Source organism: Serinus canaria, chromosome 8 (assembly GCF_022539315.1).
Source record: "Serinus canaria isolate serCan28SL12 chromosome 8, serCan2020, whole genome shotgun sequence".
NCBI classification, from domain to species: Eukaryota; Metazoa; Chordata; class Aves; order Passeriformes; family Fringillidae; genus Serinus; species Serinus canaria.
The window spans coordinates 29984503-30105804 of NC_066322.1; the positions used below are offsets into that span (position 1 = coordinate 29984503).

Below are 121302 nucleotides of genomic sequence, written 5' to 3' on the forward strand. Positions count from 1 at the left end.
AGGGAGGTGCAGGCAACTGTAGAGACATCCCGGGCGATGCAGGGACATCCAGGGTGGTGCAGGGAGATGCAGGGCGTTGCAGGGAGATGCAGGGCGATGCAGGGAGATACAGGGTGTTGCAGGGACATTCAAGGCGGTGCAGAGACATGCAGGGCGGCGCAGGGAGATGCAGGGCGGTGCAGGGATATGCAGGGCGACAGGCAGGGCTGGCGCGCCCGCAGTGCCCCCTCCCCGCGGCCAGGAGGCGCTGCCGCGGGCGGGCGGCCCGGAAAGGCGCTCCCGCTGGGCCCGGGGGCGGTGGGAGCGAGCGGCGCGATGCGCGGGCGGCAGCGGGAGCAGCACCGCGAGCAGCAGCGGCAGCGGGGCCCGGCGCTGCCCGCAGCCGTCGGGGCGCTGTGCCGGGCCCTGCCGCCCCGCGCCCGGCCTGCCCCCGACACCCTGCGCCGCGCCAGGTTCGACCGGCCGCAGGCGGTGAGCGCCGGCAGCTCCGCCCGGAGACCCTGCGGGGCGCAGGGCAGCGGGGACTGGCGGGACAGCCGAGTGCGGCGGGGCCCGGGGGCAGACTCGGCTCTGCGCGGCAGCGCGACGGCACCGAGCTTTGGGCAGGCCCTGCGTGCGGGGCTGCGGTGCGGTCCCGGCTCGGTGTGGTCCCGGCTCGCTGTCCGCCCCGCTGACCCGTGTTAGGGGATCTCAGCAAACTCGCCGCTCTGGGAAGGGCTGCACCTTACTGTGGTTGTAACTTAAGGCTTGGTGTTTCACTCTGGTCTGCGACACCTCGGTGTCGCTTGGGGTTTGCTGCCCTTTGCCCAGCTTGGGTCTTGCTTTGCCTCCGAGGCTTCCAGCTCGCACACAGGGTACTTCCCTTCCTCGGCTATTTTTAAGGGTTTTACAAGTGTTGACTGAGATTCCAGCTGTAAGAATCACTATTTGAGTTTGTCAGCATGCTGTCCTTGTGCAGCCAAGAAACGATTCCCATTTCCAGCTCATTCTGTTGTGCCTCTTGTTTGTGAGCTTGGTGCTGTCGTGGTCAGACCTTACCGCTCTGTTCAGGTGCCTGTTTGACTGCGGCTGAGCTGCGCCATGTGTGGTTGTATCAGAGCAGATTTTGGAATGCTCCTCCACACATGGGTCTCACAGTAGAAGTGCTGAGTGTTGCTGTACAGCCAGGATTAGCCCTTTTCTTTCTGGGTGCTGGTTCTGTAGATTCTGTGTTCATCAGGCAGGAACATGAACATACATGAACAGGAACATTGACGTACATGAACCTGCCTGATCAGATGGTGTTAGCTGGATCAGCAGGTGTGCTGTTCCATGTATGATGTTCAGATATGGGCTTAATTGCCTAATTAAGACTAAATAATATGGCAGATATTTTTCCTGCTGATCTCCCCTTCCACCCCTCTCTTTTGCAGAGCCTGGACTTCTGGAAGCTGCTCTACGTGCTTCTGAAGCAGATTCACAGGGGCAGGTGGACAGAGTCTGATGCCATAGGTAACGTCATTCTGGCTGACTGCAGTTTCCATCTGTCCTGGGACTGGTTTTGTAGCACCTTTGGCTCCTTTCTCCCTGGTGTGAGTGCTCTCTTTTGGACACCTGTGCCACCAATGTACCAGGCCTCAGGTTTAGTGATGAGGAAGTGTGCTGTGAGGCAGGTTTGCTACTCTTTGATGTGCTTTGTCCTGGAAACTGGGATGTTTCCACAGGCTCTTGCATCCCTGTGATGTTTTATTGCAGGTAAATCTCTGCAATGATGTTATGCATTCTCAGTATCTGCAAAGACAGAAGTAGGTTTGGTTTTTCCCTTTGGTTCCTTCTTTTCCCATTCCCATATCAACCAAAGTTGGTACTTTTCTATCCAGTCCACTGTCAGAGCCAGGAATTGCAGTGTAAGAACCATAAAGACAGTGAAGTTCTAGACAAAACAAGAAATGGACTGTGTGTGATTATTTTAGGGGGACTGTGAATAATGTCTTTAAGGACAGGGCCACTACTTCAGAGAGAAGCTGAATGCAGATTGGCTTCTCAAAACAGCAGAAGACTATTTACTTCTTAAATGTACCTTATTCCAAGTACAACACTACTCCCCATCTTCTCTCTTGAAACATGTCTATCTAGGGCCTTTTCATTGTATAAGAATTGTATTGTGATGAATCAAGGTCTCCTCATACCAGCTCCATTTAATATTCACTTTTGCCCTTGAAAGCAAAACACCCTAAACAGCACTGTATAAGCCCCTGATTGGCTGTGAGCCTGGTGGCTCTGTAAATGGAATTAAGAAAGGTTCAGCACTGTGGAATGCAGAACAAAACCACCAGCATAGTTTAGCTGGTGGCTCAGCAGGAAGTCCTGTTACTCGCAGGACTGCTATTTTTCATTTGGCTGTTTTTATTTTTCCACTCATCCACAGTCTCCTGTGTACGGCAAGTCTGTTTATTGACTGTCTCCCACAACATTGTGGATGTGGTCCTGCACATGTGCAACCTTACTGGATCCTGGTTGCTCCCATACTAATTGCCTGTAGCATTTGGGGACAGAATTTCCAAGTGCATGTGGCACTTGGTTCCTGGCTCTGGAGACAGCAAACACAGCCTCCACTGGTATATTGTGAGGTAGCTATGTGTGGTTCTGCTGAGAACTGTTCAGCTGATTTCTGAGAAACCTTTTTAGTCACAACTTGGTGATTAAAGCTGAAATTCGGGCTGGAGAGCTGTACTGTTTTTCAAATGACAGTAATTACTTTTGCTTGGCAAGTGAATGAGTTGTCTGCTCTGAACACAATCGATATTTTACTGCTTTTCTTCTCTGCCCCAGCTCTGGTCTCTTGTGTATTTCATGCAAATGAAATAAGCCTTGGGCATAGGCACTAAATAACTTTCTCAGGTTTGTGTAGGATCCTGTTACAAAATAGAGAATTAAAACAGCTTCCTCTAATCCAAGTCTAGTGCCTTAGTCCACAGATCAAGCTTTGCTTTTCTTTACTCTTTTTGTACAACCTCTTAATAACCTCGGTTAAAATAAGGAGGGCAGCAGTTGCCAGATCCCAGAGGAAGGCTGTGAAGATTCCTTTGGTCTCGGGGTTACTGTGAGCATAGAAACAGCTTTCTGGAAAAGAGAAGCCATTCTCCAGTGATCTTGTATCCTTTATTTTTCAAAAGGAAACACTGATCTTTGGCCAGTTCAGGAATCCCACTGAAGCCTACCAGTCAGTGGTTGTGAAATTCTGCAGCCGCTCCTGGTTTCTTGTTCTCTGAGAATTTTTTCTTCCCACAGTGAAAAGCACTTAACTGTAAATTTTAGTGTAAACTTGCTGTTATACCCAGCCCCTTAAATATGTCACAGCAGTGGGCCACTGGACAGTGGAGAGTCTGAGTAAGCTGTGTGAATACTCTGGGCATAACCTTGCTGATGAAATCATGATCAGTGGTTTCATGCTGCTTGTTCTTCACAGAGGCTAATGAACTGGGTTAACAGCCTGACAGCCACACCAGGTAGCAGTGCATTTGGATACTCAGATAGTTGGAGGACACATTCATTTTCTGGGATTATAGCGTGGGAAAGAGATCTGGAGCCGCAATAGATTTTTGTTTGTTTGACTAATGTAGCAGAAAATGTTTTTCTGAAGCAGTAGTTTCCCATGATAACCACTACCTACGCAGGTGTCCCTTGTCTGAGTGCACGAAGTAATGTGTCTGTGTCTGTGTCTGTGCTTGGACTTGTAGTTCCTTTCCATTTTAGCCTGCCAGGCTAGTGCATAGCTCTTATTTGAATATCATCTTGTAAGTCACTGAAAGTATCTGTCAGGACTCAACAGTGGAAGGGCACAGCTTGAGTGTAGTTTTAAGTGAGCTGAACCCTGAGGTTCATCCCCAGCTTGATCTTACTTGCTGAATATAGTTTTATAAATGATATCTGTGGAGAAGGGGATTAGTTGGAAGCCTTGTGAAGGTATTTCTGTATAAATTTCCTAATCCTAATGCCATAAGAAGATGTCAGAGAGGTGTTTAGTGGGTCTCTTCTATCTGAGTGATGTTTTTTCCTCTCTCTTGGTTGCACATTAAGAAAGAATCCATCTTGGTCCTGGGTACTCACATAACCTTTACTGCCAATTATACTTTTGCCTTTTTACTTGAGCACTCTGGAGATGGGGAAAACTGAGGGACTTATCTAAGGTCACAGGAAGGCTCCTTGAGCCCCAGTTCCAGATCCATGCCTTGACTGCTCACTCCCAATTCCTGCCTGGCACACCAGCTGTACCCTCTCCTGTGAGGGCAGCATGGTGCAGAGGGAGACATGAAAGAGGGGGAGATAAAGGACCAGAAGAACACTGAAATTCAGGTGGTGAGTTGCCTTGGTGGATCTGGCCTGAGTGATATATCAGAGCAGGGAAATGGTGATAAAAGAAAATAAAAAACACCTCACCTGCTTGTCTTTCCTCCACTTTGATATGTAATTTTTTTAAGGAGCTCCTTGAACTGCAGATGGCAGCATGTGATGCTTATTTGCTTTGAAAAAGGAGGAAAGCATATAGTGATCATCCTTCCTTTTGAAGGATTTCTGCCTTTACCTGTTATGGCAGTTCCTTTCTTGACAAATGCACACAGAAAAGGAAAGGATGACATGAAAACTCTGCTCATGTAGGAATGTTCATGACTGATCAAAATAAAATCTGTACTATCTCCATGTTCCTCTTGTGCTTGAGGGGTTGGAGAGCACAGCTACAGGAAGATTTTTTCGCATTTCTGCCATCCTGACATGGGGAAGGGAAGCTGCTTGTTTCATTCACAGGGTCTGTGGAAAGAGCAAATGGAGCAATTTAGGTCTTTTGCTTTGTAGGAATGCCTGAACTGCTTGAAACTGTAGATTCCTCTAGCTCCACCCAGCTGTGACAGCTGTCAAAGGGAAAGAGAAGAGCTAATATAGAAGGATGCTTTCACAGCATGGGGGGATATTCCTTCAGCCTCCAGCAGTTTACATCTCAGACTTTCCAATCCAGAGAGGGTATGGTTGTGTTTCATAAGTTTCCATGGACTGCTGTTCTGTAAATCCAGTTTCTCCTTGAGCCTGAGTGACTCTTAGGAGTCCAAAGAGTCCCACAGTGAGCAATTTCAGAATTTTGCTGCATATGTGAAGAGCATCTCTTTGATCATGTTTTGACTCACATGCTTGCTGACTTTGTTGGCTCACAGTTCTTGTGCTGAGTGTTGTGCAAACAAATCATCCACTCTTCACCCATTGCACAGCACTCAGGATTTTGAAGAGTTCTGTCATATCCATTCTTGCTCTTCTTCTTGGCCTACTTCATCGCTTCTTACAATGCAGCTGTTCTGTACTTGTGATTGTACTTGTCCTTTCTCTTCATTCCTTTCCAAATCTTCTCTAGCCTTAATGGGAGAGAAGAAATAAAGCTCATGGTGGGTATTTGTGTTCTGTTAAGTGTCCTTGCTGGGTTTCTCACACTGGGTTTGCCTTTGGATGCCTGTCAGAACCAATTGTGATGCTGTCATTAAAAACCTTATCATCTGAGATGGTGTTCCTGAGCCCACGGAGCAGTTCCAGGTCCCGTCTTATAAGTCAGTAAAGTTAGGAACATTTCTTTCATTGTGCACATATTTTTTATTTTTTTCTAAGAATACTTTTATCTGTCTTTTTATAGTTTGGCTCGAGGTTCTGTAGTCCTTCATGATCTGCCTGCTTTCTTTATTACTAATATCACATCAGCACCAAGTTTTCTGTCACTGTCACGTTGTCTAAGTGTCATTTTGAGTTGTTTGAACAGCAGCTGTTTAGCACAGAGCTCTCATGTGAAACCACTATTTATTCCTGCCCTCTGGTTTTTGTCTGCTGGGTATTTGTCATTGATCCAAAGCTTTTCCTCTCCCTCCGCTGCAGTGCCTTGGTTTCTTTGTGCAAGCTGGAAAGTCTAAATGTCTTGCATTGGTTGAATCTTCCTTATCCACTTGCTTCTTGTTGCCCTCAGAGAACTCCAGAAACTTTTTGAGCAGGTCTTCCTTTTACAGCTGTTGGTTCTTAGCCAGTATGTGTTGTTTTCATTGTCCCCCTAATTATGTTCTTTATTCTGTTTTTGGCTTAGTACAGAGCCAAGGTTTATTGGGCAGAACCTTTTTTAATAATAACTTTCTCTATGTTTCCTCAGTATTTTAGAGCCCTGCTGTGGCTGTCTTGTAGCTGTCAGGTAACATTTACTGGTGTGAAGGAATATAGATCAGAGCATTCCTGAGAATTTAATAGCCCATGTGCTGTGCTGCATTATCTCTGCTCTCTGGCGCTCAGAGATTTGCAGCAGGCTGTGAGACTCCTATCTCTAAATTCCAGTTTAGTTCAGGAGTAGAGTGGTTCAGAGTGTTTACTAATTCATAGCATGCTTGGTGACTCATAAAAAATGAATAGGTGAATTGGAGTCCCATTGTAGTGGGGGTGGGTGGGTGCCTTTGTTGCCTTTGTTAATTTCCAAGAGGCCATTACTGGTCTTGATCCCAACTTTGCATTTCTTCTTTTCCCGGAGCAGTAGTTCCTGCAATCAGAATGGGGCAGTATAAAGAAGGCTTTTATCCTTTCCCTCCTGTCCTTCACCAGTTGATGATTGTTGCATATAGATAAAACCTTATAAAAGAAAAGTCTTATAAAACATGGTTTAAACCTTACTATTCTGGCTAAACTAACCTGTTAAGTTCCCATGAGAAAAAAAATCAGTTTACATAACAATCTATTCTTATGAGAAAAGAGTTCACACCTACAAAAATAAGAAGTCTATCCTGTGAGAATCTATGAAGAAAAAATATAAACTATCTGGAAAGAAAAAAATTTGATCAACATGTACATTAGCTATTAGCAACCAATCAGTGAGTTTCAGTAATTTGCTATCCTGTGAAATTCAAACAGGGTACCTTCTAATACCATATAAAAGTAAGCTATGTACAATAAAGATTCAGCCATTCTACACAAAAAACCAAGCATCTCATCCATCTCATTTCCATCTCCGGCTCAAGGCTACAATGACCCTTGATAAAGATTAAGTCCCCACTGTCTTCCTGAGGTTGGGGTCAAAGTGCTGCCCTCCCAGGAGCAGCACTGTGGAGCTGAGTGGGCGAGTGCAGTGCTGCAGGATGTTACCCTCAGTTGTTTTGCTCTTCCAGGTGCCCAGGTGAGCTTTGTCAAGTGGGCTCTGTGGTACCATGGCTACAGGCGGCCCCAGCTCCAGCGGCTCGTGGCCGACGGCTCCGCGGGCAGCCGGGAGCTGCTGCTGGCCTTCTCCTGGCTGCTGCACTGCCCTGGCCTCCTGGAGCAGCTCCTGGCTCGGAACAGAGTGCAGACTGGGGATGAGACCTCCCTGTGCACGGTGAGCATGCTGTGTCCTTCCACCCCACCCTGTCCACGAGTCACCTGTGACAGCAGCTGTGTCACCACCAGTGTGTGATGGGTGCTGTCCTGGTGCCTTGGCAGGTGAGTGACTTCAGCTTCAAAAAAGGCCAGTGTCTATTTCCTTTCCCTTCTCTAAGCTTTCTGCGTGCAAAGCTTAGGGGTTCTTTGTCACAGACATATTTTATGAAAAATATATTTTCTCCTGAGAAGCTGAGAAGCCTCAGAGGAAAAGAAAAACAATAATTCTCTGCTGCTGTGGAATGCAACAGGTGCATCTTGGATTGGTCCATGTCGTTGTTTTTAACTAATGGCCAATCACAGTCCAGCTATCTCAGACTCTCTGGTCAGTCACAAGATTTTATTATCATTCAATTCCTTTCCTTTCTAGCTTTCTGTTGAAATCCCTTCTTCTATTCTTTTAGTATAGTCTTAGTATATAATTTTCTTATATATCATAAAATATTTAATCACCCTTCTGAAACATGGAGTCAAGATTCTCATCTCTTCTCTCATCCTGGGACCCCTGCGAGCACCACCACAGTTCTTTCTCTTTATCAAACTCCCACCCCTGCCTGAATTCCCTGATTTCTATTTCCAGTACCACTGTGGAGGTAAGTGAATCTCTTCAGTCTCTCTGCTTCTGGGTCTTGGGCTCCCAGACTGAGCTGTGAGTGGTTCTGCAGGGCAGGCAAACAGGTTAGCAATGAATGCTGGCTGTGTTGGCACTGTTGGGTAGAGAAGGTTAGGCATATAATACTTTTAACAAACAACAAGGTCTCAAATGGCAGCTCCTGCCCTTGAGGTAACTAATGACCTTTGAGAACACACTGGAGTGTGTTGTTTTTTCTATTAATAAAAGCTGTTAGTACATAGAAAGTCTGTTCTGAAGTAACCATCATCTAGTCAGACACTAATACTGCTCAGTCTGCTTCAAGATGACAGGCTCACAGAATTTCTTAGTTTTTGGCACAGGACTTTGTAGGTCAGAAGCCCTACCTGCTGATTATCTCGTGGTGTGTAAGGTGTGTGGTCTTTCTTGAAGCCATATATGTTTTTTCCCTGGTTTTGTGGAGCCATTTTAGGGGGCAGCAAAGCAGGAAAGCAAAAGTTTGGAAAGCTGCAATATAGAAACAGTGTCTTCAGAAGGAAAACACTTGTACAAATGGAAAACAGTTCAAGGGAAAGAATCCTTTTTGTAACAACATTACAAGAAGTATTTTGAGGAAAGGGACCACTCTTGGTGCACTACAGTTATTTGCTGCACAGAAGAGGGAGCACAAGAGGCTGAGCTGTGAGTGGCAGTGCCATCTACTTATGTGAAGAGTGCCTTGAGATTTCAGAAAAACACACTGCTGGACAACTTTTTACTTTCATCATCTCTTTTACCTTTTTCTTGTTTTTCATCTGCACTAGCAGGGTTTTTTTTTTTAATCTTTTTTTTTGTTGTTAAAATTTTTCTTCTGTTACAAAAGAGTGACAAGTGAAATGTGACATGAATTCAGGGAGTGGGGCAGCACCTGTGTTATTTTCTCTGAAGGCTTTAAGTTTTGCATTTCCCAAAAAGGGATGAAAGAACTATGGTAATACATTGTTATCTCTTATGGTCACACATACTGGTATGTCTTTCACTGCAATGCTCACCTGCTGTACTCGTGTTTCTCAAAAAGCATGGAATGCATATTAAATGTTTTTACTCCATAACTGTCAAAACAGTGTTTGGAAAGGCTTAAGAGTCTGAATTTTTTTTTTAATAGACCAGACAAAAATTGTATAGACTGGAAGTTGGAGTTAGCTTATCTATGTAAAGCTCATTGTATTAATGGAAACATCTCTTGTATGGTGTTCATCTCGCAGTTTTCATGCTCCAATAAAATAGATATTTTCAAGGGAAAAAAAAAGAATATAGTTACAGCATAACTAGTGGGTTTTGTGATTCTCCATCACAAGAAAGTTAAAACAAATGGAATTTTGAGGGAGAGGTCTTATCTTTTATTTGATCAACCAGGCATTGCAAAACCAATAAATTCAGCCTTAGGTTAGAAATGAAGATCTAGGAATGCACTGGCAAGGATGCAAGGAGGCAATGGTGGGTGAAGAGGAGATGGATGGGTCACACACCTCATTGAATCAGCTCCTTGTAAACCACTCATTAAAACCTGCTGTTTGTTTGTTTCATAAAAGTGTTAAGTTTTATTGTTGTTAGATATTGTTATTTGCTAGCTGTTGTTATTTTGGGGAGTAATCATGTGGCAAAGCCTGCTCATCAGCCAGTAATCAGCAATAAAACCCCAAAATCACAGTAAGAAAGGGGGAGGTTGTCACTTTGCTGCCTGACATCTTGTAAGTTAACACACCAGACGTGTAGTCTCTGCAGTCTTAACTGTCTTCTATTCCAGTAAAGTGAAGGAAAAAGGTAAAAGAAGAGGAAAAAACGTTCACTCAGGAAAGATATGTCTCAAAGAATAGGAGAAAGAAAAGGGAATGCTCTTTAAAACAATTGAAATGAAATTCTCATTTGAGAACTTGAAAAATCTTCCACTCAATGGAATCTTTAATGACTACAATTAATTTTCCTGAAGTGAAAATTTTGCAAAACAAAAATCCATGAAATACATTTGGTTCTGTGCATGGCTGAGATCTCTGCCAAAATGAGCAAAGTGTGAAAGCCAGTACTTGCTGGAAAAGTACATCTGTTGGTCTACCAGTGAGAATAAATTTGGAGAGAATCCTTACCCTTTGTCTTCATTTAAAAGGAAAGGAGTCTCAATAACTGTAGGCATAGCTTCAGTTCAAACTGATATTCATGCGGTTGGCTTTTAAAATTTTGTCTGAAATCCACAAAGATGAACAGGGTCTGTTGTGTGAGAAGAGAGAATGGAGCTAATCCCTAAATTAAGTGTACAGTCATGTTCTGACTGTTCTTTCAGCCCAAGTTTAAAACAAAGCCTGCTGAACTGCTGATGATGTGCCAAATACCCAACATATCATTGGCCAGTTAATTGAAATAATTTCATTTCAGGCTACCACACTCTGGCCTTTTATTCCTTTGCAGTTCCTTAGCAACATCGTTTTCTTTCCCTGCAAATTGAACACTTCCATCAGCTCTAAAGGATTTTTAGAGGCACAAGAGTATTCATGACACATGATGGACAAGGAACTCAAGCTCTGCATGGAATTCTTAATCTTTTGAACCTGAGCTGGAAAAAGCTTCCACAAGCTGACTTTTACTTGTACTTACATTTTCAGAAAGTTAAGTGATTCCTGAAATTATAAACTCAGAGATGATGAAAGGTGGTAAGAGGTAGTGCTAATGTACTCAGAACTCACTGTGAGGTGTGGTAGGACAGACATGGTTGGTAGCCTGGGCTGGTTCTGGGGGCTGGCTGCTTTTGTGCGTTAGGTAAGAGATTCCTTCAGGGCACCTCCATCTTGTGTTTTTTGGCAGGGCAGAGCTGCAGTGTCTCCTGAGCCAGGATCCTGGTGCCTGTGGCAGGTCCTTCCCTGGCCATGCTCTCTTCTAGCATGTGAAGTTTATAAACTGGGAGGGAAAACAGTTAAAGGAGCAAGCTGTGCAGGAGGAGCAGGAGAACGAGGAGGGGATCCATAATCCATGATAAACTGGGATCCATAATCCATGATAAACCTTAGAGCTGGGCTGCAGCAGTTCAGGTTCTTTGAATTTACTCTCCTCATCTGTCAGCAGGTTGGTGACTCCAGAGGCAGTTAAGTGAAAGTTCAAACCTTGCATGGGCCAGCTCTTTAGAAGAAGTAATCACAAACTCTGTTAGATCTATAAAGACTTAAGTACAATCTGAATTGAAGGCTCACATCGATGCACTGAAGTGTCTGCTTGGGAATTCTCACCTCTTAATTGCATTAAAGCACTGGGCCAGTAATTGAGGGACAAGGTTTTCAAAGGCTTTTGGCACCCCTTGTGAATTTCCATCTCAGATATGCACTGCTGTGATGTCTCAAAGTCTTCTGTTGCTTTGGTGATCATGTACTGGCAGATTATTCTCAAGTGCCATTTATTGATTCCTGTTCACACAGAACAAATCCAGGTGTACAAGACACAGCTGAAAACCTGTAGTTGAAACTGTCTCCTTCTCTGAACTTGGGAGGCACACCTGGGCAGTTCTCATTCTCTCTGAGAAGCATATAATTGATATAAACTTGCCTTTTTAGCACATTCAGTATTTGACTAATTTGTATTTACCTCGCATTTTAAGTTGCAGTGTTACCGACCCAGCTTTCTCCAAATCTGTGATGGTTTGGGCAGGTAATAGCAGTAATTTGTCAGCATATATTCTTCCTGTTTCCAGGGAGGAATACTGCCTGTGCTTCTTTTATTTTTACAGCTGAAATTAATCTGTGTGCCCTGTAATTTGATTATGGGTGAAGGCTGTTGAGCTTTTAAATGGGTGGGGCGATGTTATATCCCTCATGATCATCAGGAGATGTTGTACAAACACTGGTTCTTGTTTCCACTAATTCCCCCTGTCTGCTTCTGGACCTCCGAGTGAAATTGGATGCCCCTCCCTTTTTGTGAATTGGTATTAATCAACAAATAGAGCTGTTATGTCTCTTGTGCTTGGGATTCATGCATTTGTCTCTAGCATGCCAGAGTGAACTCCGTTTAATTGCTTCTGGTGGGCAAAAATGAAGATAAACATGCCTTCTGACCCTTAGGTTTGCAATTTGATTAATCTTTTGTTTGTCGTGGTCTAGTTTGGCTCACTGGCTATTTCCAGTATAGTGTAAGGCTTATGCTTGGTCTAATCTTGTTGCAATGCCTTTCTTTTACAGAAAACTTGACGGTCACTGCTGTTCCATAAACGATGTTATTAGAGGAAAGTGTTAAAGTAGCAGCCAAGATCGATGGTCCCCCCAGTAGAAAACCAGGAAACCTTGGGCACTAGTTTCAGTGAAAAGTAGTTTTCTGCAGTTTTTCCATGTCTTCATCAATTCCAGTGAGGACAGAGGAGGGAATTTTATTAACCTTATTGATTCTGACTCAGAGGCGTAATTACTTTCCAGATCTTTATGGGCTATATTAGTCTGTCAGCTTTCATTTTTTGGTTTTCCTCCCTTATTCCCTCAGCTTACACTTCTATTCTCTTTGTCCTCCTGTCTTCCTAGTAACTCTCACCATTTATGTTTTTGCCCTTTTTCTGCTATTACTGTTGCTGGATTCAGTAGCTGCTAAGGAACACTCTTTTTGTAAAAGCCATCTGTGAAACCTGAGCAGAGGGCTCAGGATCCCTGAGGTTTCTCCTCCAGAATTTTCCTCACCTCAGTGTGGCTGGCAAGTCTGTTGCAGCATACTTTGAACTTGTCGTGGTACCTTCTTCCTGTGCTACACTGGAAGATGTGCAGTTACCAACATTTGGCTTTGCTTGACACAGTGAATGCACAATTAACAAGTGTTTTTTTGTTTTTTCTAGACAGCATGTCAAAGTAAAACACTGCAAAAGACAAGTCTGAACTGATCAGAAAGGCTTATAATTTATTGAATCTGCTGTGTCTCTGGTAATGTCTGAATTGCAGAATTTCTTGAACTTGACATTACAGCTGACGTGTTCTGGATGGGGTTCAGCAGACAGGCCCGTGAGCTGTGTGAGGAGCAAATCATGAGGACTGGTGTGCTAGTAGGAAGGTTTACCATGGTCACACTGGTACTTTGCTGAAATCCAAGAGGGATTTTGAGATGTTTCAGTGCCTCTCCTGCCCTCCAGTGCCAGGGAGCAGCCAGTGCCTTTGGTATGTTCTGGTTATCTCCGGAGTTAAATGAGAACATCTGTTTGTGGTGTCCCACTGTCAGCAACCTGGGTCTGAGGTTGAGAGGATCCTCTGAAATAAAGCACTTTTCCCTCAGGAGGACTTTTCCTTCAGGAGTGTGTGGAGAGGGGCATGGCAGGTTCCTGGAGAGCCTGCCTCTGGGCTGCAGAGTTCTTCCTCCTCTCTCCTGGAGGGCAGCTGCTGTTCCCCTGTGTTCCCCTAGCTCCATGTGTGCTGTTGCTGCAGGGAGCTGCATCTTTCTGTCTCCAGAGGCTCCTATCTTGGCACAGTGGAGCAAATGGCCATGGGCAAGGGGAACTACAGCTGCAGGCAGGGGAAAAAAGGCAGTGCAAGGCATTACCTGTGTATGGTATTTCATGAGCCTTGCAGAACGCTCTCCCAGTGAAGATCTGCCCTGTCACGTGTTGGTCTTAGGATGTTGAGTTTCCATGTTCTGTCTGAATATATAATGCAGTGAGCATTGGGATTTTAGTGTTCTTTTAAAACCTTGCAGCTCTAAAGATTAGGAAATGCTGCTGAGCTCTGTTAAAGGCCTCGTGCTTTTGCTGTATTGCAGAGCTCTTAAACAGCCTCCCAAATGAGTGGGGAGGGATGGAATAAAGGACTGATGTGCTCTAGTGCCTCAGGCCCGTGGCTACTGCCAGAGAGGCTTGTTTGAACAAGGCAGGCATGGGTAAGACCTGTGTTCACATTTTCTGTTTCCCTCAGCACCTTCACTTTTTCACTTTTTGCCAAGAGTAAGCTCTTGGGAGTGCTGTTGTGAGTAGTAATTCTTACAAGAGGCATAGAAATTTAAAAGCTAAAAGGCCTTGAGGAAACACAGGACTTTTAGCTTTTTTTATTTTAATTGCTGAATGTGATACGAGCGTAACTTGGATGTTGTGGGCACTTATGTTTGTGGAAAACTTACTCTTCTATGCAAATATCTGGAGATTTAATTGGTATGTGCACCATGTGGAATGGGTTCTTACACCATCTATCTTTCCCTGCATAAATCTAATCTGGATCCTGCCTTGTCTGGGAGGAAATCCATGTAGTGTTGTTTATGGTGCTATTAATGAAAATAGTGCTGTCCCTTTTGCATTCATCTGTTCAGATTGGTCCTGTTCACATTTTCCCTCCTGCAGATAGATATATGGCTGTATTAATTAAGAAAGCTTGTCTGATACTGTTATTTCTGGCTCTGGTGTTTAATTACAAAAAAAACCAACAAAAAACTCTGTTCTGGTTCTGTTTAAAGATGTGTAATTACAGAAGTTAACATATGTTATGTCACATCAAAACCAATGTCTGAATTATGAGTGGCTCAGAACGAGCGCTCAGTAAAAGCTGCAGAAGCACTTTATTGGCTTGATTTATGTGACTGCCTTGCCTTTCCTGAGCCCTGCAGTGAGGATCTAAATGTGCTCCTACCCACCTTTGTGATACCAGGCTGTGGGCTTAGAGTAGTTAAGATCTGAGTGGTAACTGAGTAAATACTTTCTGTCTGGACCTGGAGTGAGTCCAGTGCAGGTGAGCAGTGGGGTTGGAATGTGCACTGGTGGCTTCAGCTGGCACTTGCTTTGTGTTGCTCTGCTCAAGGATTAGTGTCAGGGAATTGACCTAGTGCATCTATCCATGGGTTAAACATCTTATCCATGCTCCAGCAGGCTTGTTTCTCCATGGGTAGTTGTGAGCAGCAGATTGTTTGCTGGTTGTCCATGTGTGGAGGCGGAGAGTCGGTGCTTGGAGGGATTTGGAAGATGCCTGGGAAAAGCCAGAGCTCGGTGGGGATGAGCTGGGCTCTGTCCTGGGCCGACAGGTGGCAGCTCACAGTCAGAAAAGAGCATCTCTGGGGGAGCCAGCCCTGCCATCTCCGTGTTTTACAGCAGTGCAGGCAGCACGGCCTTTTCTGTTCCACTGCCTGCACAGGGCACAGTGAATTTATTAAGGTAAGGATTTATAAGCCTTAAAGATTCCTATATCAGTAGGAAAAGTGTGGAAAGTCTAGGTGAATTTGCACAGCAGAGTGTTTCCTCTGCAGTCCTGCCAATGGCATGTTGCTGGATCTGCAAGGAATTTTGTATTAAATCAGGTTTTGGAGTTTTAGTAAATCAAAATGATCAAAATCTCATTTGTGGGCAGAGCAAAATCTACTCCATACCAAGTCACTAAAATCCTCAAATAGAGCAAGTAGTGGAAAAAAATGCTCCCTTCTCATATGTCTGTAAACATGCAGGTGCCTGTGTTGTTCTTTGATGAAGTATTTATATGATGAAGTACTTGTTTAATTTATCTCCATCCACTGTTGGTACACCTGCTCTCTGATTTCTGAGAATGTGGGATTGCTTTGTATTTCAAACCAAAAAGAAAAGCTTAATTTCTGCTGTTGAAGTTGAAATTTCTCAATCTTTAATTTCTCTCTAAGCACGTTGCATGCAAGTTGTTTCCTCAGATGTATGGAATGTGGCTGAAAATTGATAAAGCACCATGTCTTTTTCACACCCTCCTTTCTCCCACCCCTTATTCTTTTCCTCTGAGTACTTTCATATCTGATGGCTTTTTTCAGTTCACTGTATTTCATGACTGACTTGTCTGCTCAGAACAATTCTGCCAGGACGACTTTGGCAGTGTTGGGGGTTTTTTAATGCACTTGCTTCATTGTCTAACCACAAGCCTATTCACACTTTTTGGGAATGATCTGACACCTTTTTTTTTTTTTTTAATAATTTGACTTGAAATAGCTTGGGATGGAATATTTAGGGCAAAATTTGTGTGTTAATGACTGAATTCTAGGCTGCCTTGCAAAAATTGTTAAATATATATTTTTTGGGAAATAAACCAGGTTTAGGTCTGACTAAGGCAGAGGTGTATTTGTGAGCCTCGGTTAGGTTTTGTAGTTTATGAGCTACCTTAACTGGGATGGTGATGGGTGCTGTCTTGGAAGGCGTATTTGTTCTGGGGCTTAGCTGTTTATTTCTCCTGGATCTTTTACCACAGGAGAGCTGGTTCTGCTGAAGTGTGGGCAGGGTGATAGTTCAGAAACTGGCTTGGAGGGAGCTTGTGTAAATATATGCTTGTCACTTTGATCAGGCTTGTGCCTGCTTTTCTTAGTCTTGCCAATGAGTGGATACTGAAAAGTTCTAACAGCAGTACTTGGAGCTTTTAGGATAGAAAGCTCCTTTGGGGTGAGTTATGGTGAGAGTGAAATGAGGAGCTTCATTCTATCTTCTGCTTAATCGATTTTCCTAAGTTTCACTGCTCAGGGGTGCTCTGGCAGGTCCACATCCCCCAGTTTGACCAGACTAGCTCAGCTATTACCATTGATGGGAAAAAAGCTCAATGTGGTGAGCAGGACATTGATGTTTGCTCATGTGACTTTTGAACTGCAAGGCTGTGGCACCAATTCCTCGAGCTGATCTAAGCACATTCCTTCTCTGAAATGGAATCAGAGAGAAGCATTAATTGCAGCAAACAGTTTTCAAGCAAAATGCTTCTCTGGGAAGTGGCTGTGGAATGATCTCTTCCAAAAGTGGTGTGGAGCATTCCAAGTGTGGGAAGGCCCTTGGGGTCTCTGGGTAGTTGCCTTGGTTGCTCTCTCTGTGAACTGGACTAAAAAAATTATGCAGTCCTGTGTCTCAGAGTGAATGTAGGTGTGTACCTGGACTGCTGCATAGATTAGATAAATTCACACTCGAAGCAAAGTCTGTAGCTTGGGCAGGTGTTTTAGTGATTTTCCACTCCCTGGGAGAGCAGTAAATAGTCTTAGATTGTAAAGATGGGACTGGAAATTGAGGTCACAGTATAATATGCAAGACCTTTTTTTTTTTTTACCTTGTTTACTTTATGCCAGGCTAAGTATTTCATAACAAAAGTAAATTTTTTGTGCAGTTTGTGAAATAAATAATGGAGAGATCCTGTTAAAAATGCATTGGCTGGCTTCTTTATTTTAATATTAATAAGGCAGGTTGCTACAATAAAATTAGCTCTGCATGGTGTTTGTACTGTACTGCCAAGCAATCGAGTCTAATGCCATTCCTTCCTGAAATAAATCCCCAGGAGAGCAGTATTTGTGCTGATCTGAAACCTCTAACCAGGGAAGTTGGAGTAGGACTGTAAATTATGGACACTGCAGATTTTAGTCTGGGATTCCCAAGTCTGTCTTTGGCCTTGTGGCTTTCTAGCTGCTTTTGTGAGGTGTTTTAATGTTCTTTCCACGTGGGTTTTCTCTGTTGCCATGACTAATATCCAACTGCTTGGCTACCATGCTAATGGGCAGCTTGGTAATCATATCTGCATGGTGTCCTGGTCCTGAACCCATCCTGGCTGGGGCAAAACAGTCTGAGCTGTGCAGGTGTTGGGAAGGATGCAGGTTTGACAAGAAGGTCAAATAGGACAGATTCGTGTGCTTGGCAGAAAGATTTTTGAATGTAGACTCTGAAGTAGGAATAGAGATGGAAGCAAGTTTTGATATAGAAGAAACTGCTGAGCCAGCCTTACTGGATAACCAAGGAGGCAAAGGGTGTGTTAGTTAGAAGGGGTTATTATGACTTAGAGGAAAGGATAAACCCACCTCAAACAAGATGTTTTTACCAAGCAGAAAGATGGCACAGGCAAACAGGTCAGCAAATGTGGCAAGTAGAAAAAAGGTCTCAGAATTTTCCACTGCAAGAAAACTGAAAAACAACTTCTGGCTTAAACTGTAATGTACTGACTTTTAGTGATTGGAGAACAGCAACATGAATATGGTAATTACAGCAGTTATGATGGGCTATGGACAATAGTTCAGGGATAGATTGGTTCTACTGTATGAAGATGCTCAGCAAAGAAAAGTACAGAATGCACTGTAACCAAACCCAAAGGGTCTCCAGGCCTGCCTGCAGCTGGAGCTGACAGCTGTGGGCACAGCTCTGTCACCCACCACCCTGGACTGCTGTAAGGTCTTGGATGGAATAAACTGCATTTTGGAGAGCCCCTGGAGTCCTGCATCCCTCATTCAGGCTCTTACATGGAGGTACTTGGCTTGGACTGCAGTGTCCTAGGACACAGTGCCTTTGTTTAGGAGCCTGGAGACAAAGGAGCAGAGGAAGAAGAGGCATGTTGGAGTTGACACAAACTCTTTTTTCTTTTTTTTTTTCCTCTTTTTATTTTGTTAAAGATGAATCTGTGCCTTTAAAGTAGAAGCTCTTTACCAGCCCTGCACCTCTGTGATTTATAGCATGTGTTTATCTGAGCCACAGAGTAAAAGGGAACAGACCTGTAACACTGATACAGTTTGGTATGTGACCAGAACAGCATTTTTGTGCTTATTACGAACACTCATTGTAATAGAGGTCCTGTCAGCTGGAGATACTTAGGTTCAAACAAGTGTTAGGGGGTTATTTGATCATGGTTGTAGACACACTTCTGTTGAAATCTCCATTAAGGCAAGATTAAATCTCTTCATTTTACAGTTTGCATTGTTAGTTTAGGATCCAAATTGGAACTACAGCCAAGCTTTGCCTGCCAACTGGATCTTTTGAAGATTTACGGAACGTGGAAATCTGTGAAGCAGGGAAGCACATATGCTTAAATACCATCAAGGTCTGTGGGTCCAAATATCTGCCTAAGTGTTTTCTTGCAAACAGTCATGTTTCAAGTAGGCCTTTTAAATTTCTACTCAAAAGAAATGTCTTGAGAGTCTAAGAACTGGGAGACACTTCCTTTCAGAATGTCAGACATCCATTCTGAATAACCAGGTCTTTGCAGTTCTGTGTTATTTCTGCTTCTTATGACATATTGTGGTAAAAACGTTTGGAGTGATGGGTTGTGTTTATTGTGTGTAATTCCTATGGACTGCAGGAAATGGAAGGCTCTACTTTAAATGGTATTACTGGCATCAGAAGTAAAACTACCCATGTCTTCTTCCCCTTTTAATTTGCAGTCTGCAGGAGTCTTAGCTGAAAACGGAGAGATCTGTCTGTACATGTGAATGATCTCTTTGTGCAAGGGGCTGGGGGGGGGGGGGTGAAATTCCCCATGTTCCTGGGAAAGAGATACCACTGAAATGTGCTGCAGGAATTTCATGCAGAAGATGAAGGTGTTGGCTGTTGTTGGGTTTTCATCTGCAGCAGAGGGAAAGTGGAACAAGATGAACAAATGGAAACTCTTTGCTTCTCTGTTCTTCCTTACAAATTACTCTGGAAAAGGCAAAACAAGCAAGACAGATGATACAACTGTAGCTGGGAGTGCCTCTGTGGACTTGTGGTCTCTGCCAGCTGCAGGATTTTTTCTTTCCTCAATCCTGCCAGATGGGAAATGCTGGATGGAGAAAAGAAAATAGCTGGGCAAGCACAGGCCCACAGTTTTGTCCCAATATAAGTTATTGATTTACAAAACGGAGTCTCAGGAAGACACTACTAAAGGAGCTAAATCTGTTTTTTATGTTCTTTGACATATTAGAATGCAGTCAAAGTACAGTTTTTCCCATCTGGGTAAAGAACATACTTGCTGTCTCAGGAACACTCTGTCTTCCTGGGTATGGAAAATGAAAGATGGGAGGGGAGACAGCTCACCACATCACAGATGAGAAGCTGATATGTATTCCACACTTCTCTACTTGTTTAGGCTGTTCCCATTCCTGTATTCTAATTTCACTGTGCTGCTGGAATTGACTTCATTTTAGGGTGATTTTCTTCTTCTTTGGCCTGAATATCTTGAATGTTCACTACTGAATGACTTGAAAATATTGAAACGAATTAAAACCAGTCTGTCATTCTTTCCTGCTTTCAGTGTGAAGATGATCTGCCCAAGAGCCAGGAAGGCCCAAGTGACGCAGGACCTGAAGACAGAGTAGATGTTCGATACCTGCAGTGGTTGAACGGGAGGCTGAGGTTGCAGTGGTGCAGTTTGCATGCTCAGCACCAAGAGCAATGCAAACTTTTGCACAAGGTAAATGATTCTTCTCACTCACTGTGACATAGTTTATTATTTAAAAGCCTTGTCAGCTAGAGCTAAATGTACAAATTGTTCTTGTTTGCTAGTTCTGCATTTTCTGTAGGCAAGAGTGAATCACTCTGAATATAAGCACCTCTGTCTTTCCCCAGTGTGGCAGAACCATGAGAAAATGTAGTATGTTCAGCGTTTGTAAGGCTGTAATTGTATAAAGTCTCTTTTGCAGGTTGGCACATTAGTCACTTCTGCAACCAAAGGCTGCTGCTGTTTTTCTCAGAAAATGCTTGGTAGAAACAAGACAGAGTGTCCTGGCTCCCCAGACAAGAAGTAGCGATGCAGAACTATGAGTTCACTGGAAATGTGGATTCAAAATGTTAAGCATAAATATTGAAAGTAATAGCAAAATAAAATGCAAAATCTCTCTCCAAAGTACTAGGGGATATCTCAGCAGAGCCCAAAATTTACCTGCTTTTAAATCAGGAATCAGTAATGGTCCTACACTGCTAAGGTTCCAGTTCTCTTCCCATTTATGAGTGTTTAGATGCCTGTCTAATCACACATAACTGAGAGCATTATATGTGTTTGGGATGGAACCAGCCTTCAGTCCCAAAGTGGTGGTGACTCCAGAAACAAAAAATACAGTTCTTAAGATAGTCCTAAAAGTTACTATATATTGCTTTCCCTAGGTCCCCTTTCTCCATTTATATCTCTTTAAATAACTTAAAAGGAGCCAGCTATTACTGTACTCAAAACCTTCCCAGAAAACCTTTTTTGAGACTGAAAACATTTTGGGGAAATTTTTTCCCAAAATGCACATCATAAAGTGGTCAGAACCATCTTCACCTTTGAATGAAGATGCTTTCTTGGTTTTAATCCTGTGTCTGACAGAGCAGTGCTAAAAATGATAATGAGGTTACATTTTGTTCTTTCCATGAACTGATTGCTAGGGCAGATATCTGATGGACAACCCTAGTACTATGTGTGCAGCATCCAAAATAACCTTTTTCTTCTCACTGAGCACGGCTGGTGTGCTTCCCTGGTCTGGGAACAAAGATGGCAATTCCTTCTAAGTGCCCGTGTGGTCCCTGGCTTTGTGCACTGTGGTCACAGACCATGGTGGGGCTGGGAGAGGTGGATCTCAAATGAAATGATTGGCATCTTCTCTCCCTGATAAACTACCTCTGTTTAAGGTGTGCTGGTTTTTCTAGTAGGTGAGGCAAATGCCTCCATAACTCATCATCAGTGCTCTGATTTATGTGAGACTTGACAGTAACAAATCATTAGGCAGCTCCAGAGCCTCAGCTTGCAGTTAATGAGGCCAAGGAAGAATTAAGAGCAGGTCAGACCTGGGGCTGGAGTACAAACAGAGATATTCTCAGCAGTCCAGATGAGGCTCTGAGGTAATGAAGAAATGTGCTGATGGGGCAACATGCTAAAAGCTTATTGGCAGGGGAGATGGGAGATGATGACCCTCCCGTGGAAGTTGTACTTTTAAATAAACTTGTACTTCCCCCCCTCTTCTGGGCTATCTAAGGCAAAATGTGTGCTGGAGTTAGGACAGTCAGAAAACTACAAGAGGCGGGTTAGTTATGCTGCAGGTCCCTGGAGCACAATTTCCAGTATCTGGAGGAATAAGCAGTAGGGAGAGTTGTGTATCTGTTCATCCAGTTTCCCAAAGCTGTCATTACTGCCTTCTCCAGCTGTCATTGCTGGGTGAAGCTGAAGGCAGCAGTGGTGCTGTTGGTGATTGTCACAGTCAGAGGTGCCACCTTGGGGCTGCACTAAGGAGGATGGAACTAAGCCCAGCTCCTCCACATGTGAACCCACACTGGTATTATGTGTGCAGCTGTGGGAGTTCTGTTCAGAGCTGTAATAAAGTGAAGTGCTCTGATTTATGGTTTAGTTTGAATTAAAAGCAGGAGAATAGAAAGGTAAATGTGACTTTGGAAGGACATCATTACAGTGCCACATTGATGTTAGCATTTAGGGTAACAGAAAATATAACGTGCTTGCACAATTTAACAGCTGTATAAACAATAATTGATATTTCCTGACTCTTTCTAGAGAAATTGCTTTTACTACTGCATTAATTTCAAAACTTTTAAACTATTCTATGTGTTCAGAAGACTGAACTGACCCCGTGTGACCTCTATATGAGCTGCTGCTTTCCTCTAATAAACCACAAGCACAGTATGCAAAAGGCTAATGAGTGTTATGTTTTTTAATTATGTTGGCAGATTTACAGAGGGCTTTCTCTACAAAATGATAATTACGGCTTTTACTCTCTCTGTTTAATAACGTAGCAGGTTGTGTGTCTCAGCTGTGGAACAATCTGATTTACTGCTCATCAGGAGCTCGAATTTTTGTCTACTGGTGGCGACACTTCTGCAGATTTCATTCTGTGGCTCACACGGGCTCTAAAATGCCATTTTCTCTATTTGGGCCTTTCTGAGAAGAACACAAAACAGTGGCGAAAAACGTTCTTACTCAGAGGATGACTGCTCTTCCTTCTACTCTGTATTTTTTAGTATGAATATTGCTCTGTCCTCTGTCTACTCCATCCTGCCTGCAGCCACCTGAGGTTGATGGGCTGAAGTTCTGCAAGAAGTCCCCAAGAGAGGGAAGCCTCCCTGGAGCTACAGCCGGTCCTGTGCTGGGAATTGCTTGTTAGGTGGCCTGCCTGGCTGTTCTTCTTTGCTGGCTGCTCTGAGGAGCTGCTGTTCAGTGCCTTCAGCTCCCACAAGGCATGTTGAAGCTCACAGAAGCACACATGTCCTGCTGTAGGAGGAAGACTTCCTGAGGGAAATCTTTACCTCTCTGTTTCTGAGGAGGTTTGCAGCCTGAGGCAATGAGCTGTTGAATAACATTTTAATGGCTTCTCGACATGGACAGGTTGGCTCACTTTGAAAGTATAATGTAGTAATACCATTCTAATTCCCTGGAAATTCTCAGTGGTACATATTTACCTGGTGTGCCTTCAAATACCTGGGAACGTGTAGAATAAATTACTGTGTTAAGGCATGTCTCTTGGTTCCTTCTGTTCTCTTTCTTCTTTCTGTCAAATGCCAGAAGAAGCTGTTTGCCTGGGTTTTGATCCCTCTTGAATTCATAGGAGAGAGCAGTTGTTTTTATTTAGTCTTTGAGTTACCGTTTTGCCTTAAAAACTGTGAATAAGAAACTTTGCATGGTTCCAGCAAAACAGGAAGGAACCTGTATAGTTTAAAACTTTCATTTTTGGGGGGCTCTGTTAAGTGCACTGTGGCACAATTGGCATGTTATAAAAAACAGAGGAACAGATGAGTTTCTGCAAAACTGATGGATATCCTGGGGGTATTTTCCATCCTGAAGTAGTGGAGGGTAAAATCAGGCTCAGAGATTTTTTTTTTTTTTTTAAGGAGGTAGATATCTGATTGTGAGCTGTGCATATGGGTTAGTAAGAATAAAATCATGTTAAATGGAATTCTCAATGATAGAAGAAGAGTTTAACATAACTGGAATTATCAGATCATGGTAAAGAAACAAAAATGGTCTCAACATGCTTGGAAGCTGAGAGCAAGAGTTGTATTGTCACTAAGAATGCAGAGCAGCACTGGGAAGCACTACCTACAAATGGAGTGGTTTCTTGTGCCCTTCTAAGGTGTTAAAAATATAAAATAATTTATCTGTTAACAATAAAAAATAAGATGTAGTGCAGTGGATTGGATGGGTTGTATCTGTGTATCTTAGGTAGAAAGAGTAAAGGGACAAGGACAAAGTCTTGATCTCTGAATAATAGAGGGCAGGGACTGGTGCTGGGTAATTACCTCATTGTCAGTAATTTATGAGTGAGCTAAACTGCAATTGTTAGATGCATCTGTATCTTGACATGAAAAATCTACCACACTGCTCTGGGAATTGCTACCTGGTTTATTTATATATTTTTTTGTCTATTTGGTTTGAAAATCTTTGCTTTTTTCCCCTAAGGTGAATTTGCCATTAGATTTCAGAAGCACACTCTTTAATGCAGTAGAATTTTTTCCTCTCATGCAAATGTGTGTGAACCATGAGCAAGCCCCCTTTTCATCTTCTCTAGGTGAATTAGGCACCCTGCAGTGAGCTCAAGGGCATTGGAGCCCTTTCCAGTGCCAAGGAGTTGGTGCTGGAAACTCCCCAGAAGTGGTGCTGGGTGTGGGGGGCTGTGCCTGTGCTCTCCTGCAAAGGTTAGTGTGAGGTTAAATCAGAGCTGCCTCCACCTGGGGTATTCCCGTGCCAAGGAGCAACAGCACGTTCTGCCTCTCACCCTCTTACCTGCTGCTTCTGCTTTGGTGCTCTTTCCCTCTTTCAGCCTTCTTTATCTTCTGTTAGCCATCAGTAAGAGACAGCAAAAATATAAATACTGGATTATTTCTGATCCATCCAGTGTGGTCTCAGGGGAGCACCTTATTCCTCTGTTGTTACCACTTTACTGTATTTGTTTTGGCTTTACCTAGGGACGCTGCTGCCACCTGCCTTGGAGAAGGGGCTGCAATTCCCTGCTGGGGCTGGGGCCCAAAGGTTTGGCAGCCAGAGTTACACAAGAATGCAGCAGGGAGAGAGGAGTGGCAGTGGAAAGGAAGAACATTGTGTGGGGAGGTGCTCTTTTATTTTTAAACTCGCATAGCTCTGCACATGTGACAGATGGTTGTCACCAGCAGTGAGTTTTGGGAAAGAAATGCTAAAATATTCTGAAGTTTCATGGAAGGGTTGATAATTACCCAGTGCCTGTCAACTTTAAAATAGTTGTCAATACCCAAGTGTGTGATAAAGTTCATATTAGAATAAAGGAAGAAAAGCAGGAAACATTCTCTGTCTTCTGGCAGAAATATTAATGAAATATGAGTGATTGTCTGACAAATGTGCACTGCTATCTTGTTTGGCAGCTGCAGTTATTACAGTTACAAAGGGATCAGCTCTGAATAGGAGGAATTGCTTTTTATTGTTCCCTTGACTAACTTGGGGAAGCTTCTTCATCAAGTAATTGATGATACTATCACCAGTGCAGCTGGGACAAGGTCTTGGTAAGCAAAAGCCAACTATAGAGCAGCAAAAGAGAACCTTACTGTAACTAGGTAGCATTTTCTACTTAAAATAAAGAAATAAAAATTAATCTGAGAGTGTACTTTAGCTCAGTTAAGACTGCTGCTGTCTTGTGAATGGTTTCTCCTTTCATGCCATGGACCTAGCCGTGTTTGCTGTAAGGAAAAAGACTTCAGACAGGATGAAGAGAGAAACCTTCAGTTTTCCTGTGGCAGCAGTGGTTGCAATTCCTGCATTTGGTTCTGGCAATGCTACCAGATGGACCATTTTGAGAGGTGGTTGTGGTGCCTGCTCCTCTTTTCCATGCTGGCTTTTGTATTGGTGGTCGTACTCACACTTGTCCATGTCCACGGGAAGGGCTTTGTGAGCACGGGTCTCATCACCCTGCCAGCCCACACAGCTGTTGGGTGGTAGTTCATGATCTTAATGATCTGCTTCCTGCACTGACAGCTGTCTTTTAAATCAATCTGTTCCAGATCCATTTATTCACCAGTGGCTCCCACATGGACCAGAACCTCGGACATTTCTCTGTCACAGAAGCAGATCTCATTAGACATCCAGAGAGCTACAAGCAGGTAATGCTTCCCCTGTAATTCTTGGATGCTCAGTATGCTTTACACAAACATTGTGAAGACTGCATTCCTTTTAACATTTTTTAAACTTAGTTTCCAGCAGAAATAAGGGCTTATATATTGAATTTTCAGTTTCTTCACTTATTTGTATTCACCAAATTTGGTTTGATAGAACATAAGCCCAAAGGTGTCAGGGTAAGTTTTATAAAACCTGATAGACAAGAAGTGGGAAGAGACCTGACTGAAAGTGCCATGGGAGAAAAGGCTTGTAGAATAAATAAAACACTCCAGATAAGTTGGCTGACTTGCTGTATCCTGCAGTAACCACATCTGGGCCAGTCAGGCACAGTGTCTGCCTGTGGCCCTGCCTGAGCAAGACAGAACCTCTTAGGAAAACATCATTTTCCCCAGTGTACTGTTTTACCCTGAAGGATAAATTCCTACTGCTCTCAATTACTGAATTATCATAGGTGTTTCAGTTCATTATCTGAAGTAGTTTAATTCACTTCTTTTAATGCAGTATAATACATTTGTTTTAAAAAATCACCTAGAAGTTCATTCAGTATGAAACTGAAACAAGATGAAGATTTCAAGCTCATCCCTAACAAAATCAATATTTGGCAAATTTCTGCAGTCTGTCCACATCTGTTTGCTCAAAGAAGATATTCTTTCTGCTGTTTGCTTAAGAATGAAAGTGAGCATTGTAAATATTCTGCACAAAGAAATTCAGGAAGGTAGATTTGAAGGTGGGAGGATAGTTTTATGTTCAAAGCCCCTAAAGTAGAGTGCATGTTAATCTTTCATTGCTGAGTATTTCTTGGATGAACAGTTCATATCCAGCCTCTGGGTAAGATTCATCTGTTTAGAGCATTTTCCTGGAAACTACTGTTTTTCTGGAGCAAATGGCCTTAAGTCAGCTTGGGATTTCTTTTTCACTTGTGCTTCACAGTGCCCCTCCTGTGGTTGGCTCAGCAGCTCAGAGCACACAGCAGCACCTTGCTCTGAAGCCTGTAGTCTTCTAGATCCTAGCAAATGCCTGTAAAGGTCTGGCAGGCTGGTAATAGAAACTTCCAGGCTCTGCAGAGGGACTTTGCAATGACCTTTTTCCCCAAAGCCTTTCCCTGAGTGTGTCACTGATCTGTTGCAATAAAGCTTAAGGGTACTCTTGGTATTTGGTTTTGACTGCTTTGGTAATGAATCACTTCAGGAGCTTTTCCTTGCATTCTGCTCCCTTTCCTGGATGCCTGCTCCAGGTGTTCTGTTCAAGGGAGGCTCAGGATACAATGGAAGTTGTTCTGTGTTGTAAGCATTGTGGTTAGGAGGGCTGTAGTCAAGAAGGTTTAGTGGGCAGCTGTGTTGTTTAATTAAAATGGACAAAGTCTTCATTCCACCTTTCCCAGGCTTAAACAGCAAATACTGAAACAAAACCAGGGTGATGACTGAGAAGAACGGTGACAGAAGATGTTTTCTTTAAATAAACTACAAGTGGCCACAGTCTGTCTCCAGTTTCTGGGCTCTGACAGGTGCAATCCCAAACAGGCTTCAACTCCAGTGCATGTGTGTTGGAAATTCCTTTCTTATGTTGCTTACTGCTCAGACTGATGTAAAATTGGAATTATTTGTCAGTGTAATCAGCTGTGAAATTCTTAACCTCTTAAAGCTCTCAAACCTATTTAAGAAAGGTGTTCTAGGCTGCTCCCTTGAGCCTGATTTTAAAATAAACAAGAGAAATTGCAGGAAGTCATCACAACACTTGAGTACGGGTGCTTTTGAGAGCCTTACAATTGTTATGGTCACCATTTGAACATTCTTTGTAGATTTTGTCTTCCCTTACCCTTGTTTCCCAAAAGCAACTCTTGGAAATCATATGCTCAGTATGTATGAAGAGCCTGGTACAGCAAGGTGGTATGGGCTTGAAAAGGCATTGTTGTTTTGAGTGTCACTTTTCCAGATGGATTTAATACTCCATATGCAAAGTGATGCTGCTTTGGTTGGAATATGTGATAAAAAGCCTCTAATTTTCAAATATCTTGCTAAGATTAAGTAAATTATGAGTGTTTGAATGACTTGGTTTTCAAATATTGGTGCAGATGGCAGCGCTCTGCCAAATGTTTTCTCCAAAAACTGTGAAATTGTTTTCTTTTCTTTTCAAGTAAATGAAACATTTCTCTTAATGTTACCTCAAGTAAGAACCTGCTGCATGGATGAATAAAAAGAGCAAGCATGTCAGTATGCTTTACTGTAATGCACCCCCTTGGTGGAGGGGGTTATGAATTCCCTCTCATCCTGGGCATCCTTCGAAGCCCAGCAGTGCAAAGTGAATTGCAGCATCAGAAATTTGCTATCACAGAAGGACTTGGGCTCTTCTTTTTTAAGTCTCGAGTTCATTTTAATCAAAAATACCCTGCAAGAGAAGTTGCTCTGTTTGCATCAAAACAAGAGATGTTTAGTCTGACAGGAAAAGTGTGATAGGATACAGATAGCTGTGAAGTCAAGCTTCACTTTATGAGATGTAAAAGTCACGCTGCTCCTTTTCTATAGAAGACGCATATTAACTTACTTAAAATTCTCTTTCCTTGGATTTTTGACTGTAAAACACTTTTAGTGCTTTTATGTACAGGGATTTTACTGGACATTATTATTCCTCTATCATCATAAATGTCTTTGTCAGATTCATAGGGCTGGAAGTTTTCCAAACCTAATGGTTTTAATTATGTTTTTCTCTAGTGAGGCATGATCAGACTCCAGCTTCTCCTGTGGTTTGGCTGTGGTTATGTGTATGTGTATGGCTGTGAGCTGCAGGTCACTGCAGTGTGTGGTTCCTGTGCTGCCTGGGGCTGTCAGAGGAGGGGAGGTGGTGAAAATCTCTTGCACTTATCACTTAGTGTCCCAGAATATAGTCCAGAGCACCCTGAGTCTTTTGTGTTCTGATGCATTTTCCAAGCTGATGGGTACTGTTTGTGTTTGAAAGGTTCCCCCCAGCAGCTGGGGTGAGGCAGGGGGCTGCTGCTTTTTGCCAGCCTGAAATATCTCCAGGGCAGGAATGGAGTTCTGATCTCTGGCACTGCTGCTGATCTAGCTGGGAAGCACACTTGGAGAGCACACAGGTGATGTGGCCACATCTGCCCCAAACTTTCCAGGGCAGTAATCCTTTCCAAGGATGTGGTCTCATTCCTCTTTCTTGTCTATCAAGTCCACATGTCTTAATTCTGCACCACAGTGTTGCCAGTTCTGAAGTTTACCTTGGGCTCAAAAAAGTGTATGTTGCACCTGAGTCATTAAATTAACTTTCTCACCATATTGTTCCTGTATAGATCAATGAACTTTAAATCAAAGCACCTTAGTTCTTCAGTTTCCTCTGGCTCTTCATATACTGCTTTGTATGGGGAATTCAATCTTAGGAGAGATTAAAAGTTGAAACTCAGGTCATTGGTGCAGTGTTGGCAGTGCTGGAGTGATCTCTGAAATTGTAATGAGTAAAGATGACACCTTTAAATGCCAGTAAATCAATTTACTGAGTGTGACAGCAAATAAATAATGCAGATGTCTGCCAGATGGACATGCAGTGAAATATATAGAACTTGGATGTGAATAGCTAATAATTTTGTTTCAGAATTTTATGAAGAACGTTTATGTTTGTTGATCATTAACATGTTTTAAGGGTGATTTATTTGGCATAAGAAGCTAAGGTTATTGGTGGCAAGTGAATGGGAGCAACAAATAGTCTGTCTGACTTTGCATACATAATGTATGGTCATTTCCATGCCCATAAAAGATTCAAGTGAGCTTTAGCTCTCCAAGCAGCAGGGATTGGGTGGGATGGGGTAGGATGTGCAGGCACAGCACTGATCTGCTTTCTGGACTGTTGATTTATCAGGAGAGGACACCAGTGGGAAGTATCTGTATTGCTTCCTTCTGTCAGGTGGGATCCATAATTTCTTATTGGGTTTTTGAGGGCTAACTGATCAAGATGTAAGGTAGGTTGTCAGTGAAGCCTAAATCTTGTTGCAGTTTCCATTTAAAACATCTGTCCCAGATGGCTGTTACAGATGGGTGACACAACAGGTTTGTTCTCTGTGAGTAATAGGCCGTGGTTTGAATTCATGCAAAGCACTAAAGAGCTGCTGTTCTTTCCAGAGCAAGTGCATTCCCACTGGAAGCATGAGGAGCTGATAGTCTTGGAATTCTCAGAAATATTGAATGTGCAGTTGCTTTTTCATTAAAAGGCTGGGTCTTCAGTTGGTGTCATGGGCTCTGCACTTGCATAAAGTGCCCCTTATCTGCTGAAGTTTTTCTCTGCCAAGACAAAGCAGTGATTTCAGTGCATCCAAGGGACAGCATCACCTCCTGGAACAAGGGTGGGGGGCAGAGCTGCCAAATTGGGTCTGTCAGTTAACACAGGGTGTTTGTCTGGCTGCTGTACAATCTCTGTGCTACTGCATTATCTCCAGAAATGGATCCCAGCTTGTTCACCCCTTGGATGAAAATGGAAAAACTGTGGCAGGACAGTTCCAGCTGCTGTGTCCCACCCTATATTTGGTGTCCTTGTGTTGGCTGCTTGGGACTTCCTGGAATGTTCCTGGTGCTGACAGGCACTGCAGGCAGGTGCCAAATGAAAATAAACAGTTCAGCTCCTCTGATAAGCTTGACACCGTGTCACGTTATTGATTTGACACAGACCTGTGCTAGTATTTCTGTAATCAGCCCTGTTGTGGTCTTGTATGGTGAGGTGAAGGATATGTAACCTTATTTGAATTTCAAAGAGCCTGTTAGGGAGCCATCTGATATTTTAGAATGTCCTTCCATCTGTTGTACAAGAAGCAGTTCAAGCAACACATTTCTCAGAGTGTAGATACCAATGGAAAAAAATGACATTCATCCTAAAGACCGTGATGCTGCTGGGCAGAAGATTTAAGTCAGGAAATGAAGGCTTGTACTGCATGTAAATTCCAGAAAAAAGGTTTGGTGTCGAGTGAAAAAATGTCCTTGAGCTTCAAGGACAAGCTGCCTTCACTGGTATAAATTGTTGTAGATTCATTATCTTCTCTGGTGCTCTGGCAACTAATTCTGTTTGGTCTGGCCCTCAGCTGTTTGTGTGTTTATTGTTTCATTCCCTTGGTAAAAGCCATAGTTCTGTCATTTCTGTCCTTGAATGCATCAGTATTTTGTGTTGTAGCTCCTGGTCTAATTAAGGGCAGCTTTGCCTAGTTGTAGAGTAAAATCATATTTGACTTTCCTGGAAGAAAAAAAAACCAAAAACCTGAAATTTCTCAATTGACTCCTGCATAAAAAATAATAGAGCATAAGAGTGGCTGCTCTGGGGATTGTGAGTGTTTGTGAAAACGTGGGGTTTTTCTGTTTTGGTTTTCTTTTTGTGCCTGTTCTGTCCAAAATCCCTCCTTGACCAGTCCTGATGTCTCAGAAATCTTCATGGAGTTTCATTTTACTAGGAGTTGGGCCAGGCTCTCTGTGAGCTTTTCTCACAAAGAACCAGTTTTTGAGGTGGGCAGGGTGTTTGTGTTGCTGCAAATGAGATTCTAAAGGTGGAGAACAGTTTTCCCCAAAGGAGCACAAAAATTTGTGGCAGCTCTTGGAGCAGTAGCTCAGAAGAGACATCCAAGCCCTGGAGAATCTAAACACAATGAGATTTTAGACTTACTCTACACACTGCTGGAATTAACTTAGTTTGAATCAGTAGTGACTTCTGACCATTTACCAGATCTACTTCCAGGGCTTCAGATGGACCTGAACCCTTGGATTTTGGCATTGTTAAATTTTCAGAACAATAACTAAACTGCTAGGTTCTGTAGCAAGAACATTTTAAATTTTTTTTTCTTTTTTTACAGCTTTTTAAAGCTACAGGTTTTGCTGGTCCAATGCATCAAAATTTTTACCTGTTTCTAAGCAAGTTTGTTTTTCCTTGATGATTAGTGATGGCTATGTGTTAAATAAGTTCTTCAGTGATTAAATGAAATTAAGTTTTAGAGCTGCTGACCTTTAAAAAATTTCAAGGTTCACCAAAGAATTGTATGTTAGGCCCATTGACACACATGTTTTGAAAAGGTCAATTATGACAAGTTTTTTGAATTTGCATAATTATGCTCACCACGACACTTGGAATAAAAATAGCAAATGCTTTGTCCTTTTAAAGTATTTTCCTCTCTTCCTACCTTTAACTTGTTTTTACTAAGCCATTCCAACATTATTCATTGAAGGACACAGGGAATGTGGACTGTGTTGGGAGCTGAGGCAGAACTCTGGGAAGGGATAGGATGGAGAGTGAGGAACCTTTTTGCTCTGGCCCTTGTCCAGTGAAGACAGAGCTGGGAGAGGCACACGGACAGGGAGCCTGAATGAGGTATTTTGGAAGCAGGGTAGCTCTGATGTGAAAGAATTCAGATGAAAGGGGTGAAAAGAAACCAAGTGAGGCATAAGGGGCTGAATATAAACTGGAAGACCAAGATTGGAGAGGAAAAATAGGACAGGGAAATTACCCTTGATGTTGCTCTGTGAATGGGGAGGATCTGTCTAAAGACTTGGCTCAGGGTCTTGCTCCTTGCTGGAGTCTGAGAAGTCACCCTCTTGCAGGAAATGTCATCCCTCCTGTGATGCTCTGAGTGTTCAGCCGATGCTGCAGAAGTTTTCAAAAGTGTCTTTCTAAAAACATCCAAGTTATCAGTGATCTGAAGGTGAGCACAGTTTTGGGGTGTAAGGTATGTTTGTTAGGGACCATGGTGTATGCAGAGGGCAGGATAAATGCCTTGTATGTGTTCACTGCTGTGCCTGAAGAAAGGGGCTGATGAAGGTGGAGAAGGGTGGGACAACCATTGGGTGAGGAAGGAAGCCTCAGCAGCTGAGGCAGTTCTCCATTCTCCTGGAGTGCTGCCAGACTCCTCTGCCTTTGCATTCCCAGGTTAACTAAACTTTCCATGGTGTCGGGACCCAGGACATCCCTCTGACTGCCCTGGATGGCTCAAGCCCCTGGCAAGGGCCTCAGAGACCTTGGCACGGAGTCAAAGACACCTGTGCCTTTGATTTCAGCCCATGGAAACAATTACCAACTTTGTGTGAAGAGTTACAAGCCACAGGTGTTTGAGTAGGATGACAGTGAATTTGTCACAGGGTGAAAAAGGAGAATTTTGGGGATTTAGAATGGGGGTTCAAGGGGCAATATGGAGGAATCTGGGCGTGTCCTGTCCATCTTCTTCCTCTTGCCCTCCATCTTCTGCTGTGATGGTGACACTGCTGGATTGGTTTAGAGCACAGACAGACTGTCTAACACAGGTGATGGGTATTGGAAATTATTGTAAATAAAGCACACGTAGTTCTTAGTATAAAAAGTTAACACCACCCCAAGGGCAGGGACTGTGCCACAACCCGACCTGCTGGACAGATCTCAGCAGGGCAGAGAGAGAATGGAACAGATAAGAGAAAATAAACAACCCTGAAAACCAGAGCTGAGGAATCTCGAGTTCTCCTTCGAGCGCAGGGCTGGGAAAAAAGAGACTTTCTCATAGGCAGGGGTCATCTCAGCCACAGAAACCCGGGACCATGGAGGGCTGTGCACAGGGTTGCAAGTGGTTGAGCTGTGCTGGGTAGATGTATCCATGAAGTGCTTTATAGTAACTTCTAAATTTCCTGAAAATCATGTCTTGGAAGTCTCAGTTAAGGCATCCAAAAGCAATGGAAGCATTTTACTTACATCTCCCTGTTTTCATTTCCCATTTGCAGCCCAGCAGCAATGCTATTATCTTGTCTCACATGGGTCATTAGGGAAGATAACTTGTTTATCTTCAAGATAAAAATTCTGCCTTTAGAACGGGATTTGAATGATGTGTGACAAATAAGGCTATGGTTTCCCTCTGAAGAACAAACAGAATAATATGCCATTTGAAAGGAAAAGGAATAGCATGTGGAGTGAGCACCAGCCAGTCTGTGCCCTTGGTGAGACAGAATATGAAGGGAAACATTTTGGTTGCATAATGCTAGACCTTATACACATGGGAGGGTCAAATTAGTGTTATTCAGGCAGCTTGAATTCTGGCACTTTTTAACTTTGAATGCTACAGTTTCCAACTTTAGCATTTATCCTGCTGTGCTGTGCATTAGAGGTGTAAAACACGCTTCCTGCCATGTGCTCTGAGCAGCACTGCCAGTGAAAGGCAATGCTTTTTTTCCCCCGTTAGATGACTTAATGTTTTGTGTTGCTCTTCCAACACCAGTTACTTTGGACATTTTACATGCATGGTAGTCAGGCTGGTGAGAAATAACATGGGAGCTGGCATTAATATTGCAGAGGAGAGCAGATCTGATGATGTATTGCATTATATATGGGGCTTCAGCACCTAAATGCAGGAGGCCTAGAGGCTCACACAAGAAAGCTTGAGGGAGCTGAATGATCCAGAGTGCTGGAATTGAGATGGTGGTTGTTCAGAGGAGGCTGAAAAGATGGGTTTGATATGAAGGTCACCTGGAGGTGAAGTGTGCCCTTGATGCTGCTCTGTGATGAGCAGGGTCAGGTGTGTACCCTTGATGCTGCTCTGTATGTCACAGGGTGGGCAGCCCTTTTCTGCGCTGACCTTCTGACCCTGCCAGAGACTCCTGGACTGCTGCTTTCCCCGTGGTGCCCTGCCATCACTCAGATCAATGGTAGAGCAAGAATGGGCTTTAAAACTCCCTGGGTTCTGGTGGCTGAAAGCTTTATTCTCTCTCTCTAGCTGTCTCAGGTGTTTTGGTGGTGTCATGTCAGGAGCAGAGTGGCTGCTGTGGTGCTGTGCACCAGAATTGCTGTGTTGCAGTGTTGTTGTGAGGGTCCCTAGGATGAGGTGAGAGATGAGAATTGACTCCAAGTTCTCAGAAGGCTGATTTATTATATTATGATATTATATTATATTAAAAGAAAATGGTATACTAAAACTAAAGAAAGAGAAAGGAGGCATCAGAAGGCTGGACAAGAATGAGAATAAAAGCTTGTGACTGACCACAGAGTCTGCAACAGCTGGACTGGGATTGGTCATTAATTAAAAGCAATTCACATGGAACCATTCAAAGATGCACCTGTTGGTGAGCAACCTCCAGAGCACATTCCAAGCAATCAGATAATTATTGTTTACATTTCTTTTCTGAGGCTTCTCAGCTTCTCAGGAGAAAAATCCTGGTGAAGGGATTTTTCAGAAAATATCACAGTGACCTTGCTGTGCTGGGATGGGTGGAGTTGCAGAGCCCCCAGGGAGGGGAAATTCTGTTGGAAATCCACATTTACATTCGTGTGAAGATGCTCAACACAATCCCTTCAAGTGTTGTGTCTTCCTAGTGGGACTGCCTGGATCACCTTTAAAATTCAGAATAGTTATTATTCATTGCTTTTCTGTGAGAAGGCTCTGTTGGTTTGAAGTTTGCTGCACTGAAGGTTGTTGGCATTGGAAAAAACTGTGGTGGATTTTGTTCCTCCTGCCTGTGTGCCTGGGAACCCCTCCCCACCCTTCCTGCAGCAGCAGTGGGTGCTGTTTTACAAAAGAGGTGATTTGGTGGTTGTTATGTATTTCCTGCAGAATGGGAGAGTGGCTACTGAGAAAACAATTTAAAGCAGAAATCCAAAGAATGCTAGGCAATTCAGACATAATTTTTCTTCCTCACATCTCATTGCAAGGCAAGAGTAAGTGCTAAGAAAGCAAAGGAACTGTCAGTGACAGCATGTGCTGCCCACCCTGTGCTACATGGCAGGAACAAAGAGTGTTTTCCCTACCTTTTTTTAATGATTCACTTTACAGGAGGAGAGGGTAGGCTGCCATGTCATTTTCCTTCTGAAATGCTGTGGGCAAATGGTTTTCAGTTCCTTTCCTGACATTTTTCACATAAAACATGGTTTGCTGTAGGAGTTATTAAAACCTCTTGGAAACAGTGGATCCGGGTACTCATTTGCAAAACTGAGGCAGAACAGATTCCACCCTTGTCATCCGTGTAAATTCAGGAAGAATTACAGAGGTCAAATGGCTTCAAAGCTGCTTCTAGACAGTGTCTGCTTGTAGCCAAGTTCCTGATCCTTCTTAAGAAAGAGAGATCTTGGAAATCTCTGCCCTGCTGTGCACTGTGGAAGCCAGAGCAGTCAAATTGTGTGAGATAATGTATATTGGGAGTTTCTAAGGCAGACTGAAGTCGATTTTAGAAGGGAAGGCTGAAAAAAAGTTTTAATATAAATGACTTGCCTTTGAATACTTTGTGTAGTCTCCTCTCAGGGCAGGCAGTGGACCAGTTGTCTTGGGTGAGGAATTCTCTCCTAACTTCCCTGTGTATCCCTGTGGTGCTGCTGCTGGAGGTTTTACTCACCCTCCAGAAGCAGGGGGGCTTGGCTTCCAGATCCTGTCTGGAAAATGGACAAACACTTTCCAGAGCCATGGAGTAGGAGGAGGTCAGAGTGGAAGTTCAGGCTTGACAGGAGAGAGTTAATTGAGGGAGAGTGGAGAGGCTAGAAATGTATGAATGACTCTTCCTCATGCTGTAGGAAGAAAGAAGCCTCTGCCGGAGCTAAACTGCTCTAAATCTCAAAAGGTGAATATGATCAAAACAATTCTCTTTCCCTGCAACTGGCTGTGGCATCAGATGGTTTCTGCTCCTCTGATGCCTGCTGTTCCCAGCTGGTTCAGTTCCACCTGCTCTGGGACAGGCACTTTCCATCTCTGCAGTGCCTCAGATCCTGCTGCTGGTTCTCTTTCAAAGCAGTGTGGAGTGTCCCATCCCAGGAGGAGGCAGGGATGGTTCATTAAGGAGCTTTGAGGAAGGCAGGAGGCACAGAGAATGAGCCTGTGTATCACTGGAGGAAAATCCTGACATCCTTATGGCCAAATTGGTTACAGGGGGGTTGCATAAGGGAGCAGTGGGGAATTGTTTGGGTCACTGAGCTCAAATTGGTGTCTGGCTGTTAGTGGGGTCCCTCTGGGCTCAGCTGGTGGTCCAGTATCCTTTACCAATAGCTGGGGGCTCAGGGAGGCAGAGGGCTGCCCAGGAGTCAGGAGTGACTGCATCCTGAGCACTGCCAGCTGGAATGCTGGGAGGGCAGGACAGGAATCCTGCCCCTCTGCCCATCCCTGGGAGGGCAAGGCAGGAATCCTGCCCCTCTGCCCATCCCTGTGATTGCAAGGCAGGAATCCTGCCCCTCTGCCCATCCCTGGGAGGGCAAGGAAGGAATCCTGCCCCTCTGCCAGCCTGAGTGCTCGGTGTCCCTGTCCCAGCACAAGGACCAGGAGCAAATCCAGTAAGACCTCTGAGGTGGTCAGAGCTGGAGCATGGACCAAGCCCTCCTCAGGGGTGCACTGGGACAGGAGAAGAGGCAGCAGGCACAAGTTGGGACATGAGAAATTCTGGCTAGGTAAAACAGGAAAATTGCCATGAATTGATCAAACTCAGGAACCAGATCCTGGAGAAGGGGTGACATCTGTGCTGTTGGTGTTCTGGACTTGCTGGGCAGAGCCCTGAGCACCTTGCTTTGAGCAGGAGATTGGATTAGAGACCTCCAGAGATTCCTTCCCACCTGTGTGGTTCAGGAGTGCTGGCATGGAACCAGCTCCTTCAGGTCCCAGGCACTAGCTCATCATCAGCCATGAATCATGTAATTGTTGAACTTTTTACCCAGTTTCACTTTCCCAGTGCCCCTTCTTGGGAAGGATGCTCTGGTTTTTTTTTTTTTTTTTTATTACTCCAGACAGGTTTAGTGCTAAAATATTTCTTTAGATATTTTTTTAAGCAAGGTGGCCTCTGGCTGCAGTTAGTGTCCAGTTGGAGGGAACTGGCAGCATTATAGAGCAGCACTAAAGCAAATCATTCTAGCTCATAGCATTATTGCCTTGATCTGAAAATATCCCCAGGCTGCAATTTGTCACTAATATTGCTTTCAGCTAAACTTATCCATACAAAAAAAGGAGTTAATAGAGCTGCAGTTCTGTAGTTGCCATCACCATTTTTTTGGGGATGAGTTATGGCTTAGCACATTTTACTGACCAAGCTTATAGAGTTCTTGGACCTTGAAAAATGATGCAGTGGTTTATCACAGACTCCATAAATTGTTGGACTGTATAGCAGGAATATGTTAGATCTTCCACCACAGGAAAGGAAGGTGTCTCTGAGGCACATGAAGCACAGGATATCCATACTGCACTGGTGTGAACACGTGGTTGTGATTGCCAGCAGCAGAACTGTTGGAATGCTACTGAGCTTCACTGCTTCTTCTGTGCTTTTGCTTGTTTTATGCCATACTTAACATAATTTGAATGCTGTGACAGTGACAATGACAGTGATATACTAGAGTGTAATTCCACCTGAGACAATGCAGCTGGAATTAATAACCTGGAGAGACAAGGCTGGGGTATTTTGTCATCAGTTGGCATTCTATTTTTTTTTCTTTTCCTGGTGGAAGTGCCAGCAAACCCAGTGGGGGGAGCAAGCTGTCCAGCTCAGGGGATGCTTTGGGTCAGCACAGGGAGCACAGGGAGCAGCATCATCCCTGATGCCTGTAAGCTGAAGGTGGAACTGCCACTGAGCAGCTGAAGCTGGTGTGGTGAGAGGAGTGTCCTGTATCCACACACAAATCCCCTGGTCATGCTGTGCTGCCTCTTACCTTTCTGGCAGAGGAGACTCAGAGTGAGAGTGCCTTACTTGCTGATAGCCTTTGGTGATGGAGTCAGAAAGGGTTTTGCTGGTGCAGCCTAGTGGATCTTATCTGGGGTATTGGACCCTGAAGGAGCAAATTCAATATCAGGGAATAAAAGTTTGAGTGAGGAGCTTTAAAACTCCTGACTCATCTCTTGAATTGTGCCTTGAAGCTAACAGTAGTCACTAGGAAGTACAGAGCTGCTTGAGGATTGCATGAACACAACAACACAACCCTGTTGTTGTGTTCATGCCAAAGAGAAATGAGTTATCAGCTTCTGACAGAAAAGGAGCTTCCTACTCTTCTCTTGTGCCAAAGTACAGCTCTTGATGAAGGCTGATCCTGAAGTGCCCCAGAACTATGATAATCTTGTGATGCCTGACTGGTGCCTTGTGTTGTCCTGCATCCACCTCTGAATCAAAAACACACTTAAACCAAGCAGAAAGTCAAGCAGGACAGGACCGCTCCTCTCTCCAGCCTCACTGCTCATTAAAGAAGCAGACCACAGTTAAATTAATATATTGCAATGGCTTTGGCCACAGCTGAACTGTTGTTAAAAGGCTGAACTGTACTGCTTTTCTGCATGTGAGAACACAGCTCAGATTGTGAGGAGACTGGTAGGGCTGTTTTTATAGCCTTGTAAAATTAAACTTTCTGTGCAATTGGCCCATAATGTTAACTCAGCTCTCCTGGCAGGTATTTTTGTTTTTTTAAATAGCCAAGGAAATAGAGTTATAAAAGCAGCTGTTACTCATGTTTTGCAAGAGATTTTGGATTTGTGGTTCTTTTTAAAGTTTGTTGCTTAATTTAAAGGAGTGTGAAAGAGACTAGCAAGAGAAATTAATTGACAAGAGGAACTATAGCAGACTTCAAATTAGTAGTTTCTCTAGTCAGTAACACATTTTAAAATGTGTGAAAATACCTGCATGCACAAACAGTCTGTGATGGCTTGTCAAAGAGCCAGGCTGGGAGAAACTGTACTCATATCAAATGGCAATCTTAGACTAATCCACATATTGAATACATTTTAAAATTAATTGTCTGTGGCCTGTTAAAAATACTGGGAAATGGGCAAGTATATGGGGGGGAAGAAAGGAAAAAATGAGTACGGATAATGCTTTGTTCTGTGTACAGAAACAATCTGAATAAAAGCAGAAGAATAATAATAGTCTTTTTTTGACATCAGCTGCATGGGGGTTTTGGTTGGCAGTACAATAATAACAGCTGTCAGGCAGTACTGTGATGCAATTTGATGCTTTTCTTTGAAATCCTCTAGCTGAGATTTCTCTAAAGTAAATTGTGATTTTTGGTATCTACTGGATGTGCTTTAACTGAGATACAGGTACTTGGTACTGCCTGAAAATTTGGCTTTTCAGGGATGCCAGGTTAGGCACCCAAAGTCATTGGTACCTTTAGGGAAGAAAATATGTACCTTTTTCATTCTTAAATTATTGATCTTGGCTGTTGAAGTGTAAAACTTTAGGCTTCTTTTTCCTGGTATTTTTCCCTGTTTTAATACGTTTCCATGGGGAAAATGCCAAGTGGTCCCTTCACTGACCTGTTCCTTTGCAAATGAATGCCATTGATACATCCCAGCTCACTGCCTCTCAATGTGAAAGCTGTACTACAATTTTTATCTGCCAAATCCCTCATTCTGTTTGTTTTAAATATCATTTTCTCTTAGTTGCATTTTAAACAGCTGTTTTCTGAATCCCTCCACAAATAGCTGTTACATTTCATAATGATGGGCTTTGTCATTTAAGGTTTTAACTAGTGGTTTGATTTCCTGCTCTCTGAGATAGCTCAATGGGAGTTTGAGCTGTGGTGGCATTAAACTGGTGTTGGTGTGTGGAAAGGTCCCATATTTTGGTTTAGGTGTCGGAGATTTTGTGCATATCCAGGCATCTGGAATTATACTCAGGCACCCAAAACTGCTGTGTTTTGTATTTTATGTATTGTGTCTTCTGCAAAAGATTGAAGTCCTGCTTCTCATCCACTTCTGTCCTCCAGGAGCCTTTCAGATCCACTGCCTTGTGATGGTTGGGCTGCAGTGCTCCTCCTGCTCTGTCTTGGCTTCCAGTGGTATTTCACAGGCAGAGAAATTTGAAAAGGTCTTTATTTGCCTTGTGCCTCGAGGCTGCTTGTAGTTCTGTAGGTTTGTGCTCTTCAGCTGCTTGCATTTCACACTACTCTAGCGTGACTTTCTAGTTTTCAGGCCTGTTTATTTTTGTTTTAGCCTTCAAGGGATATGTGGCAATATCTTAAACCAGCTTTGCTTCTGGAAAAATCATAATGTGGAGCTGAAACTTGGAACACTGAGTGTGTCCACCTACAGTGTTCTTTGTTTGTCCCAGCCTGAGATGACTGTGATGCTGAGATTTGCTCAGTTTCTTTTGGCGAAGGGAGGGAGGGTCTCAAAATGTAGCCATGCCAAAATTAAATTTAGGTTATGTGGGCCATTTTAAACCAAATTTAAACCTGAAAACCTGCTTGCTAAGAGGCTCTAATCTGTCAAGGTGTGCAGGTTTTTTCAGTTCAGGTAGTTTTGTATTGGTAGAGGAGAAGATGTGTTGAATTCTTTTTGTTTCATCTGATGCTTGGTTAGATCTCTAAAACCTTAATCCCACATATAGTTTGTTTCTGGTACCATGAATGGTATAACTTTCATGAATGTTTACCCCCTTTCTTTGCATTTTTTTGGAATGGACTTCTCCACTTAGCTTCTCTCCTGTGCTTGTGAGATATTCAGAACTAGAATTCAGATTACCCAACTGCACACTGAATAAAGCCATTCCCTATTAAACAATTATTGAATAGTCTAGGTAGCTTCCCCATATAAGCTTTCCTGCTAAGCCAACCCTGTCTCAAGCCTTGAGTAATTCTCCAGAGATGTTGGCATTTGGGTGAGGTTTGCAGGGCTCAGAAGTCCAGTGCAAGTTTTCTGTCTACAGACATATACGAACAGTGATGAATTAGCAGTGTTTTGTCTCTGAGCCAAGAAACAGAATTTATTGCTGAAAGACCATTTTTTTTGTCTAACAATAAAATAATTTTCTGAACATTTAGGCAGAGCAATTTTTGATTAAAAATAGTTTTGCCAGTGCTATGGATGTTGAATTATGAGCTGTGGGCATCAGAGATTAAATACTTGTTGCGGGGAGCTCTCTGGAACTGAGCCTGTGAAAAGGGTGCATTATGCTGCAAATTTATTAAATATTGATTTCCATAACAGTCTACAGGCACTAATGATTTTTCTAATATGGTGGTAAATAATATGAAAGAGATTAATATCTCTACAGAAAAAGTAATTGCAAATATGTTTGAACAACATACGAATTACACTTGGGGATGCTGAGGAAGATTCAACTTTGGCCTTTTGTTGAGTATCACAGGATGGGCAGGGTTGGAAAGGACCTCTGGAGGCACCTAGTCCAACCTCCCTGCTCAAGGAGGGAGCACATTACTCAGGGCTGTGTGCAGATGGCTTTTGAGTATTTCTAGGGAAGTGTCCAAAACCACCTTGGTCACCTGTCGGAACCCAGGACATCCCTCTGGCTGCCCTGGATGACTCGAGACCCTGGCAGGGAGCTCAGAGACCTTGGCACGGAGTCAAAGACACCTGTGCCTTTGATTTTAACTTTGTGTGAGGATTTACAAGCCACAGGTGTTTGAGTAGGATGACAGTGAATTTGTCACAGGGTGGAAAAGTAGAATTTTGGGGATTTAGAATGGGGGTTCAAGGGGCAATATGGAGGAATCTGGGCGTGTCCTGTCCATCTTCTTCCTCTTGCCCTCCATCTTCTGCTGTGATGGTGACACTGCTGGATTGGTTTAGAGCAGAGACAGACTGTCTAACATAGGTGATAGGTACTGGAAGATTATTGTAAATAAAATACACGTAGTTCTTAGTATAAAAAGATATAAAAAGTTTTTAGTTTAAAAAGACTGCCACTGAAGGCTGTCAGTGTGCCTCAACCCAACCTGCTAGACAGACCTCAATGAGTCAGAAAAACAATGCATTAGATAAGGGCAAATAAACAACCTGGAGAATCAGAGCCGAAGAATCCCGTCTTCTTCTTCGAGCACAGGGCTGGGAAAAAAGACTTTTTAATACCTCAGGAGCCCTTCCAACAACAACAAACCCGAGAGTCACCTTCTGCTGCTGAAGCTCCCACTGTTTCCTGAGGTTTGTGATCTTCACTGGGGCTGGATGTTTGGCTTTGGAGGTCACAGCCATGTGCTGGAGGGAGCAAGGCATGCTCTTCACAGAGTTAGAGCATCCTTTGCATCACACTGAGGTTTCCTGGCAGCCTGCTCTGAGCCAGCTCAGCTAGGCGCAGTTCACCCTCTGTAGCAAAGCTGTTGTTTGTACCAGGGGTGGTTTCTTTACAAAGGCTCAAATAAGTTGTTCCTGCAAAGCTTTTGCTCTCAGCATTCATTATGGAATTGCCTCTCCACAGAGATTAGCAATTTGAATTTGTCGTTACTTTTTCAGTCAGTGTAAATATTTTAGAGCAATAACTTCCTTCAGAAGAATGAAGGAAATGGATTTGGTTTTCTTAATTTTGTGTAGAGGAAACACAATTTTCAGGCATTACCCTTAAGCATCACTTAGATACCCACGTGAGGCAATTTTTGACTCACTGCTTCGCTTTTTTCATGAAACAAAATTGATGCACTTCTACAGGCTGCAGTCTTTAAATTTCATTAGGAGGTCTGACATGGGGTCCTCAGTTCACTGGGAATGGGCTGGCAGCTTTAGCTACAGCTTGGGAATTTCTTATATGTTTTGAGAGGTTTGTGTAGCATCAGAGGTGGAACTGCTCGTGGCATGTGTGTGAACTCCTGTTGGTAGTAAATGAACAAGAAGTGGTGCTGTGTTTGGGGGGGTAAATGAACAAGAAGTGGTGCTGTGTTTGGGGGGGGATGCAGAGGCACAATTTGGGGTTTGGTTTCTGAAATACCAGCTCTGGGATGTGTGACCTAAGAAAATGTGCATTGTGGTCTCAAAGTCACAAAAAGCAGAGTTTGTTAAAGAACACAAAATGCTCTTGAGAAGCTTGTGCAAAGGATGAGGCTGGGAGAACGAAGCTGCCTGACAGAAATGTTCATTTCTAAGTGTAGGCATGTCTTAGTGAAAACCTGTCACCCCTGGGGCATGTGGACCCTGTCTTTGTGACCAAATTCAAGGCACATGGACATACAATCCATTGTCCCTTCCCAACCTTGAACATTTATTTGTTTTTATGATTTTTGCGAAGGTATCTCAAGGAAATTTGTAGTACATTATTTTTTTATTGCGTTCTGCTTTATTCTCCATGCTGCAATAACATCAAAGGCTTGCAAGGCCTGTAAAAAAAGGATGGCAGAGGATATTGGCATTCAGGAGCAGTGCCTAAAGTCCCTCAGGGTGGAAACTCAAATGTTGGCTATTTCAGGCCTGCCTGAGGCTGCCAGGGTGTATTGCAGCTCTGCTGGAAACTGTCCTCCAAGGACTGCTGGAGTCTTCCCATTACTGATTTATGGCTCAGGCATTCCAGCACACAGTTGCTGGCCTGCTGTTTCTGAGGGTGTTAACACCTTAGTGAAAGGTGAGTTTGCTGTAAGTGGGTGAGTCACCTGAAGGCTTTCACACAAGCTGCTCGAGTTTTGTATAACTAATGAAGCAGTTTAAAAAAAAAAAAAAAAAAAAGGCAACAACAGCACCCAAATACAAAAGACCCCAAAGGGTTTGAGATTAGGAGACTGCTCAGGAAGCTTTGATTGTTTTTAAGGTCAGTTAACTGCAGCAGATCCTGTAGAGGTTTGGTCAAGTTTCAGAACCATATCCTTTCAGTTGTGCTGTGAAAGCAAGTGCCATATGGTGCTTCTAACATTCTGGTGAGAATAAAGATGATGACTGTGTTTTTATTAAGATCACTCTTTTTCTGAAGGCTCAGAATGAAACACTCCCCATCCCAGCCTTCAGCCCTCTTTAGCTGCAATAAGAGTGTTCATACTGCAATCACACACAGCTCGTGACCACATTACAGAGCTACTTTAAAGTCAAGTAACTTCGCTGTAGCCTGAATATTTAATCAACTTTTTGGCTGGGTTTTCTTGCAAGCCTCAGATGCCATAATGTAAGCCATTTGTGCTGTAGATGTACCTATGGGGAAAAAAAAGGAGAAAAGAAAAAAGGAGACAGCCATTCTTCCACCTTTTATATCCCAGCTGAGCTTGAAAGTGGCAGAATCATTAAGTGTAATGCCAAGTGCCTGGTGTGTGAGCAAATGTGTAATAATTGTATTTTGGATCCAGCAGTGTTTTAGGGCAAACTGCATACCATTTCCAGCAGTTACTTTTGCAAAGTGGTTTCCTTTCTTTGGTTCCTTTATCTTCAAGTAATATCTGCATAATAAAATTGGAAAGTCAACTCATGTTACCTCGTTCACAGGGGTCCCAGGATGAGGGAAGAGACGAGAAAGTTGACTCCATGTGTCAGAAGGCTTGATTTATTATTATATGATAGATAATATATAAAAACTATACTAAAAGAATAGAGAGATGGATTTCACTACCATGCTAAGCTAAGAATAGAAAAGGAATGTCTCAGCAAAGGTCTTCTCCCAGACCAAGACCGGCTGGACAGGTGAACTGTGATTGGCTCTTAATTGGAAACAGCCTGATGAGGCCAATCACAGATTCCCCCGTTGCATTCCACAGCAGCAGATAAGAATTGTTTACAGTTTGTTCCTGAGGCCTCTCAGTTTCTCAGGAGGGGAAAAATCCTAAAAGAAGGATTTTTCATAAAACATGTCGGTGACAAACTCATGCTTTGCACTTACTTAAATGATGTTATGTACTAAGTAACTAAAGCAAACAAAGCTAGCAGAAGCTAGTTGTTTGTATAAAATGTAATCCACAAAATGGATTTAGCTGGTACTGGTCTGGTCTTTGTCATTCTTCTCAAGGCCCTACACTCTTTGTGGTCATCTTAAGAAGTTACCTTTGGTAACTTCAGATTGATGTTAAAATTGTTCATTTCAAAGGTATGGTCAGAATTGTTAAAGCTGATGAGCTCTGATTATAGCAAATTTGTTCACTTTATCATTCTTTACAAGGGCTTTTTTTTTTACTGAAATGTAAATATTTAGTCTTGCAATGTCTCCTTCACCGTATATGTGTGTGCATACATGTGTATCATGCATATATTTGTGAAAAAAATATAATTTGTGTACCTATAATGCAGCATCTCTCCTTTGAGTGCTCTCAGGTAAAGGGAGGGATTCCTCATGCAGCAGATGATACAGTTTATGAAATACATAACATTTTAGAGGGAGTTCTTCCATGCTATTTCAGAGTGAAGAGATGGACAGGGAAAAATACTTTTGGAGAAACAGCTTATTTTGGTGATCAAGAAGCATAGAAGATTTGAAGCTGGTCCTTCACTAAGCATGTCTATCAGAACTGTGTTTCTTTGTTCCCTCAAAACAGTAGGAAACTCATTTATGTGTGGAAAAGCCAGTGAAGTTGGTACATTTTGGGTGAGGGATAAATCAGTGCTATGGGGAGAAGTGTTTTACTTCACCTTTCCCCACCTGTTTTTAAAATGTTCTTGTAAAGCCACCCAGTGTTGTCCCATGTACCACTCACACTCTTTTTATGCCTTTTTCAGGCTAAGCACGTATTTCATGCAGTTCTCAAGTGGCCAAGGTTACCTGATTTCCTTTCCTTTGTCTCCTCTCCTGTAGCTGGTGCAGCTCCTGGACTCTGAGACCACGCAGCTGGAAGCCTTTCTGGAATGGAAGCAACTGGAACCAGTTTACTGGCAGTGGATGGTAACAAATTAAACTGATTTTGAGGGGTGCATCTTTCTTGACTTTAACATAGCTGGCTACTCCCAAAGGCCCTTAAGTCCCACAGAATTAAATGTTGCAAACCATTTGTTCAATGCACTTGAGAAAAAGGATAATAAAGTCTTGATAAAGTAAGGAATGTTTTTATAGGTCTGTGATAGATGAGTAATGCAATGATTGACTCTCACAATTAACAGAGAAATATCATGTATATATGTTAAGAAAAGTTTTCTAGATTTATAGTTCTCTTTTACCCCCTTGCATGGTTATCAAGGGACTGCCTGGGTTTGGGACATTTGGGAGGGTCAGTTTGTCACTGTGGCAGCACCTGACCTGCAGTCAGGATTTGAGGAAGTAAACTCCACAGTTCTCTTTCATTCCTGTTTTCTTCAGTAGGACTCACCCAGCTAAGCTGAGGAATTGCAGGGCAGAATGGCAGAATTTCATGTAGTTAACACAAATGAAAAGGTCTGATCTTCATTTTTAATAGTTTTTAAACATAGCAGTTGGACATTTTGTAAAATTAAATGGCTTTTCAGAAGAGGGCCTCTAAGCTTTATTGCAGTCTTGAGAACAACTAAATTTGCAGGCAGCTGATATTGAAAACAACTTCATTTTTCCCCAGCCAAATAGTGTGTTGACATTGCTGATTTCCCCTTGAACTGTGTTGAATGATCATAAGAAAATCAATAACCCTTTCTCTGTGCATCTTAGGATTTCTCAAGTGAGTGCAAACGATGCCATCCATCTCACTTCTCTCTACCACTTTTGCCCATTCAGTGTTGCTGAAATAATTCTTTAGCACACCACATTAGCTCTATGAGCTTACAGAATTTTGAGAATCAGTTGAGCTGACTGCTAATTGCCCATGTGCCCTTTTCTACACTAAAAGCAAGGCAAAGGGCAGTGTGAAATTACCTCACCTGTCTTGAAGAGTACTTCCAATTTCCATTAGTTCTCTAATGGTTTTTGCTTTACATGTTTACCATCTTAGGGTTTTTTGGAAAGCATCAACATTAGCACAGGCCTGGCTCCCAGAAGATAAAATATAACTGCAATTATTTCTGTGTATCCACCAAAACACTTGCCTTTGAAATGTTGAAGAGTTTTAGCCTGCTTTCTGGAGTTAAGTTCTAAAGAAATACTTGAAAACTGACCAGCAACATCTTTTTAAGCTACTCAGCGTGCTGGATAGTGAATTTGCCTTTTTCTTTGTTTCACTGATGATGGTGGTTGTTCCTGTATGCAGTGGGATGGATGGGGATGAGATGTGCTTAGAAAAGACAGTAGTTTTGTCTTTATACCAAACTTGTGTTTTGTTTGCTGCTCTGATGGATGGGTGGTTCTTGCACAGCTGCTGCCAGCTCTGCCTGCTGGGGGTGGGCAGGAGCACAACAGAGCGTGGCATCACTGCAGGGACTGGAATGATTGCAGTAATCACAAGAGTATCCTCAGCTAGAAGGGATTCACAAGGACCACCGAGTCCCACTCCTGGCCCTGCACAAGACAGCCCAAAAATCCCACCACCTGCCTGAGAACATTGTCTGAATGTTGATGTTACTTTACAATTCTGTCAGTTAATCAATTTCAAAATAAGGCATGAAGAGAAGAACTCCAAACCCCAAAAAGCCAAAGCCCTTTGCTTTATCTCCTGTCAGTTTGTTATCCTGTCCATGTCCCTGCCATGTCTGTGTTCTCGGGAGCTGGGCCATGGTGTTGCTTTGTGCCAATTCCCAGCACCTGTGCTTGCCTAGAAATGAGCTTTTGCAGGGTGTCCTGTGCCATTCTTAGCTGCCTTATGAAGCTTTTTCTTGCATGAGTTTAAGAATCTCTTGCTCTGAATTAAGCCAGTTTTTAACCTACCTTCTGAGAAAAGAGAGAAAGATGAGAAAAAAATAAAACTTCCCATCCTCTTTATAGCAGTCTTTTATATAAGTGAAGGCTGTTAGCATGTCACTGCCTTCCCAATCCCTGTTTCTAGGCTAAGCTAAAGTTTTGACGTCTTTATGTGTCCTTGTAGGCCATACATTTGAGCTTTTGGTGTTTGTTGCTGCTGTCATCTGGGCTTTCCCTCCTGTTTGTCTGAGTTTAACTTCAAGTGCCTCACCTGCATGTCAGCATTACAGTCAGCACTCTTCTATCCCTGGGACTTGTGGTTACAGTTTGTGGCACAGTGCTTGACTGCAGCAGCATGACATTGGTGACTTGTGGCTCTCTGATATCTCCAGCAGTGCTGCTGCTGTGCAGTAATGATGGACTTGGTTTTTCCTTGCTCCTGTGTAGACCACGCTGCTCAACTGCTGAATTACCTGCCAGTGTTTCTAAATTACTTCTTCAATTGCTAAAGATACTTTTGGATGCAAATTATGTTCTTAAAAGAGATTGTGACCTCTCCTATCGAATGTCTTCTTGATAACAGTATGGAGATAAATATTTAATATTCTGTGAGTGAGGCCTATGTCCTTTAGTTATGCTGCGCTATTCAGGCTTGAAAAAATGTGTGTTTCTGCACAGTCTGTGCACCAGAGTGTATAGATGGGCTCTGAATGTTTTGTTTAAATGGTTTTGGGTTTTTTTATGTTTGGGGTTTTTTTTTTTTTCCCCTTGAGTATTTGAAAAAGCAGTTGCTACCTTGGAAGGCAATTGCACAGTTAATTATCACACCAGCTAGATGGTCATGGTCAAGCAGAGCTGTCAGCTCCTGACCAGTCTGGAGCAGGAATCCCTGGATGTTTCTCACTTTGTGGAGTTTTCCATGGGCACAAGTGACCCTGTGGGTGTTGGAGCAGGTGGGGCTGTCCTGAACAGTGTGTACCAGTGTACCTCCCTGGTCATCACTTTGTTACCAAAAGCCCTAGAAGTGCATCCAAGCTCAGAATTTGAGAGGAAGGGCATATCTAGAGCTGCTGCAGTGCTGATCACCTCCATCTCAGGAGTGTTACTTTATGCTTAGTGCAGTGGAGAGTAGCTGACTGTGCAGTGCTTTCTAAAATAAGCCAGGTTAGCAACATAAGTTTTCTGTTAACTTGGAAATATGTTATAGTGAACTGAGGGGGTTCTCTCTTAAAATAACTCTGAAATTGTGGAGCAACTGTATCTTGAGATGGCAACAGTGAATTCCTAGCTATGAATTACCTCAAGGATGGGGGGAACCATTTTAGCTCAAGCTGAAAAGTAACTTTTATTGTTTTTTGTTTAGGAAACTGTCTTGGATGATATGGCTGAGGAGGGAAGTATGTGTGAGTCCCAGGATGCTCATGTGGAGAAAAGAAGGCTGCCAGAGGTGAACTCCTGCTGCCCCTGGGCTGTCAAGCTGGCTGGGCAAATGGACAGGTTATCCTGGGACCTGCTGGCTCTGCAGGAGCAGCTGCACCAGCTCGTGGCTCAGCGAAGGGCTGCCTGGTGGGAGAAGGTAAGGGCTGGGCTGCTGCTCATCACCCCTGCAGATGTTTGGGATGCTGCATTTTCAGCTCTCTGTCTCTGGCCTGTCTAGGGCAGGGCCTTGTGGCTGCTCTGTGCCACCCTTGCTGCAGTCACGGTGCCAGGGCTGCAGCTCCCTGGGGCTTTGTGCCCACAGCGTGCCCGGTGCTCTTCCAAACACAAAGCAGGCATCTGGCCCAGAGAGGACAGACAAAACAAGTGTTCTCCTGAAGGGCAGGCTGCAAAGCATAGGCACTGCAGGGGAGAGGAGAGAAGAGAAAGAGGAGGAATCATGGCAGCCCCCAGAGGGGATGGATGCAGCAGGCTGAAAGCACTGGTAATGGTCACAGTGAGAAAATGAAGTATTTACAGGGAAAGAGGCCAGAGCTTGTCATCTTTCATTGAATTAGGAGTCTTTGAAATATCTGATGGGGAAGGAAGAAGAGGAATTTGAAACCTGTGAAGTGAAGGAAGAGACTGAGCAGAAGATTTGATGGCAGAACAGACTGCCTGTGGGAGGCTGGCTGTGGAGGAAGGCAGGGGATATGAAGGAAGTGTGCCTGGGATTTGCTGTGCAAGGATGGGGAGACACTGGGAAGCACCCAGAGGGGTGGTGGGACATAAATAAAGGAGGTTTAGGTAATGTAGATGTGGAAGGTGAATCTGAGTGTCAGCATCCTAGTACAAGGAGAACAATGAGGATGCAGGCATAAAAAACTAGTGATTCTTTCCAGGCAGCAGGTGGAGAGAAGGCTGTCAGAGAATCTACAATACCTGTGGATGGAGAAAAAGTGAAAAAAACAGTTGGGATGACAGAGCAGTAATAAAATTGCTGTATCACCATCTTGTGTCTGTCTTACCTCAGAGGAGGGTTTTTTTAGCCCTGAGTATTTGATTTTATTTTGCTTTTCAGGACAGAGGGGAGTGTGTGGTTGTACACTGGGGTGTTGGTAGACAGTATTGCAGATCAGCTGACAAAATAGAAAATGGCAGGTTGTCAGTTCAAAAAGTACCTGCCCAAGAGTTCAAAAGGTGTCTGACATGGAAAAAGTGTGTGCAGAGCTAATTGCTCACTTCCACCTTAAGCATAAGGAGCTAATTGGGATCAGTTGGGTAGAGAAGGCACAAGGAGCTGCTGCTTCACACAGAGTACAAAACTTCTTCCCACAGGGCACTGTGGGTATAAGCAGCATACATGGGTTTGAAATCTGCTGTACACGTTCTTGGGAGTTGAAATCCATCAAAGACTATAAAATATGCAGATACAAATTGCAACCTTATGAGTTAGTGGGAGAACAAATCATTGCAGGCTGGGGGAATATCCCGAGGAAGCATATCCATGTATTTACATTTGTCTTAGAGCCTTCTCTCGGCACTTGCTGTCACTCACTGTCAGTGACAGGGTACTGGACTAGGCAGATCTCTAGAATCATCAGATTTGCTTGTTCCTGGGCAAAATGGACATGACTGTTGTGGGACCACTCAGACCTCAAATTCTAAAAATAAAATTTCCAGTGCATGATTTGTAAAGCAAGATATGCTCTGACTTCTATGTTACAATATACGTGCTGTTAAATATGATGTTAGGTGTTACATAATATCACCCTGATTTATTTTTTTTTTTAAATACTTAAATTCAGGGTTTAAGTCCAGAAGGATTTAACTGATGATTTCTTCTTTGAAATGGATGCACTGATTGGATTTGAATAATGGTTGGTCGTGTTCCAGTGTTTGTGAGATTCTCTGGACGTCATACGAGTTTGTGACTGTGATAAATGGAGTGCATCTTTAAGTGTGTTGTTAAAAGGCTGGTTTACCACAAATGCCTTCTCTTCTACATATGCCCTGAAACAGAATTGTTTTGTAATGCTACATGACAGCATTTTTTGGAATGCTTGGGGTCAGATGACTCTCCATCAATCCTCTTTATATCAAGCCTTGCTTTGCATAGTGCTGCTGCTTTTGTGATGCTTTCTTCCTGTGGTCTGTCCTTTTTTCCCCACAGCTAGGATGCTTGCTGAATGCAGGCTCCTCTATCAAGTGCATGTTTCTGACCCCTTCTTTTCCCTGGAGAAATAAGCTTATCAAATCTTTCCTTCTATATTATTTTTTAATCAAACAAAGAAAAGGCACAGCGGTAGCTGAAGCCATTATCGCTAACTTTGTATCTTGCAGTACTGAGACATCTGGAAATTATCTCGGCTCCTACAGGCATGCCCAGCTGAGGGCCAGCACAGTTTATTACAGCTCTTATGTCCACTACCTTGTACTTGACAAAGAACCTGATAATCCACAGAGTGTTTGTGTCTGTTGTTGCCAGTAGGCCTGATGTCTGTGCCAGGGGACCGGGTAGGAACTGTCTGAGCAGCAGAATTGAGTGCTGAAATGTGATGGACTGGGGGAGAGAGAGCACAGTTCCTGCAGGGAGGAATGAGGGCTGGAATCTGCTGAGTTCCTGCGGGGAGGAATGAGGGCTGGAATCTGCTGAGTTCCTGCGGGGAGGAATGAGGGCTGGAATCTCTGGAGCTCTTTGGAGGGAGGAATGAGAGCTGGAATCTCTGGAGCTCTCTGCAGGGACTGGTGAGCGTGTGGGCACGGGTGGCTGCGTTGGTGCTGCTTAATCGCATTTGCAAATGACATTTGATGAAGGTCCCGGGCTGGCTATATGAAGCTTGTATCCCCAGTCGTCTTCTTCTGTTTATGCTGAATAATAAGTTTTGCACCTTTAGGACTTGTTCCAGAGAGTGAAGCAGTCCAGTTTGTTGTCAGACACTGCACTCCTTCACATTCCTGCTCCTCAACTGTTGTTGTCTGCAGATGGACAGGCAGCAGGACAGAGCTCTCCTTTGTTTTAGTTAGTTTTAGCTAGCTGAGGCAAAGAAGTTCCCTGGACTGTGGGGTTTTCTCCCCTTTTCTTTGGAGCTGTTTAACCCTGCTCTGTACTGAACACCAGCAGAGCACCGGCAGCTCCACCTGTGGCCACGGGGCTGGGCCTGGGCAGCGGCATTTCCAGCACAGAGGCACTGATAAGAGACTGAGTGAGCTGAACTGCAACCCAGGGAGGGGACTTTTCTCAGTTTGTCATCTCTTTTGGGGCAGCAAGGGGTTTTATTGTTTAATAAACTGATTTTTCCACTTTTCTCCAAAGAAGTGTTTTTCCTGAACCAGCTGGGAGAGGGGCCAATTAAATCTGCTTTTCTAGAGGAACCCCTTTGGGGGCTCTCTCCCAAATTTGCCCTGAACCAGGACACCCTGAAAAGATGTTCAGTGAAAATGAACTGCCCACGTGGCTGTGTTCCCTCTCCCCCTTGAGCAAACAGCAGCAGGAAGCCATGGGCTGGTGGAGGTGGTCACTGGTGCAGCCAAAATCCAGGCCAGGCAAAACCAACACAGGGCAGCAAGGTGAGGTGCCCACGAGGAGAGAGGAGACTGAATCCCTAGAAGCAACAGCAAAGGGTTATTGAGGGTCCTTGTGCCGAGTAGGGAAGTGGAAAAATGTCAGAAAAACTGCACGGAGAGAAATTCAGGCTGACACATCTGAAGGGAGCATCATAATTTTCCAGGTGTTTCTTTGATTGTCACGGCAGGTGAGCGAACTCTGTGGAAAGGTCAGCAGTCAGAAACACTAAACTGGATCCTAAAATGGTTAGGGAAGCAGAAGAAAAGCAAAGCTTAAAAACATTCCCCTCTCTTTCTGGAATGCGATGTGCAGTGCTAGTCCCATTCATCAATTAAAATAAATGTGTTTGAGCTGGAAAGGAACAGGGAGGGGATGATGACAGCAGTGATGACCCAAGCTGTGAAAGGGTTTCTCTGAGGAAACTTACTGGGCTCCTTGCATAAGAAGAGGAGAGAATGGAGAGGGAGATCACAATGGAGCAGGAGGAAGCATTTTTTATGTTCTTCTGATGCTCCTTGGTTTCCATGATGGGTGAACCTAGAGGAAATTACTCCACCTGCTCCAAGACTGTGGGTTGGGCTTGAAAACCTCTTGAAGTGTCTTTCATTTAGGAAAGCCTGCAGTTGAATAGTCTATTTATTTTGGACTGTGCAGAGGTATTTCAGATGGGTTAAAGTCATTGCTATGCCACGATGCCTGGTTTGCATCACTGAATGTAATTTATCATTCAGGATGTGGTTTCAGGGGGAATGAATCTATTTGTTGCAAGTTTGATCATTTGCACACTGTGATTCTGCTAGTTAAAACTATCAGTCTTAAGTCTCTTAAAATTAAGAAAATTATTTTGCTTCTTTTATTTTGTTTCATTTTCATTTCCTTGTTTTCTTTTGTTTGTTTCTGCCTACCCCCAGCTGTTTCTTTGGTTATGTGCTTGGAATGACCCTGAAATGATTTAACCTTTCAGGGACACTCACTAGAAGACATTTGAATGCTGCCATGGGATTTGGGTGATTTGTGAAAACCCTGATTAATAGGACATTTTAACTGATACCCATCTCTAGGCAGCAGTGTTCAGTACCTTGGAGGAGAAAAGGCATATGACAGAGGTGTGATCTGAATATGGGGCTTTCTTTCTCTTTCTGTTAGCTTTGCTCTTTTCTGTGCAGTACTGGGCAAATAATCATTTCTTTAGTGACATTTTGGGGATCTGGAAATGATCAAAAAGGGAAGGGAAATGGTTAAGCTTTAAGAACTTTTCTCCTCTCAGAAACAAACTTAACTGTAAAAGATGAAATCTCCTAATCCCAGAAGAGAACTTGTTTCCTTGCTTTTTCCTTTCTGAATATTCTGTTACCTGCTCCTCTGTTAGAGGGGAGGATTTGATTTCAGTCTGGTTGAAACATTTGGCATCCACAAGCTGAAATGTAGAGTGTTTGACTCCCAAGTGGTAATTGTTTCAGTTTTCATCACATAAATGCTGGTCCCATTCCAAGCTTTTGCTGAGACTTGGGATACTGTATCCTGGGACCCTCTGTGTTTTCTTGCATTTAAAAGTAAGGCAGACTCATTTGAGATGGTGGGATGGAGCTTGCTCATGCATACATCTCTGAGGCACAGAGCAGGAAGGTTTGGAGCCATTAATCTGATCTAGAACCTAGAACAGCCTCTTTCCACACCAGAATTCCACCCAGAAGTTCTGGTGGCTGTGCTTGCTTGGCTGGTGCTGTGTCTGAGTACCCAGGTAAGACTGCAGTCCCTGACCTGGACCAGACCTCCATAATCACAGTGGGAGAGCACTGGAGTATGTGAATTTTGTCTTTGCTTCTGTGTTTTTCTCCTGATCCATCTCCTCCCCACCATTCAGTAATCTCCAGCCTCCCCAAACCCTGGCAGCTGTCTCCTGGATAGGGATGGGAGAGGCAGGGCTGCCCTTTGAATTCACAGTGGGCTGGGGAGGGGCTGGACAGGACAGAGATGTTTTGTTTTCTCTCCCGGGGAAGGGTGGGGTGCAGGGCTGGCAGGAATGGCCTGGGCCACCCAGTCAGGTGAAGGTGGTGGGGTCTGAAACACAGAGGCACTTTCACTCCATCCCAGGAGTTCTGTGGTTCACATAAACGTTTTGCCATTGCCAGCTCATCACAGCACACTGCCAGAGACCTCATAGAGTCTGCAAAGAGAGACCTTTCTTCTAAGGTTCCTACATTTATAAAAGACTAAGTTGTTTTTGAATAATTTTGATTTAAGTCTTCAATATTTGTAGTAGGGAAGCAGCTCCAGAAGCTGATGCTATAACATGGTCCTACTTCTGTTTGTGGTTGGTGTTTTTTTTGTTTCTCTTACCAAGATTGAGTTGAATTTTATCAACTCAGAAAAATGCACTTCCAAAGTTTTTCTTTATGTCTCATAATGATTGGAGCAGGGGATGAGGAGCTGTGGGTCCCCAGTAGCCTCTGCTAGAAAAAGATAAAGTCTTGTTGCTGTCTGCAGCATGGGAATGGTGAGGGGCACAGGTGGGGCTGGGCTGGCTCCCCTGGGCTGAGTTCCTTCCTCCACTGCTGCAGGGCTGGGTTGTGTTTCCCCTGCCTTAAACCAGGGATTTGTGACAAAGCTACAGCTGAGATCTCACTGAAGAACTCTCTGAGGCTTGTCAAAAACACCTTTTTTGGTGTCGGGTTTTTTTTCTGGTTTTTTTTTTGTATGTGTGTGGTTTTTTGGTTTTTTGGGGTTTTTTTTGTGAGCACACTGTTCCCATTTCATCTTTGCTGTTGCTGCTGTTCATTCTGGTTCCCTGGGCTTTTTGCTAATATGAAGATGTTCTGTAGTGAGCAGTTAATTATCCGTGCTGTCTGGGGTGCAGGAAGTGGAGGAGTGCTGGGGAATGGTTCAGTGCTGGTGGATTTCCTCAGTCAGCATATTCCCCTTCCTGCTCCCAGAAGGTTTCTGTGCTCCACTTTGTATTTGCAAACCTCCATCTGGAGCCCTGAGCAGCTGCCAGTGGAGCTCCTCATGCGAAAAGGAATTGAAGAACTAGCAAGACCACAAGAGCAGCTTTTGGAAGTGCATGGTTGGCTGGGCCCAGATGCCTGGGTAGGGGGGGAACCCACAGAGATCAACCCAAACATCCATCAAAGGCAGCACTGGGGGACACAGCAGGAAGGCAGGGAGGGACAAGTCTGCTGGCTCTTATGTGCAGTTCTTAGTTAAATGTAGGATTAAATTTGCTGCTGGTGGAATTGCTGTGGCTCTAGCAGATTTAGGCCATTAGAAAACATGAAGCTGCTGTAAACAGTAGGAAGTAAATACTGATCTTTACATTTGCTCTTTGCTCTTGGATTTCCTTGAGTTGCTTTGTTCCTCACTCATCAACATTCCTGGCAGGAGATCCGAGGCTGCTTGTTTGTGCTAAGTGCCTGTAGAGATCCAGGTGGTTGTTGGTGGAAGGCAGTGTGCTCTCTCTCCCAATGGAAGGAGAAAGGGAATCATGCCTGTGCACCTGGTCCTCCTTTTGACAGCAGGATCTAAAATCTGCTTTAGAGCTGAAGTCCCAGGTTGGCCTGGTTTAGGGCTGGGGTGTATGTGAAAAGTTACTGTACATAAGCAGAGCTGGAAGATTATTTGAAGGACTCTTTCTTGCTTCTGACAATTCTGTGTAGGCTGGCCAGGCTTGATTAGTCAATGTTAAGCTTACAGCTTACAAAGGGTTGGAAAGATAAGTGTTTGTTCTTTGTTTGCAGATGCAAGTTTTTGTGCAGATTGCTGAAAGAGGGACGAGCTCTGAGTGTGAGACACAGAGGCACTCTGTGCACCAGTGGCTAAATCAGCAGACTGGTTTCAGACACACACAAAAACCACAACTGGAAATGAATTACCTAGCCTGACATTTTTCATGGGGCTTATGTAGGCTAAAAGACTGCAGCTCCTTGGGGAGGAGGGGAACATGAAAAACTCGAGTGCTGTCTCCTGTTCTGTGTGCAGAACTCTGGGGTTTGAAGGAAGCGTGGGTGAAAGTTTTGCTTCCCAGAAGATGCTGCTTTCCCTTCCTTGCCAAAATGCAGAATGTTTGCTCAGGTGACAGGATCAGGTAAAGTATAATAAATAACCAGGGTTAATATTTCACTTGCATTATTTACGAAGATGTTGGCTACTGACCAAGGCAATGAAACATGTAATAAATGCAGCTGGAGAATTATACTCCAGTAAATTTCAGATGAGCTTTATTTAATGATACAGTGTAAAAAAACCCATTGCAATAGAGAAGCCACTGTTTTGTAGCCACTGTAAATGTTTTAGTGCATTTTTAAGAACTAAGTATAGCACTTAGGCTCTCACAGCTAAAGCACACAATAAAACAAGGATGAAGACTAGGAATGTCTGCAGGGCTCAGATGCACAAGATATGGAAGCACAGGTCCCAGCACTGATATTTTTTGAAAAGCTTCGAGGCTGGTGGGTGGGATTTGAAGCACCAGAAGCCATGAAGTTACTGGATTTTGTCTTGCAAGTGGTGAGCCAGAAGAGCACACACATCCTCCACAAGGGCAGCCTCGGGGGTCACAGCTCGTTCTGGCTGGCAGAGGCTGTGTTAAACCCCCCAGGCAGAGACTCCTTCTAGACAGCTCCACCTGGAGCTCTGTCAGGGTGTTTTACTGCACCTTTAGGGTGGGTGTTTGGGACAGGAACTTCCAGGAGCTACCTGGCAGCTCCAGGCAGGCTGTGGGGATGGGTTCCCCTCTGCCAGCAGGAGCTGGGGTCACTGAGTGCTTTGCAGCACTGCTTGGGTTGGTTTGGGGTTTTTGTTTCTGGTGAGTTGACAGAGGTGCTTTTAGAAGGATTCTTTGCATCCAGGCGTTCAAAGCTTAACTTTGTTCCCTTTGTTCTTGAAACCTCAGCCTTGTTTTCTCAGTTGCTTGCCTGAAATCAAGGGTACTTGATCGTAAGAGAAGAAAGCATCCACCTTGTTTCTGTCTTTGTCCCTTGTGCTTGTGGAAGAGCTGACATAAAACTACATCTGTAATTTAGTGTTGTCACATATCTTCTCTCCAGCCAGAAATGCCTCTAAATAAAGCTTTAGTACTCTTCTGAGCCCCAAACTCACCATTTTCCTTCAATTTACTGGCTCTCTCTAAGCCCTGAGAGCTGTTTGATTGTCTCCCTTTGCAGGCTGGCTGTAGGGCCTGGCCTTTAGCTGCTGTAGGAGTCACAGGGGCCATCCAGGCAGCCTCACATCCACCTACAGCTGCTCCTCACCTCAGACTGGGAGATAATAGACCCTGCTGAATGCATTGTAAGAGCAGTGGCTTTAGAAAATATGCACTGAACCTCTGAAAGTGTTTTCTGTAGAAAATCTCCCCTGGGAGTTAAAGTTCCTTTTCCTCGTGCCATAGCTGTGGGTTGGCTGTTGCTGGAATCACCTTTGCTGCTCTGGATCCCAAAAGTTGGGATAGGAGCTGCTGGGCTGGCTGCTGGGGGAGGTTCTGCAGTGCTCCTGCAAAGCCCCTGGAAAGGACAAGGGAGTATTTTGTAACTGGGAACAAAACCAATTTGGGGGTGAACAAATTCCCTATGAGTCATGGGGGTTTTTTTTGGGCTTTGTTTTTGTTCATAACTCTTGAGTAAGAAAAACCCTTTTCTGAAAATTTGTATGACTAGGTGGTAATACCTTCCTCTCATCTCTGTATTTTAGGAGTGCTTTGTATGAATATTGCTTTTGTTGGCTGGCCATACAAGGACCCCATTGCTTGGATTTCAAGTTTCACATCCTGTTCTCTTGGAGCAGGATGATTCAGACAAGTGCAGGGCACAGGCAGCACTCTTTCTGAAGTGGCTACTTTCATGCTGTGCAGTGATAAAAGTATTCTAAAAGCAAAGTGGGACCCTCCAAGCCTCTGCAGGCCACTTGGATCAGAGATGATCTATCATCAGTGTTTGTCTCTGCTGCCCAAGATAAAAGTTTGGTAGAACAAATTGAAAAGTAAGTGAGCAATTTATTATCCAAAGCAATACTTGTCTGTTGCCTTCCTTTGCAATTTGTAGTTGTCAGGGTCTTTTTCAGAGTAGCACAGCAGCCTTTTTGCAAGTGTCTAAATTACTTACACTGACATATTCTGATTTTCATATCATGTATTTTCAGTATGTGCCTATTCCTACTTTAATTTCTGTGATCTTCTAATGGAATTCAAGGGTTTGGGAAAGTCTGGAGATAAACCTGTAGTTAAAAAGAAATGCTTCTTGAAAGGCTGGAATGGTAGAATGGAACTTTTAAAATGACTGTAAAATGCTCAAGATTTCCAATTTGGAGAAGAAAATAGGGTTTGTTTCTCTTATTTCCTGTGGTGTGCATTCAGAATTATGTGGCACATGGGACTTTCACAAATCTGGACTGTGTTTCCTTGCAGTTGCTGGTAAGGAGTCTGCAAGTTTGCTGATGCTGCTTGGAGCTGTCCCACTTCTCAGGGCAGAGCCTGTCCTGAGTGCCAGGCATGCACTTCTGGGGAAGGAGCTGAGGAGCTTTAGGTGAGCTCCTGCCTCCAGAGCACAGGGATTCTGGTCAGCTTGGATGCTCTTGCTGAAGTTTTGTGTCTGCTCTCTTTGTGCTGGCATCCTCTTCAGGTGAGCAGAGGTGCTGCAGAAGTTTCTTTGAAGACCATTTATTATTTTAAGACCTGTCCTTGTCTGGATCTGCACAGTTGCTGCAGTAATATAATTACATTTTTGACTCCTGGGGTTTTTTTCCTTTTATTTCAGTTGTTCTCCTCAAAAGTTAACCACTGGGAAGCAAAGTACATATGCCAAAAAATCAGAAACAGAGAGTACAGAAAATATTATGGAACAGAAAGAATCATGGTGTCATAGAATCATTTAGATTGGAAAAAACTGCCAAGATCATGGAGTCAAAGCCAACACTGACAAATCCAACTCTAAACTGTGTCACTTAGTGCCACACCTACATGTCTTTTAAATTCCTTGGGGATGGTGACTCAGCCATTTCCCTGGGCAGCCTGTTCCAGCATTTGCCAACCTTTTTAGTAAAGAAATTTTTCCTGATTTCCAACCTAGACCTCCCCTGGCACAGCTTGAGGCCATTTTCTCTTGTCCTATTGCTTCTTCCCTGGGAGAAGAGACTGATCCCCACCTGGCACCACCTCCTTTTGGGGATTTTTAGAGAGTGAGAAGGTCTCCCCTGAGCCAGGACACCTTTCTGTGGCTCTGTGGAAGACTGATGGCTGTGATGAGGCTCTCAGCATGGCTGAGCCTGGGCTGTTTGCCTCAGGCCTGGCCCCCAGGAATCCAGCCCAGGGCTGTCTGGAGGAGCTGCCTCTGCAGATGCAGGGCAGGGGAGAGCTGGGGCAGCTCAGCCACAGGCTCACTGCAGCTCCCCCAGAGCTCAGCTGCTCTCAGGCCCCAGAGGATTCATCTCCCTTGGGCTCTGCCTGTGCTGCAGCTCTTTGTAGGCTCAGCACACAGGCAGGACTTTTATCAGTGTGTGCATTGTATTGATATTTGGGGTGTATTTGTAATCTTCTGCTAAAGACCTTGAAATATATTAATGTTCTTCTCTTTTCTTAATCCAGGATCCTTCTCCTTTACCTTAAACTAAATTGACTTTTCTGACTCCAAGTTAGAGACACGAGTCTTAAGTACAGAGCCATTGGATTATCTTAAAGAAAAACCAAAGTGAAAAGCTCCCAAAACAAGCCAAGCAGACCCCATGAAAATGTGTTATCCATCCTGACAAGATCAGGTCACTCCTTGTTATGAAATTATCTGAGTCAAATGGTTTAATTAGCATCTAGCTTCCCATTACTGTGCTTCCTCACCATCTTTCCTTTGGAGAGAACAGTGTGGATGCTGATCTGAAGGCTTAGGAAGTGCTCTGCAGTATCTGATGTTTAATTGAAGCAGGGAGCAGCAGTGCCAGCTCTTCTCCTCAGATGCAGCTAAGGGTGTTCTGGGTATTAAAATTGTATTTTTAGTTATCAGATCTGTTCCTAGGTAAGATAGGTAACCAGCTTCTCCCTGGTATTCCCACGTTTGGAATGACAATAGGTGCACCAGGAGCCAGCATTCTGGTGGTGAATGTCTTGCTTCAAAATGCATAAGATTGGAGATGCATACATTCCACATTCCTCCCTAATTGCAGGAAATTGCAGATCCCAGCAAAATTTGGAATGCAGCTGCTTATATAATTACATCTTCTGTCAGTTGCTATAGCTCAGCTTTACAGCCCTTCTAAAATATCTTCATAGTTTATGGGACAAATAATGCCCCTGTTAATGTTACTTTGGGATCACCCCTTTCATTTATTCACCACCACTTCCAAAGGACTGAGATTTTTCCTCATGTTGAACTAGTAACAAGTGTTAAAAATTAGTGATTAAATTAAGGTGACATTTTGCTTTAGCTGCTGTAATTACTGTTAAGCCAAAAGACATCATTTCAGTTTCTTCCTGTTGCTGGGGTTGGGTTTAGTAAGAAGTACCAATTTGTGTACCTCAGGTCAGTTTGATTTTGGTTACATGCAAACCTTTCCATTTGATGGCCTTTGGAAATAGAGGGTAGTGGGTCATGGAAAAGTTGTTAGGTTATTGGCAACTAAGTGTTGCTATCTGCCACTGGTCATTGAAGGACAGATAAGATATAGATCACAATTCAGAGTTTGATGGAATGTGTTGGCACCGCTTACACCACCATCACAGCTGGGAAATGGTTGGAAGGTTGAAAGGATTAATGGAAGGGCAATAAAGGAATTAATTTGGTCTGGATTTTGAGAAGTGAGAAAAATGTACTTTAACCAAGGCAAAGTTCATAGCTGGACCATGTTCTGCAAATTCCCAGGCAGAAGTGGAATTTTGAGGGTGTTAGACTTTGGATGAAAGATGGTATGAGCAGACCCAGTGGCTGAGGTGGAGCCTCCTGGAAAGGGGCATGTTTGGAACCATAGTGCAGTGATAGGGTAGTATTTTAATCTGCTGGAGTCTGTGTTTAGAAACCCAAAACTATATGTTTCTAGTTTACCAAAATGTAGCAGAACATTGCAGAAATTACCAGGTGAGAGACTGTACCCTGTGCTTTGTGATAGATTAGACTATTCAAACAGTTTATTATGACTTAAATCCTCCAATGCATGAAAACTGGCATTAAATGGGCTATTTAAAGTCTCTTTGTGTACAATCAATGCTCTCACGAGAAGAAAGAAACCTCATTTAGGCAGGACAGTGTGGGAAGTCTTCAGCTATTAAAATAGAAAGTGATGGTTTCTAGCTTTTTAAACTGGTTAGTCTTGAGTGTGTAGAAATTGCAGCAGAAAATTAAAACCCTTGAAAGCTGACAGCAGAGAAGCTTGATTCAATGAGACAAGGTTTATAGAGCTGCAGTGCTAACTCTGTAACTTCCTTACAGGCTTGAAATTACATTTGGGCAAGTTACTATAAGACATGAATTTGAAATTAGGGTAAGGTGTTTTTTACAGTAGAACACCTGCTTACTCAGTGTTGTAGTGTTTCCAGAACAGCTGATTTCAGATATTGTTTTTACTTTAACTTGTGGGGTTTTGTATATAAGCAGCAAATGCCTTGAGATTATTTCTGGAGGTTGGGGGCCTGGTTTTCCTTCTCTGCAAATGTCTGAACTTCATGGGCTCTGCAGGGTCCTGTCCCCCCAGCTCTATTACTTTTCCCAGCAGTAGGAGCTGCAGGATTTGATTTTCTGTCAATTATGCATTCACAGCATCCCTGAAATAGTGCCTTTCTCTGCTCCTCTGAGCCTGAATGGGTTACTGTCTACAGCTAAGGAAGGAAAGCATTTGTCATACCCTCAACCATCATTGCTGAACCAAAAAAAAAAAGGCAAACAGTTTTGTTAAAAGAAACTGGTGCCCCAGCCAAATTCTTGTTTATTGTTAAAGAAGGCTATAGCCCTCACCCTGTTTATGTGTGAAAAAAGCTTTGTTTTTATGGCTTTGGGGTCACACAGGCCTCTTGGGTTATTGATTTTTGTTCTGTACATAGAGAAGCAGTGCTGGCATGTTCAGTTCCTGCTATCTCTGCTGATATTTGAGACAAACTCTGCTTGGGCATCCCCTTTGGGTGCTGCTTTTCTTGGCCACTCTGTGTGCAGCAAGGTACAGAATGCATGTTGAACAGTGAGGAAATCATTGTACAGGAACACAAAGGGCTTGTGGGTGGGAGTTGTGGGATTCCTCTGGCTCTTTTGGTTATATTCTGCTTTCTTTTCATATTTACTGGTATTTCTCCTGTACTTAGAGGGGACTTTGCTCTTCCCCCTACTATGTTATTGATACTTCTGCTTATTGTTTTCTTTTGCCCATTTCTTTTGTACTTGGTGCTGTTTTTTAAGTGCTTACAAGGAAGACTTTCTTAAAAGTAGTCTGCAAATCCTTGTTTATCCCTTTTTCTTAATGCTGTTTTCTGTATCTCAGGTAGACTGTCAGCTGGGATTGCAGCTCTGCAAGGCATTTCTTGGGGGGTGGTAGTGGAAAAAACCACCAAACTGTAAGGCAGCACAAGGTACAAATAATGATCCTTTATAGTGATTATACTGATTAAAGACAAATGCTTGTAAGGCTCAGCCCAAGGACTGATTTGGATTCCACTCTGGAAAGGGAGAGCTCCTAAAGCAGTGTTAATTTGCCATTCCTGGTTTCCAGTGCCCAGCTGTCAGGATTTCTGCTCCATCCCAGTGATATCTCCATGCTTATCCTGCTTTCATTCCTCACTTACAGATCTTTATCTAAAATTGATTCTTGTCTGGGGAATTAGAGTCTGCTCAGTTTGCAGGGAGGCTGAGAGCTCTGGGCAGCTCTTCCAGGCTGGTGAAGCCATTGCTGGAGATGTTGTGATGTGCTGGGGAGCTGTTTGGAGCCAGGGTGGAGAGTGCACTGGCTGGCCTGGCAGGTCTCCTCTGTTCCTGCAGTCTGATCCTTCACTAATCCTCTATTGCCCAGCAGTTAATATTTCACTGCATCCTTTTCAGCTCCCCAGGCACAGAGGCCTTCTTAGACACGATGGGTTTAAAATAAAGCTCGGAAATGAGCGGCCTTTAGGAATACAAAATTCTGCAAGTCAGATGCTGTTTGGTGTTTTCAGAGTTTATGAAATGTGTTAGGTTATTATGCCCTGATGGCAAAGGAGCACGACTTGGTGGCTTGGAGATTGTGTCTGTTTATATTTACTAATTTCCTTTCACTCCCCAACCCCAAAAGACAAGATCTGAGATTTTTCTGTTTGTTCCTTGTGTCTGGGAGCACAAAGGAAGCTCATTGTGTTTTCTGGCAAAGGCAGTCATCACAGTTTGTAGTGCCTGTACAGCTTGGCAAGGATCATTTATATTTCATCCTCCATGCATATGGGGTCTTCTCCGTGTTCATAAGGGAAATATGAGAGGAGGAGTGGACAGATAGGACTGGAGACAGAAAATGTGCCATTTCTAGGGTTGTGCAGTGTGTTTTTCTGAACAATACTGTTGTAGCTGTTTCTGCAAAACTTCTAGAAAAATATGAAAAGATTGTGATTTAAAAGTAATGACACAATTCTGGTCTTTAGCATCCACTTCAAAAGAAATTCCAGCCATTTGTTTGCTATTCCTTCAAGGAATGCCAGCTTCAAGGCAGCAATACAATCATAAAATGGAAATGCTCCTATGATTTCCCCTCCTCTTCCTGGAAGAAGATGTTTGGACCTTTCCTTGCTGCTGCTTTTTAAACCTGCATCTCTATCTAGTGGCTTCCTTCAAGGATGCAACTGTGAGGCTTTCAGGTTGCCATGTGAAGTTTCAACAAGCTGAAATGTTGACTTCCAGCATTTGGGAGATTGTCACTTCAGCTAGGCCATTACTGGGAATGATTTAAGTACCATGATGTGGTTATGTAGATCTCTTCAGCATCTCTTTGGGATGTCTTGCATGTTGGTTACATTCTCTCCAAATAAATTCACACTCAGCTTGCTTTTCAGCAGAAAAATAAATAATTTGTGTGTATTTTTTACTGCATTTTTTATTAGTGAGTTATTAAAAATGGGAGAGAGATCAGCCTCTCTGGCATGATTGCAGACCCTGTGGAATGAAACACAGAGCTCTGGGAAGCTCATTACCAGAAAAGTGCAGGCAAATGTGAGGGAGCTGAGGGGTGCAAGATCTCCTTTTGGGGAGGGATCCAGTGAGCTGAGTGTGGGGGGCATCCAAGCAGGAGATGGAAGCAGAGCTTCGCTAGCAGGAAGGCTGGGGCTGTCCACAAGGCAAATTGTCACATGGTCAGGGGAGGTGAATGTGGGTAACACTGCTCTGGCCTCGAGGCTGTGGAACATGCAAAGAAACTGGAAGGCAGTTTACTCAAAATATGCAATGTTCCCTTTGCCTGACTTGCCCACTGAAGTCATTGTTACAAGATTTATTCAAAGCCAGAGGATTCCCAGGACTGAAAACAGGTGGGATAGTACTGGCTGTTCTTTTCATTCAGCCAGCTACCTTTGGTAGGAGGCATTTCAGAGAAGGTTGGGCTGAGGAGGTGCTGGAGGAGTTGGTCATGTGTGTAGGTGTTTGCAGGCTCAAAGCCTCTTCTGTGCATTGGTGCAAGAGTTAATCCACCACAGTGGATAAGCTAAGCTGCCTGCTCAGCCTGGTGTTTGGATGTGCCTCTCTTTTGGATATTCCCCCTTCTACCTCTGTACTGGGCCCATCCTTTTCTGCTTTGGCCATTTTCCTCAATCAAATGCCAGCCTGAGTGGTTTTGTGAAGGCAGCATGCCAGTGATGTCCCAGGGGAGGGGGTCAGTCCTTTCCATACCTGCTGGATGTCCTGCCTGCCTTGGTTCCACCGTGCCACCACCTGTGTGCCACCCTCCAGCCCACACTGGAGAGGTCTGTCTTATTACACTGCTTGTTCCTGTGCACATTCCTGCTTGTGGACATGCCAGCAGGACCTGTGGCCATGCACACTGCAGCCCTTAGCACCCTGCCAGCTTTGGGGAGCACAGCCCAGGCTGGCTGTCACTTTGGTCCCTTCTGAGTCTGGTACCAGATGCAGTACTGCTCCCTGCAACTCCACTGGTTTGTTGGCTTCTTCTTAGAACATTTAAGTTATTACAGTTTTCCTGTTAGCTTTTAGTTCCTAATACCTTTAGAAGATTGAAGTTATCTAAAGGAGAGCATCTGGGCACTCTCAGGGCAGTTTGGCCACTGTCCTGTGCCAAAGAGCAGCCATGAAATGAAGAGCTGGGAAAGGAGAAGCCAACCCACTGCAGAGGAGGATCTGTGTCCATTTGAAGATGCTGATTCTTCATCAGCTGATTCCCTCTGTGTTTGGAGTGGAATTTCTCCAAGTGCAGCGGGTCCCTTTGGGATGAGGATGGTGCGGTGCAAGTGCAAAAGATGATTATCATGTTGTTGTATTTATTTGGAGAGGATGTGCAGCAGTTTTCAGACAGCAGCCTAATTGGGAATTCAAATTCCAGCTGGTAGATTGAGGCTGAAAGGCAGAGCTGTGGGATGGAAACGGGCAGGCACAAAATGCTGAGGCTCCTAATCTGTTACAATATGTTTGTTTAATACAAAGTGGTCTATTGAGATTGTTTTGCAGAGTAGAATAATCATTGTATGCTGACTAATGGGAGACAGCAAGCTGTTAAAGAGCATCAATTAACCATGCAGGAGGAGATTATTGAGTATTTTCACAAGCATTCAGGATGTGAAGAGTAAAGGATATTGCTTGAAGGTAACCCTCAGAGGTTTTTAGCAGTTGAAATCTATAAACTGCAACAAGAGTAGCTGTGGCCATACATATGTATGCAGAGCCTTCCAAGAACAGAACTGGAGTTAGCTTTCCAGTTCCAGATTGTGCTGATAGGAAATAAATAGTGCTTTGCTGAACTTGTTTTGTTATTTAATATTGATAATTTTAAAAATTTCCCCTCTTAAGTTTTCTCAGGAAACACTGGTCCTCTTTATAGAAGCTAGCATGTGCAACATCCTTATGATGCTTGGGTGTAGGTTCTGTTACCCTTCTGTTCCCTGGCTCTAGGGCTGTTGTCCTTGTCCTTAGAACTGCTCCTGATTGCCTGTAGTAATTCCTGTCCCTGCTGTTGCTGTGGGTCAGAGCTGGATGCACTCAGTGCTGAGAGGAGCATGCTGCTCCTCCATCATGTGCCTTGCTTAATGGATAATAAAATTCTCCAGTTTTGACTGGTGGAGAGTATGAAAACCTATGTTTCATTAAGAATGCTTTTATACAGCCTTAGTGTGCTTCTGCTGGAGTTTAATGTGAAAAATAAATAACATCTTGTGGGCTCTGTTTGCTGAGTGATGTTGTTGTTTGTAACTGATGGGAAATTTTTCCCATCCTGGATTCCAGCGTTAAATCCACTTTGTGCAAACATCATTTTCCATTTATTCATTGGCTGTGGGGAGACCAGATAACACTGAATTTATTTTTTCAGTTTTGTTCCTTCTGAAGTGGTGTTAGAGGATTGCACCTCAGTTATTCTTACAGCCAACAGCAAGAGATGTCCCTGGGATTCCTTGGAGATTATGATAAAGAGGGACTCCTGGTTCTTGGACAAGGACAAAGATAGACTTCTCTCAGCTTCAATTCTCTGTTCAAATGCCTTAATCAACAGAGGTCTCCTTTAACAGATGGTTCTGCATCGATAAAGCCTTTAATGTGTTAGTAAAAATTCAGAGAAATTTACTCCTTTTCTGATTTGATTGATTTTCTTAATCTTCTTTAAGCCGAGGCTGAGGGGTGAGAATAACTCATCAGAAGACTATGGAGAGGATTAATTACTTGGCTGCGAAACTCCTGAAGATATTCTGCAGGAAGATGTGGGATCAGTGAGTGAGGCCCTGGTGAAGTTGGTGTCTGGAGGAATTTAGCTGTGACTGCAGCTGCCACACCTGCAGTGTTTCACTGTCAGAGAGTGCAGACTGATCCCCTGCATGCCATCCCCTGCTGAACTTGTTTCAGTAATAAAACCTTCCCCCTGATCTGGGGGATAAAATTCCTTTCCTTCTCACAGGCAGCAGCTGCTCTGACCCTGAGCAGCTGTAGCTCGACAGGGGGAAATGCTGCAGGTGCTTGTCTGCCTTAGGACTCTTGTCCTTGCAGCTGGGGCTGCTTTGAGCTCTGCCTCATCTCTGGTGCTTCAGAGAGCTGCCAAAATATCCCTGACTTTACAGGGAACTTGTCAAAGCTGTGATGTCTGAGGTACAGATATCTTAATGCAGATCTGCAGATTTAAAACCCCAAGGAGTTGTTCAGCTTCACCCACGGGCAGGAAGGGGAGGGGTTGCAGAGCAATTTCAAGGCTGGAAGGGGTATCATTAGCACTGAGCTTGACCTGAGCTGAGCTTTGGCCAAAGGCTTCATCCCTGGAGCTGCATTGAAGCATTTCATGGTTCATTATCCTCACAGCAGGAAACAGTGTCTTACTCTGAAGCTGAATATCTTAACTCGAATTTTGATCTTCTTATGGCTTTGTCAGCAAAGTCTGATCTTCACCACCTTTTTTCCCCACTTCCTTTTAGGAAGTAAAACAAACAGTGTCTGTCTCCATGAATGGGATATTTTGACCTCTCTAAGGTCAAAATACTCTAAGGTTTGTTTTCTGGGCTGTGGGTCACTGGATGCCCTGCCTGTGACTCCTGCTCTCTGTTTTCCTATGTTTTTTTGAGGCACAAACTCCAGAACTGTGCACCAGTCTCAGGAGAGCTCTGGGATTTGTGCAGGTTGCAGAGGCAGCATCGCTTTTGGGAAACTTTGCTGCTTTTTGACTGAGTTGATTTGGCAGCTTTTTCCATAGCAGAAACAGAAAATCCCATTGGGCCAAGGACCATTTCCCTGAAGGCCTTAGCAGGGGGCCTCTTTTACAGATGTTTCCCCACTGACAAGTGCATTTTGAGATGAGTCACTGAATTCATATTTAATCCACGAATAAAACTGGCAAGGCAATTACCATCTTGCAAGTTCTTCAAATCAAATTGTTGGAGAACATTAAATCAAATGCTTTGGAAAAATCCCAGTATATACAATTGCTTTTATAATCCAGACTGTGATGCTGTCACAAGAGAAGCTTTTATTTTATTGGGGCTTTTCTTCAGTGAAAGTGTGCTGCCTGGTATTCATTTTGGTCTTGGCCTCTGCTTGACTCTGCTCCATTATTTTCCTTTTCCTAATTGTTGCCCCATAATGAGAACTAAGAATTAAGGAATTGTTTGCTTACAGTTGTCACCCCTACTTTTCAGCATTGCCAAGTGCAGGAAACATTTGCAAGCCAAAATAATGTTGTTGTTCACAGGGAAGTTGATCTGTTATGACAACCTGGTGGCTCAAAGCACAACAGGGATGCAGGTGACTCTGCTGGGTCTCCCTTTTTGCTGCATGTGTTTTGCTCTAGAGCCACCCCACCCACACCCAGAGGGAGGGAAGCATGCAGAGACCTTGTATGTAAATCATCACTGGACTGGGAATGTGCAAACAAGTGACCGCAGGCAGCTCCCTGGGTACTGAGGCTGCTGCCTGGCTGAAAGCACTGCTTAGCTTAATTCAGTTTGCTCTGCCACATGCTTTAGTTTACACTCCCAGCTGGCTCCTCTTTTTGGTAGGTCCTAGTCCAAACATGATGTTTGGTGTTGTTTCCCCGGTGGAGGATTTCTTTCACAGAAATGTACTCTACTCTTCCCTTCCTGTTCTTTTTCTTCCCTCTACAGGTGGCAACAAGAGAAGAACTACAGAAGGAGAGGTTCTCTGCCACTGCTAGAAAAGCACAGGAAAGCATTGGACTAAAACTGAGAGGTCTCACATCCCTCTGTGCTCCACAGAAAAACAGAATGCATGGTGTGTGCAGGCTGGTGCTGAGGAACAATCAGCCTGCCAGCAAAATGCCCTTGGGTCAATGTGTGTCCAAGGAGGCTGCTGCAACTGTCAGTGCTGCAGAGGTGATCAGAGAGCTGCAGGTGAGAAAGGCCAGCCTGCAGAGAGAGCTGCAGCAGCTGCAGCAGCAGTGCAGGCACAGGCTGGATGGAATTGCAGAAGGCTTGGAGGGAGTGATTTGTGTCTCCCCTTGAAGACAGAAACCTGGGCTGGAGAAGCAAAGGAATACAGTGGCTTGGTCACATTGTGCAGCCTGGCATGGGGGAGTGTGAACTGAAGAACCAAATGTAATTTCTAATTCTACAGCCTGGGAATCATGACTTGTTACTGCTTTGTGAGTTGTACTGGGGCCACAACCTCAGTGCTCTCTCTGCAGCCCCTTTATTGCTAACCCTGCCAATTAAATTCTGCATTAGTCTTGGTGGGAGTGTGCATAAATCTCCCTTTTATCTTCTGGATTTCTAGTTCTTCTGCCAAGCCCTGGGCTCTTTCACAGTGCTCAGCTGCGAGGCACAGTGTACATCGAGGCTGTGCATTGAAGTACTAATTGCATTCAATATTTTCCAGCAATTGGAAGAGTTCATTAGTCAGAAAAATCCAAGTATTGGAGAACATGAAAAATACCAAGGCTTAGAGAGGTTGGAAATATTCAAGAGTGTGTTGTTTTAATTCAACTGCTCGGAGTATTTGTGGCAGCTTTAATGTAGTCACGATAAAGAAAAACAAATGCCTAATAATAAATAAAGCACTGCACTGATTTCATTTACTGGTGTGATGCACTTGAAGTAATTGGGTTCTCAAAGAGAACAAACTAGAAACCATTCCATCAGATCATGAGTCACAGTGAGATTGATAACTTCTGGACCTGCTTCAGGAAGTTTCTGTGATACAGAAATACAACCCTAACTTCCATGTTCTGTCTCTGAAGGCTTCTTCCCTTGGAACAGTGAAATGCTTTATCTTTGGCCTTAATTCCCTACCCTTTTCTGGTTTGCTTTCACCAAGGAATATTTTTATATTCTAGTTGTACACTTTGAGGAATAAACAGTATTTAAAGAAACCTGTCTGCTTTTCATTTGTGAATTGCTGTGAGCAGTGGGATTTCTTTTGTCTGGGGAAGCAGCCCCTGGGAGCAGGGTGTTTGTGTGTGCTGTGCAAGGCTGTCAGTCACAAGCAGTGTTCCTGCTGGCAGCTGGCACTGGGAGTGACACACAGTCCTGGAGCAGAAACACCCTGTGGGACTGGCTGAGATCCATGTCTGGGGCAGGTGGCCCCAGGCTGCTGCTCCTGGAAGAAACTCCATGGCTTTGAAAAGCCAATCCACACCACTCTGCTTTCCAAACCATCTCTGTAGGTGCAGGGTACCTGTTTCAGGCTGGTACAACTTTGGGCAGGTGTTGGCTCCAGGACTGCTGACATTTAATGCACGAGGGGACTCATTCAGACAGATTTCACAGAAAATTATTAATGAATGGGAGTGAAGCAGTATATCACAGAACTAAGAGTGGCAGCACCAGTCTTTCTCTCTTTGAGTATTTTATATCCTCCTTCAGCTTTTATACAAGGGAATTTTCATACTGCATCACATTTAGGTTTAAAATGTTGCCCTCAAAAGATCTTTTCTTCTCCTGGGATACTCAGCAGAGAAGAGTGAGCAAATATTCTCGAGCATGGCAAGAGCCCTCAGATTTGAGTGCAGGTCTAGCTCATAGCCTGCTGTGGCTTCTCAGGGCTGGCTCAGTGCTGGATGCCAGGATTTATTACCCTGCTGTGCACTGAACCTGACAGGAGTCCCTTGGGGATGACCGATTTCCTGGGATCAGCCCTTTGTCACCACCCACTGAGTGCCCTGTGCCTCGGTGCCAGCCAAGGGTCCCCTTCAGCAGAGGTTGCAACTGGCAGCACCTCGGCCCTGCTTGACCCTGAAGAAGTGTTTTTTTCTCAGGTTGAGAATAGCAGTGCTTAGTGTGTCTGTACAAAGTGTGTGGGATGTGCAGAAGTGCCCCCAGTGACTGGCACAGACCTGCGTGGCACTGCCACTGTGCTGAGTGGCCACACAGAAGTTGTCAGGAGAGCTGGAGCTGCCTGTCCTGGGGGCTGCAGCTGAGGCAACTGAAAGTTCACCTTTCCCCCTGGGCTGCTGTGCTGTGCTGGGTGGTGCTGAGAGCTGGGGGGTCCTGTTTGGATCTGCTGGAACCCATTCTGTGTGGGATTTTCAGGGTCCCCTGCCATTGGGAGGAATGATGAATCTGACTCCATGTTCTCAGAAGGCTAATTTATTATTTCATGATCTAGATTATATTAAAGAATGCTATAATAAACTATACTAAAGAATACAGAAAGGATACTTACAGAAGGCTAAAAGATAATAATGAAAACTCGTGACTCTTTCCAGAGCCTTGACACAGCTGGGCTGCCAATAAGTGAAAACAATTCACATGAAACCAATGAAACAGTCACCTGTTGGTAAACACATTCCAAAGCAGCAAAACACCGGAGAAACAAATGAGATAATTGTTTTCCTTTTTCTCTGAGGCTTCTCAGCTTCCCAGGAGCAAAGTCTCAGGCTTTTCTGGAGGGATTTTTCAGAAAATATGATGGTGACAATTCTGCCCTGCCGTTTGGTTCAGGTACCAACAAGCTAAAACCAGAACAGCTGCTCTGGGCTGGTGAAGGTGGGCCCTGGTGAAGGTCAGCAGTCTGCTGAGAAGAGAGGCAAAGGAAGAAGAGGCTGCAATATTGCTTTCAATATTTTCAATAAATTTATTTGAAACCACTGCCAGCTCAGAACAGGGTGCACAAGATGCTGTAAGGGCACAAGATGCTGTGCTCTCCCACACAGAGTTTTGGAGGGTCATTTTTCCTTTTAAAAATCACAGCACCTCCCCAGGAGCTGGACACACAGGGGCTGAGCTCTGGTCATGCCTTGGTGGCTGGTCACAAATTTTGAGGCATATCAATGCATCTGGAATACAGCTCTCCAGTCCTCATGAGCTTGGTGAGCCATCAGCTGTCCCTCCAGTACTGCTGGGAGCTGACGAGTGATAAACACCACTTAAAAGCCTAAGAAAACATCCCTGGATTAACACCAGCTGCACTGAGGGCAGGAAAGTGAACAGACTGACCACAGCTACCCTAAATGTGGTACAACCTAGGAGCAAATAGGTGTTTGTCACCTCACATGGTTACCATGGTGTTTGTGGTATTTTCCTTTCAGTCACTGGGGCCTGGCACTTTGTCAGCAGCTGAGGATGCTGCAGGAGGGAGAATGGCTGCCCTGGGAGATCATGACAGCCTGCATGCATCTGAAATGTTAGACATTACTTCACAGAAAGGGTAGAGTGTTGTAAACAACACCCTACAGGCTGAAAATAAAGGCAGAAGCTGTCAGGAGGTTTCCCTTTGACATACCACCATGCTGGTTGTACATTTCCTGTGGAAGCAGGAATCTGCCCTAACATTGTTGATGGAGTTGAGCTGAGAAGAATAGGTGGGTGTGGGCTGGGGAAGCTGTGTGAGTGTCTCACTGTGTGCAGGAGGTTGTTGAACTTAAGTGGTGGGGGAATCTGGTGGTGATGCTATCCAAACATTTGCGGTGGGTAGCAGTGGTTTGGTTTGCTTTCTGCTTTGTTTGAAGCAGTTCTCCTGGTAGGTGAATCCTGAAGGGTGTAGTTTGGGTTTGGATCCAGCTGGGAACTAAGTGATGCTGGGAAAGAGAGGAGCCTATGCTGGAAAAGCAGGAGACCAGGTATAAATCAGCACCTGGCAGAGACTCTGCATGTGCTTGTCAGGTCCCCCTGGTGAGGATCAGGCAGAGGAGAGCTGTCCCAGATGTTCACCTGGTGCCAGCTGCCAGCACAGCCTGTCCACATGGAGCCCCCATCACAGCTCCCCCTCCTCGTGGGCTGGGAGCACCTGGCCTTGGCTTCATCCTCTGCTGATGCTTCACTGCAGACAGGCTGAGATGCTGCAGCAGTGTTTAAACCACACTGCTTGTTGGAATTCAGGACATCCCTCTCGCTGTCCTGGATTGCCAGGACCCCTGCCAGGGGGCTCAGAGACCCTGGCACAGAGCCCAAGACACCTGTGACTTTGATTATGACCCATGGAAAAAATTACCAACCTTAGATGAGGATCTGCAAGCCACGAAAGTCCAAGTAGAGTAATAATTAGTTTGTCAAGGGGTGAAAAGTAGATTTTTGGGGTTTTTAGAATGGGGGTTCAGGGGGCAAGATGGAGGAATCTGGGCATGTCCAGCCTTTTTCCTTCCTCTTCTTGGCCTCCACCTTCTGCTGTGATGGTGGCACTTTTGGATTGGTTTAGAGCAGAAGCTCACTGTCTAACACAGGTGATGGGTATTGGGAAGCTATTGTAAATATTGTACACGTGGTTTTTAGTATAAAAACATAACAGTGCCCTGGGGCAGGCAGAGTGCCTCTGTCTGTCCTGCTGAGCGACCTCGGCTGGACAGGAGAAAGAATTTTATAGATAAGGAACAATAAACAACCTTGAGACCGAGAGCTGAAGAGCTCTGACGCCTTCTTCAGTGCAGGGTTGGGAAAAGAGACTTTCCAACTTTTCTCGGGGTCGCTGTGAGCAGCTAAAGCCCCGAGACTGCTGATGGATTGTTTTCCAGCAGAGCCTTAAGAGGAGTTTTTACAGGACTTGTGCAGGCTCTGCTGGGCCAGCACTGTGTTTGTAGGAGAGCACCGTTGAACCCATTGCTCTGATGTAACTGGGCCTTGCTCTCCAAACATCTCGCTAGGAAAGTGGAATTGGCCATAAATACTTGGCTGATAACTCTGGCTCATGCTGTGTAGCTGGAAATGTTCCTCCCCAAATAACTGAGCATGGCTTAGCTGGCAGCCAAAACAGGAGGTTCCTTTTGGGGAGGGCGAGCGCGGCACCTGCAGTCACTGCTCCCTACACGCTGAGCCTGCTGGAAAGAACAACTTAAAGCAACCTGGGCTCAAAATGAGAGCTGCTGTGAGCAGTGATTTCCAGCCTGGAGTGTTTTGGGTTCCCTGTGGGATTCCTCCCCCAGCCCATGCTGGAGGATGAGCTGCTGGCAGCTGTGAGCGTGTGTGTGGCAGTGTGGTGCAGGAGTGAACACATGCCTGATGGCTCTGCTCCCTCTCCTCTGACCCAGCCTGATGGCTCTGCTCCCTCTCCTCTGACCCAGCCTGATGGCTCTGCTCCCTCTCCTCTGACCCAGCCTGATGGCTCTGCTCCCCCTCCTCTGACCCAGCCTGATGGCTCTGCTCCCCCTCCTCTGACCCAGCCTGATGGCTCTGCTCCCTCTCCTCTGACCCAGCCTGATGGCTCTGCTCCCTCTCCTCTGACCCAGCCTGATGGCTCTGCTCCCTCTCCTCTGACCCCGCCTGGTGGTTCTGCTCCCTCTCCTCTGACCCCGACTCTTCCAGCAAGAGCCTGGGGTCTTTCACCCTCCTGCTTCTCCTCCTGGAGCCAGCAGCTTGTATGCTCTGGCAGCGCTGCTGCTCCTCAGCTCACAGCCCAAGCCCTGGTCACTGCTGTCTCACCTCTAGGTTGGGAAGATCCTTGTCCTTGCAGCCCCTCTGCACCCAGCCTGTGTTCCAGCTGCCAGGCCATGGCCAGAGCCCTGTTCCTATCCTAAAGTGTTCTGTTCCCCAGCTGCTTTGAAATGGGAGGCAGGGACAACAAAGGTGTGCACCCTCTTGTGAGCATCCAGGCTCCCATGAAAACTCCTGGCCCAGGCTGGGGATGTCTGGCCTGGCCTCAGCTTCTGTCTCCGATGGGATTTGTGCTACAAATGGTGTAAATTTGTGCTACAAATGGTGTAAATTTGTGCTACAAATGGTGTAAATTTGTGCTACAAATGGTGTAAATTTGTGCTTAAAAATGGTGTAAATTTGTGCTTACAAAAGGCTCTGCCAGCCACACCATCATCCCCCAGCCGTGACGTGACCTCGTCCCACTCAGCCAAGGAGCTGTCACCTTCACTGGCAGAAGGTACCTTCACTGTCAACTGTGCCAGATTATTTCCCAGTGTGAATCCTAGGGTCTGCATCTGGTCCTGCTGGTTTGCTTCCTTCTGAAGGGCTGGAGAGCCCTTGACTTGCCCAGAAACAGCCCTCCTGGAGGTCCAGCTAGACTCTGAACCCGGACAAAGGGAATGCAATAGCTGGGGAAAGGCACCTCCTGTGGTTCCCTGGGCAGTGGGAGGGTCAGCAGGAGGAGGGGGACAGGCATGGCCCCCCAGCAGCCTGGGCTGGGGGGCAGTGGGGCTGGGAAGAAGCTGAGCTCTCTTGGCGGCTCCTGCTTTCATTTAGGATCAAGTACAGCTAAGAAATATTTGAGCATGGCTGCCTGCATAAGAGAGCAGCAATAAGGGATTTACTGGGGTGGAGTCAGAGCAGGCTCTCAGGCCCTGCTAATGCTCCTCTTCTCCCATCTGAGCCTATTAAATCAGCCTGGCTGCTTCACAAGATCCCTGCTTTGCCTTGCTCAGCTGCTCTGGAGGTAGCAGAGCTGAGAATCCTCTGGGAAAACCACAGGGCTTAGGGAGCAGTGCAGGGAGGGGGCTGTGGGGCATGAGCAGGGCTGTGCCAAACACCAAGCACCCTTTATGTTACAAACACAAATCCAAGGGGAAAAGCTGGTATTTTCTGCCATTCCAACTGCTCAGTTGGCAAAATCTCCAGCACTTGATGGGGCTAAGTCGAGGACTTTGCTTAATCCTACCAGCCTCTTGTCCTCCCTGTGGCACTTGCAGCTTTCCTGGGCCATGAGCCAGGGGGTGCCAGGGCTGTGCTGACAGCCAGGTCCCAGGAGGACACAGGGCACGACAGATCTGGCTATGGAAGGGCAGGGACAGAAGTTTTCTTGGGAGCTGTTCCATGAAGGCTCCTTGTAGAGCCAGGCTGGCTGGAGCATGGTGTGGGAGCTGGTGTGTCCCAGCCTGGGGTTCCTTCCTGCTGCTCTGGCCCCAGTGGCAGGGAGGGGTGAAGGCAAGCCTGTGTTTTCTGTGAGCTCAGCAATCAGTGCCTCTTGCAGGTCCTGGAAGGGCTTGGCTTTTCCAGGCTGCACCACGGATGACATGGCAGGTCCTCTACTGCCATGGGCTCAGCAGGGAGGGGGAAGAAGCCTTGGGCTGAGCACGGGCTCTGAAGCTCAGTTCATCCTGTGGTGGCACAAGCTGGCCTGTGACTCCTGGGGCAGGAGCTGCCTCTGACCCAAGGGAATCAGCCTTGACTTGTGTGAGGTGTGGGAGAGCCACGAGCCTGAGGAGGTTCACTCTGGAAGAATGCTTTGCAGCCCTGAGGTGTGACATTAATTCATCAGTGTCCTCTAAGGAAAGGAGCTTTCTAATTAATTTTTATAGAAGTATCTTTCTTGTTTACACTGATTAATATTAAAAATGCTAATATGTATTTTTTAATGCTAACCACTGGCAAGGAGACCATGCTATCACCCTTGATTAATGCCAGCTTTCATAGTGTTGACACAGTGCCTTCTTGCTTCCCAAACCCCTTTTAAAAATGAAAATAGACTCTAAAGCCCCCACTGAGGGGCCCAGTCAGCCTGGGGGCTGGGGCAGATGTCCTGGCCAAGGCTGTGTGCCTCTCTTCTTGCCTGCTGGGTGCCACCACAGGGGACAGGGCAGCATACCCAGCCCGTGCTGTGCATGCTGATATCTCCTATTAAACCCTGCTTCCCTGCAGTTTCAGGGCATGCATTTATTTCAGGCTTGTAGAGGTTTCCATTTGTATTCCCCCATTTCTGTTGCTACCCTCTCGAGGCCAAGGCCAGCAACCAAAGGCATCATAACAATAAAGCTCCACTGCGAGTTATTTGCTTGGCATCACTGCGTCTGCCAAACAGCAATATTAATTTTGGCTCTCAGTGAGGGAAAGAGTCTTCTGATTAGCCACGGGGGCAGCATTTGTTCTAGAAATCAGCCTTTAATAGGCCTTTATATCATGCTGTAATTCAGGTTGCTAAGGCAAGAAGAGCTTTTCATTGACACGTTTGGGGTCCCACCCCCGGGCTGGGCACAGGGTGAACACAGACCTGTGTCCTGGTGGGAAGGCAAAGGCCATGGTTTGCACTGGGGGTGCTTCGAGAAAGGGTGGGGAGGGACAGCATCACCCCAAGGTGCCATCCCTGTGGGGCCAGCCAGCCCTGTGGGGATGCACTGCCCTGCTGCTCCCCTGGGCCCTGTGATGGGGACAGGGACAGGGACAGGCTCCCTGGGCTGGGAAGCTTCCCAGGGAGGAGATCCCAGCCCCGAGGGGGTTGGAGAACACACTTTGTGCAAGAGCACGCTGCTGCCCCCAGCCAGGGCCGTGCTGCAGTGGCGGGGACAGGGGTGGCTGTGACTTATGGCCCCACAGCAGGGATTCCTCTCTCCCCTGTGCTTCATCTTCTTCGGAGATGATGGTGCTATTTAAAAACCAGCTCTCTCCCATCCCCTTCAGGAGAGACTCTGGGCAGAGGTTTCCTGGTGCTGCCTTGGCAGTGCCTAAGGCAGTCAAGCTGTGAGTGTTTAATGTGGGCAATAAATACTGAGCCTGCCCTGAGGAGCTTGTGGGGGCAATTCCCTGTGCCAGCTGCAGCCCAGCCCTGCAGCCCAGCCCTGCTGCCCACATCCTGTGCTGCTCTCACACAGCCCTGGCTGCATCTGCACTGGGCCCTGGCTCCTCTGCAGGGTCTGGGGGCCCTGGCAGCTCCCTGACCACCAGCAGTGCCCTGCATTTTCCTTCTCTCTCAGCACCGTTTTCTCAAGCACTGGAATGTGGCACCAGGCTCTGAGCTCTGTTTTTCTGCCAGGGACCCTGCAGAGCACAGCAGTGCCTGTGGCAGCCCATGGGTGGGCACAGGTGGGAGCCAGCTTCTATCCACTGGCTGCTCAGGGGGAGGCAAATGCCCTGGGCAATGCTGAGGGAGCAGATGGCATTGAATTTCTAAGCCTAAAGATGCTTTTTTAAAGTTTGGGGTTTTTTTCCCCATCAATTGCTCAGAAATTGTTTTGAAAAAGTGGGTTAGAGCAGAGCAAGGAACAGGATTTTGCTGTTTTGGCTGCAGGGACTCTGTGTGCTAATAAATTATCCAAAGGACCTGTGTCCCCCTCAGAGTCCTGCTGTAAGAGATGCTATGACTGCCACTCCTCCCTTCCATTGCCACCTCTGGCTGTGGGGACGGGGCCTGTCCCTGCTCACCCGCCTCAGGAGCAGCCCCAGCCAGGAAAAGCCAGGCGATGTCACCAGGCTGTAGCTGCTGTCCTCTCCCAGGTCCCTGGGATGGGAGCCGAGGTGTGTGCTGCTGGGAGGGTGGCACAGGGTGCTCCAGGGCTGCATTCACCTGCTTCGTGCCCAGCCAGCCTGGATGCCACCAGGGAGCAGAGGCAGCTCTGGGCTGAGCTCAGGGAGGGTTTTGGTGCCAGTGCACAGCCTGGCAGCCTGGCTGGCACAGGGGGCTGCTCCCAGGAACCCTTGGAACTGCAGGCAGAAGGCTGCAGTCAGGCAGGAGCTTGCTTATCCTACAGTTGGAACATTTCGGCTTTGCTCAGTGGGAACATTCCAGTGTCCAGTTCTGGCCCCTCAGTTTGGGAAAGATGTTGAGATGCTTGAGCACATTCAGAAAAGACAATGAGGCTGATGAGGGGCTGGGAACACAAACCCTGAGGAATGTTTGAAGGAACTGGGGCTGTTTAACCTGGAGAAAAGGAGACTCAGAGGTGAGCTTATTGCTCTCCACAACTTCCTGAAGGGAGGCTGTACACAGGTGGGGTTGGGCTCTTTCTCCAGGTAGCACTGAGACTCTGGTAGACAGAGCCAGAGGACACAGCCTCCAGCTATGTCAGGGAAGGTACAGGTTGGATATTAGGAAGAAATTTTTCACTGAAACAATAATAAAGTACTGGAATGCTCTTCCCAGGGAGGTGATAGAATCACCATCTCGGGATGTGTTTAATAAAAGACTGGACATGGCACTTAGTGCTATAGTCTGGTTGAGGTGTTAGGGCATGAGTTGGACTCGGTGATCTTAGAGGTCTCCTCCAACCTCATTATTCTTTGATTCTGTGTGATATGTAGGAATTTTCCTCAGCTGTTTCTGAAGAACTGCCACCATCCACTCCTCGAGATGAATATCATACCCACAATGTTATCGTTTCATAAAACAATATTTCTTTAATAATATCAAGTTTTAATGCCATTTCAAGTGTGGTTTTGTGTGGGAAGTACAAACCTTTAGGGATGCTTATTTGATAAGGAAGCCCTGCTTGTCTGATAACTTAGGACCTTTCCCACCACTCAGGATCCCCAGGGTCATGCAGAGCTCCTGGGCAGAAGCAAGCAGCACCGTGTTCGTATGCTTTTGTTTGGAGCAGGAGACAGGGATGTGTGCCGGGAATTAGGCAGTGCCAGCCTGCCTGACTCCCAGGGCAGGTTCAGCCCAGCAATCTGCGTTTCACTCCTCCTCCCGCCCCTCTGCTGCACTCCGACACCGCGCGTGGCTGGCATTCAAAGCAAGAGAGGAATTATGAATTATTTCAGCTAGATCTGAAGCTTGCAATCATTTCAGTCTCCAAAATATTCGGTGCAGGGTCATCTAGATAACATCCCCAAAATTCAGTCCTGTAATATGTAATCAAATAATCAGGTAGTCTGGATTTCAGCTGAGTGGTTTTTTTGCTGTTGTTGTTGTTTTTTGTTTGGTTTTGTTTCCCTTTTATTTTTGGATATCGCTGCTGCCCTGATCCCTCTCAGGCTTACACTGTGTGATGACACGTTCACACACGAAGGGAAAATTCCTGGCACCTCTGCCGGAGCTGCACATCCCAGGCGCCCTTCAGCTCGAGAAACAAACTAATACAAGATAAAAGGGAATTACGGGTGTAATAAAAAGGATTATTTTTCCACAGGACAGGCCGTGTGTCTTCAGCCCCGCTCTACAGAGCATCTCTCAGCCTCACTAAGTGTCAAATGAAATGGGCTAATGGAATGGATTAGGATCTTAATAGCACATTTGATTAGTGATGCTCTCACCTCCGGGCACCCTCTCGTGTGTGTTAATGGCGCTGCGGGGACAACTGCCCAAAGAGCGCGTTAATGAGCCGGAGCTCCGGCAGAGCCCCTGGCAGCCCGCGGGGAAAGCCGTGTGTCCGTCCGGCGCGGGAAGGGTGGACAGGGAAAGCCGTGTGTCCGTCCGGCGCGGGAAGGGTGGACAGGGAAAGCCGGGTGTCTGTCCGGCGCGGGAAGGGTGGACAGGGAAAGCCGTGTGTCCGTCCGGCGCGGGAAGGGTGGACAGGGAAAGCCGGGTGTCTGTCCAGCGCGGGTGGACAGGGAAAGCCGTGTGTCCGTCCGGCACGGGAAGGGTGGACAGGGAAAGCCGTGTGTCCGTCCGGCGCGGGAAGGGTGGACAGGGAAAGCCGTGTGTCCGTCCGGCACGGGAAGGGTGGACAGGGAAAGCCGTGTGTCTGTCCAGCGCGGGAAGAGTGGACAGGGAAAGCCGTGTGTCTGTCCGGCGCGGGAAGGGTGGACAGGGAAAGCCGTGTGTCCGTCCGGCACGGGAAGGGTGGACAGGGAAAGCCGTGTGTCTGTCCGGCGCGGGAAGGGTGGACAGGAAAAGCCGTGTGTCTGTCCAGCGTGGGAAGGTGCACGTCTGTGTCTGGAAGGAAGGAAAGAAAAAAAAATAAAAAGAGAAATGCTAATATTTTTTTGTCTGACGGTGGAAAAAAAGCCGGTCTGTTCTTAACTGATCCCCGTAGGAGGGCCTGACATTTGGTGATGGATGGGGATGTGTGAGGGCGGCTGCTGTGCTGAATGCAGCCGCGGAGTCCTGCGAGAACGTGCTGGGATCATACCCGAGCGCTGCGGGCTCGGTGTCACCGCCGGCTCGGGCACGGCGACAAGTGCTCAGCCTCAGCCCAATGTAATTAACGTAATTAACGCTCCCCGGAGCGGCACGGTGCAATCAGTGTCTGCCACTCATTGAGGTGATGATGCTCCGGAGGGCTTGTAGGAGGATGCGGGGATGGATGAGGGCAGGGATGAGGGGAGGGATGCAGGGATGCAGGCAGGGATGTAAGGAGGGATGCAGGGGGGATGCACGCAGGGATGCAGGCAGGGATGAGGGCAGGAATGCATGGAGGGATGCAGGCAGGAATGCATGGAGGGATGCAGGCAGGGATGCAGAGAGGGATGCAGGCAGGGATGCAGAGAGGAATGCTGCAGGCTGGGCACCAAGGCTTCCATGTACCACAGCTGTGCCAGTGCCTCCCCCCTGCCTCTGTGGTGCCCAAATAACTCCTGAACAAATTCTCATAATGTTTCTTATTTCGGTGTCAGGCAGTAAATAACACAGAGCCATAAACAGTTAGGATGCTGTAGGGAGGCAGGGGTTATAAATTGCTGATGCAATAAGCTATCACATATCCTCAAAGAAGGGATTTAAAATATTTAAGTGAATAAACATTCAGAGATGGCCTGGTTGGGTTGTGGTTTGTTTTTTTTTCCCCATCAGATTGGCTGCAGGATCCAGCAGATTCAGAGGAAAGCAGCCCACAAGCTGTGAGCCTGCACCCACAGCTGTCTGCTGAGAGCAGGAGCTTCACTGTCCTGTCCTGTGAGATGTCTCTGACTGGGGCTTTTTATGCTGTTTGCTATTTCAAAATGAAATAATTGGAAGGCCAACCCCCTGAGTGCCTCTCACATCAGCTCTGCTGGCAAGGCACCTTCCTCCTGGAGTTCTGCCTTGTTCTGAAATCTGATGGATGCTCTGCAATTATGGAGTGCTGGGATAGCCAGCATCCCAGACACTGCCTGCCTTCACTGCTGGCTGTTCAGTGCCTCTCCAGTACCTGAAACTTCCAGCATCTCTCTGGTACACATAAAAAACAGGGAGAGGGATATTTGATGAGGGAATGGCTTCAGACTGAAAGAGAGCAGGTTTATTTAGATGTTAGGAAGGAAATGTTCACTTTGAGGGTGACGAGGCCCTGGCACAGGTGCCCAGAGAAGCTGTGGTTGCCCCATCCCTGGGAGTGTTCCAGGCCAGGCTGGATGGGGCTTTCAGCAAGCTGGTTTAGCAAAGGTGTCTCTGCCACCATTCTCTGACTCTGCCAGAGGCAGCAATGGTTCTTGCACCATCAGTGAGCATTAGGAGGGGGCAGGCAAGTGAGGCACCAGCTTTCAGTCTTGCTGCTGAAACTGAGCTATTTCTTCTGCCTCTTTGGGGTTAGCCCTTGTGGATGCAAGCCCTGGAGTGCCCTGTGGGGTTGTTGTTCCCTTTCAGCTGCACAGCCACAGCTCCCCTGTCTGGAGGGGCTCTGGGCACGGCAGTGGAAGCAGGGAAGGGTTCTGGAGTAGGAGCAGAGGAAGCAGCTTCTGTGAAGGACAGAGACAAGGAGGCACTTGCCATGTGTGCAGCTTCCAATGGTGCAGCCAGTGACAGAAACGGCCACAGGGGCAGCTTGAAGCAGTGTGCTGGAAAGCTGCAATTTCTGGGAGGGGAGGATCCTCATCCTGTGAGCCTTTGACTCCAAAGAGAAGGTAGAAGGCATGTAAGGAGGAAAACAAGAGAGAAAAAGACCAGGCAGACTGCTGTCAGCAGCAGCAAGTACCACTGTGAGCTGCAAAAACAGGAGTACCCCCTGAAGTGGAGTCTTGGCACTACTCAGGCAGCTTACATAGGTACAAAACAGCTCTCAAGAAGCACAGAAAATCAGGATTTAACAGTCCCTCTGTGCCACACATCCAAGCCTGGACAAGAGTCCCCAGCTGTGCTCACACAGCCCTGCCTGGCATCCCTGCAGGTGAGGGACACTTTTTGGCATGTGCCTGGGTGGTAAATACAGATCTCTGGGGCCTGGGAATTGTTTCAGTAATTTGGCTCACCGTTCCTAAAGCAATTAGTCATTGGAATAACGTTAGCAGTGCCTGATGTCAGCACGGTTTCCATGGCAATGGGCAGATTCCCGAGCAGACAGCAGTGAGTTGTGTGAGTGTGTGCAGGGGGCTGGGTGTGCAGGGAACAGCCCCAGCCCCAGCCCCAGCCCAGACCTTCCCAAAGCACAGGGCCTCCAGTCCCTCTGGTCCTTTGTCCCTTGCTGGCTGCTGAATGGGAAAATGATGGCAAGAGGGAACATCTGCCCAGATAAACATCTGAGGGATCACCCTGTGCTCTGCAGCAGTTGCCCCAGAGCACAGGGATGTGACAGGCTATTTATTCATGACAAATGTCACTAGAAATTATGTGAAATGCAAGGTCAGGTGAGTTATGGCCTAACTTGTATCATATTTTAGCACCCCAGCTCTGTAAGAACATTAATTCTGCTCTGTTCCCTAAGTGCTGTAGCACCAAAGTTACATGTCACTGTCTGGAGCCTGCAAGGCTCCAGGGATTCCCTGGGAACCTGCTGGGGTGGGAGCAGAGCCAGGCTGAGCTCAGGACACAGGAACAGCCTCCATAGCCCTGGTTAGGAGCTGGGATTGAGGAAAGTACTGTGGCTGCACCCTTGCTTAAGAGAGAAGGTCTGCCTGGTCTCTCTACTCCCCAAATTACCCCACGGTGAGCTGGGTGAGGATCACTGCCCAGCCTGCTCAGCTCCTGGCCCTCCCCTCAAGCCTGCCTTGGGAGGTTGGGAAAGCTGGGAGAGCCTTTTTGCAGCCATACCTCCCAGCAGGGTGTGACAGGCAGGGCAGACACTGTTCCATCTCCTGAGCACTCTGATCTGGTCTGTGCTGGGGGAAGGCTTAGTGAGCTGGGGGAGGTACAAGGGCTGGGAGGGAGCAGAACATAACTGTGCTCCACTGGGGCAGAACACAGCTGTGCTCCACTGGGGCAGAACGCAGCTGTGCTCCATTGGGGCAGAACACAGCTGTGCTCCACTGGGGCAGAACGCAGCTGTGCTGCATTGGGGCAGAACACAGCTGTGCTCCACTGAGGTCAGAACACAGCTGTGCTCCACTGGGACTGAACACAGCTGTGCTGCATTGGGGGCAGAACACAGCTGTGCTGCATTGGATCAGAACACAACTGTGCTCCATTGGGGCAGAACACATCTGTGTTCCACTGGGGGCAGAACACAACTGTGCTCCATTGGATCAGAACACAGCTGTGCTGCATTGGATCAGAACACAGCTGTGCTCCACTGGGGGCAGAACACAGCTGTGCTCCATTGGATCAGAACACAGCTGTGCTCCACTGGGGGCAGAACACAACTGTGCTCTACTGGGGCAGAACACAGCTGTACTGCATTGGGGCAGAACACAGCTGTGCTCCATTGGAAGCAATTTGGGCAGGGCAAACCCATTTTCTAAAGGATCCCACAGTTGTGAGGGTTGCAGGGCTGCTCTTTGCTGGGGCATGGCTGAGATGCAATTTTCTCCTGGGCTGTGGGCAGAGCAGAGGCCTCACTCCTTTTGGGAGGGGCACTGGGGATTTTCTGTCTGCACTGGAACGAGCTGCTCCCTTTCCCAGAGAGCTTAGGCAGGGACAAGACGACAGGAGGCACCTCACAGCACCTCCCAGGGACACGTGTCACAGCTTGGGTCATGCAGCCACACCTCAGCAGCACTTGTACTGTTGGGTTTTGGACTGTCCTGCCCTCCTGAGACAACTTCCAGCCCAGAAACTGCTGCCAGGGGATGCAAGGGGACACCTGTGGCTGCAGGGGGGACTGAGGGACATTACAATGGGTTATTCCAGCCAGCTCTGGGGAGAAAGGTTATGAGGAGAGCTGGAATTTAATCCCACTGATCCTGCCTCGGGATCAAGGCTGGGAGATGACAGTGTGGTGTATTCAATCTGCAGATCAGGAGACAGCAGCAAGAACAAAGGAGCGGGAAAGTGCTGGAGCTGAGGAAAGTCATTCCCCACAAATGCCTTTTTTATGGCAAGGATTCCATGCAGGAGGCACAGAGGAATTGACCTGTTGCCACAACAGAACCTGCTAGCCTGAGGTGTTCCTATACCTGTCGAGAAGAGGATAATAATAATAATAATAATAATAATAATAATAATAATAATAATAATAATAATAATAATAATAATAATAATAATAAATAGTAATAAGAATTACAGAAGTAACACGAGGAAATGGGAACTTAATGCTCTGAATGGACTGTGAGGCCGATCCTGTAATTTGTACGGGAGTTGAAGGGATGGCTGGTTCCTGGGAAGGTCACAGCCACCAAAGCCCTCAGTGCCTTCCTGTCCCCGTGCCTGCCGTGTGGCTGCTGTGGTGCCAGGCACAGAGGTACCAGCTGTGCCCTAAATCCAGGCTGGGACACTGACCCGTGGTGGTGTCTGGCTCTGGGCAGGTCCAGCAGCCTGGTGGCTCCTTTGGTGAGGCTGAGCCACGTGAGAGGGCTCTGGAGCCCTTCCCAGGCAGATCCCAGGTATTGACCAAGGCTCTTTGTGTCTGCAGCTGGCAGGGCAGGCTGAGGAGCTCCTGGGAGCATTGTAAAGGAAAATGAGAGCAAAGCATTTTGGTTTTGGGGCTCTTTCCATGATGGCCCTGGGCTCTGGGTCCCCTGAGGGGGACAGTGACTGTGGCTGGCAGCAGTGTGTGCCTCTGTGGCACAGCACAACTCTGCTCAGCAGCTGGGTGCTGCTCTGGGCTGGACAGCAGTCCCTGTCCCACAGCCAGCTCCATGACAGCTGGCACACAGGGACAGATCCTGGCAGCCACGCAGAGCAGGGGGGGGTGCCAGGCACCAGGAGAGGCTGGAGGTCTCCAGGACAGCAGCATCTTGTGATATTTATCCAGCCTCTCCTGTTCTCATCCCAGAGCACCTACACCCACAGCCCTGGCTTAAAAGTCACAGGCTGTGAGATTAATTGGGCTGTCAGTTCTATTTTCCAGCAAATGAACTATCCAGAGAGTCCTTTCCAAGGTCCTATTTCCAGTGGGCAGAAATGTCATTTCAACATTTGGAGAGAAATGTAGGTGGGAGCTTTGTGAGACAGAATTTATATCCTACTCTCTCTGTTTTAAAGCTGGAGCTAATTGGAGCAAGCCTTAATGGCCAAGGAGAGGATGTGTTTGATTGATTTGAGTGACTTCATGGCTGTGGGGTGAGCCAAGCCCTAATTGATGCACAGGTTCTGCAGTGGGGTGGGGGGAGGGGAGATGAGACCTCCCATCTGGAAGGAGAAGTGGGCTCTCTGGTGTCTAATATGCTTCCGATTTGGGTCAAAACTTGTCCTGCTGCTGGGGTCTCCATATACCAACCTCAGTGCCTGCTTTCCCCAGCCTGCTGTTGCTGCCCTGTAATGTGCTGCTGCCCAGCCAGGACCTCAGCAGCACCTGGGGAGACTGAGAGGAGACTGTGCTCAAAGGGGAGCTCTGATCCCCTCTCTTCCCACCACTGCCCCAGCACCTGCCTGCCTTCCTCAGCACCCGAGCCCAGTGACCAGCACAGCTCAGCACACCCAGCCTGTTAATAACCAACTAGAAATTCAGTTCTATTAGATTAAATGCAGATGCATTTTCAACAGCCCCTAACCTTTCCATCTCGAGTCTTTGCTTATGTCTTAAAAATCCACTTTTGGTATAGGACTGTCAGATTTAATCCTTTTTAAATATTCTTTTCCCTGGTGAGGCAGCAAGATTTCCCAAGGAGCCCTGAAACTTGCAGATAAGATTTTACTGCAATAAGACATCCAGATGAAATGAAATCTCTATTAAAAGGAGCCTTTTGTGGAGTATCCCACTTTGTCCATGTTTGTCTACAAGTTTTAATTGTCTGTTTTTTCACAGGACAGCTCATTTAAGTGTGGCTGGACAAAAATCACAGCTCTGTACCTCACAAAGGAGAGTGCTGAACCCTGTGCCTCTGACAGCCACTCCTCTTGCTGGGCAAGCTTCATTCCTGCCACCCGTCTCCAAAGGGCTCTGCTGGGATCTCCTGGGCTTTTCCTTGTGGATGGAGACCTCAAGGAGCCCCAGGAAGGGACCTGCAGAGCAGTTATAGCACGAGGCTCTACCGGTGAACAAAGCTCTGCTGTCACCACCACGTCCTTCCCCAGCCCCCGGGGGAGTCATACTGCTCCTCCTTTTCTAGCACCTTCCAGCACATCTGTAACTTGAAGGCCTGGAGCATGTGTTCCTCCTTCCCGGGGTCTCTGTGTTCCAGATGACCCCGAGGTGTTGGAAAGTCTCTTTTTCCCAGCCCCGAGATTGAAGCAGGAGTCAGGATTCCTCAGCTCTGCTTCTCAAGGTTGTTTATTCTCTGTTATCTGTTCCATTCTCTCTCTGCCCTGCTGAGATCTGTCCAGCAGGTCGGGTTGTGGCACAGTCCCTGCCCTTGGGCTGGTGTTGGCTTTTCATACTAAGAACTATGTGCACTTTATTTACAATAATTTCCCAATACCCATCACCTATGTTAGACAGTCTGTCTCTGCTCTAAACCAATCCAGAAGTGTCACCATCACAGCAGAGGCTAAGAAGAAGAAGGAGGAAGGACAAGGCACAGCCAAATCTCTCCATCTTGGCTGCTGAACCCTCATTCTAAATCCCCAAAATTCTACTTTTTCCCCCTGTGACAAATTCACTATCATTCAACTCAAACTCCTGTGGCTTGTAACTCCTCACACAAAGTTGGTAATTGTTTCCATGGGCTAAAATCCAAGGCACAGGTGTGTTTGACTCCGTGCCAAAGTCTCTGAGCCCCTTGCCAGGGGCTTGAGCCATCCAGGGCAGCCAGAGGGATGTCCTGGGTTCCAACACCTCCTGAGCTCTGGGATCAACGGGAGCATCCGGGGCAGGCTGGGGGGGACCACAGGGAGGGTGAGGGGACAGCAAGGAGGGGCTGGGGTCACAGGCAGAGCAGGGGAGCAGGAGGGTCAGGCTGGGCTGGCCTGCAGTGGTGAGGGAGAGCATGCTGGATTCTCTGGGTCTGGATTGAAGGCGCTTGGACAGTGGTTTGTGGGCACCAGCTGCTGTGGTGTTGTGGGTCCCAGGGCGAGGTGAGAGATGAGAATTGACTCCAAGTTCTCAGAAGGTTGATTTATTATTGTATGATATTGTATTAAAAGAAAATGATATACTAAAACTATACTAAAGAAAGAGAAAGGAGACATCAAAAAGCTAGAGGAGAATGATAATAAAAACCTGTGACTCCCAGAGAGTCTGACACAGCTGGACTGGGATTGGTTATTAAGTAAAAACACTTCACATGCTGGGTAAACAATTCTCCCAATCACATTCCAGAGGAGCAAAACATGGAGAAGCTGAGGCTTCTCATCTTGCCAGGAGAAGAAATCCTGGTGAAGGGATTTTTCAGAAAATATCAGTGACAGTGGTGCATGTTCAGACTCAGGTGTTTATTATTTCTTATCAGTAAAACAGTCTCACAACCATGAGTTCAACAGCAAGACACAAAATGGCTAATAATCTCTTGTTACAAGGTCTCCTAAGACTAAACTATCCAATTAAGAGCTGACACCTAGATTATTTTCCCTTTTAACCCAATAAGTGATCCCAAAGAGCCCCAGTGGGGACTTTTCTGCCCAATTACAAAATGCCACCCAAACCCATGGAGAAGGAGGAAGAAGAAGCATGAAGAAACCCAGGATGACACCCTGTGCCTTCCATCTTGCTTCAATCCCCAACATACCAAAAATCTCAAAACCTAAATTTCCCACCAAGTGATACACCTACATTACTCTCTATGATTTATTTCACACTTTTGTGGATTCTAGTCTATCTTGAAGTCTGGGAAACTTTCTCCATGAGTGAGGGCCGAAGTCAGTGCTTCCCTGGGGGTCAGGGCACACCAGAGCAGACAGAGAAATATTCCTGGTGCTCTGGTGTCCTAGGATGACGTTATGATGCTTGTATCCCCATTCATGTGTTCTGTTTATGCTGGATATTATGTTCTGTGGCTTCAAGACTGGCTCTGAAGAGCAAATGTTTTGTTTTGTTATCAGCCTGCTCCCCCACGGCTGGCAGGACACAGAGACAGGGCAGTACATAGTGCTGCTTTTGCTTTTTGCTTGGCTTTTTGCTTTGCTCTTGCTTTTTGCTCCTGCTCATTAGTTAGTTTGGCTAAGCAGTCTGAATTTTTTCCTGGACTGTTTTTCCTTCCCCTTTTTTGGATCTACCCAAATCTGCTCCGGACTGGGGCCTGGGAAACACCGAGAGTTTGCACCTTGTGGCTGCAGCAGCTGCCCCAGCACCAGAGGGACTGATAACAGAGCGACCACCCCCAAGAGAAACTTTCTGAATTTGTCATCTTTTTTCAGAGTGGTGAAAGAGTGGTGACACCTGGTATGGTTCATTTTGTGTGCTGGGGGTGCTGTGCCTGTTAAATAAACAGGTTCTTTCCACTTCTCTCCGAGGAATCCTTCCTGAACCGGCTGGGGGGAGAGGCTGTGTGGGTTTGCTTTCTGGAGGGGCCCCTTTGGAGGTTTCCTCCCAAATTTGCCCTAAACCAGGACACTTGGATTTCCACAAGAGCAGAGACCTGCCCTGTCCCCGTGTGCCTGTGACCAGGGGCTGGGCCAGCAGGGTGGGGGCTCTGTGTCCCAGGGGCTAGAGCAGGAACCCCTAGGTGCAAACAGTCCTGGGCACTGCGGGCTGGGGCAGGACATTCTCCAAGGATGGAGAGCTTTGCTTGTGTCTGTGTGTGTGAGTTATTTATTTTTTAAAAAATTAATTATCTCGCCAAGTGTGGAGCTACCTGCTTCTGGGTCACTAAAAATAGCTGTAAACAGGACGCTGAGGAGGTGGTGAGCCGGAGTGGGGCTGTGTGCCTGGATTTCAGGGATGGCATCACCATTTAGAGATGCACACCACAGTTAGATTACAGGCTTAATGGCTGCAATTAAACTTCCTGCAGGAGTGATTTCCTTGCTGAGCTTTTCTCGGCAGCAAACCCTGTGGTGCCAGCATTGCTCCAGCAGAGAGGAGGTGAAGAGGGGAAGCCCAGCACGAGCCCAGCCAAAGGTGCAGCCTCTCTCCCCTTGGCCAGCTCTCAGGGTTAAATCAAAACCCTGGGGCAGCTATCTCAGCAGCATTTCTGGTGCACCAGATACTCTGCAGAAGTAAGGAGGTATGAGAAAAAGCAGTGGGCAGGTGTCAGGGTGCCATTGGGCAGCCTGGGGGAAATCTACCCACTTCCAGCAGCTGAGGAAACCCTCTCCATTAAAATGAGCACGAGGTTCAGCTCAGACACAGGGGAGAGGACCTGGTAGCCACCCAGCTGAGGACCTGGGGGTACAGGACATGTTTTGGTGGCTCCAGCTACCTCTGCAGCACGAGGACGAGCCAACAGGGCACAGAAGCCAAGCAGCTACATTACCCCCTCTCAAATCAAAGCCAACTCTCTCTATTCAGTGGGAAGACAAAAGGGAAAAGGAGGATTGAGCCAATCAGACAAGGGCAAGCCCCTCCTTCGCCTTGGTGCCACACTCTGTGGTGCCAGCACTGGGAATGTGTTTGCTCAGGCAGTGGGCACTGACACGTTCTGGGGGGGGGCAGGAAAGCTTTGAGCCTGGTTAACAAGCTGGTCTGGGGTAGAGAAACACAGCAGAGAAAGCAAAAGCCATATTTCTGCTCACCTTTACAAACAGGGCTGCTGACAGTGAACTCTGTTGTAAAGCACTTTGCTGCCTGAGGATGAAAATTGCTAGATGAAAGCTTTGTATATAATTTTTGCTTCAAGTACAACTGTTATCATTTTAAGTGATCTTTAGTGCCTGATTTTGACATCTTTTCTACCTTGCAGACTTGTTTCCATTGGCCTGAAGAGCAAATCTGCCCATTTCTGAGCTGAAACAGCTTTCTGGTAGGAATTGCAGCCAGGTCAGAATTAAGGCTAATACAATCTTGTTTGTGCGGAAATGGTGCTCGGATGGAAACAAACGCAACGAGGGCCCCAGAGAGCAGCCACAAAGTTAGAGCACTGCACTGCTATCTTTTTTCATTACAGCAGCAGTGCTTCCTTTGAGCTGCCTATTAATTTCTAAGTCTTCAAAAGAGAGGAAGCAAGACCAAGTCAAGAAAGGAGGATCAATAAAACCAAAGGAATGAAAGGCAGCGAGACCAGGCTCATATGGAGGTTAATGTCCAGCTCTCAGTAATTACACCTTCACTGCTGTGGCACATTCAGAGTTCAGGAAAATAAAGACCCCTCATTAACTCATGGCTGTTCTCCTTGGGTTCCCCAGTGGAAAGATTTGAACCAAAAGTAAAACACGATGAAGTTGTTCTGGTCCAGCGGAGAGCAGGCTGAGAGCTGAGGAGGGGATGTCCCTAGCCATGCCAGCAGTTCTCCAAATGCACATGGGGTAGGCAGCAGATCTGCTTCCTGGTGGTTATGAGAACCTGGAAATCAGGGCAAAGGAGTCTGTGGTGCTTTCTGCCAGGCCAGAGGGGCAGTGGGATGCTGAGCAGTCACTTACCACAATGGTGGTGTCCCTCAAATGAGCAGAACTGCTGGGAGGAGAGTGGGTGAGCAGTGGTGCTCCCAAAACCATCCCCAGGGATGTGGCTCCTCACCTGCACCGGCTGGGCTTTCCCCAGGGAGATGTTGCCTACTGCAGCCAGGAGCTGAAAGCTGCCTTTGTGTGGACTTGAAGCAGAAGGAGAGCCCAGTTCCAGGGAGTCATATCACAGCTGGCACCCAAGAGCCTGGTGGGATCCTCTCAGCTCCCAGCTGCTCTTGGCTCTCTCTCACGCAGTTCACAGGCACTGGTGGGCACACGGTGCCCCTCCTCACCACCTGGGACCAGCAGCCCTGCACAGGACCTGTGGGGAGCAGGGGGCAGGAGGAGGGTGGCATCACCACGACTCGGGCACAGTGCTCACTGCCATCCACCATGGATGGTGTCCCAGCCCCTCTGCTTCCATCCACTTCCATGTGCTCCAGGCAGTGGAAAGCAGCTCCAGACTGGTTCAGCAACTAAGCCTGGGGCAGGAGTGACCTGGACAGTGCTGCAGGCTCCAGACAGGCAGCTAGGTAGGTCAGCCAATTTTAAATATGCCTCTTTGGTGAAAATAGAAGAGAGAGCATCCATCACCTTCAGCTGGTATAAATGCATGCCCTCCTTCTTTCAATCACACCTGCCTGCCTCTTGCACACTGCCAGCCTTTCCTGCCCACAGGAGGATCCTCTGTCTCTTTCCTCGCTCTGTTTAAATTCGCCTCCTTGGAACAGTGGCACCTACACTAACAGTGAACATTTTATTATTACTTTGCTTCTCATCCCAATTTCCTGGGCTTCTCATGCCATCTTCTTCAGACACCTTTCCCTTTCCCGTTTCCCAGCTATTATTTTCTGATTTCTAACAGCTGTCAGCCTCACTTCTGGCTAAATTGTTCCCTTCACTGTTTCTACAACACTTCTTAAAGAGCTCTTTCACTTTCCATTCACAGCCTTTTAGTTATTGTTTTTTTCCACCCAGTCAGTTTTGCTGGTAATTTCCCCTGATTTATTTCAGCATTTTTGAAGCAGTGAGAGGCTCTATTGCTGGCTGGGGCTGCCCTCTGCTCCTCCTGACTATAATCGGATCACAGGCACTACTCCCCAAGCAATTACCTCTTCTTTAGCAATTAAATCAATGCAGCCATAGAGCATCCTCTTGCATCTGGCTTAATGGTTTCTGTATCAGGATATGTTCATCTGAAGCCTCTGGAAATTCTCCTGACACTCATCCTGGTCACACTCATGGCCAGAGGAGGCTTTTCCACAGCATCACAACCCAGACCCTGTGGGTGGGAGGCTTCTGGCACCAATTTCTGCTTTAATGCAGCATACATTTTTCCCTTCTTTCTCTCTACTTGCCAAAAATTTAAATAAATTGTAAATTGCCAGATGAAGTCACCTGCATGAATGATCAAAAGGTTTTTATTGCAACACCCTCCTCCCAGGGTGTCCCCAGTCTGCAGTCCTTGGATCTTGAAGGCACATCCATTGCCAACTGCATCCTCTTCATGGCATTAGCCTGCAACTCAGCAGGAGCAGGAAACATTTCCCAGGTGCTGTATAATTCTCCTACAACCATAAAACAAGTGGCTGGGCCCGTTTGCCTATTTATCCTGGATCAGATGCAATCCCCCACATGGGCTCCTGTGCCCCTGTTGCTCAGCAGGCCTGTTAAGTGTTTTTGCTGCAAGGCTGTAAGAAGAATGATTTATAGCCCAGGGATTTAGTGACATCTTTTTCTTGTTAAATCATCTCTTTCTCACCCAAGGTATAGGACTCGGTGTCTTTCTGACAAGAAAAAAGAAATTCCCTTTTTGTCTTGCTTTTTCCAGTGGCATCTTAGAAGGCTCTTTTTCTTTTTTTTTCTTTTTTTTTTTTTTCTGTTGCATCTTCAGCACAGATTTTGCCTGTGCAGGTCCAGGGAGACCTGCTCCTCAGAGCTGAAGGGGAAAGAAAGCCTGGGCCCTTCAGATGACTTTTGCTGCCAACCTACTTGACTCCCTTCAAGGCAAGGAGCTGGCGGGGAGGACCTGAATGACCTCGTTTTTCACAGCATCTCCTCTCCTTTGGTGTGTCTGTGCCAGGCAGGGGGGCAGCAGTGGTGGCCAGAGCCAGCAGCGCCCGTGGGAGCAGCTCAGGTCACCTGCAGCCACCTGTGGTACCTCAGAGGTGAGGGAAGCCTCGCTGTCCTGCCTCTGCTTCAGAGAAACCCCCGGGCAGAAAGAGCCCAGCCCAGCCCTGCTCCTGCTGTGCCAAGAGCTGAACCTGCCTCCAGCCTCTGCAGCTGGTCCCTGCTCCTTGTCTGCAAAAAAAGGCTTTGGAGAAAGAAACCAACCCAACCCACAAAGAAATAAAGCCTGCTTTGCCTTTCTGTCCCAGTTCCAAGCCACCTTTATTGGCAAGAGCAAAAATGAATCTATTTTTCCCTGGGAAAGGCTTTCTGCCTTACCATGGTGCCAGTCCCAGAGGGGATGGTTTCAGCCCCTGACCCATTGCTGTGATTGCTCTTGTCCTGCTGTCTGTTTGTGCCCTGTGGAGGTGTTGGGGGAGAAGCTGTGGGGCCTGTGGGGGTGCTGGGGGTTACAGCCACTTCTCTCCATGGCTGAGATATTTTACACTGGCTCGGTCTGTATTTGCTGGGTTCTGCACTATATATTTTCATTACTGGGAAGAGCTAAGGGCTAAGGATGCTTAAACTGTAATAAAAACATAAATTGTTCCTGAGGACTCCCAAACACCCTGATGGAGGCCTGGGGAAGACACAATTACCTTCCAGTGTAATTGAAGCCCTCGGAGAGGTCACTTTATTTTCATAGCCCTGAATTTTTTATGACGAATGGTTCCTAATATGCAGCTGACAAAGATGCTCATATGGTGTTGCTAAGTGAGAATATGAGAAAAGGGAGGGAAGGTGATTATGGGGCTGCAGAGCTGTCTTTCACAGCACCACTGCCCCTGCCCCCTGTGCCAAAGGCACAGCAGGGCTGGAGGGGAGAGGGGCAGGCTGGATAGGGGGCCAGCAGCGGGATTGCACCCTAAACACTGGAAATCTTTAATCTTTTCTCTTGGACCATCAGGAGGACGTGGATATGGGCTGGTTCCCCCCAGGGCCACCACTGGCTGCCCTGGGTGGCTGTGGGGTGGCTCCCGGGCAATCCCCTGAAACAGAACCATGGAACAGTTTGGGTTGGAAAGGACCTGAAAGATCATCTTGTTCCAAACCCCTGCCATGGCAGGGACACCTTCCACTATCCGAGGCTCCTACAAGCCCCATCCAACCTAGCTTTGAACGCTTCCAGGGACAGGACACCCACAATTTCTCATGGCAACCTTTTCCAGTGCCTCACCATCCCCACAGTCAAGAATTTTTTTCCTCTATTTCACCTAATTTTTTCCTTGTTCAGTTTGAACCCTTTACTCCTTGTCCTATGACTACAGACCCTGATGGAGAGTCCCTCTTTGGTTTCCTTGGAGGTCGCCTTCAGACAGTGCAGCTCTGGCAGGAGGTCAGGGAGCCCTTTGCTGCCTGTGCCCTGTAGGAGGTGATGCTCTGGGAGAGGAAACATCATCCCTTGCGAATGCAGAAGCTGCTTTAGCTGTGGGGCTTTGTCTGCTGCATTAACTCCTTGGGACTACAACTTCTTTAGCTTTGAAATGGAGCTGGGACTCTGGATGGAAGGGACTGACAGCTCAATTTTTCAGGAATTTATTGTCCCCAGCATTAATTCTATGACCCACTTTGGTTGCAGGCTTTTATCTTTGCCTGCCACTTGTTGTACTGTAAATCTCTGTCCAGGCATTTTGGCTCCTGGGGTACCCCATAATTTGGTTCTGTGTATTCATTAGCACTTTCTGATACCGCAGTAAAACCTTTTTGCATAAAAGTGGCTATTCATTTTCTGGCAGTAAGCGTAAAAGCCAGCCAATGTTACCCATAAAAATAGCAGTTTATTCCAGCAGCAAGTGTCTTTGTGGGAAGCAGAAGGATCATTGCCAGGCCAGCTGCATGGGGTGCTCAGAAAGTGCCCACGCACAAGGAAAAAGCGGAGCCCTGGGTGGGCACTGCTCTGTCCTCCTGCAAAGGGGACGGCTGGCATGGGCTGTGAGGGCACCCTGGGGACCCTGGTGGCAGGAGCTCCTCTCAGACTGACACAAAATGCCAAATTCTGTTTGTTCTTCCCCCCCCCCCCCCCCCCCCAGCCCCGACACATACAAGGTGGTGTTTCTTTGGCTGCTCTTCACACTCCTTGTTGCTGTCTCCCCCAGCACAACAAGCACTTCTGTCACCATGATATTTTCTGAAAAATCCCTTTGCCAAGATTTCTTCTCCTGGCAGGATGAGAAGCCTCAGCTTCTCCATGTTTTGCTGCTCTGGAATGTGATTTGAAGAATTGTTTGCCCAGCATGTGAATTGTTTAACTTAATGACCAATCACAGCCAGTTGTGTCAGACTCTGAGTCTGTCACCGGTTTTTATTCTCATTCTTTTCTAGCCTTCTGATGTATCATTTCTCTTTCTTTAGTATAGTTTTAGTATATCATTTTCTTTTAATATTATACACTATCATAAAATAATAAATCAGCCTTCTGAGAACTTGGAGTCAAATTCTCATCTCTCACCTCATCCTGGGGACCCTCACAGCACCACAACACACTTCCCATTTTATCCGTGCTGATAATGACAGGCTCTATTATTGGGCTCATTACCGAGGCAACAGGCTCATGTTCTCGGGCCTGGGCTGCCCCTCCTCAGGCAGCAGCACCAGGGATGCTGCCAGAGCGGGTCCTGCTGCTCCTGGGGGCAAACAGCCTCCCTGCTCCCCAGCCCCAATTAGGCATTCAGGAAGGGTTCATATCAGAGGATGTAATTCCACTCCCACACGTTCCCCAGAGAAATGAGAGTTAAACAATGAAAAGATTGATTTTCCAATGAATGTCAATTTGTTTTCTAACTGAAATATCAAATTACGGAGGGCTGGGAGGAGGGGAGCACGGCACAGTGCAAGAGGGGACTTGTTTTAAATGGGCAAACAATTAATTCCCAGATTCATTACAACGATTGTAAGGGAGGGTACATGAAACAGTAAATGCATTTAATTTGGAGCCCAGCATTTCCCCTGATGAGCTCGGCAGCTACAATATGCTCTCGCCATTGGAGAAGCTTCCCTTCCACTGCAAAATTTAATTACCTCTTCATTACTCCAGGAAATTGATGGGAGACTGACGCAAGGCTGGACTCTTCACAGGATGCTCCCTGAGCTCCCTCCTGCACCATGCCGCAAGGGCTGTTGAGACAAGGCTGAATGGGAGCTCACACCCCAAATAAGCACCAGGATCCCTCCTGTCCCTGCAGTGTGTGTCCCTTTCTGCAGGAGGAGTGGCCCCTGGCTGCCCTGGGTGTCCTGGCCGCCCTGCAGGGATGGAGACCCCGGGCAGAGCAGGGCTGGATGCCCCATGCCAGCTCCCCAGTGTGCCCAGATGTGGCAGCAGGCAGCCAGGATGGGGCTGCTGGCAGAAACAGCAGCAGAAGCTGGAGGACAGGACAAGGCTCCTGCACAGATGCTACCCTGCCAAAGGGCACAGAGAGGGTGGGTGCTGCTTTCTGCTCCACCAGAGCAGCTCAGTGTCTCTCGATGCAGACCCTGAGGATGCCAGCTCTTGCATCAGTGCCTGAGAGCAGCTTTTCACAGCTCGTGGGCTTGGGAGAAATCAGCAGGATGGCTGTGCAGTAAATAAATGGATCCAGGCAGGCCCAATTGACTTCCCAGGTAATTACCTAATGACTAGCTGAGAGAAACACAGCAGAGAGAACAGCACAGCCTCCAGGAGGGCTGCTCCAGAGCCTCTGCACATCACAGGCATGGCAAGGAGGACAGGTTTGGATCCAGCTGATGTGAACCGTGATGCTCAGTGGGGATCATCGTGGCCCTGGGCACCCGTGCCACCCACCCCTGCTGATGGCTGGAGAGGATCCAGCTGGCAGGCACCGCTCCCAGAGCAGGCAGCACCCCAGGGGGACCCCCTGGCACTGGTCAGCAGAGACAGTTTTTGTCCAGCAAGGATAAGGAGAGCAGTGTCCCTTGACTCAGGTGCTGATTTATGGGTTTCAAGTTCATGCAGCTGCTGTCTCCCTTCCACACTGCCTCCAGCACTTTTGAGGTGCTTCCCCTGGAAAATCAGCTGCAGACAGAGCTGTCAGCAGTGCCAATGTGATAACAGCTTCTGTTGGCAGTGCTGGTAAACAAGTGCCTTGGAAACCTCCGCTGAAAATAGAGTTGCGGCTGTCTCCTGCTCTCCTAAGGAGAAAGGAGCATTTCCCCCCACCCAGGCACTTTCCCCGAAAAGCCCCCAGATCCCTCAGCCTGCTGGTGAAAAATGCAGCAGTGACAGGGCCCAGATGGAGCCCAGGACGTGGAGCCTCCCCCGGGTGCTCCCGGGCTCCCCAGCCTGCAGCAGGGCGCGAGGCAGAGCTCAGCTGAGCTGCTGATTACCTGCCCATCTCTTTTAAGACAGATGATCCATTTTATGGGCTGCCATAAAAGCACAAGGAAACTCACACAAATCAGGCAAAACTGCCATTTCCCCAGAATGATCCTTCCTTCTCTCAGCAGCAGGGACCCACGTGGAGCCCATTAGCAGCATTCCTAGATGCTGGCTGATGCTGGGTAAGCTGCCAAAGCACACACCCACCTCGGGAGAGGTCACAGGGGTCAGCCCACCTGGCAGGGCTGAGCAGGCATCACAGGCAGCCTGGATGCTCCCAGGAATACCTGGCAACCACAAGAGCCTTTGGACAAACTTTGGCTTCCCACAAACAGATCCACGTCCTGCAGACTGACCCTCTGGCTTCCAAACTGCTCTTTCTGGTACAATATATTGCAGTTGTGTACAGCAAGGTGATTTGAGGTGCTGGGAATTGCCCGGGGTTTGGGGAAAAGGCATTTTCGAAATTATTTGTTTTACTGCAGAGTGAATGGTGAAATGGCAACCTGAGGTTCCTGCCCTGGCTCCCCCAGCATTGCTTTTACCTTCCAACACTGCAGACATGATGAAACCCTCAGATTTGAGAGGGAGATATGATTCAGCAAGAACACTACGGCACCTTTTGGGTATGAAATTAACAGTCTCTAATTAGGGTGGCAATAATGAGAAGTTATTTAATAATTAATTTCTTCCTATGAATTATTCGCTGTGTTCTTAACTCCAGGGCTCCGTTATTTGGCAGAGAACACCTCTGAGCCCTCATGGGGCATCCCCTGGGTGCTGCTGGCAGCAGAACCCCCTCCCCACCAGCTCCCCAGGGGCCAGAGGGGCAGCCTGGGGAGCTCTGAGCTGCTTCCCCAAATGCAGCCCCAAATGCAAATCCCTCCAACCACAGAAAATCTTGCTTCAAGCAATATTTCAGCCACAAGAGGCTTCTGCTTCTGCAGAGGGAGGAGAGGCCTGTCATTCTTGTGCCGGTGTTCATGGTTTGAGCCTGTTTGCTCCCCTTAATTCCGAGTCACTAAATTTATAGGAGAGCATGGAAATCAGCCTTGGCCCTTCACAGGCCTTGAGATGTTATCTGGGTTATCCACAGAGGGTCTGAGCTCAGCTTGATAAACGAGAATAACAGAATAAATGCAGAATAAACGAGTTTGGGTTGTAGCTGTGCTGCCAGGCTCCAAACCCGGGGAAAGCTCGTGCTGGGGGCTTGTGGGTGTGGGTGCTGGTGCCAGCCACCACCCTGCCCACAGCCTGGGCTGCCCACCGTGCCCTGCAGCCCTGTGAGCACGGGCACCAGAGTCCCCTGGTGTTGTATTGCACTAAATAGTTATTTAGTTGTTTGCACTGGGTGTTTTGGTAATTTGCACTGCTCACATGATTTGTATCCTATAACTGATTTATTAAAAATATGGATATTGATCTAGTTCTGATATCCAACTATGATGGACAAGAACTCTTTAACAGTTTAAAGTTAGAAAGTGTTTGTTTATTGTGGGATAGCTCCCAAATACACACCACAATTTACAGGTGATTACAGAGTCCTTTTATCTATACAAGTATTGAATACTTAAAATACAAATGCACATTCATAACTTTGGCACATCCCATTCCCTGCTTCCCATGGTAATTAGTTCAAAAGCTATTAAGCATGGGCACTTTGTCCCTTGAAATGGGTCGGTGGTCCCTTTCATGGGGAGGGCTCCCTAAATGAGGAAGTAAATGAAGTCTTCCTCATTCTGACCTTTCTACCTTTTCAATGCAAATACGACAAATTAACCCTTGGTAGAACTCTAATTCCGTGTCTTCCATTGGTTTCAGAACAGAGGAGGCCCACAATTGTCTTATGTTCCTAAAAGCTATTTATCAGTTTCTATATTCTTCATTAGAAACCCAGCTAACCAAACATTGTGCTGACAAGCAATCAATTATTAGTTAACTACTAACTCTTAACTTCATCAAGGCCTACCCATTTATTTTGATTAACTCTGATAAAGCTTATCTCTAACTAAAACCTCAACTCCTCTAAAATCCCTAAATTCCTGAAAGTTTACATCTCATAACCTCAGGGTCATGGTCGCCCCCAGCATTAGCCCCAGTGGTCTCGTCCCAGGTCAGTCCCTCCCCCCACCCCTCCCCATTGGTTGTGACCCTCATGCTCTGCCCCCCCCTCCCCAGTATAAAAGGCTCCCGATAGACGCTCCCAGGCTTTTTTTCCATCTGCGTCTTCCTGTCCATTGGGTTTCAAGTCAGTAAACAGAGGACATCTGTTCCCACGTGGAGAAGGGCGCTCCCAAGCTTTTGCTTTTGTCTGTGTAAGACCGTGGGGGCTGGGGTCCATAGCTAGCTGGAGTGGGCCCAGGCAGCCCGGCCAGACTCGGTCTTACCCTGGGCTTCCCAAGCCCCTCAGCCCTGCTGCCTTTGGCAGCCTCCTGGGTGAGGTGCTGACACCAGCAGGACCATCTCTGATTGCATTCCTGGCTGTGCTGTTTTGCCTGGCCTGGTCAGAGCCCCGTGTCAAGGCTCATCTTCTGTGAGGCAGAGCAGCTTCTCCCGTGGGGCTGGAACACGGCAGGAACACGGCTGGAACACGGCTCTGCCTGCTCTTTTCACTCCCCTCACCCTTCAGAAAGACAGCTCCAGAGATTTCTGCCTCTGTCAAAGAGTCCTAAGCCCCAGGGTGCTGCAGGCTACTGGCAATTCCTCCCTCCCAGCCCTGACTGAGTTCCCTGGCCAGAGGGCACTGTGCCCAGCAGCACGGGCACACCAGAGTTCTGCACTGAGCACGCAGCCTTCCTGGGCAGGCTGACACCCTCACCTGGGCTCCTGGCACCCAGGGCTGGCTCAGGCCACAGAGACACTGAAGGTGTCTGACACTGACACACTTTGGTGGCCACCTGAGCATGGAGCTTGCTCCACTGGCATCTCCATCCTCATCACATTTTCTGCTTCACTTTAGCTGAGCCTCACTGTAAGTTTTGGGGAATATTGGGAACGCTTGCTGGCTCTTTCCCTCTCTCTCCTCCCTGGCTCTGTCTCCATTATTGTTTCTCCCTCTCCCCATGGCTCTCTGTGGCAAGGGAAGGGTGATGTGCCAGGACCTTGTGCAGCTCACACATCCTCTAAGCTGCTTGGTTGCCCCGTGGCTCATTCTCAGTCAGCCCTGAAATCCTCAGCATCTGCCACCCCATCCTTTAACCCAACCCTTCCAGGACCTCTGCAGCTCTGCAGAGGTGTTCTTGGTGGCTGGAGAGTTTTCACCCTCACATTCCTCTGCTCTTTCATGCATTATGTGACTGATCTGCAGCACAGAGCCCTGTGCTTAAACCTGATGCAGGGAGGGCTGGTTCTGCCCTGGCCCTGGGAGCTGCTCACAAACACACCCCTCCTGCAGGACACTCCTCCTCCCTGGTCTCCCTGGCCTCTGCTGCTGCTGAAGGAGCAAGGGACTTGCTGCCTGTCACAGCTGTACCCAACTGAAGATCCAGCCTGGCACAAGGAGCTCAGTGCTTCAATCACAAATAATTTAAAATTCATAGCTTTTTTTTTTTTTTCTTTTCCCTGTGTGCTCGTTATTAAGCAAAACCCCCATGGTTCTTTGCTGCATAAATCTGTTGGCATAAAGCAATCAACACGCTTCAGCCCTTGTCCTGCCTGGCTGGACCCTGTGGAAAGGATGAATTTGGAGCAGGAAAGTGCTCCAAATTGTGGCCCCCAGTGGGATGGCCAGCATGGCCCAGCTGATGGCTGCTGGAAATGCACAGCTACAAGGTTCCCATGATGTCCCAGGCAGCTTTTCTCTCTCACACAGACATGACTCACTCGCAAAGCAGCCAAAATAGGCTCAATCTGTTCCTGGGAATCCCTCATTCAGGTCTCTCTCCTTTTCTGGAGTTTTTACAGGGACTGCAGAGGGATCATTCACCTCCTGGCTTCGCAAAATGAATTGTGTTGGACATTTACACTGTCATTACATTTTCTTTTTCGGACACATTTTAATTAAAAAAATTTTCCTTTCATTTTGTCCTTTTTCTGGCTGATCAAGAATAGCATAGAAAATTTAGATAAACCCAAGAGAAAAAGGTCATTTGCAAAGCAATAATTTTATTTTTTCCACCTTCTTCCCCACTGGCAAGGATTCAAGCAACCACCCACAGGCTGGTTTCAGTTTGAATCTAACCAAGTGCCAGTGAAATGCTTCCTCCTCCCACTGAAGGATTGCTCCTGCTGCTCTAGCAGGCATCCATGCAGTGATAAAAATGATGCTGCCAAGGTGGGATGCTGCTTCTGGGATGGGCATGTGGTCCCAGATGGGCACTCTGGGGCTGCCACAGCCAGCTTCAGCTCTTGGCATGTTTTGCTCCGTTTTGTCCCACAGAGCTGGCACATGGCACCTGGCAGTAATGCTCTCAATGCCAGCAGAAGCATGGATTTTTGATAGCCAGCAATGCATTCCCTCTCACCCTCTCTCCAACGGGGTGCAAAGGGCAATGCAACCCACAGGGGCTGAGGCAGCAGCTGAACCCACTCCAGATGCAATCAGCCCTTCTGCTCCTGCCAGCCCTTGCACGACACCCACTGCTGTGCCCTGCTGCTCCTGGCCCCTCTCTTCTGCTCTGCCATGCACTTTCTTCCCTTCAGGATTGCCTCCCATCAGTGTCCTTGCAAATTTCTCTTCATGCTGGCATGGCTCCTCAACAGCACTACCTTACAATGTGCTTTTCTGGGCTATTAGATAGCAAGGGTTTAATTTTCCTGCCTTTTCCCCTCTGCCTTCTGAAAACCTTTACCTGCAGTATCCTCTTGTTCCCTTCCTCCCGAGTTTACATCTCAGTGACTGTAATAAATTGCAATGGAAATAATGCTCTGTATTTCCAGGAACTAATCAAGCATGATTGAGCAGCAGCAAAAAGCCAGGGCAGCTGCTCAAAGGAGCAGATCCCAAGAGAAGGAGGGATTTAAATCCCTGTCTGGCCAGGAGAGCAGGGAGGATGGAGGGGGAATGCTGGCTCACCTGCCCCTATCCTTCTCTCACTGGTGAGGATCAAACCTAGCACTTTGAAGCATTAGGCATTGAGGAAAAATGTTGCCTCTCATTTTATTCAGCCATTGATTTGGTGGAGCTGGTTACAGTTCAGGCATGCCATACTTAGGAGAAGTCTTCCCATGGAGAGGCTCTGCGAGGAATTTGGGAGCAGAGAACTGCTAATATCGGCAGCAAGATGAAAAGATTTTGTGAGTTATGTACACCCATGCCAATCACGCTTTCCCCTGGTGCTTCCCCTCCTGCAGGGAGGTGCAATAAATCACACACATTTCCTCAGTGCAATTCTCTTCTGCTTGGCCTTGGAGGCAGAAGATGAAGCCCGAGCAGCATGTGGGTGGGGAAAAGCAAGGACTCCCATGAACATCAAGGAAAGCACCCGCAGCTGGGGTGAGCGAGTCATGCCTGAGCCAGCCCAAGGCTCCAGACAGCCAAAGAGAGGCTTTAAAATGTCCTGGGGAAGAAGCAGCTCTGTCTAAACCCATACATGATGTATTTCTGCCTAGTTGCAAGAGATCAAGGAGACTGCATCCCTCAGCAGGCAGCTCTTTGATGGATCCTGGGCAGTGCCTGGTGGTGGGATTGGGCAGGGAGCAGCTCCAAGGCAGAAGATGAGGAGGAGGATATACCCCAAAGCTCAGGGAGGTCACCTGGACATTGGGATGCTGCTCTGGGTTAGAGCACAGAGCTGTGTCTCTGCAGCTTCTGAATTCTTTGCTGTTATTTATGGACTCTTCCCTCCATGCTTTTATTTATACTCCCCAAGGAAAGCTGGGCAGTGACCCATTGCCTTGTGAAAAATGCTGTCATGCTTATTGTACCTGATTTAGTGCCTGCTAAGTAATAGTCTGAAGATAGGCTTGGGGCTGCTTCACATCTCTCTTTTTGAGAAATACAGCACTTTCCTGGACCACAGCAAGCTCTCTTCCCTCCAGCTTTCCTTCTGCCACAGGGAATGAGTTTCAGAGCTTTTCTCAGCTCATTATTCTAAACACTTCCTGTTAGGTGTCTGATTAGCGTCTCATAGGCTGTGTTGTGATATAACATCTGCTTCTGATGGGGCTGTGGCAGGCAGAAGAGAAATCCCTCACATTTTAGATGGAGATATCAGATAAATCTGGGCTGCACTGGGGAAAGGAAAACCTGCTGGGGAAAGCCTAGGCAGAGGCGCTGCTGGCTCCCAATACCACCTGTGCTGAGAGGTGGTAGAGGTGACCTGCTCCCTCAGAAAGCACTGGCAGGTCTGACTTGATGCACATTTTTCAAGCTGACTTTAAGCCTGCACTAAGACCCATGAGGAGGCCATGAAAGGAGAGAGAAATTGAAGCTTTCCCTGGTTTTGTGTACAAAACATAGAGACCCTCTGGGAGTTTGCAAATGATGCAGGAGGAGCAGCAGAAGAGGGTTGTGCTTGAGGTAAAAATCAGCCCATGGTCTGAAAACAGGGCAAGAACCCCTGCTTGGTCAGGACTTTCCCCTTGTATGCCACATCAAGGGCTCACTCTCTGCTTGTTTCAAGTGTTACCACACCTATGACAGCCCTGAAACCTCAAAAAATTAATTCTTAATTTTAAGAAGATGTTAGCCAAGAGCAGCAAACAGGTCTGTTCAGGTTTGTAGTCAAAATTTTTAGTTTATTCCTTCTTTGGTGGGTTTTTTGGTTTTGTTTTTTTTCCTTGCTGCCTGTAGTTGCATAAAAAAAATCTAAACCTAAAACCCAAGCAAGGTTTCTGATTAATCATTTCTTATGTTTGAAGAAGAAAGGCTTTGGTTTGGAATTCTTCTGAAAACAGAGTCCTTCCATGCTGGGCAAACAGAGTTACCTGGCAACAAGATGGGAAAATAAAGGGAGCAGGAGGCAAGGGGGGAGAGGAGCAGAACCTGTGCCCTCCCCTGTGTTCTCCCCATGTCCTAGTGGGCTCAGGTGCAGGTGCAAGGGTGCTGTCCTGCTGGTGCCTCTCCTGGGCCATCAGCACCACCTCCTCCTCCCCAGCACTCATCTGGAGGCCATTGTGCAGCGAGCCCTCTCCTCGGCAGGGTGTGGGGACAGTCCCCAGCCACCCATTTTGTTCCATGCAAAGGCACCTACTCCAAGAGACCCTGCACAGGACACTGCTCAGAGCAGCCCAGAGCACCATTTCCAGCTTGTTCCAGACAGTTTGTTCCAGCTACACCCTGGCTCTTTGAAGAGTCATCAAAATCTGTCTTTGAAATGCCATATGATGAAACAGCTTGATTGGAGTTGTGGTGGAACATCTGAGGGTCAATTACACTCCCTGCATAAAAAATATTGGGGCATCCTGTCCTTAATCTTTTTTATGGCTTTGCCTGCTTTAAAAGGTCTGTATATAAACAAGCCTTTAAATAAATAGACTTGGAAGCATAATCTCCTCACACAGATTTTTACAAAACTCTGTTCAAACCCTCTCAATCTTCAGAACAAACTAAATGGGTTGAAACCATTATGTTTCTCCCTGTAAAGTGGCTTTTAGAAATGACCCTTCTTTGAGCTCTCTGGGTTTTCCTACCTGTGGTTTTAGATGTGTAGGCAGATCAGTAAATGCCAATACCAGCCATATCTCTCCTCACCTTTTTCCTTTTTATTCATCCAGAGATCTCACCAGTCCATTTGTGAGCAGCATTAAACTCCTCATGAGCACTTATAATTCCTCTGCATCCTGACAGTGCCTTCATCCCCAGCTGCACAGCACTTTAGAAGAATTACACTGTATTTTCTACCTAGCTGATCAGCACAGTCCTCGGTTATTAATAAAAGCCTGCATGATCAATGCCCTGTTGAATCACCAGGGGGATATTTTTAGAGGGATAAGCCTCTAAGAGGGGCTTAGGGCTAACCTATGCTCACCCAAGCACCAGCTGGAAGCTGTGAGCTGCTTGTTCCTGAGCAGGACAAAGTGCTGCCTCTTCCCTTCCACTCTTTTGCACACTAGAGAAGTTGTAGCCAAGCCGTGGTTGAGAGAGGGGTCAGGCACAAGATTGATGGTCCAAGTAAAGTTCATTGTAGCTCCAGCTGGCAGTTTTACAGGGAGCACATAACTCACCTTCCCATGTGCTGGCTGCTGGGAATGCTGTTTCAAAGGAAAGAGATTGCACCAGGAGGGGTAGAAGCAAAAATCCCCGTGAGATACTCTGCCAGCTCAGGAGGGGCAGGAGAAAGGGAGCACAGAGATGCAGAGATGATGGAAAGCACTAATTTCCTTTGGGTCTATTCCTTGGAAAGCTTTACTCTGAATTTCTTCGTGTGGCATTCATCTGTTCCCTCAATAACCGTCCCATTTTGCGGTTCCAGGCAGCAGTAGCATCCCCCAGGCCTTCTGGTGGTCTTGGCCTCTCCTCACCTGTGCTCAGTCCACCTCAAAGTCTTGCTGGCCTCCACTAGACTGGCTCCAGTATATCCCCAGCCTTCTTGTTCTGCTCTTTCTCCTTGTGTGTCCAGGGCAGAACTGCTTCTCTCAGAGCCTGCAGCCATGCAGCCAGGCCCAGTTTGGAAATGAAAGGCTTTCCTGAGAGCCTGCCTGCAACTGCTGCTCCTTATTGATGTGCTTCCCTGTGTTTGAGCCCGTGTCAATGAGCAGCCAAATACACAGAGAGGAAAATCCTTGCAGTGCCCAGTTCCTCCTCTCTCACTTCATGAGGAAAGGATCCCGCCGGCAGCAGAGCTGGAAGCAGCATCCTGTGCTTGCAGGCAGAGACAGCTGAGTCCTTCCTGGGCTGAGAACAGCCCTGAGCACCCCAGGGCCCACAGCCCAACCAGGGAGCTCCAGGATCTGCAGGGACAGGGCTCACAGAGGCCCCTTGGAGGACTCTGGCAGGGACAGGACAGTCCAGGCTGCAGGGCCACCAACCTGGAGGGTCTGGGCCACCAACCTGGGAGGTCTGTGTCACCAACCTCACCTGTGGCAATGTGCCTCTGGGGGCTCACCAAATGTGGAATTTTTCTTCACCCGGGGTACCAAATGTGGTGGTGTTTGCAGGGGTCCCAGGACGAGGGAAGAGATGAGAATCTTGACTCCATGTTTCAGAAGGCTGATTTCTTATTTTATTATATAGATTATATTAAAATAAAATGATATATTAAAACTATACTAAAATAATAGAAGAAAGGATTTCATCAGAAGGCTAACAAGGAATAGAAAGGAATGGAATTATAATAAAATCTTGTGACTGACCAGACAGTCCAAGACAGCTGGACTGTGATTGGTCATTAATTAAAAACAACCACATGGACCAATCCAAGATGCACCTGTTGCATTCTACAGCAGCAGAGAATTATTTTCTTTTCCTCTGAGGCTTCTCAGCTTCTCAGGAGAAAAATCCTAATGAAAGGATTTTTCATAAAATATGTCCGTGACACTCACCAACCTGGTGGGTCTGGGTCACAGCCTGTGGCTGCTGAGCCACCAGCCTGCCTGGGTCTGGGCCACCAACCTGGTGGGTCAGGGCCACAGCCCGTGGCCAGCTGTGCCAGGATGTCAATGGTTAAATGCTCCAGAAGCTGCCTTGGTGCAGAGCATGCAGCTTTACCCAAGTGCTCTTCCAGCAGGACCTGAAGCCACCAGAGCTCCTCTCCTCAGCCACCCAGTCCCAGGCTCTGTCTCCTGCCTTTATTCTCCTGCTGGACCCCCACAGCTCCTTCTTTCTCCCTCTCCCTCCCAAAAGGCAGTAACCCCTCCCTTTGTGCCTCCCTGGAGCAGCATCAGCCTGCTGTTCTGGGTCCATCAGCTGCAGAGCTCTCCTGGGGACAGCCAGGAACCCACCAGTGCTGCTGACACAGCAGCACATCTCCAGCTCCTTTCAGCCACTGTGCATCTCATCCTTGTCCCAGCTTCCCTCCAGGGAAAGGGAAATCATCTTTTCAGTCCCATGGAGGGTGCTAAACATCTGTATGGAAGCCTCTATCCAACTCAAAGTCATTATTAGTCTTGTTCATTAAGCCATTAATGATGCTAAAGCATGCAAAGTACATTAAAAACCTCTTAAACAGCAAATACACCCTGTGGCTGTGAGGGTCAGTGCAGACTGATATATATGGCATTAGTGCTGCTGCAGTGCTCATTCTTTTTCCCAGGGTATGAAGTTACACAGATCTGGCCATCCCAGTGAATAAACAGGTTCTAATCAAATGAGCCATCTGGCAAAACAGCCTGAGAAATTCACTTTTATGGGAATAATCAATAAATCAATAATCAATAATCAATATATCCCACCAAGCCTCCTTTGGGGTCCTCTGTCCCCAGCGGACTCTGGAGAGATTCTGAGGTACCTTGTCCCGTTTTCTCACCACCAGGATTTGAAAGGGAGATCAAATGGTGACTTTGCTCTGTCTGGGAGCTGCAGATGAGGATGTCTTCAGCATGTGGGGAGGCAGCACAGCCTGGCAGGGCTGCCACCACCAAAGAATTTGGTGCTCACTGTTGCTGCCTTCCCCTTGTTCTTTGGAGCAAGTGACAGGAGGCAAAAGGGCAGTTTGGCCTCTGCCACTTGTTCCACTGCCAGGTGGTGCCAAGGTTGTTTCTGTGCACCCCTGGCAGCTGTGACACCCCTCTGCCCTTTCAGGCAGCACCAGCTCCCTCCTGGAGGCTCAGCCTTTGTGCACAGTGCTGGGCAGCCAACACCAGCTGCTTTCAGGTCTGCCCCAGCTTTCAGTGCCATGTGGTGTCAGTGAGGCCTCGCTGCCTTCTCCCAGCACGAGATAAAGGTGCTTCATTGCACAGAGCTAACAGTGGGGTTTGTTCACACATTACCCAGAGGTGGCACAGTCTGTACTGGCTAAAGGGAAATGTTCAACCTGTCACTTCAGCAGGAGACATCAGAATGGGCTGATGGGTCACGCTGGCAGAACAAATATTCCCAAGGTAAATTGATGAAAGGCTGCAAAGGGGCAGATGTGGGAATGCTGCAGCATCCACAGCCTCTCTGTCACTGGCAGCTGCAGCATCAGGAGCCAGAGCAAACACAAATTCCTGTGCAGGGCAACAAGTGCTCTGGCAAGGCAGGTGGTGTTCCCAGAGGCCCTCAGCAGTGGCCAAATCAGCCTGTTTGGTGCCAGCTGGGGTCTGACCCGGCCCCTAGGAGTGCAGGGGCCCCCTGCCCAGCGCTGGGTGAGCGTGTCCAGGGCTGGGGAGAACACGCTGGCTGTGGGGCTCACCCAGCAGGCACAGCAGAGCTGTGTGGTGGCAGGGCAGGCTCTTGTGATGCTCTGCACGTTTCCAGGGTGGCAGAGATGCTCTCCTGAGACAGGGGATGGCTTTGTCTTCAGCTCAGAAACGGCCCAAAGGAGTCTCTGAGCAAAGGGAGAGCATCTCACCAACCCTGCCCCAATCACTCTGCAGGGAGCTGGGCTTGCACAAATGGTCTCCTTCTCAGCCAGCACACACATGGGGAGGGGCTGGGCCCAGAATTTTCCCTTCTCCACCTGTTTCACAGGAGATAGAACATGTGAACCAGTGACAGGTACTGGTCTGGCCCATGCTGTGTCTTGCTGGAGGAGAGCAGAGGTGCAGCCCAGAGCCTGTGTGAGCTACAACTTGCCTTCCCCTCCTGGCTGTGAGGGACTGATGGCCTGTGGAGATCTCAGGCTGCTGTTTCCTCCCCCAGGTCAGTTCAGCCTGAGTGCTCTGGCATTTGGCCCTTGCTGCCCATCCCCTCAAAGGTGCAGAGAGAGCTGCTGCCCTCCCTGCTGCCTGTGGGAGGGATCCTGATGGTGCTTCAGCCAGCAGGGCTCAGTAATTATGGGGAAAGATACAGCAAAAGACAAATCCTGCTGTTGCTGAGATAAAAGAGTCCTCAAGGGTGCTGCAGTCTTCCTGCTTGCACAGCCCCCTGGCATCTGAGCGAGGCACTTGTGCTCTGCCATCCCCATCAGGTGCCTGCTTTGCTTAGATTAAAAGGGAAAAAACAGCTGCCTCATGACCCAGCACTCCAAGGACTGTGGCTTTTTTCTCTTTGCTCTACAGCCAAGGAGTTTGCTTCCTTATCTGGTATAGGAAAGACTGGGAGCTTCTCTGGTTCTCAGCCCCCTCAATCCATGCTGGACCCCAACAAGGTTTGTGCTCTCTGATGATGGGGAAGGAGACACTTGGAGCTCTGGCCACCCTGGCATATCCCAATATCCAAGGACCCAGGGATATTTCTTCAATATCTTCATCTACCAGATGGTGTAGCTGAAGTTGTACATCTCCCCACCTCTTTCCTTTTCCTGTGTTACAGCTCTGCTATCTGATCACCTCTTCTGTGGACTGCCAGTGAAAGGAATGGAGGTGCTGCCTGCTCTGTGATTGGAGCACACTCAAGTGCATGCAGCTGTGGGGATCTTGCAGTAACTCTTTCAGGCTCTCTGCAAACTCCAGCAGCTGTCTCCAATTCAATTACACATGTTTTCCGTGCTGAACCCAATAGCTGCAAAACAAGAAGCATTGTTTTGGCTAACAGGGAAGGTCAGGGGATGAGGAAGAATTCCTGATTCCCTAGGCAGCCTGTTTCCAATGCTTGACAACCAGGGAAGAAAGTTTTGATTGTGTCCAGTCTAAGCCTCCTCTGGCACAACTTGAGGCCATTTCCTTTTGTCCTGTCACTTATTACCTGAGAGAAAAGCCTGACCTCACCTGGCTACAACCTCCTTTCAAGAATTTGTAGAGTGATAGGCTTCCCTCCTGAGCCTCCTTTTCTCCAGGCCAAAACCCCCCTCAGTCACTCCTCCTTACACTTATGCTCCAGACCCTTCCCCAGACTTGTTGCCCTTTGCTGACACTCTCCCACACCTCAGAGTCTCCTGTCCCTCCTCTCAGGATTGGCCAGGTCCCCCTGGATGGCATTCCTTTTTGTTGAGTCATGCTTGGCTTTGTGTCATGTGCCAGCTCACTGAGGTGCACTCCAGCTCACTGTCTCTGCCATTGGTAAGGATATTAAAGAGCACAGTTTCCAAGACAGAGCCTGAAGGGCTCTTAGTATAATATAAAGCAATAGAAAAGTATCTTAAAACTAGGCATTGATTTCTTGTCCAACATGATATATCTCAGCCACTTCCCAGCCTCCTGAAGCCACACTGGGGGGCTGTGGACCCAAGATTAGGCTGAGCAAGGAGACCCCTTACCTCCAGCGAGGCCCTGGCTCACCCCACTGTCTCCCAGGGAGTTAGATTAGAGTAAAACAGGAAAAATTAGATGAGGTCAACTTCAAAAGTGTCAGGAGGAGAAGTCCCACACCAATAGCCACAGTCTGGAAACAGTATTTTAAATTAAGAGTCATTGTCTACATAGTCCTCCAGTGCTTTCTCATCTACATTTGCAGTCCCCTGATCTGTTAGTCTGCAGCAGCCATCCCCACACTCCTGCCTGTCACAGAGTCCTGCAGCTGGAGGATCCACAGGAGGTGTGCAAGGCTCTGGACAGGGTTCTTTTCAATGACTTGCTTTGTAAGATTTCAAAGCCATGCAGATGCTCAGCCCTCACTGCACACTGTGCTGGGGCCCAGGGTTTCAGTACCCACCGTGGGGAAAGGAGCCAGCACATCCAACATGCAGGGATTTGTCCTGCCCTTCCCTCCCTCCCCAGCACAGCCTCCTGGGACCATGCTAGCACATGCACTAGAGTGCTTTATTCAGAATATATCAGGATTGCAACCCTGCCCAAGCAGAGTCCCTCCAGATCTATTTATTATTGCCATACCAGTGCAAAAGAACTAATTTTTTTGCTTGCTATTTTGGGAAATCAGGAAGTGACTAACAGACTGGCAGAAAATGCAAAGGGGCTCGTGTCTACTGCCCATCATTTTCCTACTCCTGAGCAATCCCTCCAGTCTTGGCTGCTCAGGATGGAAACAGCCAGGGCCAAAGAGCAGAGCAGCCCTGCTGGGCTGCTTTGGTCATGCTCTGCTTTTCCTGGGATTTGCCAGCAAGGCCATTAACCAAAGGAAGAGCTGGCATCCTCTCTGCTCCCACCTGTCACTCCCACCCATGGAAAGGCCTGCCATTGCTGCAGATTTGCAGGCAAACTGGCAGGGATCTCTTCCTAGGCAGAGGGAAACATAATTGACATAATTGACAGCATAAGGAAGGTCTTTATCAGTCCATTGATCAGAAAACGATTTCTAGCAATAACCTCTGGGTTGCCAGCATGCTAAAAAAACCCCAACCAAATGAGAGGGAACAGAGTTTTCTGGTGTTTTAAATGTTACACTGAGTGTCACTAAATATGAATAATGCTGACCACTAGTTGCATATTAGGACCTAGGTGCATACCTGGGTTCAGTAAAGTAGAACACCATCAAAATATCTCAGAGGAGCTGGAGGCATGGGAGAAAATCTGGGATTTCCTTTTTAGTTAAAACTGATCAAGGGCTATTAAACCTCGTGCTGGGGGTGATGTATCTCACTCAAAACACTTTTCTGTGGACAGGTGTCCTGTGTTCTACCTTGCACAGCAGGCATTTGTGTGTATAAGTCAACATGTGACAGCCCAGTGCAGCCATCTCGTTGCTGTTGTCTTGTTAGCAAATAGCTTCTGCTGCTCTTGCTGTGCACGACAGGGTCCCCTGGAGCCCCCAGGGCGTTACTGTCACTGTAGGTCACGGGCAGGACAGCACAGCCAGGCGAGAAATAAAAAGGGTCAGTGGATGTTTTCCATGGGCTGCTGTCCCTGCAGAAGAGAAAGGCAGAGGCAGTAATGCCCCCACACAGCAGTGCCTGTGATCCTGCCCTGTGCCAGGAGGGTTTCTGCTCCCTGTGTGCAAGGGCTGGGGCCTCGGCCAGCCCTCGAGCAAGCAGCCCCGAGGGACAGCAGAGCTCTTCACCTCCCGTGATCAGGAGGCAAATTGATTCAGAGGCTGCCTGAGGAACTTTATTTTTAGAGGAACCTCTGAATTATGCATGAGAGAAGGTGGCATTTTAGAGGAGATTGTAGCATGGGGCTGCATCAACCCCTTCTTAACACAGGCACTGGGGGTCCAGTCAGGTACCAGCAAAGTGTGGGAGTACTCCAGCAGGAGCTGGAAGGAAAGATTTGCTGCAAGTACACCCTGCAGACCCATGTCAGCCCCAAAACCAAGCCTACCTTCAAGCACGTGGAAGCTCAGAGGGGAACTATAAAGGATCACTGGGTGGGGATGCGAGGTTCTCTTTGCTCAGTGGCCACCAGTCCTGTGTGGCACAGGGACAGTCCCAGAAAACTTGGATCCCACTCATCTGAGCCTGGGGCCTGCAGGCAGAAAACTGTGCCAAGGAGCTGCCTAACTAGGCATAGCTTGAAGCAGCACTCAGGAGAGAACCTGGCTCCATCCTCCAGTGCTTACCCTGCCTCCTCAGGAACCCCCACAGCTGGGTGCAGAGGTCAGCTCCCAGGAGCTGCCAGAGGTGGCTCCAGCTGCTGCCCACCTGCACAGCCATCCAGCTGCAGCAGGTTTTCAGCAGTGGCCATGCAGGCTGCAGAGATGGAGATACTGGAGGACTCTGTGGCTGGGAGATGCTGCAAAGTTCCTTCTCATCCGCTTTCCCAGGGAAATGACCAAACAAAAGAGTTTGCTAAAAGACAGAGATGATTTTGGTGTCTTTTTTTCCTCTTCCAGCTACACTATTTGAAAAAGTTGAACCCTGCTGGTTTTTTTTCCTTGATCGTCCTTTCCCTGTTTTTCAAGAGTCAGAAAACTCCCAGAGGCAACTTCCAGATTCAGACACAGTGACCTGGGCTCTGGGAGCAGCTTTGGAGCAGTGGTTCCAGATCAAGACAGGTAGGAGCATCCCCTGTGGAGTGTAGCACTCACCCTTCCTGGAATGGCACAAAGCCCATGGGTTTTGCCCTTAGAAGAGAGTTTAACTTCAGAGCTTCAAGCAAACCCTTCCCACATCCCCTACAGAGGCAGAGAGAGGGGCTCAGCCACGCTGGGACACCTGGCTTGGGGCAGGGGGAGTGAGGGCAGCCACTGGAGAGGGGCCAGAGGCATCCCATGTGTCCAAGAGATGGACAAGGATGGCAGTGTAGTATGTAAACAGGTTGCTAGGAGACACCAAATTTGAGATCAATAATTCATGAGATCTCTGCAATGAAGTGAATAATTTATGGGTGTGGGAGGCAGGGGGAGAAATGGGGAAGAGGTTTAAAGCCCTCCCCATGATGACTGGACCCCTGCCTGCCTGCTTGCCAAACATCACCCAGCCTCTCATGGATGCAGAGAAAGACCTGGGACTTTTCCATGCTTGGGAGAAACATCCAGGACAACAGCTCAACCTCAGTGTCAGTGGGCCCAAACAAGGCTCAGAAAACATGGCCATCTGTTCAGAGGCTGTTCACCATTTCAGGCTTGCCTGAATGACTGTACATTTGGCAAAGTGTTTTTCCTTTCACCAAATGTGGTAGTTGCTAAGTCATAATGTTAAATAGAAACAATCCTGAAAGGCTCCAGTGATCTATTAGAAATGTTTCATTTAGAAATCAAGCTAAATTTAAATGAGAAAGGGTTTGTTCTGCAGTACTTACCAACATGTTTGCTTATGAGTGAAATCAAGTGCTCCATTCAATGTGAAATAAGGATTTTATTTTTTTAAACACATCTCTAGTCACTGAAACAGTAAAAATTTCTTTTTTTCCAGAATGCTACTTGAAATTAATTTCTGCAAATGAGTTTAGGGAGGGAAGTTGTCTGATAACATATCCATGTTTGGATGCTTCCTGAATACAAGTTCAAGGTTTTACCCAGACTCTCAGGAGATAGGACCCAGCCTGACAACCAGTTCTTCCCCCAAGCACCCAGGCTCATGCTTCCTTGTACATCCCTCCCCAGCTTGGCCGTCACTGGAGGATGGACCAGTTTCTTTTTCTTGGGAAAGGCAAGGTGCCCTTGGGTGTCCCAGCACGATGTGCAGAATCATCAGGGAGTTGGGAGCTATCCTACCCGCTGCTGGTTTGGAAAGGATGCCTAAGCTGGGAGAGGAAAAGAAAAATCTCTCCCCCATCCCTTTCAGGAAAACCCAGTATGTCCAACCTTCTGTGAAGGTCTCTGATGGCTCTGTAAAACCCAGTGCTCATTGGCATTCAAGGGGAAGATCTCTGTTTGGAAATGCCTCTGCTCCTCACATGCCAGAAACACAACTGAGAGAAAACAGCCAGAGTTTGATTTGCTCTGAAGTGGAATGGACTTTGGACAAGAACTGGTTCCAGAATTGCCTGGTACTATCCAAGCAGTAGCAGTGAGTGAGTCAGTGAGCTGTTCACCAAGTAATGAAGAGGGAGTTCTCCCCCACAGAAATATCACTTTGCCACTAGCAAAGCCTCTGTGAGCAAAGAAGGTCAAACACAATTTCCAAACCCAGTTGTATCCTACTGTCAGACTTGGGAGTGAGGCTTTTGCACCCTGCAGCTCTGAGCGGGGCAGTGGAGGTGCTGGGCACCCCCTGGGAAGTACTTTAGGAAGCACTTGAAATGGAGAGAAATGATTTACTCAGAGCCTGGCAAACAAGCCAGTGACCTGAGGGGTTTTCAGCAACAGAGAAACCAATTTTGCTCTATCTGCTCTATTATATTCCCTTACTGTGGGCTTTATAGAGTGCTGGGCCCTGAAGAGCTGACCTTTTCCTCCGAACATATTTTTGGGCATAGAACTGCAAGAAGCTCTGTGCAGGAAACTAAGCGTAAATTAAACAAAATAAGTACTGATATGCTTCTGGCTCCAAGAAGACCGGGAAATACTGTGGCAATAACTCCAATTTTTGCATCTGACACGAAGGAGAGGGCTGGCCACAAGGAGCAAACCACAAACCCATCTCCTGCAGCCTCCTTGTGTGCTGCTACCAGCACCAGGGCTTGTTCTCGGGTTTTGTGTTGCTGAAATGGCTCCCAAGGTATTGGAAAGTCTCTTTTTTCCCAGCCACACGACCAAAGAAGAAGTTGAGGTTCCTCGGCTCTGCTTTTCTGTCGAGGTTTTTGGCTCTGCTAAGGTTGTTTATTCTCTGTTATCTGTTCCATTCTTCCTCTGCCCTGCTGAGATCTGTCCAGCAGGTCGGGTTGTGGCACAGTCCCTGCCCTTGGGGTGGTGTTAACTTTTTATACTAAGAACTACGTGTGCTTTATTTACAATAATTTTTCAATACCTATCACCTGTGTTAGACAGTCTGTCTGTGCTCTAAACCAATCCAGCAGTGTCACCATCACAGCAGAAGATGGAGGGCAAGAAGAAGGAGAAGAATGACAGGACAGGCCCAGATCCCTCCATCTTGTCCCTTGAACCCCCATTGTAAAAACCCCAAAATTCTTCTTTTTCACCCTGTGACTGTCATCTTACTCAAACTCTTGTGGCTTGTAACTCTTCATACAAAGTTGGTAATTGTTTCCATGGGCTAAAATTGAAGGCACAGGTGTTTTTGACTCTGTGCCAAGGTCTCTGAGCTCCTTGCCCCTTGCCTCGATTCATCCAGGGCAGCCAGAGGAATGTCCTGGGTTCTGACACTTGTGAGCATCACCGCACTGTCAGAGGCTTCCAGCAGGGAGATGGATCAGCTCCCAGCCCCAGGAAGGACAAAGCTCAGCTGGTCTGAACATCCCCTCCTGCCCGCACTGTGCAGTTGTAAGACATAGGCACATTACCATGATCTACAGGATCTCCTGCTGGAGCCCTGCCACGTCCTGGCTGCGTTCCTGGAGGAGCTCGCATGCCCTGCAGAGACAAAGGCTCCAACGCTCCGTGGCCACACTTCCCTGTCCCATTAGCCCCGTGTGCCTTCTTCCCAAAGGTCCTTGTGTCAGACATTCTGGTCTTGGAGCTGCTCCTCCCCAAAGGCCCTCCTTGTGTCAGACATCCCCTCTTGGAGCTGCTCCTCGTGCTGACACAGCAGCTTGCAGCACGTGCGAAGGCAGGCGCTGCTGGTTTTACTTTCACAACAATAATTACTCCACAAGGAGCTTGTCAGTTATTGCGCTCTGTGGTAATCAAAACCTCCACTTTGGAAGTGCAGGGTGGATTCCCGTCTGTTCCTGCTCTGCTCTGTGTGGGAAGATCACTCATTCACGGCTCTTTGTTGCAGCCAAGTCATGACAGATGGGTGGGATGGAGTGAAATTCGGGACGCAGTGACACATGAGATTGTTCCAGCAGCTCAGGGGTGCCCCTCTCTGTCCCAGCAGCCAAAATTGTGCTCTTTGTGCAGCATCCCCAGAGGTGGGGATGTCTCCCTTGCAGCAGCTGCCTGGCCCAAAGCTGCATCATGACCTTGTGGCACTTCACGAGGGGCTGTGGGGCTGTAGGAGCACTTTGCATTCCAACAGCAAGGAAAGGGAAGCCATCTCTGGTGATTCATGCCCATTAAGGGAAGACAAGCAATCCTCACCTGTCTAAATCCACAGCCAGCTTCATTAACTCCCGGCTCCCTCTGCCTCTGGATCAATTGGAAGATAAAGCTGTGTGTCAGCACCTGGCAATCTGCTGGTCCTGAGTCCAGCCAGCTCCCACACACATGGCCTGACAGAGCTGGCTGAGCTCAGCCACTCCAGCCAGGCCGTGGAGAGCCCTTTCCTAGCTCGAGAGGACTCTGCAGAGTCTGCAGGGTGCAGCACAGGTCCTGGAAGGGTCTGTGTGCAATTCCAGGGCTGCACAGGCAGCTGCCAGGGGCAGAAGGAAGCTCTGCACCGTGGTGGCAGGCAGGGACACCAACCCCAGGGTCTGCAGGTGGCCATCTCAGAGCCCTGTCCTCCCCAGGAATGGGAGTGACTGGCCCCGCTCACAGCACTGCCCACCCGCCTCCTCACAGCCCTGGAGACCTTTGTGCAGCTGAGCATTCCCAGCAAGACACACATCCCATGAATCCAACATTTTCAGCTTCCCACCTCGGGGCTGGGGGTTCTAAAACCCCAACATCCCTGAAAGCCATGGCCACTGTCAGGGCTGTGTCAGTGGCCACTGAGTGTTTGCTGCCAGGGTGGTGACTGAAGATCTTTCTTGATCACCCAAAACTTTCGAGCACTTTGGTTGAAAGGTGCACGCAAAAGGTCAAGTTAATTTTTGTCCCTGCTGGAAAATTGCTCTGCAGGGCTGCCCCTGAGAAGGGCCCAACGGGTGCAGAAGCCCAGTGAAGCAGAGCATCCCTCTGACACGGTGCCAGGAGAGAGAGCAGCACCACTGCCACCAGAGCCAAGGCACAGTACTGTGCTTGTTTGGCTACAGGTGCCTGAATCTAATTAGGTATCTCAGCACAACGATCATTTTAATTAAGTAAAGCCAACTGCCTCTGCTGGATGTGCTAGTGTCCAAAATTCCCAGGCAAGTTTCCATTGCATATCCCCCACTCTGTTCATTTCCTCCTTGTAAACACTGAGCTTGAGCAAAAATCTGATTTTTCCCTCAGGTATGACACAACAAAACCAGGCTCCAGAAGCAGGCAGGAGGCTCCTGAGGCAGCAGGAATGGGGCATGAACTGCAGATCAGGGGCTGTGCATACTGTGAAGAGTTTGTGCAGGGCTTTGGTCCAGGCTGGATCCACTGATCAGAGGCTGAGATCAGAAGGGCAACCTTTAACCAACAGCACCAGCTACAGTGGATTTCCAGCTACAAAGAGACTGACAGGAGCCTTAACCAGAGCAGTCTTTCTGTGACAGTGAAAAGCAGCAGCAGGAGTAAGAAGCATAAAACACAGACCAAAAGCACAGTTCCTTTAAAAGAGTGTCACCTTTAGAATTGATGTAAAAAAACAGAAAGAAATTGTGAAAGAAACAGCTTTAAGGATTCAGTCCAATTTCATTAGGGGGCTAAGCCTTTCTAAGATCTGGGGTACATCTCATTTAACACATGTACTTCCATGACATGCAGGGACCCTCTCCATCACTAGAAGCACACTGCAAGGGACCTCAGGAGCTGCCCTGGCCTTTGGGCTGGACTAGTGGAATTTGCTGACTGTCCCACACAGCCCTTCTCCAGGAGCATCCTCACCTGTGGGCTCAGCCCAATGGGGCTCCAAGAGGCTCCATCCTTTGGCTGCTCTCTCGCAGGGAGAGGGGCTGTCCCAGCAGGCTGCTTAACCCACAGATACCATAAGAAGTAGCAAAACATCATTTTTTCAGCTGGAGAGCAGCTGCTGATTCTTCCTGAGAGCCTGAGCTACATCCCCAGCCCAACTCCCATCACTAAAATATTCCCTGAGCCTGGAGCTGCCTTTTCTCCCCCAGCAGAGCTGCCCCATACCAATTCCCATCACTTGGGCTGCCCCTGGGACATTTCCAGTGCCTCCCAGTGCCTCCCAGATGTGCTCAGCAGCCACAGTCCAGGCTCCGGAGTGTGGCAGGCTTGTGGCAGGGAGGACAGCCTGCAAGGGCAGCAGCTGTTCGAGCTCATCATTCCCAACCTTGGGAAACCCCTGGGAGCCAAGTTTGGATCTGACCATCCCAAGCTGGCCAAACAGCTGCTGGGCTCCTTCCCTTGCTGCTCTGCAGGCAATCTCCCAGGCAGGAGACATTTTTTTCCCCTAAATGGATGTGCCAAATGGCTCCTCCTGTAGATCCCCCCCTCCCCCTACAGGAACAGCAGCAGCACCTCTGGGAACTCCAATCTGTCAGGTTCTGGGGGAGCAAATGATCCACAAGTAACAGCTTCTTCAAGAAATAAAACTACAATATATGGAAAGACTACATGCCTAAAAAGAAATCATTTGGGCTGCTGAATTTGTGAATCCAACCCTACTTAACTTTTTTAATTACTCCCATAAAGCCAGCAGTTTTGAGCACATATGCAATATTGTGAACAGATTCTAATCTAATTAGCTGTGTTCACGTTAATTAGATTCATTGTGTATTTGATGCTCAGCTCTTCCTTCAAGTTTTGTCTTGGAGCATGTGTTCATAATTAACCCAAATTTAGTGTGCAGTTAAGGCCAGTTCTCCAAGAAAGGCTTTGCTCTTGTTTTCCCTGTGGACAGTCCCTCTCATTTGTTGCCTGGGGTCTGTGAGGGCTGCAGAGAACTGGTCCTGCAGGGAACATGGCACAGCAATGGCTCTTCCAACCCTCACTGAGGTGTGACTTGGGGCTGCAGAGGAACATGAAATACCAGGAGAAATCATCAAGTTTCATGAGTGGAGCCGGCCCAGCCCAGTAGAGAAAACCCCAGCAGAGATCCTGGCCCCTCTGGGTGATGCTTGGGGCTGAGTGCCAGGACAGACCCCTTCTGGCCCTGCTCATGGCTTCTTGGGGCTGAGGTGCTCTGGCTGTGGCAGCCCTGGAAAGGCTTGTGCTTCCCATATGTCACCTCTGGTGATGCCTTTTGCTCTGGCCCTTCTACACTCTCCCCACTTAGGATGAGATCCAGGCCCTGTTCACAAAAGTTTGTCTTGGAAAGCTGGATTCAGCCTGGGTTTCTGAGGAGAACCAAGATAGCATAGGGATCCTGGGATTTGTTTTGTTTTCCTGCCTAGGAAAGGGTTGAAACTAAGCTACAATATGAAGCGACAAAGCCACATGTATATGTGTAAAGG

General features: G+C 46.8%; 1 protein-coding gene across 3 annotated transcripts; it reads left to right on the forward strand.

Moving 5' to 3' along the window:
• Window positions 1–309: 309 nt before the first annotated feature.
• On the forward strand, window positions 310–70956 carry TEDC1 (tubulin epsilon and delta complex 1). 3 transcript variants are annotated; one of them, XM_050977534.1, is made up of 8 exons: window positions 310–471; window positions 1413–1491; window positions 7155–7357; window positions 19930–20088; window positions 25623–25721; window positions 46095–46181; window positions 49399–49611; window positions 69734–70956. In XM_050977534.1, the coding sequence occupies exons 1-8, from the start codon at window positions 316–318 to the stop codon at window positions 70088–70090; spliced, it is 1353 nt and encodes a 450-aa protein (XP_050833491.1). In that variant the 5' UTR covers window positions 310–315; the 3' UTR covers window positions 70091–70956. The 3 variants fall into 3 exon arrangements, with proteins under 3 accessions (XP_050833491.1, XP_050833493.1, XP_050833492.1); XM_050977536.1 differs by lacking the exon at window positions 69734–70956 and adding an exon at window positions 50354–50976; XM_050977535.1 differs by lacking the exons at window positions 310–471; window positions 1413–1491; window positions 7155–7357 and adding an exon at window positions 14864–15110.
• Window positions 70957–121302: the final 50346 nt, after the last annotated feature.

Bases quoted from the DNA above. Each gene is read 5' to 3' on its own strand.
- TEDC1 (XM_050977534.1), top strand. From the start codon at position 316: ATGCGCGGGCGGCAGCGGGAGCAGCACCGCGAGCAGCAGCGGCAGCGG. The intron at 472-1,412 runs GTGAGCGCCGGC...TCTCTTTTGCAG, and splicing joins GGTTCGACCGGCCGCAGGCG to AGCCTGGACTTCTGGAAGCT. The intron at 20,089-25,622 runs GTAAATGATTCT...AATCTGTTCCAG, and splicing joins AATGCAAACTTTTGCACAAG to ATCCATTTATTCACCAGTGG.